This window comes from Myotis myotis, unplaced genomic scaffold (genome assembly GCF_014108235.1).
Source record: "Myotis myotis isolate mMyoMyo1 unplaced genomic scaffold, mMyoMyo1.p scaffold_m19_p_19, whole genome shotgun sequence".
In the NCBI taxonomy this organism is placed as follows: Eukaryota; Metazoa; Chordata; class Mammalia; order Chiroptera; family Vespertilionidae; genus Myotis; species Myotis myotis.
The window spans coordinates 5,169,057-5,291,535 of record NW_023416323.1 but is presented as its reverse complement, the minus strand read 5'-3'; the positions used below and the strand labels follow the sequence as shown (position 1 = coordinate 5,291,535).

General features: G+C 49.7%; 5 protein-coding genes and 1 pseudogene across 14 annotated transcripts; 3 read left to right on the top strand and 3 right to left on the bottom strand.

The window, feature by feature from the left end:
- The first annotated feature begins 6,155 nt into the window (after nt 1-6,155).
- On the top strand, nt 6,156-34,991 carry AXL (AXL receptor tyrosine kinase). 5 transcript variants are annotated; one of them, XM_036345912.1, is made up of 20 exons: nt 6,156-6,596; nt 7,688-7,910; nt 8,229-8,329; nt 8,860-9,036; nt 14,120-14,200; nt 14,337-14,452; nt 16,725-16,935; nt 17,240-17,379; nt 18,061-18,211; nt 18,421-18,447; nt 20,361-20,493; nt 20,788-20,879; nt 23,099-23,194; nt 23,329-23,406; nt 25,042-25,134; nt 25,513-25,634; nt 26,245-26,354; nt 30,326-30,485; nt 30,983-31,119; nt 32,742-34,991. In XM_036345912.1, the coding sequence occupies exons 1-20, from the start codon at nt 6,533-6,535 to the stop codon at nt 33,091-33,093; spliced, it is 2,664 nt and encodes an 887-aa protein (XP_036201805.1). In that variant the 5' UTR covers nt 6,156-6,532; the 3' UTR covers nt 33,094-34,991. The 5 variants fall into 5 exon arrangements, with proteins under 5 accessions (XP_036201805.1, XP_036201807.1, XP_036201808.1 ...); XM_036345914.1 differs by lacking the exon at nt 18,421-18,447; XM_036345915.1 differs by lacking the exons at nt 17,240-17,379; nt 18,061-18,211 and having other exon boundaries at nt 6,390-6,596.
- On the bottom strand, nt 27,850-29,765 carry LOC118674311 (annotated as a pseudogene).
- A 2,389-nt stretch (nt 34,992-37,380) lies between the features above and the next one.
- HNRNPUL1 (heterogeneous nuclear ribonucleoprotein U like 1) lies at nt 37,381-73,732 on the top strand. Of its 3 annotated transcripts, none has more exons than XM_036345837.1 (15): nt 37,381-37,830; nt 42,205-42,327; nt 44,668-44,824; nt 45,852-46,024; nt 47,551-47,690; nt 50,178-50,277; nt 51,987-52,099; nt 57,583-57,849; nt 58,980-59,102; nt 59,205-59,333; nt 68,049-68,217; nt 68,758-69,042; nt 70,117-70,406; nt 72,027-72,218; nt 72,813-73,732. In XM_036345837.1, the coding sequence occupies exons 1-15, from the start codon at nt 37,530-37,532 to the stop codon at nt 72,927-72,929; spliced, it is 2,679 nt and encodes an 892-aa protein (XP_036201730.1). In that variant the 5' UTR covers nt 37,381-37,529; the 3' UTR covers nt 72,930-73,732. The 3 variants fall into 3 exon arrangements, with proteins under 3 accessions (XP_036201730.1, XP_036201731.1, XP_036201732.1); XM_036345838.1 differs by having other exon boundaries at nt 37,530-37,830; nt 45,852-45,925; nt 72,813-72,929; XM_036345839.1 differs by lacking the exon at nt 37,381-37,830 and adding an exon at nt 37,956-37,974.
- Nucleotides 73,733-74,199: 467 nt separating this feature from the next.
- On the top strand, nt 74,200-98,074 carry CCDC97 (coiled-coil domain containing 97). 2 transcript variants are annotated; one of them, XM_036345843.1, is made up of 6 exons: nt 74,200-76,345; nt 80,153-80,608; nt 82,182-82,463; nt 82,941-83,070; nt 84,897-84,959; nt 97,269-98,074. In XM_036345843.1, exons 1-6 carry the CDS (start codon nt 76,297-76,299, stop codon nt 97,435-97,437), a joined length of 1,149 nt encoding a protein of 382 aa, XP_036201736.1. In that variant the 5' UTR covers nt 74,200-76,296; the 3' UTR covers nt 97,438-98,074. The 2 variants fall into 2 exon arrangements, with proteins under 2 accessions (XP_036201736.1, XP_036201737.1); XM_036345844.1 differs by lacking the exon at nt 97,269-98,074 and having other exon boundaries at nt 84,897-86,997.
- TGFB1 (transforming growth factor beta 1) lies at nt 79,273-106,303 on the bottom strand. Of its 2 annotated transcripts, none has more exons than XM_036345842.1 (7): nt 105,064-106,303; nt 102,066-102,226; nt 100,051-100,168; nt 98,390-98,467; nt 98,068-98,215; nt 92,471-92,624; nt 79,273-79,545 (listed from the first exon to the last, which is right to left on the bottom strand). In XM_036345842.1, the coding sequence occupies exons 1-7, from the start codon at nt 105,416-105,418 to the stop codon at nt 79,537-79,539; spliced, it is 1,023 nt and encodes a 340-aa protein (XP_036201735.1). In that variant the 5' UTR covers nt 105,419-106,303; the 3' UTR covers nt 79,273-79,536. The 2 variants fall into 2 exon arrangements, with proteins under 2 accessions (XP_036201735.1, XP_036201733.1); XM_036345840.1 differs by lacking the exon at nt 79,273-79,545 and adding an exon at nt 91,002-92,054 and having other exon boundaries at nt 105,064-106,302.
- A 494-nt stretch (nt 106,304-106,797) lies between these two features.
- On the bottom strand, nt 106,798-114,084 carry B9D2 (B9 domain containing 2). Of its 2 annotated transcripts, XM_036346586.1 has the most exons (4): nt 113,020-114,074; nt 112,498-112,589; nt 109,523-109,648; nt 106,798-107,389 (listed from the first exon to the last, which is right to left on the bottom strand). In XM_036346586.1, exons 1-4 carry the CDS (start codon nt 113,322-113,324, stop codon nt 107,076-107,078), a joined length of 837 nt encoding a protein of 278 aa, XP_036202479.1. In that variant the 5' UTR covers nt 113,325-114,074; the 3' UTR covers nt 106,798-107,075. The 2 variants fall into 2 exon arrangements, with proteins under 2 accessions (XP_036202479.1, XP_036202480.1); XM_036346587.1 differs by lacking the exon at nt 109,523-109,648 and having other exon boundaries at nt 113,020-114,084.
- Between the last annotated feature and the right edge of the window lie 8,395 nt (nt 114,085-122,479).

The following is a 122,479-nucleotide window of genomic DNA, read 5'->3' as shown; positions in this document are numbered from 1 at the left end:
TTTCCTTTTATTTATTTTTTTTTATTTTAGAAAAAGAAGAAAAGAGAGGGAGAGAAAAAAAAACATTGATGTGAGAATGAAACATCAGTTGGTTGCCTCCCACACATGTCCTGACCGAGGAAGGAACCCACAACCTGGGTATGTGCCCTGACCAGGAGTCGAACCCACAACTTTTTGGTGCACAGGACGATGCTCCAACCAACCGAGCCACACTGACCAAGGCTGTACAACTTTTCATATCCTAGATTTGGCTGATGGCATTTTTGTGGTGCTACTGAAGATATCCTTTGCCGGGAGCCGGTCCATCCTTGCTGTTTCAAGGGACCTGGCATATATGGCATACTGTTCTTAATATGTTTGCTCACCTTCTTGGCACTATGTGTTTTAACCAAGGTCACCTCTCTGAGAAAGGTTGTTTCCCCAGGTAGGGATTTTCCCCTGAAGTTAGGGAGGGAATAAAACCCCTTAACTAAGTGCCAGGCGGGTAATTAATCACTTTAACTACGAACAATCATGCTTAAGCTACATAATCTTTACTCCCTGGAATGGAGTTAAGAAACGCCCTAACCTTTGGAATAGAGATTTATAGGATTGGAATCAACTGGTATAAATACAGATGTAACAAGACAACAGGACACAGAACCTAGACACAGAACCCACACAGAACCTAGAGACAGAAGAACTTCGCTGGAGAGAACATGGCAAAAGATCCTGGACAGAAACTGGCCACAGAACCTAGAGACAGAACCTAGCGAGAGAACCTGGCTGAAGAACCTAGAGACAGAACCTGGCTACAGAACCTGGATAGAACATGGCAAGAGAACCTGACTAGAACCTGGTGACTGAACCTGGCTGGAGAACCTGGACAGAACCTGGCTGGAGAGCCTAGCGAGGGAACATGGCTACAGAACCTGGCTGGAGAACCTGGAGAACCTAGCAAGAGAACATGGACACAGAACCTGGCTGGAGATCCTAACCAGAACTTGGCTGGAGATCCTGAACAGAACTTGGCTGGAGATCCAGACCAGAACTTGGCTGTCTTGGCTGGAGATCCAGAATCCTTTCATTCCCAGGAGTCCCCTATAAACTGAGAATTAAGTCAGATTCTGGCTCATTCTGTCAAGAGCTTCTTACTGGAGGTGCTGACCCATTCTTGGAGCATCACATCACACTAAGCAGTGGTCCTTGTAGTGCGTCCAGGTCCTGACCTCTCTGGTAGAAAGTTTTCTGTCAACCTTCCACTTACTGGCCTTGGCAGAGGGACCCTTTAAAACCAAATCAAGCCCAGCTGGCATGGCTCAGTGATTGAGCGTTGACATATAATCCAGGAGGTCATGGTTCGATTCCCGATCAGAACACATGCTCCCTCTCCCTTCCTCTGTGAAATCAATAAATACATATATATTTTTTAAAAATCGAATCAGGTGTCTCTTCCCTACTCAGAGCCAACCAGTTGGGAAGCCTGGTGCTTTGTTGCTGGGGATCTAAATGGGTACAGCCACTATGAAAAACAGTAAAAATTTCTTCAAAACAATTAAATATAGAATTACCATATGACCCAGAATCCCACTTCTGGGTATATACCTAAAGGAAAAGAAATCAGTATCTCAAAGAGATATCTGGACCCCCACATTCATGGCAGCATTATTCACAATAGCCAAGACATAGAGCAACCTAAACGTTGATCTATGAATGGATACAGAAAATGTGTTATACACTTGACTCTTGAACAATACAGGGGTTAAGTGTGCCGCCACCCCACCCTCCACACACACACAGTCAAAAATCCTCATAGAGCCCTGACTGGTTTGGCTCAGTGGATAGAGTTTCTGCCTGTAGACTGAAGGGTCTGGGTTTTATTCCGGTCAAGGGCACGTACCTAGGTTGCAGGCTCCATCCTCGGCCCTGGTCGGGGCACTGGTGGGAGGCAACCAATCGATGTGTCACTCTCACATTGATGTTTCTCTCCCTGTCTCTCCCACTCCCTTCCACTCTCTGTAAAAACCAATGGAAAAAATATCCTCCGGAGCAGCGGTCGCCAACCTTTCGGAACTCACGGACCACCAGTTGGCGACGGCTACTCCAGAGGATTAACCAAAAAGAAGAAAGAGAATCCTGGCATAACTTTTTGTTGTTGTTAATCCTCACCCTCCTCTGCTATGGTTCACTGCCCGAGTTGCATCCTGATAAGTGCTTATCTGGTTGTTGTTTCTCTTCCTCCTGAGATATGAGCTCACTGTGGAATCCCCAGCCCCTGGCACAGGGAACATTTCTATCCTCTTATCCATCACATTTTTTAAGGCATTTGAAAGTAAATTGTGCCCTCGCCGGTTTGGCTCAGTGGGGAGAGTGTCAGCCCACAGACTGGAGAGTTGAGGGTTCAATTCCAGTCAAGGGCATGTACCTCAGTTGCAGGCTCCGTCCCTGGCCCGGTCGGGGCATGTGCGGGAGGCAACCAATCAATATGTCTCTTACATGGATGTTTTTCTCTCTATGTCTACCCTCCACCCCCCACCCCCGCTCCATTCCACTCTCTCTAAAAATCAATGGAAAAATAGCCACTGGGTGAGGATTAAAAATACATACAGAAAAACAAAGAAAGTAAATTGCAAGCACATGGTAAGTGCTCAGCAAATAGTTCTGTAACTGGACGATCAATGGGTTCGTGCTGCCTGTCACTACTTGAGCCAATTAAGCAGAGACAGGGTTGAATCACATATGAGCGTTTATTCCAATACTGCCGGCAGTATGGGAGAGCAGCAGGTCATCCACAAAAATCTGCTCTGCAGCCCCCCATAAGCCAGCTGCTTATGTAGGGTAAGACAAAGATTACATGGGGAAGTAGGGATTACAGGCATGGGGAATAAGCTATGCAGGCTGGGGTGGGACTCCATTGTTTGGGCAACGGGGTTGTTAATCCTTCCATGATAATAGGCAGTTCTTGAATGAGAATGGTTCCAAAGTTGATTCCCAGGTCCAAGGTTGACTCCCAGGTCCTGGGAGCTTACAACTCCCAGCCAGGTCAGAACGTCCTTACTTTAACCAACACAAGGCAATTGTGGTTAACAGAGCATGATTAATATTTCCCATAACCATAGCTAGTCCCCAGTATTCTATCTTTACCTCTAACAGTTCTTGAGTGAACAAACAGAGATTCGAGTTGGTCATGCACACAGCCAGGTCCACTGAGCCCTAGATATGGAGGCCTCCTGACCATATTCAAACAGGTGGGTAGACCTTTACACATATTTTCATCTCCAAAATGCCACAATAATGAATTGGCCACTTTATGGCAGGACTGTTACAGGGTAGCTGAGATGCAGTGGTCACCAGGATAGATCTAGTCCCTGTTCCCCCAGAGCCCACAGGCCAGTAGGAGGAGACAGATATGAGACACATAGTCACACTAATAAATATATATAAATAAATATACAGTAGTCCCCCCTTACCCACAGGGGACATGTTTCAGGACCTTCAGTAGATGCCTAGAACCACCAATAGCACTGATCCCTATATACACTATGTTTTTTCCTATACACACATAGCTATGACAAAGTTTAATTGATACATTAGGCACAGTAAGAGATTAACAACAGTAAATAATAATAAAATAGAGCAATCATAACACTGTACTGTAATAAAAATTATGTGAATACTTTCGCTCTCTCTCTAACAGATCTGATAACCCACAGCTATTAAGTGTCTACTGGGTGGGTAGTATACATAGCACGGATACGATAGACAAAGGGATGATTCACGTCCCAGGGACCGCACCAGATTTCATCAATCCACTCAGAATAGCATGCAATTTAAAACATATTAATTGTTTGTTTCTGGAATTTTCCATTTAATATTTTCAGGCCGTGGTTGACCGCGTGTAACTGAAACTAGGAAAGGAAAACCGTGGATAATGGAGGACTACTGTGTCATGGCAACCTATGCAGTGTTGTTAAAGAAAAGGACAGCGTATTGTGAGTGAATAGTGGAACCTAGCTTAGACTGGGAAGGGCCAGACCATGATGCAATGGAGCGGGGATGTTGAGATGGGGCTGAGGCATGTGTAGGAGTTGGGGACAAAAGGCTACAGCCCAACTCTTCAGGCACACACACACACACACCCGCTCCAGGTGCTCCCACAAGACACCCTGGGGTCTTGTTCCTTTTTTAAAAATAGATTTTTTTAAAAAAAATTCATTGATTTTTAGAGAGAGGAAAAGATAGAGACAGATACACATTTTCCCATCAAGGGAAAAAAGTCTGGGGCCCCAAGGGGAGGGTCAAGTGGACATGAGGGGACCTAAAGCAAGCTGTCTGGAGCTTTATCTAGAAAGGTTTGGTGAAAAGGAGGGAAAGGGTGATTTGGGATTGAGACACACTCCTCTTGCTGTGTCTGGAAGAGTGGAGGCAGGAAGACCAGGGAGGAGGCCAGAGCAGAGGTGTCAGGGAGAGAACAGGGCAGGGCCAGGTGGGAGAAAGGTTTGTGAAGCTGAGTCCTCCATGGGACCAGGTAACTTAGTGCCAGGTAAGGGATTCAAGAGAACCCGGAAAGTCAGGCTTGGGTGGCAGGATGGATGCTAAGGCCATCTCTGAAATAGGACACAAACGAGACAGCTCAGGGAAGCTGATGGTGAAGAGCCCTGAGTGCCAGGCTAGGGAGCTGGGAGCTCGCCCTGAGGGCAGTAAGGAGCTATGGTCAAGCAGGGGAGGGACAGGGCAGATGTGAATTTCTGAAACACCCGTCTGGTTGCTGAATGGGAGATGGTTTGGAGAGAGCAAGAATGGACGCAAGGAGGCCAGGACAGGGGGCCGGTCAGAAAGGATGGGGCTGCATTCAGATGGGAGAAGGGGCAGTGGGAGACATCAGGAGGCTGAAAGGACAGGACTTTGTGATGAGCTGTAGGGATAACAACACACAGAAGGGTTAAGGGCAGAGAGATGGCTGCCCAACTCCACCCACCCCTCCACCTCCCCCAGCCCCCAGAAATGCAGGCTTACAGAGAACTCCATGTGCAAAATACATAGGGGCATAGAAATGGACAGGCAGCAGAACCCACATACAGGCCCCAGGTCTGCAAGGACCACAATGCAAGTGCACAGAGAAACACACAGAAGACATGCCAAAAATCAAGGGCGCCTGGTCAGCAGTCATCATCATGTGCAAAGAAGAACTGCACATGCACTGGACCAGGATGTCCTCCCTCTAGCCTGCTTATTCCCATCTTACAGATGGACAAACTGAGGCCTAGAGAGGCCAGTCACTTCTAAGATCACCAGTTCCTGGTGGGGCTGGGATTCCAGCCCAACTCTTCAGTGCTCCCACAGGACACCCTGGGGTCTTGTTCCTTTTTAAAAAATAGATTCTTTTTTAAAATTTTATTGATTTTTAGAGAGAGGGGGAGAGAGAGAGAGAGAGAGAGAGAGAGAGAGAGAGAGAGAGAGAGAGAGACCAATGTCAGAGAGAAACATTGATTGACTGCCTCCACGTGCCATGACCGGGGATGGAACCCACCACCTTTTGGTACAAGATGATGCTGATGCCACACCAGCCAGGGAGGGTGCTGTTTCTGTGCCCAGGTGGGTCTCTTGGGCAGGAGGCTCCACATCTCCCTGAGTGTGCCCCGGGGATGCCACCAGCAGGTGTTCTTCAGGTTCTGGTTTCTGAGATTTCTCCAGGACTGGAGTTCCTGACCTGGCTTGTCTTCTGAGTATGTCCCATGGGCTGGCAGCGTGTCCCTGCATGTCTCCTCCTGTCCCAGCCTCTGTGTGTTGATGACATCTGACTGTGTGAGTGTGTGTGTGTGTGTGTGTGTGTGTGTGTGTGTGTGTGTCCTTGGAGGAGGAGAGGAGGGGGAAGGAGGGGGGAGGAGGACAAGGAGGGGGAGGAGGAGGAGGAGGAGAGGGGGGAGGAGGAGGGGGGGGAGGGGGGAGGAGGAGGAAGGGGGGGAGGAGCTGTGAGTGTGAGAGGAGTGCCTGACTGGGGCTGGGCTGGGGGTGGAGGCCGGGGAGGGGGCATCGCCCCGGGCTGAGCGGGGAGTGGAGTTCTGAAGGAATGTTTACGGGACATCCAGAGAGCCCAGGGCGACAGCGCCCTGCGCCGGGCAGAGAAACACACAGCCTCCCTGCCTCTCTGGCCCAGGCTCAGGGGTGAAGCCACCAGGGCTCCTTTCCCTCCTCAGCCTCCCTCCAGGGTCCCTTTAAGACAGGGCTGGTCCTCTCCTCTCCAAAGTTAACCCCTCGAAATCCCAGTGGCCCCCTCGGCTCCCAGCCCGGTGGGTGGAGGCAGGGGGAGGCAGGGGCGGGGGAACGGGTTTCGGAGGTCTGGGAGGGAGAAGAAGATCAGGGAGCAGGGAAGGTGGCCACGGAGTGGAGTGGAGCCGGTGAGGAGCCCTTCCTGTGCCAGGCGGGCAGAGCCAAAGCCGGGGAGCCCGGAGCTGGGGGGAGGGCCGGGGACAACCCGGCCCTGCCCCCTCCCCCTCCGTGTGCCCAGCAACTTCTGAGGAAAGTTTGGCAGAGCTCTCGCGCTGCCCCGAGGATGGGCAGGGTCCCGCTGGCCTGGTGGTTGGCTCTGTGCTGCTGGGGGTGCATGGCCCCCAACGGTGAGTGGTGGTGGCCTGAGGGGCAGGACCACCTGTGGAGGGGCTGGGGCGGGTGGGGGGGATGGCAGGTGTTGGGGGTGGTCCCCAGTTGGCTCAGGGAATTTTCTTGGGACAACAGAGAGGGAGACGGGAGACACAGAGACAAGCCCAGAGAGGCCCCGGGGGACAGAGAGGGGCTCTGAGAGAGGAACAGAGGGACAAGAAATAGAAACTAGGAGGCTCAGAGACGGGAAGAGATGCACGGGCTGAGACAGACACCCCGGAGAAGCTGAGGGCAGGGTGGGGGCTGGACTGGTGTGGGGGCCCTGGGGAGAGGCTGAGATGGGGGCTTCCAGGGAAGGAAATTTCCAGGAAGGAGTACTCAGTCCAGCGGCAGTGGGACGGGGAGGGCTTGGGAACCCTAGGGGAAAACCCTCAGCACAGTCACCCCCACACCCTTGTCCCTGCCCCACCATTGTCTGCTCCATCTCTGGGACCGAGGCTCTGTCTCAGGCTCCAGCTCTACCATCTCTGTGGGTCTCCCTCCCTCCCTCTCTCCCTGTCTCTATCAATGTCACTGCCGCTTTCTCGTGTCTCTCCACCACTTTTTTCCCCTAGGGTGTCTCTTCATCTCTCACCCTCTGTCTCTCTCTGGGTCTCTGTTCCTTTCTGTCTCTGACTCCCCCTGCTCAACTTTTATCTGGCTTCTCTCCCCGTCTCTCCTTCTCTCTCTCTCCCTCCCCCTCTCCTTCTCCTTCCCTCCTTTTCTTCCCCACCATCCACCAGCCTGACCTGTCAAGTCTCTGGAGACCCTAAGGGAGGGCAGCGGGGCAAGAGCTGGCCCTGCCCGGCAGGCCAGGACGTGGGAGGCTGCCAGATCCCGGGCCTTCTTCCCAAAGTTGAAGGATGAAGGCTGGACCCTAATCCCTTGGGAAGGCTCCCATCCTCCCCTCAAGGCGCCTCCCTCCAGCCCCCGCTGAGGTCACTCTGCAGCTATGTGGGCCTAAAGGCCTGGCAAGGTCGTGGCTGCCATAAGCAGGCCCAGAGGGTGGGACTGAGGAATTGGAGGGAAGTGGAGTTTCCTAAGCCGGCTCTTCCCCATCTCCCTGCAGGCTCACAGGCTCAGGAGGACCCCTTTGTGGGGAGCCCAGGGAACATCACTGGTGCCCGGGAACTCACAGGGACCCTTCAGTGTGAGCTTCTGGTTCATGGGGAGCCCCCTGAGGTGACCTGGCTTCGGGATGGACAGGCCCTGGAGCTGGCAGACAGCACCCAGATCCAGGTGCCCCTGGGTGAAGATGAGCAGGACGACTGGAAAGTGGTCAGCAAGCTCAGGTGACCAGCCTCTCCCTGACCAACCACATCCCTACATCCCCCCTGACCCCTGACCCCCACCACCTCCATCACATGGTGGGTGAAAAAGTCACCACCAGGCGCTCCACCGGGGTTGGAGCCCCAGCTTGGCCACTGGCCGGCTGTGTGGCTGTGAGCATGTGATGTAGCCCCGGGTTTCACTTTCCTCTTTTGTAAAAGGAGTTAATAATAGCGCCCACCTCTTAGCTCACGTGTTTCCAGTCCAGACCCCCATCTTTCAGTTCTGATGCGTCCCTCCCAGTGTCCAGCTCTGATCCCAAACCTCTCTGTCTCTGTCAGGATCTTGTCCTTGCAGCTCTCGGACGTGGGATGGTACCAGTGCGCAGTGGTCCTGGGAGGAAGGAACTTTGTGTCCCAGCCCGGCTATATCGGACTGGAGGGTGAGCTCTGGGCTCAGAGGTCATGGGAGGTCAGGAACCCCAGGGGTCAGAGTGTGCTGGAAGATTCAGGATGTCTGCCAGGGACATACATACTAAGAATGTCAGAGATCTGAAGGGATCAGGAAGCTTGGGCCATAAATTATTGGGATTATATATCCTGCGGGAGAAGACATCTTGGGGTAGGGGGAGTGTTGTTGGATATCCTGGGGTCAGCCATGGTTGGGATAGGATATTTTTCAAACAGATAAGGTGTCAGAGGCATGACTTAACTGTCTTCCCATCCTCAGGGGCCCTCGCTTCCTCATTGGTAAAATGGGATGAGAAGTCAGACATTCTGGAAAAGGAGGGGCTTATATGTCCTGGGGGTTCGACATTGGTTGGGGGAAACAGGTATTGGGCTGATGTGTCCTGGGGGTAGAGGCTTGAGGGGACATACGGGTTAAAGAGCCTGCAGGCTCCAACAGCCTGGCAGTGAGTCAGACACCTGGGGGCTCAGAGAGACCCAGCCTCTGCCATCACCCCCCACCCAGGCCTGCCCTACTTCTTGGAGGAGCCTGAGGACAGGACTGTTACTGCCAACACCCCCTTCAACCTGAGCTGCCGGGCCCAGGGTCCCCCAGAGCCCGTGGACCTGTTCTGGCTCCAGGATGCTGTCCCCCTGGCTGCGGCCACAGGCCACACCCCCCAGCACATACTTCATGTTCCAGGTGAGTCCGGGGATGTGGCCAGCTCACTGTAGAGGCCCTGGCAGGATGGAAGTGGGAGAAGCGTGCCCTTCATGCTCCTGTGTGAGTGTCTGCCTGTCCCTCTGTCCTTCTCTGTCCGTCTCTCTCGGTTCCTGTGTCTCTGCCTCTGAGTCTATCTCTGCATCTTTGCCCCTGTCTACCTCCTCACCTCTCCCCATACACTTTCTCCATCTCCTTCTGTCTCTGTTCTCCATCGCTCTGTTTCTCCGTGTCCTGTCTCTCTGCTCTTTCTCCCTCCAACTACCCCAGCCCGTCTCTGAATAGAATTCTTTGTCCTGGGTTTCCTCTGAGCTGTTCCATAGCCCAAGTGTGTGTAGGCCTGATGGCCCTTTGTCAGCCCTTGACCCCAAGTAGGGCACCAGAATCAACCATGCCCTCCTCTCCTCCACCTCCCCCAACCTATCTACCCCTGTCACTGAAAGGCCCCACTGGTGGGTACAGAACGTGAAGCAAAGAGAGAAGATGAAAGTGGGAGACAGAGAATGAGAGAGAGAGAGAGAGAGAGAGAGAGAGAGAGAGAGAGAGAGAATCAGAGACAGAGAGGGACAGACCACAGAGGTAACCCAAGATGGGGCAGGACCAAGCTTGGGGTCACACAGCGGTCCGTGGCATTGCTGGGGGGCCATGGACACGGGGGTTCCCCTTCATGAGAAAGGAGAGAGAGGAATACAGAAGGGGGAGACTCAATTAGTCAGAGGGAGGTGGCTGGACCTTGTAGGGTATCAGCTTCTAGCACCCCCAACCTGCTCTCCAACTGCTGGGATGGAGAGGGGACTCCTGACTGAGGGTCTCCCAGGGTGGAGGGAGGTGCCCACATTCCCGGCATTCTGGGGACCCTGAGTGTGCAAGGGAAAGGTGGTGAGCAGGCCAGCCCCCAGAGGGCTGACTCAGGCCAGTGGCTCTGGGGACTGAGTCAGCTTGGCAGGACCCCAGAGAGGGGGAGGGAGAGAAGGCCGGTTGCCCAACTCCATCCCAGGAAGAAGGAAAAATGGGGGGGAACACAGGTGGGAGAGGTCTGTGCATGTATCAGTATTTGGTGCAACTGTGAGGGTGATCTGTGTGTGTGTGTGTGTGTGTGTGTGTGTGTGTGTGTGTGTGTTAGTGGGGGGGGGGAGGTTCTGGGTGCGTATCCATGTCCCTTTGGATCTGTGTCTCAGTGTCTGTCAGCATCAACTTCTTTGGATGAGGCGGGGGGTGTTAGCAAGGGCCAGCTTCTGTAGCTGTCTCAGTGCGTGGAGGAGGGGTGAGTGTGTGTGTGTGCCCGCGCGTACACCAGTGTCAGCCTGTGTCTGCCTTTGTGTTTGTGTGCTCACAGCTGTGACGCACTGTGTGAGGGTGGAGTGTGTGTGTGTGTTGGGGGAGAGGTGGCAGAGTGAGGGATCGCAGTGCGTTTCGTGGCTATTTCCCACACCTCCCTATATAGAGGAGACAATGTCAGCTTACAGGTGTGCACCTATGGGTGTGAGTATCATGGTGTGGGCTTTTGCTTCCATGGAATTAGATTGTGTCAATGGACAGTGTGCTTTTTAGTGTGTTTCCCCTGACTGTGGTTGTCTGTGTGTATACATATCTGTGTCCATGGACATCTGTGGTGTCTGTGTATTTGTCACAGGGTGAGCATATTGGTATGGACTATGTCCCATGGACCCCTGTGTGTGTCTGTGTGTGTGTACGCACGTGTGACTCTCAGCAGACAGCAGCAACACCTTTCTGCCTCTGTCTGCTCTTCCTGAGTACCAGCCCGGCCCCATGCCCTCTGGGTGGATGAACATGGGGTGCTAGCAGCCAGTGTGTAGATGTGTCTGTGCCGCCTGTGTGCACATGTCTCCCCTCTTGTGTGTCTGCCACAGCCCTCGTGTCCATGCAAGTGAGTGCTGTTGTATCAGTCTGCATCTCGATGAATGTCTTAAGCATCCTGAGTAAGTCCAGCTGTGTTTTGAAATCTTGGCTGTATTTTTGTGCGAGCAAGTCCACATTAACCTCTACGGGTTCCGGTGTGTATTATCTGTCCGCTTCAACCTCAACTTGTGATTGTCCCTTGGTGTGTGCCTCTCAACATGCAGGGAGGTTTGTGTGTCTGTCGGCTGCAGCCTAGGTGTATGTGGTCTTGCCAGGTGTTTGTAGTTCATGTGTGCACGTCTGATTGTGTTTATGTTTGGTCTCTTCCTTTATTTGCGTCAGCCCGTGTGTATGGAAGTCACGGAGTGTGTATTTGTGTCACTGCGTGTTTGCCACAGCATCAGCCTTGTGTGTAGCTTGTTGAGCGCCGCATTCTCTGTTTTTGTGCCAATAACGGTCCCTGTGTGTTAAGAGTGATTCATTGGGGGGGTGGGGGGGGGTTGTGTTAAGGAATGTTAGCCCGTTTGTGTGCATCTGTCCCTTGATCTGACTCAGGGCGTGCCCCCTCTCTCCTTCCATCCCTCTCTTTCCCTCGGAAAAAGCACAGGGTTGGGGGGAGGAGCAGGAGCAGACAGGAGGTGGACAGTGCATCTGGAAAGCACATCTGGAGTGGGCCTGCTCCGGCTGTGAGGAAGAGCCTGCTGCAGGGAAGGGGTCCCAGGTCCCTTCATCCCTGCTCTCCCCTCCCTCAAGGTGTTGGTGTCCAAGCCTGGGAAGGGGAATCCTGGGCCTCTCCCCCAGCAAGGCCAGCCGGAAGTGCAGGGGGTGGGGCCTGGTGACTCACTCAGACGGGGGCAGGAATGCTGTGGTCGGAACAGGACTGGGCTCCAGAACCCCCATCCTGCCCCAGGGCTCCTCTGGAGGACAGTGCCAGCTCCCACACAGTGCCCCTGGCGGCCCCCACACGCCAGGTGACTGGAGGGGACCCAGACTGCCCCCCCCCCCCCCGCCGGCTGCCCGCCTGCCCAGGGCTGTCCTGTCCCTCCCCCGGCAGCAGGGGCTGGCTGTGGGGCTGCGGGGGCAGGCGGGCACCTGACCTTGGCTGGGAACTAGCGCCTGGACAGCGGAACTGAGGAGCTTCCCTGCCCACCCCTTTGGGCCCCCAGCCGGCTTTCCACTCCCTCTGCTGACTAAGAAAAGGAAACTTTGTGTCTGCGGTAGATGGTGGTGAGAACAGGCGCAGAACAAACGCAAGAGGCACACGCAAGCACCCAACATCCATAGACACTCACAGGTCCACTAGCACACTGGTACAGGCATGGGCAGACAGGCACGAGCTACAGTTATACATGCAGACTTAAGACTTAGTCCTCCTTACATCCTGTCACCCAGGGCATGTGTGTGTGTGTGTATCTGCCTGTGTTCCCACCATCATCACACTGGGGAGGAGAGGCAAGACACTCAAAAACAGTTATTCGTGACACATACATTAACTCACCCTCAGAAGTACCCATGCTCACATTTCTGCATACACAGCCAGAAACACTCATAAGTACACAAATGTAGACACATAGATTCATTCACTCATTCGACAAGCATTTATAGAGCACCTACTGGGTGCCAGGCCATCTTAGACATAGGCGATACAGCAGGGGACAAGGCAGACAGAAACCCCTGCCCATGTTGCTGACATGCTAGTGGAGTTGATATTGTGATGAGAATAGCCAAAGGGAAAATAATAAAGCAGAAAAAGGCTAGATATGGAGGGAGGTTCCAAATGTATTTCTTTTTAACATTTTTAATATGTTCCCATTCATTTCAGAGAAAGGAAGGGAGAGGGAGAGAGACAGAAACATCAATGATGAGAGGGAATTCAATCCTCTGCTTCCCAAATGCCGCCCACTGGGGACAAAACCTTGACCTCCTGGTTTAATCCCTGAACCACACCGGCCATGCAGTTCTGATTTTAAACAAGGTGGTCAGGGACAGAAGGGCTGAGAAGGTGGGATCTGAGTAACAATGTGAAGGGGTGGGGAGTGAACCACTTGGATGTCAGTGGGAACGCTGTTCCAAAAAGGAGGAACAGGAGTACAAAGTTCCCGAGGTGGGAGAGTGCTTGATGTGTGCTTCCCAGAAACACCAGGAGAGTGAGGTGTGAGTGAGTGAGGGGGGGTGGACTTGGTAGGAACCGAGTTTATAAACAAACTAGAGGCCCAGTACACAAAATTCATGCACGGGACCGGGGGGGGGGGGGGGCGCGGGTCCCTCAGCCCGGCCTGTGCCCTCTTGCAATCCAGACTTCTCAGGGGATGTCTGACTGCCGGTTTAGGCCTGATCCCTGCAGTCGGACATCCCTCTCGCAATCCAGGACTGCTCGCCCCTGACCACTCGCCCCTAACTGCTCACCTGCCTGCCTGTTGCCCCTAACCACTCACCTGCCTGCCTGTTGCCCCTAACCACTCACCTGCCTGTCTATTTGCCCCTAACCTCTCGCCTGCCTGCCTGCTCGGTGCATGTCAGAGCAACTGGTCGTTCTACCATAACGGCCACTTAGGCTTTTATGTATAAAGATAAAAACCTCTACATTTATACACACCCATGAGAGCCTGTTTCTTAGGTGTGTGCTTATTAGGTGTATATGCCTCTATGTGTGTCTGTGTTTCAGCCTCTAGGTGAGTGTGTGTGTCTATCTGTGTGTCTAGCTATGAGTACGTGTGTTTCTGTCTGTGAGTGTGTTTCTTTGTGTGTTCATGGGTATAACTGTGGGTATTGGTGTAGGTGACTTGTGTATAATTATGAGTATGTGTTTCTATGTGTGCCTTTATATAACTCTGTATCTGTGTGTCGCTGTGTGAATGTATTTCTAAGTGTGCTTATGTGTATGTGTGAGTACAATATGTATCTCTATCTGTGCATAAGTGTGTGTACAAGAGTGTGTGTGTCTCTATGTGTGTGTATGTGTTTCTGTGTATGTATGTGAGTCTATCCATGTGTGTGCCTGTGTCTGCATATATGTGTGTCTATGTGGTGAGGCATTAGGGCTGAGGCCCCCAGACCTGTCCCAGTGTTTGGGATGGAGGCCTGTGTTCCCTTCCCATAGTCTCCTTCTAAGCAGGTGCCCCTATAGGCTAGGCTGGCCCTGTCAGGTGGGGCATGGTAGAGGCACCTCTCTGACACTGGGCCCCACCCTCATATGACTTCCCAGGCCTGAACAAGACGTCTTCTTTCTCCTGTGAAGCCCATAATGCCAAGGGGGTCACCACATCCCGCACAGCCATCATCACAGGTAACAGAAAAGGGATCTGGGAAGTTGAGTGTCAGATGGTGTGGAACTGGGGTCAAAGGCCAGAGCTGGGGTAGAAGGCAGGGTGAGGAGTTTGGGGCAAAGGCCCCCAGGTCAGTCCTTCCTCTCATCTCCACAGTGCTTCCTCAGCGGCCCCATGATCTCCACTTGGTTTCCAGTCTGCCCACAAAGCTGGAGGCGGTTTGGACACCAGGCCTGAGCGGCATCTATCCCCTCACTCACTGCACCCTGCAGGTGAGACTCAGACTTTACTAACCTCAGGCTCCCCTCCAACCACACCCACAAGCCCTCAGCACCTCCCTGGATAACCAGGGAGCTTTTGTGTGTTGAGAGGCAGTAGAGCCTTGGGTTAAGGCAGCTGTCTTGGGTTCAAATCCTGGCTCCACCAGCTGATGGCTGCATGAGCTCAGGTAGGTGACTGTGTCTCAGTTCTCTCATCTATAAAATGGGCATAATGGTAGTACTACTGGAAAGGCTTGTTGTGGGAATTCAATAAGTAAATGCAAATGGAAATGTATAATAAACTATTAGCTGTTTTCAGTGGGTGTTTTTTTTGTATCAGTGATATTGACTGTAGTCAGAATGGGAGCCCTGAGACAGCCGTCTTGGTCACCACTGGCTACCCCCAACCCTGCTTCTCACACCTCAGCCCTGACCACTCTGGGTTGTCACTGTCTGGGGGTGAGTCTGTCTCCCCACTGGACTGAGCTCTGGGAGGGCACAGCCAGGATGTCTCAGTCACCACTCAGTCGTCATTATTGCCTGGCTCAGGGCCAGTCAGAAGAAGACTACCTGACAGCTGAGAAGGGCCAGACCAGCCTTCTGCACCCAAGTTGCTCCTCCTCTAGTGTAAGAAAAACAAATACACAGACATGTGAATACAAGATCCAGTTCTGGCCTGAAGATCTCTGTGATTCGGAAGTTGGTATGGCATTGCCCATGATAGGAGATGATAATTAATAATGGCCAACTTTCATTGAGTGCCAACTATGTGTTGGGCCTTGTGTTACCCTTGTGTGTTTGTGAAATGTGGTCTGTGTTTACAGCCTTTTTTCAGATGAAGAAACTAAAGCTCAGAGCAGTTAAGAAACTTGCCCAAGGTGACAGCCAGGAAGTGGAGAGGTGGGATTCGAACCCTTGTCTCACCAAACCCAAAGGATGCTCCTTACTGCCTTAGAGACCCTTTCGAGCCAGTACTTGATTAAACAGCAGCTGTCTTTCTTACAATTATGTGCCTTGGACACAACCTGATTCACTTGGCATTTTAACCTTAAAAGTAGTGGTTGTCAATCTTCCCATTTTCAAGGTAAGGAACTGAGGCCGAGGGAAAAGAAATGACCAGTCCCCCCCAGTGCCTAAAGAGGATGAAATTGATTCAATCCCAGAGGCCAGGCCAGTTTGGGAGAGCTCAGATGCCAGGTCAGGTGTCAGCTGTGCCCCCACCCCACACCCATCCAGTGTCCGCAGGAAAGCAGAAGTGTGTCCTCTTCCCTCTGCAGGTCTCACTTCCTGCTGTGCATAGGCTGGGGCTGACGGGTTCGAATGGGAGGGTCACAGCCATCCCAGGGAAAAGAGAAGTGGGAGCGGGCATGGGAGGCTGAGTGTCTGCATCCTTGTCCCCTTTGTCCCAGCAGAGGTTCCTCTTCCTGGCTGTCACTGTGGGCCAAAGAGCAGGCAAGGGGACAGTCTCCCCTCATCCTGCTACCCACCCTTTGCCCACCTCCTCCCCAGGCCTCTGGGTGGTATTATCTCCACATGTGGGAGCCCTGTGACTTTGAGCTAGTGTCTGAACCTCTCTGGGCTTCTGTTTCCTCATCTGTAAAATAGGAATGAAAAAAGAAATTGACCCCATAGAGTGGTGGTAAGAAGTCACTGAGTTCACCCCAACATGCACTTGACAGGGTGCTTGACACATAGTTAACACTCAAGAAATGTTCACTGTTAGTGTGATGTTCAAACCAGTTTATGTGCTGCACAGGTGTAGTCCCCAGCTGTAGCCCTGCCATCCTGACCTGGCCGCTCCTGGGGGGCAGGTGGGTGTGCCAGCCTATGCCGATGTGCAAGGTGTGTGGAATTGGACACTTGTTGCCAAGGCAACCTCACACACACACACACACACACACACACACACACACACACACAATACTAATAACGGCAAACACTCAATACATACGGGCACTCTTCTAAATGCTTAAGAATATCATTTCAGTCAACCCTTCGAAGTAGGGAGACATTATACCCCATTTTAAAGATGAGGAAACTGAGGTTCAATGAGGGAACGTCTTGCCAGAGGCAGCTTTTGCAAGTGATGACAGAATCACATTGTGCAGCTGGGTGGTCTCCTCGCTTTGCAAATGCAGGTGCCCATGGAGCACTAGAATGAAGCTATCACACACACACACATCCTTTCAAAGTTGTGTAATCACAAGGACCACCACCGAGCGTTGTCTGACGGCTCATGTGATTGCATGGCCATCCTGTCCTCACACCCCTTTCCTGTCCCCAGGCTGTGCTGTCAGATGATGGGGTCGGCATCAGGCTGGGAGAGCCAGATCCCCCGGAGGAGCCCCTCACCATGCAAGTATCCGTCCCCCCTCACCAACTACAGCTGGACAGCCTCCGTCCTCACAGTCCTTATCACATCAGGGTGGCATGTGCCAGTAGCCAGGGCCCCTCACCCTGGACCCACTGGCTTCCCGTGGAGACGCCTGAGGGAGGTAAGAAGGAGCTGGTGGGGGAGACGTTGCCCTCTTCCCCCTGGACTTTGCTCATATCAGTGCCACCCTCAGCATCTCCTCTCACCCATTTACCCCATGTGGCCTCCATCTCCTTCCTGTTCAGTCCCCACTCCTCAGCACAGCACTGGCATCTCTCCCAGACCTCTTCCCTATGCTTCCGCTCCTGGGAGGCCTGCATGAGTTGCCCATGCGCATGCTCTTTGCACCCTGCCTTCACTTACTGGGGTCAGGGAGAAGTCAGGAAGAGGTAGGGTGCCAGCTTCCCCTCTTCCCTGTCCTCCAGTGCCTCTGGGCCCCCCTAAGAACGTTACCGCCATACGGAATGGGAGCCAAGCCATCGTGCGTTGGCAGAAGCCAATGGCACCTCTGCAGGGCACTCTGTTAGGGTACCGGCTGGCCTATCGAGGCCAGGACACTCCTGAGGTGGGTGCTGCTGGCTGGGGTTGGGTAGAGGAGCTGAGAAGGAGGGAAATGGGGAGGAGAAGATGACAGGGCAGATATGGACAGTTAGTTGTACAAGTTGGGTAGTGCAGAGGAGAGCACATTGTGGGAAGGTTAAAGGGGTCCAGGGGAAGGGGAGGGAATGGCTATTTATGAATCATTATAAATAGTGTTTCAGTGGACATGTTTCCTTGGTCATTTATCCCAGGAGCCTCCATGTTTTACCATGATGATGTTACAGCAGATAGTTGTACAGCATCTTGAGGAAGGGATGCCTTTTCTAATTTGCACAAAGTTATTATCTGTGCAAACAGCATCCCTGGGGTGGAGAAGTAGGGTGGGAAAAAGGGTGAGATTTAGAAGGGGATGGAGAGATGAGAGTGAAAGATGAGAATTCAGTTTTCAGCATAAGTACTGTGTGCCATCACTGTTGTAGGACTTGCAGACATGGCAGTGAATGAGACAAAGTCCTGTCCTAGTCCTGTCCTAGTGGAACTGATATTTTAGTGGGCACGGGGATGGTGATAAAAGGAGTGGGGATGAAAAGGTAGGAAGAAGAAGGTAAGAAGGTATTGGAGATGAGAAGGTTTCCGGAAGGTTGGGGAGTTGAGGCCTAAGCGTTAAGAACCTGGGCTCTACCCTGATGCTGTCTGGATGTCCTAGGTGCTAATGGACATAGGACTAAAGCAAGAGGTGACCCTGGAGCTGCGGGAGGACAGGACTGTGCCCAACCTGACGGTGTGTGTGGCAGCCTACACCGCCTCTGGGGATGGACCCTGGAGCCTCCCTGTGCCCCTAGAGCCTTGGCGCCCAGGTAACTCCAAAGTCATGCCAGCCCCCTTCAAAGTACCCAGAAGAACCTTATCTCCCCAAGATGCTCCTGACTTGCTCTCTGCAACTTTCAGTGTTGCCCAAATCTAGGCTCTGTTCCTATCAGAATCTTACTGAGCCTCACACCTCACCTGCGTCCCACCAGTCTTGCCCTCCTTGAGCATGTCCTCCCTCTGTCCTTTCTCCTCACAGGGCAAAGACAGCCAGTGCACCAGCTGGGTAAGGGCTTTCGCATCCCCTCACCTCCCTCCCTTCCCAGTGAGGACCCTATCACCACACTTACATGCTTTACACATCCCTTTCATGTTTCTCAGACTCATCACTCTAATCCTCTATGTCTTGTTTTTATGTGGTCCTTGATGGAGGTGCCTGGAATAGCCCAGCATATTGTAGGTACTCAGTGAATGGTAGACAGGTGGATGGATGGATGGATAGATAGGTGGATGAATGGGGTGGGTGGAAGGAAGGAAAGAAGGATGGATGGGTGGATGGATGGATGGATGGATGGATGGATGGATGGATGGATGGATGGATGGAACAGTGCATGAGTTATCCCCTTCACATTCATCCTTCTCAAATGTTTCTTAACAATACTCAAACATTCCTCCTACTCCCTTTGTATCCTCCTAGCACCATTCCATTCCACCTCTTATAACTCATCCCACTATCCTTAAATATTTTTCACGTCTTCCTGCACTTCTTTGCATACCCTTTCCACACTAACCCACCCTCTTTACATGTTCATCCCATTATAATTCTTCATACCTTACACATGCCTCCAAAACCTAATACTTCCCACACCTCTCATTCACAAACTCTGTGCACACTTTTTACACACACACCATACATTCCACATTGCAAACACTGAAAAACTTTCAGTCCACACTATCCCACACTCTACAACTCTCCTTGTAGACTCATCCAATACTCCTTCCATGTTACTCCCTCGCCGCTAGGTAATCCTAACCCATCCCCATTCTCTGCACACACCCACACAAACTCCTGGCACACTTAGCACATTCCCATTCTCTATTTCTTATTCACCCACTCCCACCCTATTTGAACACCCTTTTTATTCATCCCTGGCTCATCTGTCCTTTCCACACATTTTACATGCTCATTGCACACTCTTCTCACACCAAAGTTAATTCTTACAAATCACTGCTCACTCCTTGAATCTAAAACTCCTTGAATACTCCTCACTCACACACCCCCAATTCCTTCAACATCCATCCGCACCCTGTACACATTCCTTTGCACACTACACCCCTTTGCACATTTACTTCACTCTCATCCTCGCTTAGTGAAAACCCTTCCACAGTCATCACACAATCCTCAAAAATATTCTTTGGTCATTTATCCCAGGAGCCTCACTGTTCTTGCATACTTATTGCACGTGCCTCATATACCCATCCTACACTGCATGCATTCTCTCCCCTACTCGCCTGTTTTTCCACACCCAAGTTCCCCTTCTTGCACAATTATCACATATATCACACACCCCTCTCCTAGCAATTTACTCACACCCATCTCATGTTCATCAGCCCTCCTTGCATTATTTTTGTTGTGTTGTTATTCCTCACCTGAGGATATTTTTCCCATTGATTTTTAGAGAGAGAAGAAGGGAGGGAGGGGGAAGAGAGAGAGAAACATTGATGTGAGAGAGACACATCGACTGGTTACTTTCCGCACGCACCCTGACCTGGGCCAGGTATCAAGCCTGTAACCTAGGTATGTGCTCTTGACCAAGAATTGAACCTGTGACCCTTCAGTCCACAGGCTAATACTTTAACCACTTAGCAACACTGACCAGGGCCCTCCTTGTATTATTATAACCCATCCCACACTCCTTTCACACTCATCACACACTCCTCAACTGTCCTCAACTGTCCATCCCACTCTTAAGTCACCTCAGCCACCCTACAAGTCTCATGCTCCTACTTTAACACTCACTCATATCACATTCATTGCGTGCCTTGCCCAGCCCAGCCCAGTCTCCTCATATATGTGAAGGCACCTATGATAGGCCTAATCAAATATATCCACATCTGCTCCCTCCAACATCACCCCCTTGGGTCTCAAGGAGATGGACACAGGGCCTTAGCCATGACCTGTCCCCCATGCCCTGACAGTGAGTGAACCTCCAGCCCCCTCCTTCTCATGGCCCTGGTGGTATGTACTGCTGGGAGCAGTTGTGGCCGCTGCCTGTGTCTTCATCTTGGCCCTGTTCCTCATCCATCGGCGGAAGAAGGAGACCCGCTATGGGTGAGTTGGAACTCTGTGAATAGGGAGGCTCACATAGACTAGAATTGAGAACTTGGAAGCAGGGAGACCATGGAGAGGCTAGTGCAGGAGGAGAGATTACCAAGAACTGAAATTAGGGCGAGGGTCTGGGGAATGAATGGAAGGAAGAAGGTAGCAGCAGTCCAAGATATGCTCAGCAAATGCTGGAGGAGAGGAAAGGCAGGACTTGGGATTGGGACAGTGCTTGCTTTCACTGCTAGTGGAAGGAGGGGGTTCCACATGACTCTACCCTCACCTCCTCCCCATTCCTCCCAGAGAGGTGTTTGAACCAACAGTGGAGAGGGGCGAGCTGGTGGTCAGGTATCGTGTTCGCAAGTCCTACAGTCGCCGGACTACTGAAGCCACCTGTAAGTGAACTCCATGCCTCCATGCACTGGTTTGGGGATAATAAGTGTAGAGATTCAGTCTTCTGTATATACGTGAACCAAACGTTTCTGAAGGCCTTGGAATACTAGGATGTTAGGACCACAGACTCTAAGAACAACAGAATTGTAGAATCACACAGAAGAACGTTAGAACAATAGAATCTTAGACACAATAAATCTTGGAAGACAAAACCTCAGAGCCATAAGATATTAGAACAATGTGTTGATCATTTTAATGACAATGATGTTATGATTATGATGCTGATAAATGACAGCCAACCCTAACATTTCCTATGTGACAGACACTGTTCTAAATGCTCTACACATGTCACTTAATTTAATCCTCAGAGCAATCCAGTGAGGTAGGCATGTTATTCCCCCTTCACTTCACAGATGAGGAAACGGTAGCATAGAGTGGTTAAGACACTTGCTCAAGGCCACACAGCTTGTCAGTTGGAGAGCTGGGATTCTAACCCAGGTAGTTTGGCTCTGAAGTCCATCTTCTTTACTGCCTCCTAGAATTATAGGAGGTGAGAGAAGTAGACTAGATCTTGGCCTAAAAAATTATAGGCTCAGTACTATAGACTCTTAGGGTCTTGAAAATTATAGAATCTTAAAACTATAGGCTCTCTGTTAGAGGATTGTAGAGTTATGGAGGGTCCCAGCTCCAGAGGAGCTCAGAGGCCACCCAGTCAAATCTCTTCATCTTTCCATTGGGGAAACCTAAATCCAGGAAAAAGGGGGGGGGGGGGAAGAGTTAGGTCTCTTCCTAGCACACAGTGAGAAGGCTTCCAGGCCCCAAGGAGATTCCAGAAGGGGCTGGAAAAGCCATTAATTTAAGAGGAGAAGGAAGAGGAAGTGAGCAGGTCACACTCATCTAATGGAATCACATGCAGCACCAATTCTCAAAGTATGATCCTGTCCCTGGGGGGCACTGAGATCTTTGCAGGAAGTCCATAAGGTCAAAACTATTTTCATAATAATATCAAGATATGTTTTGCCCTTTTGCACTCTCACTTTCTCACAGGGATTCCATGGAGTTTTCCAGGAACTTTCTAATGCGTGATGATGTCATCACTCTGTTGGTTAACAGAATGTGTGCTTATGTATTCTTGTTTTTTAAAAATCTATTTGCTTTCATTTTGAATACAGTAAATATCAATGGACAGGGTATCTCAAAAATGTATACACACTTTGTTGTTTCTTTGTGTGTGTGGTTTTTTTAATCCTTACCCAAGGATATTTTTTTCCATTGATTTTTAGAGAGAGTGGAAGTGAGAGGTAGAGACAGAGAGAAACACTAATGTGAGAGAGACACATCGACCGGTTGCCTCTTGCATGCCCCCAACCAAGGCTGGGAGCCTACAACCGAGGTACATGCTCTTGACCGAAATGGAATCTAGGACCCTTCAGTCTGCAGGCTGATGCTCTAGCCACTGAGCCAAACCAGCTAGGGCTATACACACTTTGAATAATTATTCATTCCAATGAGTTAAATCTGAAAAGAAAGAAACATCAATTGAACTATCAGCAGTTAAAGTGTGTATACATTTTTGGGGGACACCCTCTACATACCCCATGTAAATGAGAGCTCTTTGCAGTACTCCATAATTTTAAGAATGTAAAGGGGTCCTGAGGCCAATAAGTTTGGGAACTCTTCCTATAGAGCAATGAAAATGAATCAATTATAACTACGACAACTGTGTCGTAGACATCGGGTTAAGTGAAAGAAGACAGACACAAAAGAGAATACACGATTCTATGTTTATAACATCCCCAAACAGAGAAGGCTAATCTATGGTAAGAGAGTCAGGAAAGTGACCACCCCTGAGAGGGTAGGTCATGGTCTGTTCTTGACCTGGGTGCTAGTTAGACTGCTGGATTGGTTTGTGAAAATTCATTGAGCTGGTCACTTATGATTTCTACCAATTATATACCTCAATAAAACTAATAAATATTATGAACAACTGGTATGGCAGAACACTAACCAATCAATGTGCCCACTGATGTGAGATTATGTGACAGGCTCCAACCTTTTAGGTGCCCCTCTTGGAGAATATTCAAGGGGTCTAGAGGAGGAGCTAGGGTGGGAGTGGAGGGTGCTCAGGATAGTAGCTATTTCTGAATAAATGCAGAAGTATCTCTGAGCATGTAAATGTCAGCCCAGCTCTATGGCTCTGTCATCCCCACTCCCCATGCAGTGAACAGCCTGGGAATCAGCGAAGAGCTGAAGGAGAAGCTGCGGGATGTGATGGTGGACCGGCATAAGGTGGCCCTGGGGAAGACCCTGGGAGAAGGTGAGCCCCCCTGGCACACATATATATCCCCCTGAACTAAGGAGTCCTTCACTTCCCCACGTCCACCCAACCACACGAAAATGCAATCCCTATGAGCCCCCCTGAGGTGAGTGTCTCCCTGTGGTCCCCTACAGGAGAGTTTGGAGCTGTGATGGAGGGCCAGCTCAACCAGGATGACTCCATCCTCAAGGTGGCTGTGAAGACAATGAAGAGTGAGTCTGTGCACACATGTGGGACCCCCATCCCGCCTATCCTTCCCAATGCCCCAAAGGAGGCAGAAGAACAGAAGAGTTAATAGCAAATTGGCTTTACCACGGAACCTCAGTGTTTCCAGGCAGGAAATTAAGTCCGTGCTAGGTACTTCAATGGGAGAAATTTAATATGGTGAGATTACTACAAAGGTGTAGGAAGGACTGAAGGAACACCTGGGAGCAGTGATGCAACCTGGAGATCAGCAGCAGCAGTAGTCATTCCCACCTCTAGGCCTGAAGGGCAGAGGGAGGAATGAGCAGGATTACCAGAGCCCATGGCCAGGGACGCCTGTCAGGGTTTGGGAATCACAGAGTTAGCAGAAACCTCGTGGGAGCTTGAAACACAAAGGAGACACAGCCACCACCAAGGAAATACTGGAAGCCTTCCAAGACCGGGTGAAATACCCTGGCTTCTCCCCTCCTCCTTCCTGCCCACCTGCCAGTCTCCCGTTAGTGCTTCCCATTGGCAAAGTCCAACAACAAACCAGTAGGAAAGGGAGCCTGGGAAATGTAGTTTTCAAGGGCCAGCCCCCTGTGATACATAGCAGAGCAAGAAAGATCTGAAATGAGGTACACCTGGCTTCATCATTTACCAGCAGTGTTATCTCAGGCAAGTGACTATCCCTCTCTGAGCCTCCCAGTCCTCATGTGGAAAAAAGGATCATAATGGCCCTACCTCCTAGGACAGTGGTCGGCAAACTGCGGCTCGCAAACCACATGCGGCTCTTTGGCCCCTTGAGTGTGGCCACGAAGTTTCAATCGCACTGTACGTGCGTGCCTGCAAGTGGTATTTTGTGGAAGAGCCACACGCAAGGGGCCACAGTTTGCCAACCACTGTCCTAGGATGTTGTGAGACAAAGCACTTAATGTTAGGTGTGGAACATAGTACATGCAGTTGATGTGGACTGTGACTATACTATTTACACCATCAGAGAAGGTGCGAGCCAGTCAGGGCCACACAGCACAGGAAGTCCACGGCAGGAAATCATTTCCATACAGGGAAAAAGCATAGAGGGTCAGGCTGGAGGTGAGGGAGGAACAATCCTTTCTGAATCACTGGGGCCAAAAGTTTGGGTTATGCAGTCATCACTTAGTCACTCACTCAGTCGTTTTTGAACATCTCCTATGTTCTTGACCTGGGTTTCAACCCCAGCTGTGTGGCCTTGCGCAAGTCACTTTGCCTCTGTGAGCCACTTTCCTGAGCTGTAAAACAGGAAAAATCACACAGACCCCCCCAGGGCTATTGGAAATGTGTTGGGACATAGCCTACTGTGGTGTGTGCACTTGGACCCGGAGCCTGACTTTGAATTCTGCCTATTCCTTCTGCAAGCTGTGTATGCCCTCAGGCAGGTTCCTTAACCATTCTGTGCCTTGGTTTCCCTCCTCTAAAATGGAGAAAATAATAGGAACACCTCAGAGGATTAAATGAGTTAATACATGTAAAATTCTGAGTGTAGCACCTGGCACTTAACAGTCATGTTTAATGAAGAAGATGATGATGATGATAATGAAGGAGAGGAGGAAGAGGGGAAATACTCCCTCCTCTGCTTCCCCTCTCATCTTCTCCTCCTTACCCTCCTTCCTCTCTCCCCCAAGTTGCCATCTGCACAAGGTCGGAGCTGGAGGATTTCCTGAGTGAAGCTGTCTGCATGAAAGAATTTGACCACCCAAATGTCATGAGGCTCATCGGTGAGGGACAGCAGGTTTAGGGGGCCTACAGGCTTTGTGGAGGCAACACTAAAGGGAAGATCCCTCTGGCACTGGGAAGATCAAAGCTCCAAGCTCCCATGTTTCCCCCTCCCTCAGAGTCAGCAAACTGCCCCCTCCTTCTCTCCCTCAGCTTGGAATGTGACCTGTGACCTTTCCCAGAAATAGCTGAGGTCCCCAGGAGGACTAGGGAAACATCCTTGGGAACAGTGTTGGAAATGTCTTCTCTGAAGCTTGGTCCTTGCCACCCCTAAAACAATTTGGAGGCCAGATTTGAGGGAGAGGAACAGACTGAGCTGGGAGAGGGGGTGGCTTCCCTTTCTGTCCAGCTGGAGTGACAGGATTGCCTGGGGAACTCAGGCGTCTGTTTCCAGGGTTCCGAACTAGATGGCTTCCCTGCACCTGTGGTCATCTTACCTTTCATGAAACATGGAGATCTACACAGCTTCCTTCTCTATTCTCGACTCGGGGACCAGCCAGTGGTGAGGGCATGTAATCATCTACAAGTTTTAATAGTCTACAAGTATTAATTGAGCACCTACCAGGTACCTGGTGCTACTCAGACACCGGGAAGACCATGGTGATCAAGAACTGGCTCTCATGGAACTGTCTGCCCATGGGGGGACAGCAATAAACAAGTTAACAAATAAATAGGCAAGATGATTTGAGTACTAGGAAGGAATTATAGAGTAAGAGGAATAAGAGGAAGCCAGGCAATTAGTTTGGATAGACAAGGATGTCTCACCAAGGAGAGGAGCCAGCCGGTGGGACGTGGAGAGATCTGGGAGGAAGCAATCCTGAAGGGAACATGGGCAAAGGCTTGAGGTGGGAACAAGCATGGCTTGTTTGAAGACTAGAAAGGAGGCCCTTGGAAGGAGTGTATGTCGAAGGCAAGAACAGTAGGAGATCAAGTCACAGAGGAAGGCAGAATGGGATAATATAGGGCCTTGTTAGAAAGGGTTAGATTTAATTCTTGTAGCCATGGGAAACCATTGCAGGGCAGAGCTAGGCACACACAGGAAGGAAAGGGGGAAGGAAGGAGGGATGGGTCTCAGGAACTCAACTGACCGCTCTCCTGCCCTGGTCCCCTAGTTCCTGCCCACTCAGATGCTGGTGAAGTTTATGGCAGACATTGCCAGTGGCATGGAGTATTTGAGTACCAAGAGATTCATACATCGGGACCTGGCCGCCAGGAACTGCATGTGAGTGTTGAGTCTTCCAAGGACACCCTAAACCCTATAGGGAGCTCCTTTCCTCCTTCTCAGGATGAAAGAAGGGGCTAGGCACTCACACACATACCCTTTGCATGGGTCAGAATTCAGGACTGGGATAGAGAGGTCAGCAAGGGGGTTGGGGAAGGCTTCCTAGAGGTGATGGGCCATGAACTGAAATCTTAAAGGAGTATTTGAATGTGGAGAGAGAAGAGGCAAGAGGGTGGGCTCAGTGGGCAGCATGAGTGAGCAAAGGGGCAGAGGTGACCAATGAGGGTGGTGACATTTAAGCCTCATTTCTCTCCCTCTCTATGCTGAGTGTCTTGTCTGGGGCTGCCCTTGGGGAGGGGCCAAATTGGATAAGGAGACTAGACCCCTCCCCCCATTAATGGACGTGTGTGTGTGTGTGTGTGTGTGTGTGTGTGTGTGTGTGTGTGTAAATACAGGCTTAGAATATTAGCCTCATTATAATGTTGGACTCATAGAAATTGGAGCTGAAGAATCAGAGTATCTGTTATAAAATGTGTAAATGTTCACAACTCTCAGAAATATAGAAAATATTTTATTCCTCCCAACACTTTTTATTTTGAAAAAATGTCAATCCTACAGAAAAGTTGACAGACTTGTATAATGAACACCCATATACCCTCCTTGTTGAGATTTTGCCATTTTCCTCTATTCTCTTTTTCTCTCTCCCCTCAACCATTTGAAAGTAAGTTGCCAAGATAATGACCCTTCACCCTAAATCTTCAGTAGGTATTTTCTAGGAATAAGGAATTATGCCTAAGTAAAAAAGGTAATTCTGTTATCACATCTAAGAAGATTATCAATAATTTTGTACACAATCTAATATCCAATCCATATTCAAATTCTTCCAATTGTCTTCCAAAATATCTTTAGGGCTATTTTTCTCTCTAAAACAGGACCTATTCAAGGTTCCCACATTGCATTTGATTGTTATGCCCCTGTAGTCTCTCTTATTTATTTATTTATTTTTATTTTTAATTTTAATTTATTGTTTTTCAATATCAACTTTTTTATTTTTATTTTAAATATATTTTTATTGATTTCAGAGAGTAAGAGAGAGGGAGAGAGAAACATCAACAATGAGAGAGAATCATTGATCAGCTGCCTCCTGCACACCCTCTACTGGGAATTGAGCCCACACCCAGGCAAGTGCCCTTGACTAGAATTGAGCCCAGGGCCTCTCTGGAGGGCCGAGGTGGGAAAGACACTTCTCAAAATACAAATACATCTAATATGGAAGGAACCAGGACAGTGTTAAGGGCATTCACATGCCCAAACCTTCCCCACCTTCTCCCCAGCTCAGGGCCTAGACCAGCCGTGGGCAAACTACGGCCCGCGGGCCGGATCCAGCCCGTTTGAAATGAATAAAACTAAAAAAAAAAAGACCATACCCTTTTATGTAATAATGTTTACTTTGAATTTATATTAGTTCACGCAAACACTTCATCCATGCTTTTGTTTCGGCCCTCCGGTCCAGTTTAAGAACCCATTGTGGCCCTTGAGTCAAAAAGTTTGCCCACCCCTGGCCTAGACTCATAAAAAATGATCCTCCATCCCCAAAAGAAAATCTGGACGTGTGCCCCTTCTCCTTCCCCACAGGTGAAGGGCTTAAGCAGGGCCTCGTCTCAGCTGGCTTCAGCCTGAGCCATGCAGTCTTCCAAAGTATTACCCTGGTCATTGTCATGTAATAGCACAACTTCCTTAATGTCTTTCAGTTCAAAGGCCATTTCCTTAAATTTGCTAATTAATTGAAGAAACTCCATCATATTGTCCTCTGAATACTGATGTATTTCCAGAGCCTCTTCCACTAAAAGAGGGTCGAAGCCCTTCCCACAGAGCTGTCTGTATACAAAGATAGTCAAGAATCTGCTCAGATTTCTCTCCTTTCCTCCTCTTCATGGCTCTCAGGACATACTCATATGAGTAGCCCATGTTGACCACTGTCTCCACACACTACTGCTCACAGGGGACAGCGTCTGCAGGTCAGAATAAGACTGGGGACAGCTGGGAGTGTTGGGCACTTGTGACATTGAGAGATTAGGAGGTGTGACCATGGGACTTATATTTGGAGGTGACGATTCTTCTGTACACACAGGCAAGACAGAGAGGGAAGGCATCTGGGAAATCATATCAGAAAGGGTCAGGTTTGGCACCTCTGTGCCACTGTCTAAGTTCAAAGCTGAAAGCCCAAGATTTTGATGCCCATTGAGCTCACTGGAACTGCTTTGGGTGGAAGGTTTTAGGGAATTCTGGAACGTGCCATTTCAGAGGCAGAATGTGTTAGGAAAGTGCTTGCTAGCTTGGCTACCTTCTGATTGCTGTCATCAGAGTTAAGTTTGGGGAAGGACAGGGATTTGATATTGCTTATTGCAGGAATCGGGGGGAGGGACACTTTGGAAGACAGTGACATCTTTTCACAGTTGCCCAACTGTGGTACGGTCATAAAGCCATTGGGTTTTTGAAGAAGCTTGAAATCTAGTGTTGCCTGCTCCAAGGATGCCTGTAATACAGACCCAGAGCCTCCTTTAGGCAAGTTACTGTCCAATAACAGCCAGTGGTTCCTACCAGAATGTTTCTCAGCTCTTCCTTCTCATCAATAATTTTTAACTCGAGATTATCAAATGGGTCTTCTTCACACTCAAAGTCAAGAGGATTGAAATCTGCCTTCGTGTGGGGTGAGCTGAGAACTTTCTGTTTCGTGGCACTGCTGCTGACCTGAGAAGGGGTGAGGATGCTGTTGTGCTGAAGGTGGGAAGGATGGGGTTAATAGGAAGTGGCACCATGGCTGTGCTGTGAGTCTTGGGGAGGCTCATTTTGATATCGCCTTCGGAGCCACTCTTAGAATTCACTTTAGCTTCTGCTTCCTCAACCTTACCCTCTGCTTCCCGCTGGGATTCTTGGATTTTCTTAATATCTTCAGCCCACTCAATGGTTTCATTTTCCAAGGAGAAGTCATACTGTACTTCTCTGACAACCTGCAAACAATCAGGCAAGGAGAAGCCAATAGGTAGACCAACTTTAGCTGGTGTTTTGAATTTGTCTCCGATCTTAAATGGGACATCATCAAAGCAACTGAAAGTCCCATGAAAATCTGCACTCAACTTAGAAACCATTTAGAACCTGAACGCCACTGCCACGCAGCTGTCCCAGAAGCCGAACGGTGCTGGCACCACTGCCAACTGCCTAGGTTTGGTCCCCACTGAGCTCCTGATGGCCCCTCGGGAGAGCAAACACCACCACCTTCAACTCTGCTGACCCAGGGCTAGGTCATCACCACAGCCACAGCCAGTACTACAGTCACCATCTTGAAGTCCTCCTCCCCTCACTGCTCTGCTGTCCCTTATCCTTATAGGTCACACAAATGAGACCATGCAGTTTGTACTCCTTGGTGTCTGGCTTCTTTCGCTCAGCATGATGTTTTTGAGATTGGTCCATATTGTGTGTGTGTGTGTGTGTGTGTGTGTGTGTGTGTGTGTGTGTGTGTGTTTCAGTGGTTTGTTCTTTTTTTTGTTTTGTTTTCTGTATAATATTCCTTGTATGGGTGTCCCATAATATTCTGTTTCTTTAATCTGTGCGCTGATTCCATGGGAGTGTTTGTGAAAATTCAGATTTGTGCATATATATTATACATCAAGAAAACAGTTTTGTTTTGTTTTTAAAACAGATAATCAAACTCGAGGAGCTTAGGAAGGACTTTAGAATCTGGCAAAAAGCCAGAGCTGGGAAGGCCCTCAGTAGCTTTTTGTCCCGCCCTCATTTTATGGAGGAAACAAGAAGTAACACAGTTCCTTCCAAATCTGGGGCAAGGAGGGGAGACAGGCCCTAATCCCAAGCAGGACAGCCAGGGTGGAGATAGAGATGTGTCTGAGAGTGAGAGTAGGCTTCCTGGTGGAGAACCCATGTCATGACACTGTTCCTCTCCCCAATCCTGGCAGGCTGAATGAGAACATGTCCGTGTGTGTGGCGGACTTTGGGCTCTCCAAAAAGATCTACAATGGGGACTACTACCGCCAGGGACGTATTGCCAAGATGCCAGTCAAGTGGATCGCCATTGAGAGCCTGGCTGACCGCGTCTACACCAGCAAGAGTGATGTGGTATGTGCACCTCTGATAGGAGTGGGTAACAACAGGAGGGTGTGGCCCGATCATCTCACACTGCACCTGGGCTCACAGGGACCTGTCCACGTGGGCTACTCATGTCTGGGTTATGGTGGGTGACTATGAACAGTGTTGTGAACATGCTAGGGATGTGGACAGGTCCATGTGTGCATGGTGGCAGGTTCTACATGGGACATATAGACAGTTAAGGTTATAAGAGGTGGTGGTAAGTATGTATACATGTGTATAGGCAGGCTGTGGCGGGTGACACATGAGACCATGTGTCCATTAAGTATGTAAATGTGTGCATGGGTGAGCATGTCTGTGTGCACAAAAGTTACCTCTATGAGGGTGTACCTGTGCCAAAGTGGTTCTGTGAATAGCTGTGATGCACCCACAAAGATGGCTATGTGCACATGTGTACATAAATGTGTGTTCAGGGGTGTCTTTGTGCAGGAGAAACACTCTAATTCTCTCCCCTCTGCCCTCCACAGTGGTCCTTCGGGGTGACAATGTGGGAAATTGCCACTCGGGGCCAAACCCCATATCCAGGAGTGGAGAACAGTGAGATTTACGACTACCTGCGTCAGGGAAACCGCCTGAAGCAGCCTGTGGACTGTCTGGATGGATTGTGAGGACCCTTAGGACCCCCTTCCCCCATCTCCACTTAATCCCAGATTTCACTCCAAAACATATCCAGGACCCTATAAAACCTGTACAGAATCCCTCAGACTGTTGAGGAGGCCACCTGCCCTCCTCACCACTGCTCCACAGGGGTGTGAATTAGCAAAAGGTGCCCTTTCCTTCTTTGCCTTGTGCATGGAGTGCAGGCTGGATCAGCCTCCTCAGCCAGTTATCCATGAGCAGTGAATAACTACACAATCTTACCTGGGGGCTCTGCCTGTGAGACTCCCCCACTCTCAAAGAATTCTAATCCATCCCAGACTCCTGAGCACCCATGCTTTCACCAGATGCTCTTCAACCCCCAGGACCCACTGCAAAATCCTTCAGGTTGTTATATTGAGCTTCCCCAAGCCCTCAAGTCTCCTCTGAGATGTTCTCGGGCTTCTTTAGGATGGTGCTTATCAAACTTCGTCGCCTGTTGACACCCCAGAGAGCAGAACATTTATCCAGCATGATGTTGCTGGGCCAGGAGAGGATAGCCTGGGGCTGCAGACTTCCCAGGTCCTCCTTGGGTGTCCAGAAGCTGAGGGAAGCAAGAATAATAGCTAGTGTTTCTATAGAACTTACTCAAAGGCACTGTTTTAGGCACTTTGCATATATTAACTCATTTGGCCCTTAAAATGGCCACATGAAGTATTATTATTCCTATTTGCAGGAGAAGAAACTGGGGCCCAGAGATGGTAAATCACTTGCCAAAGGCTGCATAGCTAGTGTATTAGTTACCCATACCCCCAAATCCAGTAGTTCAAAATAAGAAGCATTTATTACCTTCAGTTTCTGAAGGTCAAAGTCTGAGAACAGCTTGGCAGGGTGATACTAAATTAAGATTTCTAATTAAGGTTACAGCCAAGATTCAGGGTGATTCTGAGTCAGGGTTTGTAATGAGGTTGCTGTCAAGATGGGCTTGCAGCCATCTGATGATTGGGACCTGAAGATTGTTTTCAAGGCAGCTCAATCACATGGCTATGGCAGGAGGCCTTAGTTCTTCTCCATGAAGCCCCTGCCATAGTGCTGCTTGAGCTCCTTCACAACATGGTGGCTGGCCTCACCCAGATGAGCACCCTATGGGAAAGAGCAGGGAGGAAACCACAGTGCCTTTTACAGGCTCGTCTCAGAAGTCACACACAACATCACGGCTGTACGTCAGAATCAAGTCAAGAAGCCCAGTCCACATTGAAGGGGAGGGAAATTAGGTTCTATCTTTTGGAAAAAAAGAATGTCAAAGAATTTGAGCACATATTTTAAATCAACACAGCTTGCAAGTCTTTGATGCCAGTCTGTTCTGGGGAGCCACACTGGAAAGCTCTGCTGTAGCAAACTATCACTAGAATACCATCCCATCCGTAGAGAGGTTTTCCAATACTCTTTCCAGCTCCCAAGTGTCCCAGAAATCCTTCAGAAACTCTTGAGAAGTCTTCAGTCCCCATAGATGCCCCCAACTGTAATAGTTCCCTCCAGCCCCATGAAATGTCCTTGGTCCCCTGAGTGTCCTCAATTTCCCCCTAACTCTCAGAATGTTCCCCTTCTAAGTCCCTGCTCAGTTTCTCACCCCTCACTCTGCTGTCCTAGGTATGCCCTGATGTCCCAGTGCTGGGAGCTAAACCCCCAGGACCGGCCAAGTTTTTCACAGCTACGGGAAGATCTGGAGAACACACTAAAGACCCTGCCACCTGCCCAGGAGCCTGATGAAATCCTCTATGTCAACATGGATGAGGGTGGGAGTCATGCTGAACCACTTGGAGCTGCTGGAGGAGCTGACCCCCCAAACCAGCCTGACCCTAAGGATTCCTGCAGCTGCCTCACCGCGGCTGAGGTCCATCCTGCTGGGCGCTATGTCCTCTGCCCTTCTACAGCCCCTGGCCCCACCCTACCTGCTGACAGGGGTTCCCCAGCACCACCAGGGCAGGAGGATGGAGCCTGAGACAACCCTCTGCCTGGGACTTCCTCTCAGGACCCAAGCTAGGCACTGCCACCTACGTTCCCATTCCAGATCTTACTCACAACTGCAGCTCTCTCTTCCTACCAATTCCACTTCCATCTCCCACAAATCCTCTCGCTTTCCACATCTTAGTGTCCCCGTGTGTAAAAGGAAGGGGTTGGACTGCAATCCCTAAGCGTCCTCCTAAGTCTAACATTCCAAGATTTTGGATTCTAAGGTTTAAAGAGCCTAGGTTCGGGGTTTCAAAGAGGTTATGAGTCTTAGGTTCTAAGGACCTGAAATTCCAAATTATCTAATTTTAAAGTGCTAAGGTTCTAGGCATGAAAGCGCTAAGGTCTGTATTTGCAAGTTCTGAGATTCTACGGCCCTAGATTTTCCTGTTTTTAAGATTCTTGATAAAATCTGTAAGTTTGGGGGTTCTAAAGTTTTATGATTCTAGGCATAGGAACTAAGACTCAATGATGCTAGATTTCATTTTCCTTAGGATATAAGACTCTAGGTTCTAGAATTCTATAATTCTAGACATAGAGGTTTTAAGGCCTAATGTTCTAAAATTTGATGTTCTAAGCCTCTTAGAGTGTAAATCCCCTGGCTGACTCGACTCTAGCAGTGGTTCTCAACCTTCCTAATGCCATGACCCTTTAATACAGTTCCTCATGTTGTGGTGACCCCCAACCATAAAATTATTTTCGTTGCTACTTCATAACTGTAATTTTGCTACTGTTATGAATCGTAATGTAAATATCTGATATGCAGGATGTATTTTCATTGTTCATGACCCACAGGTTGAGAACCGCTGAGTCTAGAGCATAAGGGCTTCAAGATTTTATCCTTTCAAGTTCTAAGATTCTAATGATGATGCCCTAGCTGGTTTGGCTCAGTGCATAGAGCGTCAGCCTGCGGACTGAAGGGTCCCAGTTCGATTCTGGTCAAGGGCACATGCCGGGGTTGCGGGCTCGATCCCCAGTGTGGGGCATTCAGGAGGCAGCCTATTGATGATTCACTTATCATTGATGTTTCTATCTCTCCCTCTCCCTTCCTCTCTGAAATTAATTTTTTAAAAAAATTTTTAAAAAAATAAGATTCTAATGATGGTCAATTAGAGTTTCTAAGGCTTTATGATTCTTGAAGCTCTTGTTATGAGATTCTGAATCCTAAAGGTCTAAGATTCTAGATTCTGCAATTCAAAAGTTCTAAGAATCTATAGATGGAGGTTCTAAAGTCTAATGTTCTCAGGTGTGATGTTCTAAGACTTAGTCTAAGAACCTAGATTCTCTGTGTCTAAGATTCAGGATCATATGTTTCAAGGTCCTAGATTATTAAAATCTAAGATTTTAATGTTAAGTTCTATATTCCAAGGCACTCTAGATTCTATTGGTCCAAGATTCTGGATCCTCAGCATCAAAGGTATAAGACTCTACAGTTAGTTGTGATTAACTAGATACCAAAGTTCTAATAATTTCTAATGTTGGACACCTTTAGGCTCTATGTTGCATTCTGCCTTTCTAGGATTTTAGTTAAGGGTCCAAGAATCCATGATTCTAAATCTTAAGATTCTAGGCACTGCAGTTCTAAAATTCAAATGTAAGGTTTTAAAGGTCTACAGGTCTTGAACTCCAAGGTTCCAAGGTTCTAACTTTATAGTATTCTTCTATGTGACCCTCCCGAGCCACCTCTGCTTCCTCCTCCCCTCATGTGGGGTTTGCCCCCCCTCAAGCCTGTGCAATGCATGAGGGATGCCTCCTTTCCCCAGGGGACAATCTTCCTCCTTTTGGGCCATGCTGCCCGCACCCTGAGCCAGTCCCTCATATCCCCCTGTACAGAGTGTGGACTCTGACACCTCCAAAGGGGCTTATATCACATAAAACTTTGTAACCACATTTCTATCTCTTGTCTCTCTCCACAATCATGTGGTCTCCCTGGAACTCAGTTTCCCCATCATAAAAAGAAGGGTTTGATGGGATCCAGGAGTTCTCCCCTTTTAAAGAAGATAGAAATGAACATGCACATAGACAAAAAGTCACACAAAGAAAAGCAGACTCTCCAAAACCCCTACTGAGGAATAGGCACATAAATACAGGGTCACATAGAGACACCCATTAATGGGCATACACCTGGTCACAAATACAGAGATACTGAAATTCAGACACATAGAGCAACAGAGACAAAATTATAGATACAAACAAACATGATGCACAGGCAGATACTCACCAACATTAGGAAGAAACTAAAGTGACACAAAGAGTACAGTTACACAGAGACAGAGTACAACAGGTACTCACAGACCCAAACATTCAGATTCACATAGCAACACAGGCACAGGATATCGCCAATAATCTCCAGCCCACAAAGGAACTCCTGCCAGACAAGCCCACGCTGTTTTGCATGCAGGGCGGACACAAGTTCCTGGGTGTGTCCCACCGCAAATGGAGGAGCCCTTGGCAGCGCCCGGACGCCCCCCGGTGGCAGCTCCTGGACACTGACAACAGTTCAATCTGGGCCACAAACTTTTTTAGGATAAATCTGTGGGAAGCTGGGAGGAGAGAGGAAGTCAGACGTTACGTTGATCAGGGGCGGGGTGTCTGGATTGGAACCTCCGGGCCCACGTGAGTGACTGTCCGGCTTCTGAGTGGGTGCTGTGTGTCTAGGTTGCTGTAGTGTAAGCTTGTGTTGAAATATACCCCGTGCCTTTATCATTTGGCGCCTCCTGCCGGTGCGGATCTTAGTGGGCATATCTACACTGCAGTTTGGTGTATTGTCCCTTGAATTGATGCATGTGACCTGGTCTCGCCGTCACATGTTTATCTGTGCTGTGTGTGCCTTTGTCTACATAGAGGTTGTGTGTGGCTTTTGTGGGTTTAAGGTAAGGCTCAGTGGGCAGCCGGCTTTTACATGTGTATCTCAGTTGTGTATCTTACAGACGTTTTGTGTCCGTTCAGTTCCAGGCGACAGGTGGTGCAGGGTTAGATACTGTGAAACTGGCGCTCATATTTAGCTCAAATACACAGGCTTAGCTACCACCGACCTGTGTTTGAGCTTGTCAGTACAGACGCCAAACAGCCAGATATACTGAACAGCAATTTAAAGGATTTGGAGTAGAGGCCCGAGAACTTCTGGAGGCCTGGGGGAGGGGGGGGGGGTGTTTGGTCGCATGCAGAGCACCCATCGGAATACCAATCATAGAGGAAGATGGCAGCGAAGCTATAATCGTGGCAGGAGGCGCCCTGAGATTTACTTTCAAGGTGAGAGGGTGCGATTTCCTTTACAACTTTTCTCACGCTGCTAGCCTCTATTATCAAACCTTCAGGACTCACTGAAGTCAACTAGTATTTCCAGATCAAGAATAACTTATCTAGCCCAGCCGGAGTGACTCAGTGGGTGAGCATCTACCTATGAACCAGGAAATCGTGGTTGGGTTCCCGCTCAGGGCACATGCCCGGGTTGCCCCCTCGAGCCCGTGTGGGTCGATCAATGAAGCAGCCGATTAATGATTCTCTTTCATCGTTGATGTTTCTTTCTCTCCCTCTCCCTTCCTCTCTGAAATCAATAAGAGCATTTAAAAAAAAAAATAATAACTTATTTACTTAATCACTAGCTCATATACCTCCCTCCACAGTGAAATTTGTAAGGCTATCCGCTGAAGAATAGCCAATCTGGTTAGTTTTTCCTAAGGCGACCCAACTGTACGAGCTTTGGTGAGATAAGACAATAATTGCGATTGGTGGACAGATTGTTTTGAAACCGCCCTAACGGCAGGGGCGGGTCCCTCGTGAATTCATCTCTTTCCGGTTTCTCAAAGGCAATAGTGAAAGAGGGGGGTGTCTGTTGACCCTCCACTTCATTGGTTCTAGTGAGTTTACCCGCTTGGACTCCTCTAGGGGCGGGAGATTTAGACCAATCAGGATATGTGTTACAGAGACACTAGTTTAATGCTGGGGCTGCGCAGGAAAGGCTGTGAGGCGCGCTCATTCTGAGATCTCATCGCTGATTGGCCTAAATTCTTACTCCCTTTACCTCATTCGACCCTACGGGAGCGAGTGCAGGGTCGTCACCCAATCACCGTGCGCCCCGCCTCCCGCCTCTTCCCGCCCTCCACGGGGCCGCTGAATCGACGTAGGCCAACGCTTCCTCCCCGGCAGCTCCTGCGCTCTTTCATCGACCAGCTTTTGAAAGGCACTTTCTGATTGGTCGAGTCTCGGGCCCGCGCCCGTTGCTCCCAATGCGGTGGCCAATTGGCACCCGTGTTGCACAGCATGGAGCCAGGGAGGAGGGGGAGGTGGCGGCGGCCATTTTGAGTTGCCGCCGCCATTGGAGTGAGCCCCCCCCTTTCCCCCTCGCCGCCTGACAGTAAAGGTTTAAGGGGGACAGGGCCCTGGGAGGCCGGGCCGGGCTCGGGGGCCACCCCGGGGGCCCGGGCCATGGATGTGCGCCGTCTGAAGGTGAACGAACTTCGGGAGGAGCTGCAGCGCCGCGGCCTGGACACTCGGGGCCTCAAGGCCGAGCTTGCTGAGCGGCTGCAGGCGGCGCTGGAGGCCGAGGAGCCCGAAGACGACCGGGAGCTCGAGGCTGAGGAGGAACCGGGGATACCTGGGCACAATAACGAGGAGGTCGAGACCGAGGGGGGCTCCCAGCTGGAAGGGACCTCGCAGCCGCAGCCACCGCCGCCGGGGCTGCAGCCGCATCCGGAACCTGGCGGCTACTCGGGGCCGGACGGACATTGTGAGAGTGCGCGGGGCGGGGGGCCGGGGAGTCGAGAGTCCAGGCCGAGGAAGGGCTGTGGGATGCGGGAGTCTGGTGCCTGTGGGGCCCCGCTACCCGCCGCTGAAAAGGATCCGGGGAACAGGGCCTCGGGACAGCCGACGGGTGGGTCCTGGCGTTCCGTGCAGGAGAGAGGCAGGGAGTCGGGGCTCAGTGTCGGAGAGGAGGGAAGTCCGGGGGTGGGGGCGGTTGTGGAGGACTCTGGAGCCTAGGGCTCGGAGACCCGAAGCCGTGGTTTCTGGAAAGGGAGTCGGAAGGACAAGAGGTTGTCTCCTGGGGACCAGGGCGGTCTTGGAAATGGTGATCCCAGGGTTTGGAGCGGGGTGGGCTTGGGGGCTGTGCTGGCCCGGCCTGGGGGTTGGCCCTGGGAGCCGTGTTCTCCGGGCTCGGGGAGGCATGACCGGGTGTCCGGGGCTGGGAGTGCCGTGAGGGTGGAGGATCCTGGAGTTTGCTGCTGGATAGGGTAACGGGAAGTCCCATTTCCTACTCGGAGGGGTTCGTGCGATGGGGAGAATCTGAAGGACTGGGTGCTCTGGCGTTTAGCTGGTGAGCATTTGGGGATGTGGGGGACCCACATCTGTCTGAGGGTGGCCTGGGGACTCGGATCCAGAGCCGAAGGCTAACCCTGAGGCAGGGGCGTTTGGTGTTGGGGAATCTGGAGACCCGGTTGGCTTCTAGAGGAGGCATAGGGAGTCCTAGTGTCCAGAAGCTGGCAAGGGAGGAGAGGATGCTTCACTGGACTCGGGACCTAAAGGTCTAGAGCTGGCAAGGCTCTGAGGACAGACAACTCGGTGGCCAGTGCTGAATGGGCTCGCATTAACTGTATGGAAGACAAGGGTGGTTGGGGTGGGGCAGATACGGAGTTGGAGTTTGAAGTCGTAGGAGTATCCGGGGGACAGGATGCTTGTGTCCAGCACAGGAGTGTGTAGCTGATCTAGTCAGTCTGGGGAAGGGGAGTGTGTGTACGATGTGGAGGGAGGGAAAAAAGTGGGGGGTGCTTAGGGTGGAGTGGAGGCAGTGTTTCTGGGGCCCAGCGTCTCCCTACGAGGTGTGCCTGGGGATTGAGGGTTTGTGTGGCTGAGGAGGTAGCAGGGAACCTCTGCATCACTCAGAAGGTATGACTGGGAATGAGGGATAGGATAGATCTGTGATTGTCTGAAGAGAGGAGACCTTGGGGTGGGAGGGAGTAAATCTGGAGTTAGAAAGGGGTGGCTTTCTAGCAGGACTGGGGAATGGGGATAACAGAGGTTAAGGAGTAAGTAGAAAGGGCTCTGGCATCCAGGGTTTGTGGTTATTTCTTTGAAAAGAGGGCACCCTGGGCCTTGGGGCTAAGAGAATGAGAAGAATAAAGAGGTCAGGGGAAAGATTTGGGGTTAGTATTGGGTACTCACTTGTTCATGAGAGATGGGATCTCCTGGAGGGGGGCAACTCGAGTGTAGATTTGGGGTGGAAGGTGGCCTGGGGGTTGTCCAGGACCCAAATGCTGGGAAGAATACTTTCCATTGAAGAGCTCTGAAGAAAGGAGTGAGTGGCCCAGCATGCAGGCCTAGGGCAGGAGAGCCCCTGGCAGGAATGCCTGGAAGAAGGGCCAGGGGCCAGAGGTGTCTCAGGAAAGTGAATTAGGTGCTTCAGAGTACAGACTCTAGATTCAAGACAGGCTTTGTTTCAATATGGCTCCATGACTTGAACAAGTTACTTCACCTCTGTGAGTCCTGGTTTCCTTGTGTGTAAGATAGGGATAATACTAGTGCCCCCTGGATAGCTGGGAATGAGGTCACATGTTTAAGGAGCTTAGCCCTGGGCCTGCCTGTTCCTAGGAGGTGGGTGTTGTAGAGAGTGGAGGACCCCAGAATCGCAGTGCGCCTCAGCAAGGCTGCCTCTGGGGGCCCAGGAGAGATCTCTGGACGAGATGTGAGGCTTTGTGGGAAGAGCACTATGCTTGGAGTCTGAGAGAAACCGAATGGTTTGAAGGGGCACCCAGTGTTCCAGTTAAGGAGATACACTATTTCTCTCCTACCCCTATAACAAAATCCTTTGAGCCCTCTTCATGCCTCCCTCCAACCATTCTTCAGTTCTGGTAAACAGACCTGTTACAAGCCATGCTATCTGTAACTTTCCTCCCTTTGAGCTGCACCTAGTTTGTGCCCAGATGTATTTGTCCTCTGAGAAAGGATCCAGTCAGTTAGCAAATGCCAGAATAGTCTCTCCTTCCCTGTGGTTGTGCCCCACAGGTCCTGGCACAGTCACTTACAGGGCCCTAGAGGCACCCAGACAAGCTTGCCCCTGGGGTGGAGAGCCAGCTTGCTGCTCATCCTAGGTTTCCAAACTTCTTTCTGGGTTTGACTGCAAGGTTCTTGAGTAAACTTCAGGCTTGGTACTCTGGTTTTAGTCTCACCTCTGAGCTTTCACATATTACCCCAATCCCAGGAGTGTTTTCTCCATCCTCATCATTCATCTTTACTTGTCTGAGTCCCAGTCTTAGCTCCTGGTACTTGTTTGTAGCCCTTAACACAGTCATAATTAGTTTTCGTGTGTGTGTTTGTTTAATGTGGGTATGTCTTTCTTGAACTGGAGGCTTCAGTGGAGCAAGTTTATTCTCATCTGCATCCCAGGGCCTGGTGTGTAGTATGCACTCCATGAACAGTTAATATTATTCATACCGCCCTTCAGCTAAGTTTCTTCTGGACCCACAAGACATCTTCCCAAAACTCTTCCTACCTAACTCCAAATATTTCAGGACATGAGTCCTGTTTTCTTAACAGTTCCTTTCCTTTCTCCCCATTTCCCCTTCAGCTGAGACGGTTGCCCCTTATCTTTGCAGCTATTGGCAGGGTGGAGGACAGTCTTTAGGAGGGTGGGGTGTGCAGGTGGGAAAACTGAGTTGGATTTTAGCTCTAAACAATCTTTTTCTTTTATTTTTTAAATTTATCTTTATTATTGAAAGTATTACAAATGTCCCCTTTTCTCCCCCCACATTGACCCCCCCCCCTACTCCCTTCCCCTCCCCAGGCCTTCATCACACCATTGTCTGAGTCCATGTGTTTTGCATATAAGTTCTTTGGTTAATTTTCCCCCTCTCCCCACCCCCACCCTGAATCATCAGTCTGTTGTATGCTTCCATGTCTCTGGATCTATTTTGTTTGTCAGTTTATTTTGTTCATTAGATTCCACATATAAATGAGATCATGTGATATTTCTTTCTCTGACTGGCTTATTTCGCTTGGCATAGTACCTTCCAGGTCCCTCCGTGTTGTCTCAAAGAGTAAGAGATCCTTCTTTTTTGCAGCTGCACAGTATTCCATTGTATAAATGTACCACATCTTTTTTTATCTATTCATCTGATGGGCACTTGGGCTGTTTCTAGATCTTAGCTATTGTAAATAATGCTGCTATGAACATAAGGGTGCGTATATTCTTTTTGATTAGTGTTTCAGGATTCTTAGGATATTTTACTAAAAGTGGGATCACTGGGTCAAATGGCAGTTCCATTTTTACTTTTTTGAGGAAATTCCACACTGTTTTCCATAGTGATTGTACCAGTCTGCATTCCCACCATCAGTGTACTAGGGTTCCTTTTCTCCACAACCTCACCAGCACTTGTTTGTTGATTTGTTAATGGTAGCCATTCTGACAGGTGTGAAGTGATACCTCATTGTCATTTTAATTTGCTGGTGACATTGAGCATTTTTACATATGTCTCTTGGCCATCTGTATGTCTTCTTTGGAGAAGTATCTGTTAGGTCCTGTGCCTGTACTCTAAACTTAAAGGTTGTTCCCTGAAGGTAGCTCCCTCCCTAAGCACTATAACTTGTCACAGAACAGCTAGGCCTGTGGTTTTTTCTTTTTTTTAAAATAATTCTTTATTGTTGAAAGTATTACGTATGTTCCCTTTTATCCCCCATTGACCCCCTCCAGCCTGCCTTGTACCGCCTCTCCCTGCCCAGTAGGCCTTTGGTTTTTCAACTGTGCTCTACAGAGTACTATGTGTCTGTCGAGTTTCCTTCCACCCTGGAGTGGAATCTTAGAGGGCAAGGGCAAGTTGGGCCCCTTCTTTGATCCTCTTGTCTCCTTGCTTCAACCAGAGCAGTTCTGCTTCCATTGGTTTTCTATTTGGGGATTCTGTAGAACCCAGTCACAGATTGATGTTCAACCTTCTGTGGGGCAAGAGAGCATGTCCTTAGGCAGCTGGGACTGCTGACTGCCCAGATAGGTTTCCATCTGAAGGTGTTGTCACACATTTTAGCCTCTGGCAGACTGACTGTCCCTAGGGTAGCATTAAAAAGCCACCTCTAGTCCCAAGAAGAACCCTTCTAAATGTCTGTTTTTTGTTTTAAGATGTCATGGACAATATTACCAGGCAGAACCAATTCTATGAGACTCAGGTCATCAAACAAGAAAACGAGTCAGGCTATGAGAGAAGACCACTGGAAATGGAGCAGCAGCAGGCCTACCGCCCAGGTAGGAAAGTACACATGGTACATCTCTTTTGAGGGAAATGGAATCTATAGGGTAGGGGGAAAGTGGGTTTACAATTTTTTGTATGGAAAATACAATAATTAATAAATAATGATATAAGAATAAACTCTGTATTTTGCATGCTCACAGCTGTAAACTTCCTTTTGCCCCACCCTGTGTACATGGCCCTTACCCTCTACATAGATCCCATCTTTCCAGAGAGACTTTGCATCTTCCATTTGGGCTTTGTCACTCTGGCAAGATTCTTTTAAAAGAAAGAACATAGTCCCGCTTCCAGGTGTTAGAAGAGGGGAGTCTTCATGGTTATGTTTTCAGATGTTGGTGTCAGCACCCTGGAAAATTTAGACCTGGAAGCAGTTACTTGGGTCTTATTTAGAATCTTTGAATGTGGAAGCCAGAAAGGACCTTCTAAATCTAGTCTAAATCTAGTCAGGTATTTCCCATGCTCTGAAGAACATTGTTCCAGGAGATGTCATTAGGGACATCTCAGAAAAGGTTTCTTGCCCAAACATCTGGAAACACGCATATACTTTACCACCTCTGGGAAAGTCACTGTGCTCAGAGCATTAAAAGCCCTGAGAAGTCCTGGATTGAAAAAAGTTCTATCATGTGGTTTAGGATTTCCTAAACATGTAAATATATCTTTGCAGAACAAAGATTTTCATTATGCCAGTTTGGGAACACATGTAATCCAGTTCTCTCCCTGTTTTATAGATTGGGGATATGGCTTGTCTGATGGTAGAGCTTGGGTTAGAACCCAGGAAATTGGCTCCTGGGACACTGCGTTTGTGTCCTACTGTTTGGAAAACTGGGTCCCACTCTTGAGTAATGACAGAGCCTGGACTGACTCCTAGTCTTGTGCTCCTTTCACTATTTTGTGGCCCCAGTGCCATAGTGAATCTAGTTGAGTCTATCTAATTCCATTCTGGTTCATCCATAAAGTGAAATCCCCAGACATTTCTTGTGGGTGGGTCAGGATTTTAATAAATGTAGGTTAAACTGCAGATTTATGTCAGACTCTGTGAGACTTGTGGTATCATTTGGCCCAAGGAGAGTATTTTTTGTGCTATTATCAACAGACATTTATCAGGGCCTCCTGTGAGCTCAGTGTTGTGCTGAGAACCAGGCAGGCCCTCTTCAGATGGGTGAACACCATCCCTGTCCTGGAGAACTTCTCTGAGAAATTTGGTCTGCATGCCCAAACTAGGGCATGGTCCAAGGTGGTCTTGGGTTGCGTGCTGAGACAAGTAAATATAAGTGATCTACAGCATCATGCATACTGAGATGCTGTGGAAGTAGGAAGATTAGGTTGAATCCAGGGTTTGCTCTGGATTAGGTACTGATTCTTGAGAGTCTGCCTAAGATTGGGACATTCCTGTGGTCCACAGCATGTTATCCCATCCTGACTTTCTTTCTATTCAGGATGATTCACTGAGGCCATCACAACTAAGGGCTGGCTTAAGTGAAGACCCTCCCTTCTTGAGTGCTTAAAGCCAGTGGAGTTAGCTGCAAAATGACAATACATTGTTGAATAGATCTTCCCCCCTCCTTTGTAAGATTGAAGGAGCTTTGTAAGAACTGAGATGGAGCAATTCTTTGGGAGGAGAAATTTAATGGACTCCTGAAATCTCAAGTTAAAAGGATCTTAGAAGTCCTCTCGGGATCCCTCCCCCTGCGTGCAGGCCAAGGTGGTTGCCAATTGTCATAGGCCCTTTGTAATTAGCCAGAGGCAGCTATGCCAGCTTTAGGTCGGTCTTTAGAGAGCTTGTTCTTATTTAGTGCTGAAGTCCCCTCTGCCTCCCCATGAAACCTAAGATTATCTGACAACTCTCATTTCATCAACTGCCAGTGCTGATGTGCTGGCCAGGCATCCCCGACCTCCCTTTGCCCTAACCCTATTCTTTAGTACAGCCTTCTGGCTCCCTTAGCAGGCTTCCATTGAATTCAGCAAGCTGCCTGTGCCCAGCCCTTTATCAGTGCAGTCAGGATCCTGCCAGCATCTCCTAAGGCAGTGATGGTGAACCTATGACACGCGTGTCAGAGGTGACATGCGAACTCATTTTTTTGGTTGATTTTTCTTTGTTAAATGGCATTTAAATATATGAAATAAATATCAGAAATATAAATCTTTGTTTTACTATGGTTGCAAATATCAAAAAATTTCTATATGTGACACGGCACCAGAGTTAAGTTAGGGTTTTTCAAAATGCTGACACGCCGAGCTCAAAAGGTTCGCCATCACTGCCCTCAGGTAAAGGGGACCAGAAAACTGATAATTGAGGAATTTCTGAATGTCTTGACCATCTGGAATTGTCCCGACAGTGGAAGGGAAGACAGAGATGAAGCAAGAACCACCCACCAGCTTCCTCCCCCCTGAAGCATCTCAATTCAAGCCAGACAGACAACAATTCCAGAGTCGCAAGAGGCCTTATGAAGAAAACCGGGGAAGGGGGTACTTTGAGCACCGAGAAGATAGGAGGTGAGTGTGTGATGCAGTGGTCATTCTTGTTCCTGTAGGTCTCTATGTCTGTAGTCCAGTGCCTGCTAGGGCCTTTGTACTAACCAAGAGGAGCAGGCAGAGCAGGGTTCTCGCTGTTCTCGCTGCTCTTGCACTCTCCCCCCACTTCTTCCTGCACTCACTATCAAATTCAGCTTCCCAAAACTTTTGGCCCTTCCTCTTACTACAGGGTCAAGCCCAAACATCTTAGCCTTTCACGTGTAAGATACCAGCCTACCTTTTCAGTCCTTTGCCCCACTGCCCTGCAGTCCTGCATAGTGTCCTTCTTCTTTAAAAAAAAACAAAACTTTTTTTTAAATTGATTTCAGAAAGGAAGGGAGAGAGATACAAACATCAGTGTTGAGAGAGAATCATTGATTGGCTGCCCCCTGCACGCCCCCTATTGGGGATGGAGCCCGGAACCCCGGGGAAAGGGGGAAAGGCAAAGACAAAATATGGGTCATTACATATCCTTTCAGATGGGAACTTTTAGGAAGCCTGGTTTGTGAACACATTGTTATTACTGAGGTTTAGCCACGCCTTTGCACATCCCCCTTCCTTGCCCAAGTACCCTTTGGGCTACCACAGCCTCTCTTTAGTAACAGTTCAGTGTGGAGGCATGCAGAGGTTATGGGTCAGAATCTTGGGGTGTGAGAGAAGAGTCTCCTTTGAAAAAGTTCTCTAAATGACTCTGATGGCCCTCTTTAGCAGAGCATGCCCTCTCTGATCCCTGCCGCCCCTCCCGCCCGCCCCCCCCCCCCCCACCACCACCACCACCACCACCAGGAGTTAACAATCATTGCTCTCATTGCAAAGATGTAGGATTAACAGAGGGTTGGGTGGGGTTTTTTTTTGTGTGTGTGTGTGGGGGGGGGGTATTTTGCTAACCTCTGTGGGAACAAATTAAAATCCGGGAAGGCCACTTGTACATTCCAGCAGAACCTTCATTCCTCTTCCTCTGCACTCGTTCAGCTGTTCTTATGTGACTTAACCCCTATTTCTGACACAGGGGTCGGTCTCCTCAGCCTCCTGCTGAAGAGGATGAAGATGATTTTGATGACACCCTTGTTGCCATCGACACATGTGAGTCTCTGTGTGCCTGTCTGATTCTGCCTTCCAGTTACTATTTGGAAACTGCCTTGGCCTTCACAGAATCTCTGCCCAGCACCATCCAGAGCCAGTGTAAGTCCAGATAGGGTGCTGGTCTGGAGATAAGACCTGCTCCCGGCTCCAGCTGTGGAATCCTGAGCAAGTCGTTCTATTTCTCTGAGCTTCTCTTCATACTCTAATACCTCAAAGGACTTCCAGTGACACTCTGCAGAGGAAGGATAAGAGAGCAGTTTGGAAAACCCTGAACACCCTGTACACACTGGGGGTTCTAATCTAATCAGGAAGGGAACCTGAGTGCCTCTGGGGAAACTTAACTCTTTGGCGACCAGTTTCCATTAGCTGCTCACGTTCCTGGTGAAACCAATGCCGCTTTGTCCTCTGAGGCATTAACCTGGTCGGCCTTGCTCTTTGTCCGCCAGTTCAGTTTTCTTTCCACTGGATAAGTGGCTTTCCCCTTAACTACGTATCTAAACACTTAGAGGAATGATTATAGAGATCCTGTTCTTCAGACCTAAGACAGAAGCAAAATGGTAGAGACTGTGAATCTGAATTTTTAAATGCACCCAGGTCTAAAAACACTGGACTTTTCAACAGCAAAAAGTAAATAACAGTTCGTGTATTTTGTTGCAAAGCTCATATTTATAGAGCAGTGACTACATGCTTTCAGAAGATAAAGCCATTTTTAAAGTGCTGGGTGGCAGTGGTCCATGAAGCAGCATCTGATCAAATGCCACATGTACAGACCGTGGCATTTAGCCTTTAAGACAGTGGCTCTCAAACTTCTGGCCCTTTAAATACAGTTCCTCATGTGACCCAACCATGAAATTATTTTCGTTGCTACTTCATCACTGTAATGTTGCTGCTGTTATGAATCGTAATGTAAATATCTGATATGCAGGATGGTCTTAGGTGACCCCCGTGAAAGGGTCGTTTGACAGCCAAAGGGGTCTCAACCCACAGGTTGAGAACCGCTGCTTTAAGAGAAAAGGGCAAAGATTCTCTCAGGAAAGATTCTTAGAGGCATGGCTGGCTCCTTGAGTGGGAAGAGTCCGAGCTACAGCAGGAGAGTCCTAGGCCTACAAGAGGAGGTGGGGGCCTATGTGCCTTGTCATGTGTGAATCAGGGTCAGATATTTGTGCAGATGTTGGAGGTGGGAGTCTGACTTCCTTACTGATAGTGTTAGCACAGGGAGATGTTGAAGTGAATGGTAGTGGGGATTATTTTTTATGAATATAAAATCCTTTGAAATTGGTGAGGATATGGACCCTAACAAGTGTATATCTTTGTAAAAGACATTTGTGTGCAATTTCCAAAGGTGCCTCCCAATGACTGTCTTTGGACCCCATCCAGGTGAAGGACCCCAGTTTCTATGTGAAGTAGCTGCTTTGATCCTGTGCAGGCCAGTTTGCAGTAGTCCATACCCTTTCTACTGAAAGGGAGATTGGCGAGGCGGTGTGGCTGGTTTCTCATGAGCCTGTCCCCACAATGTGTCAGCTTGTGTACTCCTTGTTAACATTCTGAAGGAACTTAATTTTTGCCTATGCATGTCTCTGGCACCTTTAAAACATCAACCAAACTCCAGGCTTTTTCCTCCACAGATAACTGTGATCTCCACTTCAAGGTGGCCCGAGACCGGAGTAGTGGCTACCCACTTACAATTGAGGGCTTTGCATACCTGTGGTCAGGAGCCCGTGCCAGCTATGGGGTCAGAAGGGGCCGTGTGTGCTTTGAGATGAAGGTGAGTGGGAACAACAGAGGGGATAGGGGCAGAAAGCAGGTTCACCCTTTGGAATAGCCTGCCATCAGCCACCTTGGCCAGACCACAGTATTAAGAGATTTGATTGAGCATAGACTTTGTGTTCATGTTAAAAAAGTATAATGAACTTAAGAGAACTATACCATTGCTAAACACTATATCAGAAAAGCAGGCCTACTGTACATTTCTTCATCAAGCAGATTTTTCCTTGGTGGGATTTGACCCAGATATTATACAGCCAACCACTCTAGGGGTGACATGTTTGTAGAATTGAGAAAAGGAGTTGTTTGGAAGAAAACTGAGCTAGAAAGAATGAACTCAGGCAGCACCAGTTAGAGGGAAGCCTGAGGGAGAGCAGGGCAAAGAAGGGTTCTGCCATCAGGCTACCCTCCACCATCATCTCTCTGCAGTTCTGTGTCAGGTTATGTTTATGAGAATAACATGTTTCTGTTTAACAAAAGTTCAAATGATACAGAACAGTATGGGGGGGAGGGGAGGTGCAAAATTTATGCTCACATCCTCCCTGTCCCCTTTGTACACTCCAGAGATAACTTGTATTAACAATTTTTTTTTGTTGATTTTGTTTCCTTTTTTGTTTGGTTAATTCTTACCCGAAGATATTTTTCCATTGATTTTTAGAGAGAGTGGGAGGGAAGGGGAGAGACAGAGAGAAACATCGATGTGAGGGGGACACATCAATTGGTTGCCTCCTGCATTCACTCCTACCGGGACCACGGATTGAGCCTGCAACTGAGTTATGTTCCTTTGACCTGAATTGAACCCACAACTCTTCTGTCTACAGCTGATGCTCTATCTACTGAGCCAAACCAGCTAGGGCAACAGTTTCTTGTGTAACTGCCTTTATGTATCAACACATTTATGGTAGTTGATATTTATGGAACACTGCATGCAAAAGATATGGTGCCAAGCTCTACACAGATATCTCCGTTAATTCTCACAGTGCTATCATGAAATAGGAACTGTTAACTCCATTTTTTTAGAGGTAGAAACTGAGGCCTAGGGTTATTGCTTTTCATTGACTCTTAGACACTGTTGATTGTAAGTTACCCGTTGTTTTCTGTGCTGCTCATAGAGCAACACAGCCAATGAAATGCACAAAGTTCTCCCTTATCCCATCAATTTTAAATATATTTTTACAGATTTCAGAGAGGAAGGGAAAGAGAAAGCAATACCAATGATGAGAGAGAATCATTGAATTGATTGGCTGCCTCCTATACGCCCCCTACTGGGGATTGAGCACGCAACCCAGGCATGTGCCCTGACCAGGAATAGAACCTGTGACCTCCTGGTTATAGGTCGATGCTCAACCACTGAGCCATACCATACTATCTTTTTTTTTTTAATTGATTTCAGAGAGGAAGAGAGAGATAGAAACATCAATGAGAGAATCATTGATCGGCTGCCTCCTGCACGCCCCCTACTGGGGATGGAGCCCGCAACCTGGGCATGTGCCCTTGACCAGAATCAAACCCAGGTCCCTTCAGTGAACAGGCTGATGCTCTATCCACTGAGCCAAACCAGCTAGGGCCTTTTTTTTTTTTTTTTTAACTGCTGCATCATATTCTCATAATCTGGTGTGCCATATTCATTGGATGGGCTATAATGTGACCAGTGCCTTACGGATTTTTTTCTGTTTGTTTCTGATAATATAAACAGTGCCACACTAAATTGCTGGGTTGTACAGTCTTGTGCATTTGCAATTTTAAATGGAGACTCCCAAATCGCCCTCCAAAGACATTGAACCAATTTACCATCTATACCAAATATGAGTACTTGTTTCCCTGCAGCAAGTGTTAGAACTAAAAATAACTATATTTTGAGCCCTGACTGGTATGACTCAGTTGGTCGGGCCAGTTCGATTCCTGGTCGGCACATGCCCAAGTTTCAGGCTCGATCCCTGGTAGAGGGTGTGGAGGAGGCAGCCTATCGATGATTCACTTTCACATCGATGTTTCGCTTTCTTCCTCTCTAAAAATCAATAAAGTATTTAAGTAAATAAAAATAACTATTTTTAAAAACCTATCTCTGTGGTCCTGAACTCCCCTGAGCCCTTCAGAGGACCTGGCTTCAGAGTAGCTTAGATGCCTTTTCCCCAACAACAAAAGTCATCACTGTTTTTTTTGTTTTGTTTTTTATAATAGGTTTTTATTGATTTCAGAGAGTAAGGGAGAAGGAGAGAGAAACATCAGTGATGAGAGGGAATCACTGATCAGCTGCCTCCTGCACATCCCCTACTGGAGACTGAGCCTGCAACCCAGGCATATGCCCTGACCAGGAATCGAACCCTGACCTCCTGGTTCATGGTTTGATGCTCAACCACAAAGCCATACCGTGGCCGGGCAAGTCATCACTGTTTAATGCGTTACGTACTTCCTTCCTATATTGCCTCATAAACCACCTGCCTCCAGAGAATGAATCAGTCTGTGCCCTCTTGTTCTCTGTCCCCAGATCAATGAGGAAATCTCCGTGAAGCACCTTCCATCCACAGAGCCCGACCCGCATGTTGTCCGTATCGGCTGGTCCCTTGACTCCTGCAGCACACAGCTAGGTAAGGGGAGGGCAGCCAAACAGTCCAGAGAAGAGCAGTTACCTCTATCCCTGGATTCTCGCGCTTCCTAAAAATCTCTTCCCAGTGTTGAAATCAACAGAATTAGCCTGGGATGGAACAGACATAAGGATTACATATTGCCATTTCCTGTGTGGGCCAACAAAATTCAACTGGACGGACCACAGTTATGTAACAACTTTTCTGTGAAAACTGTATCCATCTTTTAGGAGAGGGTTCAAAGTTCTCTTTAAAAAAGATTAGTTGTCTCCTGTCCTTAAACCATGTTGGAAATAAAAATAAGTTTCTTAAGCCCCGTTAAGTTCTGTCTAGGGTTTTCTGTCCAGAACCTAACTCAGAGTAAAAGGTGAAACAAAGAACAGTGGGGCCCTGCAGGACTGGTTGGCAGAGGCAAGGGCTACCCTGTGAGAGGTTTTGAATTTTCCTAGGACCCCAGGGCGCAATGACTGTCCCCAAATAACTGATTTGAGTGACCAATGCTGAGACCTTCTGCCTTGGTCATAATCATCTGATTACAAAAATAATATATGCTCCTTGTAAAAATTTAGGCCATACAAATAGAGGAAAAATTAAAAACCTCCTAAACCTGAGAGATATAATTGTTCTGACTGTTAACTTAAGACTGATTCTTGAAAGTGAAAATGTTAGGTCAAAAAGAGTGTACAGCTTTTGTTCTGATACATATTAATGTTTTTTGTTTAAGACTTGCATATCATCTCATTTTATTTTTTGTCTAAGTTTTAAGGTGTAAATGGTGAGTTGTTGATACAGGTGAAGATACAAAATTCAGAATGGTCAAGCAGCTGTCCAGGGTCACACAACTGGTTCATAGAAGAACTGAGCTTGTTGGCTCTCGCTTTTCTGGCAGGATGCTCCTTGGGTTCCTGGCCAAGGATCTCTGTATAATCCAGGTGTCATCCAGGGCTCTTGGGGTCTCAGTCAGAATGCATTAGCCTCCAGTTCTGTAGCCTAAGGAAATCCAGTGTCTTTCCAAGGAGTTAAGACTTCTTGGTTTCCAGAAGCAAAACCCAGCCTCTTGGCTGATTGCTGCCCAAATCCCCTGGCACAAAAAATTGATGCCATTAGTAGATTTACTGAATATTGAATGTCACAGGGAAGGGTTGCATCTCAGTACACAGCCTTCCTCTAGTCCAGCTCTTTTCTTCCCCTCCCTTTCTTTCCAGATTCTCCCTTTCTGTGCAGAACAGTTCAGTTCTGCTCCTGTTCACAGACTTAACACTAAACCCATCAAGCCCTCAGGAGTTCTGCATATGCAATGAAAGGCTTCCTTTCAATGGAATCTTCCTCACCTTCCCCCTCCCCCCAAAAGCATCTGATTAGTAAACTAATAAAGAAAGTTGTTTGTTTGTTTTTTCTTAAAAGTGTGTGACAGCCCTGCTGGCATGGCTCAGTGGTTCCAGGAGGTCACGGTTCGAGTCCAGGTCAGGGCACATTGCCCGGGTTGCGGGCTCGATCCCTGGTGTGCAGGAGGCAGCCGATCAGTGATTCTCTCTCATCATTGATCTCTCTCTCTCTCTCTCTCTCTCTCTCTCTCTCTCTCTCTCTCTCTTTCTCTGCCCTTTAATCTCTGAAATCAATAAAAATATTTTTTTTTAAAAAGTGTGTGACAACCATAAAGGCTGTTGTGACCATCGCAGGTTTAACCTGCCTTTGCCTATTTCTTTCATCAGGCGAAGAGCCTTTCTCCTATGGCTATGGAGGCACTGGGAAGAAGTCCACCAATAGCCGATTTGAAAACTACGGAGACAAGTTTGCAGAGAATGATGTGATTGGCTGCTTTGTGGTGAGTGCCGGCAGCCTGTGGGAGTTGGCAGAACCAAATGTTGGTCCTATCAGGTGGACCTGCAGACTTTTTTCCCCCAGAATACCTCTGTCCATTGTCTGCACCATGCCAAGCCACTCTCGCCATACCTCTTTGTCCTTCTTTGACACATTGGAACGTTTGCTGTCATTTTGTTTAAAAATCTACCATTCTACCTGCCTGATCTTTTGTGCAAACCTATTAGATGGCACCTTGAAGAGGTTTCGGGTTGTTGGTTTGCACACCCTTCCTCCATTCCTAGATACCAGAGTGACATTTTCTAAACCCAGGAATTTCTTGCTTTTCTTTGCTGCCAAATAGCCTGTCTGCTCTCATTGGCAATTGCCCACTTTGGCATCATCTCATCCCTAAACTTCTCTCTTCCTTCACCTCACATTGGTTGAGGCAGGCTTCCTACATTGCACTGCCTCATAGGAGAACAGGAGTGGATGTAAAACAGAGCAAGATAGAGGGTGCCTGAGCTGCTGCCAAACTTCAGTCCCCAACAGCAGTGACCCACACAGTGCTATAGACCTGGCTGTCCGCTCTGGGACCAGACTCCCTAACCCCAGTCCCTGCTTTTCCACTCACAGCCATGGGCAACTTACCCTCCCTGTATTTCAGTCTACTCTAAATGAGAATCTTTGCACCTACCTCAGAATTTCATGTGGGATCATTAAATTAATCTATCAAGCACTGAAAATAATGCCTGGCACATGGTGTGTTGTCAGTAAATCCTACTTAGTACTGTTATCTTTAGGATTTACAGGTGTTTGTAAAATGTGCCAGGGAACCCTGGCAAGGAGTGCCTACCCAGGTGGATGCTTCCTCTGAGTCTTGTTTTCTCCCTCCCTCAGGTTTGTACACATGTACTCCTTTTTTTGTTTTTTCTTTTTTTTTTTCCCCTCTTACTTTGAAATAATTTTAAACTTAAAGAAAAGCCCTAAACAGGAGTGGATGTAAAACAGAACAAGATAGAGGGTGCCTGAGCTGCTGCCAAAATCCTCATAGAGTCTTGTCCAGATTCTAACATTTGCTTTACCATTTTCTCAAATATATATGATTTTGTCTGACCTATTTGAGAGTGTGTTGCCTACATCATGTCTTTATTTCTAGATATTTCAGCATGCATTTAACCACAGTAGTTATTAAATTTAACGTTGATATAATGCTAACTCAATCCACATTTAAATTCCGTCCGTTGTCTTGACAATATTCTTTGGAGCAATTTTGTTTCTGGTTCAGGATCTAATCTAGGATCACTTACTGCATTCTCTTGTCACATCTTTTTTTTTTTTTTTTTTTTTTAATATATTTTATTGATTTTTTACAGAGAGGAAGAGAGAGGGATAGAGAGTTAGAAACATCTATCAGCTGCCTCCTGCACACTCCCCACTGGGGACGTGCCCACAACCAAGGCACATGCACCTGACTGGAATCGAACCTGGGACCCTTGAGTCCGCAGGCTGATGCTCTATCCACTGAGCCAAACTGGTCAGGGCTCTTGTCACATCTTATTAGTCTGAAACAGTTTCTCAGTCTTCCTTTATCTTTTGTAACCTCATTGTATTTTTAATAAAAACCCTGTTTTCTTAAAAATTAGCCATGTTTATACTCTATTCTAAACCTGGAATTTTTTTTCCATTTAACAATAAAACTTGGCTATATCTCTCCCTGTCTACACAAATAATATAGATGTAACTGAGGTAGAGACATTTTTGAATAGTTAATTCACATATTCACATGGTTTGCAAAAACACCAAGAAATAGAAAAAGATACACAACATAAAGTCTTCTTTAGATCTTCATCTAAAGCAGCTTAGCTTATACATGTTATTCTACATCTTTTTTTTTCTTAAAAGTATATCCTAGAGATCTTTTTATATCACTTCCTAGAGGACTTCTTTGTTCTTTGTGTAATCTGTAGTGATTATGTAGATAACCATATTTATATAATCAGTCCTCTGTTAGTGGACATTAGGTTAGTTTCTTGCCTAGTCTGTGTAGTATTCTGATGTGTCAGTTTACCCTGGTTTAGTTCTATTGGTGGATCTGAAAGTTATTTGCTGGAGTGATTGATGCTGCAGTGACAGCTTATCTTTTTCCCACTTACCAGAGTATTTTCAAGATCTTTTTGTATTCCCACACATGGTCTCCTGTGTGGCCCCCTTCCCCATTGGAGCACTTTTAGCAGTGCTAGAGTGAGCAGATTACATATCTGTTTTTGTGGGACTATAGTTGTATTTATTTCTAAAATCATAACTTCTGGGTCAAAGATATATTTTTAAATTTTTATATCTACCACCAAGACTGCACTCCAAAGAGGTTGTAGCAATTTAACATGTCACCATCTGTGACAATGCTCCCTAGACTCTGTCCCATCTGAGCGTGAGGTTCTGTCAGTGTGTGGCAGTTTGGAACTCCAGGCCTTGACTCTTGCTTCAACCACATCATCTCTACTTCTGTTTTTTTAAGATTCCATGTGCAATTCCCTCTGTTCAAAGGATGCCATAAATTTTTAAAAGGCTCAGGTTGTGAAGTCGGAGGAGATGTAAAAATCCGTGACCTGAAGAAAGCTGGGGGAGGACACTTGTGTCAGATCTCGAGTTCTCAACATTCACAAAATAAAAAGGACATAATGGCCTTCCAGGTAGAGAGAACAGTATAGTCCATTTCAGGTGGAGTCTTGGGGATGACAACAAGGAAATGGGTCAGGTGAGGCTACAAAAATGGCACACTGAATAATGCCATGCCTAAAGACTTTGGGTCATTGGGCCTCGGACTGGTACCAGGACTTTTTTTTTTTTTTTTACAAACACACACACAATTTTATTTAACAGAGACCCCCCCCCCCCCCCCCAAATGCAAAATTTGGCAAGGGCTAGACCAGCCGTGGGCAAACTACGGCCCGCGGGCTTGAAATGAATAAAACTAAAAAAGACCGTACCCTTTTATGTAATGATGTTTACTTTGAATTTATATTCACACAAACACTCCATCCATGCTTTTGTTCCGGCCCTCTGGTCCAGTTTAAGAATCCATTGTGGCCCTCGAGTCAAAAAGTTTGCCCACCCCTGGGCTAGACAGTTAATAGCTAGCAGAGACAAGACTTAAATAGATGTTTGTTTGTTTAAGAGCTAGATTTGACAAAGAACACATGGGTTTGAATCCCATGTCCACTAATAATTCATGTGACCTTGATATATCACCATCTCTAGCCTCAGTTTCCTCATCTGTATGAAGGGAACAGTGATACTGCCTCTATCGTAGGCAATGCATATGTACATAGCATAGTTTCTGACACATAGCAACCACTCATTAGCTCCTTCTCTTTTTATATTACCCCATTTTCATTAAAATGAGAATTAGTAAAGTTGATTTTTCAACCTAATTTTGTCACTAACAACTAAAGTCGTGTGACTTTCACGAAGCACTGACCTTCAGTTTTTCATCTGTAAAATGGAGATAATTCTTCCCCAGCATAGTTTGCAGGTTGTTATAAAGAATTAAGTGAGATTAAGAAGGCAAAAATGACCCTAACCGGTTTGGCTCAGTGAATAGAGCATCGGCCTGCAGACTCAAGGGTCCCGGGTTCCATTCCAGTCAAGGGCATGTACCTTGGTTGCGGGCACATCCCCAGTAAGGGGTGTGCAGGAGGCAGCTGATCGATGTTTCTAACTCTCTGTCCCTCTCCCATCCTCTCTGTAAAAAATCAATAAAATATATATTTAAAAAAAAAAAAGAAGGCAAAAATGCTCTGTGCCCAAATATGAGTTGTTTCATATATGTGTTAAAAATTGTGGCACGAGGACTTTTAGCAAGAGTAATAGGACTACACTTGCCTCTTGAACAGAAGGCCCTGTCATTAGTAGATTTATCACGTAGTTTATGTGTAATATAAGTTCCTATAATAACGCTGGTGGTCATAAGGAAGGTTAATCCCCATGATGTTTATTTTCATGTTAGAACAAAGGTGACCAGGCCATTTATGCTCAGGTGAGAAGAAATGGCAGAGACCATGCTACAGGGATTGGTGCAGGATTTAATCTGGCAAATGTTTGCATGTCTGCTTTGAGTTGTCTTGAGCTGTGTAGGCACTTTGAGGTGACAGATAGGAAGGACTGTATAGAGCTGTGCCCTGTGAGCACGGAGGAGGATGGTGAGAAAACTCCTTGGGAGAAAGGGCTTTCACTTTGTTAAAGGGCAGATCGCAAGAAAAGAATACCACATCTTGTACTTTAAATCAGGACCCTGAACTTTACTTTGCTTCACTCTGCTGACTGATTCCAGGTTTTGAGCTTAATTGTAAACCTTTATCCTGTACCCAAAGTGATCTTTCTGAAACAGTTTTGAAAACCAGGCCACTTCTATATTTGAAACAGGTCAGGGGCTCTGCTCTGCCATCAGCATAAAGCTCTAACTCCTAAGGTGACAGAGAGACCCTCACATGCCGAAGGCAGGAGCCATGTCTCCATCTCACACTCCAGCCCAGCATGGTGCCTGGCATCTTGGAGTGAGAACCCCTATTTTGTCCTCACTATGGAGTAAACACACTAACCCACTTATTCCTCAGAACAACCCTGTGCACTGTGGTATCTTATCATGACCTTCCCTTTTTGATAGTAAATGGTAGAACTGAAATAGCCTGCCTTCCAAAGCAGGATCTTAACCACTAAACTTCAGCTGCTCAGTAGGGACTCAATGAAGAGTTACTGAATGTATTTGGTCACTGCCTGGCTCTCCAGGTATACTGAAATCACTTCCCCCTCGTCCTTTATGCTTCAGCCAGTCTGACCCTGTGTTCTCTTACTGCCGTATTTGTACACAAACAACACTTCTCTTTATGGCTCTCTCCCCCTTCCCCAAACTTGGCTTATTTCATTTTGTTTAGGACTTGGCTTACAGGTCCCCACCTTTCAGAGAATCTTGCTCCTCTGTAGGCACTTGTACTCAATTAAGATAGTGTCCTTATCTGGTTCCCCACTAGGCCCTGTCCTTTGTTAGGCCCAGATCAACATAGACATTCATACTAGGAAGAGCAGAAACTTGGAGAACATGTGTCAAACCAACAAGTGAATTCATTTGTGGAGCTGGATTTGACTGCCGTGGCTTTCTTCCCATCTGTTATCTTCACAGACTGCTCTTGAGTTGAGGATGGACAGGATTGCCTGTTCCTTCATCTTCTCAGGCTAGGCACAAGGCTTAAATAATTGGGCCTTCCTAAGATAACATGCTTCATAGCCACCAGCCTTTGGGTCTTAAACCAGGAGGGTTTGGGGACACATTCTCTGAGCTGTTCCCTGGTGCTGCCAATTGTATCTGTATGTTGAGAAGTGGGGTTACAGGTAAATCAGGGAAGCTGGCTGTATTTCTTCTCTCTGCATCTGCTCTCTCCAACTTGTGGTTCCCAGTGCCTTCAAGCTGAGCGTTGGCTTAAGGTTCTCTTCCTTTGCTTTTTCTTCTAGGACTTTGAATGTGGAAATGACGTGGAACTTTCCTTCACCAAGAATGGGAAGTGGATGGGCATTGCTTTCCGAATTCAGAAGGAAGCCTTGGGGGGCCAGGCCCTCTACCCTCATGTGCTGGTGAAGAATTGTGCAGTGGAGTTCAACTTCGGGCAGAGGGCAGAGCCCTACTGTTCTGTCCTTCCTGGCTTTACATTCATCCAGCACCTTCCCCTGAGTGAGCGGATCCGGGGCACTGTCGGACCAAAGACCAAGGGAGAGTGTGAGGTGAGTGGGCCTGGAAGACTAAATTAATGGCTGTCTCTCCTGGGCCACCGTACTGCTAAGGCAGAGGGGAGACATGGCAGCTGGGTGTGGTGAAAGCAAACCACCTCCCTGCATGAGTAATCTTAGAGAAAGGGCCCTCTCCCTCCTAACTCCTCAGGGCTGGACCAAGTTGAAAGCTGCTGTGAGAGTGACATGAGGTCTGTGGGTATGGTTTAGGCCAAAGAGAGAGGGGATATGATGAGAGACTTAAATCTTGGGAAGGTTCCAGAGGGAAATTGCCACACTGCTCCTTGGGTAAGGTCAGAATCTTGGAATAGGAGAAAAGGATATGAAGGTACTTCCAGGTGAGTGTTCTTCAAGGAGGTTGTGCAGCTTCTCACACTGACTCGAAGCTGTCTAAGAACAAAAATGACAACTGGCCTTGGGGATAATTTGGCTGCAGAAGCTGTAATGGTGATCTTTATTTCCAGACTTTTTTTCTGATATATAAGTGACTTTATGTTTATTCTAGAAAATTAAAGTTTCTCATTCCACCAGTCATAAATAAGTTTACTTCCAAAGTTTTAGATTTTATCTTGTTCTTTTTGCCGTGCTAAGTGCTCATTTCATACACAGACACATTTATAATTGAGATCTTATGGTATAAGCATTTTGATATTTAACCCTTTTCACTTAACATTATTTTGTAAATACCTATGTTTACCATTTCCCTCTTATTGGGCATTCGGTTGCAACTGGTTTCTGCAAATTCTAAATGCACTGATTAGATACGATGCTTGTCCTTATACATAGATTTTGTCCCCATCTCAAACTCCAGGAAAGTTGTACCACTTTCTGTGCCCACTCTTGTGTACCATTCCCAATGCATGGCCTTCCCTGTCAGAGGCCACTGAATTCTGCTAAACAAAAATGTAAATGCTCATAACAGCTCTTGGTTTTGTATTCGTCCCATACCAGGCCTAAGAGGATTTGATGAGCCTCATCTCTTTGAACCCCAACAACACTGAGGTAGAAGCTATTGCTTTCATTTCCTGGAGATGGCCATGAGATTTAGAGTCACCCTCATGGTCTCCAGCGAATCAGGGTGGTGCCTGCTACTGCTTCAGTGCCTCTCCATCATGTTCTTACAGATTCTGATGATGGTGGGCCTTCCCGCTGCCGGCAAGACCACATGGGCCATCAAACATGCAGCCTCCAACCCCTCCAAGAAGTACAACATACTGGGTACCAATGCCATCATGGATAAGATGCGGGTAAGGGCAGCCCCTGGTCTCTCCTTAGCCAACTCCCTCACCCCACCCCCTTTGCTGACCTACAACCAGGACCATGCACTCCTCATCACCTCCTATCCACAGGTGATGGGCCTACGTCGGCAGCGGAACTATGCCGGCCGCTGGGATGTCCTGATCCAGCAGGCCACCCAGTGCCTCAACCGCCTCATCCAGATTGCTGCCCGCAAGAAACGCAACTATATCCTAGACCAGGTACTTACTGGTGACCATGATGCTCCTAGAGAGGGACGAAGCCTATTGGGTATCTGGATATTACCCTCTTGTCCTTTTATTTTTCACCATAATGCTCGTGGACTGCAGTGCTGGTAAGATGGTCAGTCATACATGACAGCACAGTCCCAGGCTCTTAGTACAGCTCTCTGAGCCCTGTATGTGGGTGGGGTCTGGGGCCATGATCCAGGCCTAGCTCATGTTCTTAGCAGTCCAAGAGAACATTATCAGGTAAGGGCCATTTAATGAAATGGAAAGGGCATGGGTTTCTGAGCCAGACAGACCTGGCCTTAAACCCCAACTCTTTTACTAGCTGAGTGTCTGCAGCAACTGGCTTCATCTTTCAAATCTCAGTCTCCTGGTCTGTAAAATTGAGATTATAATGGTGCCCATCCCTAACACAGGGCCTGGCACATAGTAACTAGAAATTACTGTTAATTACTCTACAGAATAGGTATGTCCCAGTTGCTCTTAGCATGTTTTATGACTGTCAGGTACATATCTAAATCACATATTTTATACTGTGTTTAAATTAAGATCAGGGTTCTTCATATCAGGTGATCTGGGAACCTTTGATATTAAACACAATTTTGTATGCAGGTGCAAGCATGTTATTTTAAAAAACAAAAAAGCTAGACAGTTTTGATTGAGAATGGGAAGATTATCTGTGGCTTTCAACATTCCCAAAAGTATAATTGACCCAAACATAGTTAAGGATACCTTTCTCAGGGTAATGAATTCCTCATGTTTACCCCCTATGAGACAGAAGGACATGTGTCCTGAGGGTACAAAATCCTGTATTGGGGGATCTGTGAACAAGCCTCTGTTTCCTTAAACCTTGCATTCATGCTTTCTTAAAAACCTGTGAATGTGCAAATACATAAGGCCTGCCCTGGCCGCCTTGCTGGAGTGTCTTCCCTGTGTGCCAGTACTTGGTTATGGGGTTCCAAGGCCTCCTGGTGAAGGTGGGGCTGGGGTGGGGTTGGAAAGTCCAGGGGACCAATTTGCCTGTGCATGGGAGTTGGCATCTTATGCAAAACAACTGAGCGGGAGCTTGGGGTCATAAACGTGGAGATGTGGGAGAGTGGTATGTGCGCTCACGAGAGTGTGGAAGCTCTGCGCCCCTTCTCACATAACGGTGCCTTATGCATCTCTCCCATCTGGCTGGTCCTGAGATACAGCCTTTCATAATAAACTAGTGATCTATGTTTACGGTTGAAGAAATGATGCCTTATATCCAACATTTGAAAGGAGTACATAGTAAAAACTTCGTTCTTAAAGACAAAAAGAAAAAAGGCTATTGGCGGGTGATAGTTCTTGATAGGCAAATTAATTTATAGTTTTTAAATCCTCATTCAGGGATATATTTGTTGATTTTATTTTATTTTTTTAATCTTTATTGTTGAACTTATTACATATGTTTGTTGATTTGAGAGAGAAGAAGGGAGAGGGTGAGAAACATTGATATGAGAGAAACATGGATGGGTTGCCTCCCACACATGCTCTGACCAGGGATCAAACCCACAGCCTAGGTTTGTGCCCTGACTGGAAATCAAACCCACAACCTTTTGGTGTACAGGACAATAGCTCCAACCAACTGAGCCACACCAGCCAGGGCTAGACAAATTTAAATGGTCTTGCCAGGCAGTTAGGTGTTGGGAGTGGACATCTGCTGTGTGCTAATGAAACAGCCATGCTAAGAAAACTGAAAGTTGATCAAGGCTGGGCCATACCCTGGCCCTCTTCTGTGATGGTGGACATGTGAGATTTGCTCTGGGTTCTGCAACCATTGGATTGATCCTTTAAAGACTCACATATGTGAAGAAGACAGTACATGATTCCCTAATACTAAATTTTGATGCAAACAACGAATTGAGCTAATGTTTCAAATATTTATTTCTGGGGACTGGAGGGGACTGTTCAGCACAGGATAGTCCAAAAGCCAAACAGGGCTACTGCCCCAGCTCAGCCCCATCAGTAATGCATATAGCCAGCCTTTTCTTTCTTCAAAGACTTCGTTCTTTAACCCTGGCCTTGCTTTGTCTCATTGTTGTCAGGCCATTTGGAATTATAGTTTGACTTGGCACCAGTGGGACTCAGTGTCTTACAAGGGGGAGCAGTGTTGATTTAGCACCCTGAGGATTCTCAGCAAGTATTCCCTGCCTGTCATTTTGTCAGTTTGCTGATTAAATTAGCTGTGAAGCCCATTTCAAATGTGTGGCTCAGTAGCGGAGGATTATAGTCCTAGGGGTAAGTCATCCTAACATTTTTATCCAGCATATAAAAGTGGGCCATCCCTGGAGGTCAGGCTCCAGCTCCTTAGCCAGGCCAGTACAGCTGGCTCTGTAAACAACACACTTGGTTTTTTGAGTATGTGCTGGCTTGTTCATAGGAGGGGTCCAGGGCTCTACCAGGTATACTTTGGTCTTCAGGGCTGTCCTGATGGAGGGATATGCAGGTTGGGCCAAGTGATCCAGGCCAACAGTAAGGCAAAACTACCTAAACTCTGAAGGTGGGGGAGGAGGGTTCTCTGGTTAACCATAGATTGGAGGATTGACTTGGGGCCTCAAACTATAGGTTACTCGAGCCTGGGAAGAGGTCTGAAGCCAGTGATTTTACCTGTTGGGGCTTAAGCCCCAAACGTGGGTTCCAAGAAACCCTCTGGTGGGGGTGAGGGGAGGCAGTGTAGAAGATTCAGAGCAGGCCTTCCCACCCCACTAGCTTTAGCTGTGAGGGATAAGTTGATCCATAACTGTCTCCTGAGCTAGATAGAATTCCCTGCAGTCCTGGAGCTCATCTTTTCCCTTCTCTGGTTCTTCCCAGGAGATCAGACCTCCATGCATTTGGCTCCTCTGAATCTCCTATTATGTAGGTTGGATTCTGTAATGCCCATTATTGAGAGAAAAGCAGAATGTGCCTGCAGAAGGCAGGTGAGGCTGTGTGAGCTAGGACTCTGCCTATGTATGGTTAGGGCCCCAGCGCCTACCCCAGGGTATGTCTCATTGGGCACGAGCCCTTGGTATTATTGGGTCTTTGACCTACATTCCATGATGACCTGAGTATCCTCTTCAGATCATGTGTATGTTATAGCTGTGGAACATCTGAGGAGAAAAAGAAGAGATGGATCACAGGGGAAACAGGCCTCAGAGAAAAGGAACCTGTTCAAAGTCATGCTGTTGATTTACTGGTAGAACATGTCTCTGCTGACTTCCCAGATGGCCACGGCCCAGAATAGTTGGAGCCATGGTGAGAAATTGGGAGGTGGGATGTCTAGGCCAGCACATGGAGGATGATAAAAAGAATTGAGGCTTTGTCCTGTGGGCAGTGAGGAGCCATAATTATGTTTTCATCAGGGAGGGATATGTTAAATTTGCCTGCCTACTAAAAGACCTGAGAAAGGGGAAGTAGGCCACATTGCTTCAAGTGGTTCTGTTACTGGTGAAAAAACCTCAAGAATGAGATACTGCCCAGCCTATTCCTAGCCTACCAAGGACCCACAAGAGTTGGTGCACAGCAGGAGTTGGCCCTCTGAGGCAACAAAGTTGCCCTCCTAGAGGCTTCTGAGAAGGCTTCTGTGTGGCAGAGTTGAGGGCTGCAGGCTAGGAGCTCCCTTAGGGCTCTAGCAGTCCAGAGCCAGGCCAAGCAGTGATCCCTAACCTCACCTCCCTAACCTCACCTCAACCATCAGAATGTGTGGTTCTAGTCCTGTTTTGCATCCCTATTGACCTTGCCACGCCTTTGTCTGAAACAAACCTAGGTATAAAGCAGAGGCACAGACCTCTTATTGGCAGGCATTGAGAGAAAAGGGTGTTTCTTTCCTCCACCCTCCCTGTTCCCAGGGCCTCAGCCAGTTCCATAGTAACATTCCAGCTAGTTCTCACCCTACATGTGGGTTCATTCCACTGGGTTTACCTTACTGTGAGCCCAGAGTGAACTCTTGTCACCAGCTTTAAATTTGTTCTACTGGGATTCAGCCAGGTTTCTCCCACTGCCAGCCTGACCCCACTGAGCTATGGATAGGGAGACAGGTGAAAGTGGACATAGGACAGTGGGACTCTTACAGAATCTGGGCTGTGAGCAGCATGCTGTGTTCCTCCCTTACTCCCCCAGGCTGTCACGCACCAAAGCTGCCCAACCAGCTCCTCTGAGAAACCTAACTCCTATCCTTTAGCCGACATTGCTGGAGATTGGGGGTGGCCCGGGGTCAGGGAACACAGCCCCAGCATACCTTCTGAGAGTCAGCAGCTTCAAGCTGGGTGGGACTGGGAGAAGTAGGAGGTAGGCAGAGAGAGCTCACACGGCTGGGAAAAGCTGATCCAGCTGTTGTGCTGGTCTCTCTTAGCAACAGACACTAGCAGCCCCCAGTGACCACGACAGTCCTGGGCCAACCTAGGGTCTCTGACCTCACTGTGTTTGCTGTGGCAACAGTCGCCGCCAGCTAACTCCCTTTTTTCCAGGAAAGGCAAGTATTTGTATTCCTGCTGGTGTGGTTTAGACGCTCTTCCCTTCCCCAAGCCAAGAGGTATGGCAAGGGAGGTGCCATCTAATAAATGGTAACCAAGAGGGTTCTCTGCACCTCAGTTCTAGAGTGTCTGACGAGGCATTGCTCAGAGTCTAGCCACTTCTCAGAACAGAAGCCAGCTCTTTAGGAGTCCAGTCTGCTTCACCCCCATTCCTCCCATCCCATGAAACTTTAGGGACTAGCCCTCTTGGCAGTATTGCTTAGGACATTGACACAGCATGTCTGCCCCATAGAATCCCTCCAGGAGGTGTTTATCTCTGTCGTCGGGGTTCAAAGGAGTCAAAATAGGATCACATCTTATGGGCAAATAGACCCTGGGAATGGTCTGGGGGCACATTCTTTTTGGCATCCATCCACTCTGGCTTTTGTGCCAAGAGAAAACTCATTATTTAGCTGGAGAAAGCCAAATTCTATCTTCTTATGACCAGATGCCCCCTTCTCGGTTTTTTAGGCGTAGAGTCCAGGAAGAGCAGTAGGGAGAGGGACTTGACTATTCCCCTCTAACCTGATGTGCTTTTTTTTTTTTTTTTTTTTTAATATATTTTATTGATTTTTTTACAGAGAGGAAGGGAGAGGGATAGAGAGCCAGAAACATCAATGAGAGAGAAACATCCATCAGCTGCCTTCTGCACATCTCCCACTGGGGATGTGCCCGCAACCGAGGCACATGCCCCTGACCGGAATCGAACCTGGGACCCTTGAGTCCGCAGGCCGACGCTCTATCCACTGAGCCAAACCGGTTTCGGCGCCTGATGTGCTTTTTAACAGCATTTGTGTGCCCACCACACACATTCTCTCCCTCTCCTTAATGAAAGTGGGGACACTTTCCCTGGGGAGTAGGGAAGAACATCTTTGCCTGGTGTGTGTGTCAGGGTCACTTGGATATTGGTTTAGAGCGGGGTTGGGGAACCTTTTTTCTGCCGAGGGCCATTTGGATATTTAGAACGTTGTTCTTGGGCCAAATAAAATTTTTAACTTAAAAATCAGCCTGCTATATTTGGTCAAACATTTAATTAACTCACCCCTAATGCCTTGGCAGGGCCAGAACAAATGATCTTGCGGACCTTAAATGGCCCACAGGCTGGACATTCCCCACCCCTACTCTAGGTGAGGAGCAGGTGTGTCCTAGGCTGGTGCTGGCACAGACCAGGGCCCTAGGACACATCTGAGCAGTAGTAACAACAGCTTCCCTTTATTGAATACAGTAGGTCCTCGGGTTATGTCGGACTCGACGTACGTCGTTTCGTGGTTACATCGCCATCTCCCATTTATTTATTTAAAAAAAAAAAGTTTCATCATTTTGACGTATGTACATATGTGCTTTATGTTTTTTATTATTTACTAGAGGCCCAGTGCACAAAAATTCATGCACTTGGTGGGTCCCTCAATCTGGCCTGCACCCTCTCGCAGTCCAGGAGCCCTCAGGGGATGTCCACCTGCCAGCTTAGGCCCGCTGTTGGACATTCTTAGTGCTGCCCAGGAGGCAGGAGAGGCTCCCACCACCACTGCTGCGCTCACAGCCGTCAGCCCGGCTTGTGGCTGAATGGAGCTCACCCTGTGGAGCACACACCCTGTGGGAGCGCACTGACCTCCAGGGGACAGCTCCTGTGTTGAGCATTTGCCCCCTAGTGGTCAGTGTGTGTCATAGTGACGGGTCATTCTCAGTAGTTCTGCTGTTAGGGCCAATTTGCATATTACCCTTTTATGATATAGGATTTACCACAAGTAAAGGTCAGGAATTGTTACCTTTTAAATTTTTTTTACTGTTTCACTTCATTGTTCCATGTGAGTGACGTGGGTGCTTATGTAGGTGGGTTCCGACTTACGGCGAAAATCGCGTTACGTCACACTGTAGGAACGGATCTCCGATGTAACCTGAGGACCTACTGTATTCAATAAAGGGAAGCTGTTGTTACTACTGCCCAGATGTGTCCTAGGGCCCTGGTCTCTGCCAGCACCAGCCTAGGACACACCTGCTCCTCACCTAGAGCAGGGGTGGGGAATGTCCAGCCTGTGGGCCATTTAAGGTCCGCAAGATCATTTGTTCTGGCCTGGCCCTGCCAAGACATTAGGGGTGAGTTAATTAAATGTTTGACCAAATATAACAGGCCAGTTTTTAAGTTGATAATTTTGTATGGCCCGAGAACGATGTTCTAAATATCCAAATGGCCCTTGGCAGAAAAAAGGTTCCCCATCCGTGACCTAGAGGAAGGGAAGAGAACATTACTAGCAAATCTGCGCCTTGTCAAGCTTACTAGTTAGAAACTTGGGGGTGAGGCCGATGTTTCAGAGAAGGACTGAGGGAATGAAAGAATCAATGCTGTGAAAACAATTTATGCAACTGTCACAAGAGGCTTGTTAATTATGATATCCATTCAAGTATTTTTAAATTTATTTTAAATATATTTTTATTGGTTTCAGAGAAGAAGGGAGAGGGGCAGAGAGATAGAAACATCAGTGATGAGAGAGAATCATTGATCTACTGCCTCCTGCATACCCCACACTGGGGATTGAGCCCACCACCTGGGCATATGCCCTGACCAGGAATTGACCTCCTGGTTCATAGGTTGACTCTCAACCACTGAGCTACAACTGACCAGGCAACACAGATGTTTTTAGAAAGACATAAATTTGCCTACCTGGTTTGGCTCAGCGGATAGAGCGACGGCCTGCGGACTGAAGGGTCCTCGGTTCAACTCCAGTCAAGGGCACATGCCCAGGTTGCGGGCTCAATCCCCAGGGAGAGGCATGCAGAAGACAGCCAATCAATGATTCTCTCTCATTGATGTTTCTATCTCTCTCCCCCTCTCCCTTCCTCTCTGAAATCAATTAAAAATATATTTTTTGCCCTAACCGGTTTGGCTCAACGGATAGAGCAGGGGTGGGCAAACTTTTTGACTCGAGGGCCACAATGGGTTCTTAAACTGGACTGGAGGGCCGGAACAAAAGCATGGATGGAGTGTTTGTGTCAACTAATATAAATTCAAAGTAAACATCATTACATAAAAGGGTACAGTCTTTTTTTTTTTTTTTTTAGTTTTATTCATTTCAAACGGGCCGGATCCGGCCCACAGGCCGTAGTTTGCACACGGCTGGGATAGAGTGTCGGCCTGTGGACTCAAGGGTCCTAGGTTTGATTCCGCTCAAGGGCATGTACCTTGGTTGCGGGCACATCCCCGGTGGGGAGTGTGCAGGAGGCAGCTGATCGATGTTTCTGACTCTCTATCCCTCTCCCTTCCTCTCTGTAAAAATGAATAAAATATATTTTTAAATAAATAAATAAATAAAAATTTTAAAAAAATATTTTTTTTTAAAGGACATAAATTTAATCATCTCTAGGATAAGACTGGAAGTAGGTGGATGAAGAGATTCTTATTCTAAACTTTATACCTTGTACAGTAGGTCCTCGGGTTACGTCGGAGATCCGTTCCTACGGCACGACATAACGCGATTTTTGCCGTAAGTCGGAAACCACCTACATAAGCACCTACGTCACTCACATGGAGCACATACACAGCAGTAATGAAGTGAAACAGTAAAAACAATTTAAAAGAAAGAACAATTCCTGACCTTTACTTGTGGTAAATAAATAATAAAAAACATAAAGCACATATGTACATACATCAAAATGATGGAACTTTTTTTATAAATATATGGGAGATGGCGATGTAACCACGAAACAACGTACGTCGAGTCCGACATAACCCGAGGACTGCCTGTACTCTGAATTTTTTATGATGAACATGTACAGGCATTTCTCTGAGATATTATGGGTTCTGTTCCAGACCACTGCAATAGAGAGAGTCATGATCTGGTGGAGGGTCTTGCCTTCAATCTGTAAAACACACATCTGTGAAGCTAAATAAAATGAGACCTATATTACTTGGTGGGAGAGGGATAATTGTAAAGCAAAGTTCTGAGAACAAGGAGGAATAAAAGTGCAAAGCCCAACCATTGAAATCCCTTGTCCTGTGACTGTCAGCAGTCGCTTTACCGAGTCAGTTCATTTTCTGAGGGTAGATTCAAAAATCTTAAAAGTGAAGAAGAGCAGTTTCTTGGGTTTCTCTGCTTAGAACTAGTGCCCTTTTCTCAGTCCTTGGCCAACATAGTGCCCCACAGATGAGAAAACCATCCTGTAATGTGCCATCTCTTGCCTCTTCTGTCACCTACCCTAGACAAATGTTTATGGGTCAGCTCAGAGACGAAAAATGAGACCATTTGAAGGCTTCCAGCGCAAAGCTATTGTCATTTGTCCCACTGATGAGGACTTAAAAGACCGAACAATAAAGCGAACCGACGAAGAAGGGAAGGATGTCCCAGATCACGCTGTCTTAGAAATGAAAGGTAGGAGATAAGTGATTCCCAGAGGAACATGTCAACCAGGTCCTTTCCCTCCCCTCGCTCCTTTTTTTTTTTTTTAATCTTATTTTTTTCTTTGCTTCTGCTTTGTCCCTTCCCTGTCTAGTTCAACTGTGAATGGAAAAGTTGCCCATATCTCTCTTTTGCAAAGTGTTCAAACAGGTGGGACTGGGGCATGATGGAGAGAAAGTGTGGGAGCAGATGCTAGAGACCTACATGCTCACCTGCCTCTGTTCCCATTGAGTGAGCTGACTGTGAGCAAGCCTCAGTCTGCCTCCCTGATTCTACCTGCCTCGCCTGCTCCTGAAGGGAGCATTTATCTATCAACACTGGTTTGGTGGGTCTTAGCTACCTCTAGGAAATGGAGAAGAAGTCTTCATTAGCCACTGCTTGTTGTCAGAGAGTCTAAGGTTGGGATCCTGTCTCGTCTCTTGCCTACTACTCCAATGTTGTGGTTGTGGAGGGGGCCACACCTCAAAAAGTACTGACCTATTTGTTCCCTCTGGGGACCTCCCTTCCTTCTAGCCAACTTCACGTTGCCAGATGTTGGGGACTTCCTGGATGAGGTACTATTCATTGAGCTGCAGCGAGAAGAAGCAGACAAGCTGGTGAGGCAGTACAACGAGGAAGGCCGGAAGGCTGGGCCACCCCCTGAAAAGCGCTTTGACAACCGAGGCGGTGGTGGCTTCCGGGGCCGTGGGGGTGGTGGCACTTTCCAGCGCTATGACAACCGAGGTCCACCCGGGGGCAACCGAGGCGGCTTTCAGAACCGAGGAGGCGGCAGTGGTGGAGGAGGCAACTACCGAGGAGGTGAGCTCTCGCACTCCTGGTTTCTGGTTCGGGGTCGGGCTTTGTGACCGTTTATTCAGTCAGTAGGTGCAGGTTCCCTAGCACCAGCCCAGGGCTGAACTTTGGTAGAGAACCAGGATGAGTCAGACTCGGGGTCTCAGGGAAACGCTCCCACTATCCTGTTCCCCCTGGGCACTTTCCGGCCTTTTTTGTGCATCTTCCTCATCTGACCATCAGCTTGAGAAGAAGAACCAGACCAAGTTACTGTCAGTCCTGGGTCCCAGCTCAGGACCTGGTATAAGTCAAATGTTAGGACTGCTTTGGGTTATATATTTTAAAACGAATGGAAAAAGAGGCTTAGAGAGGTTAATTTACCCAGAATTTACTAAATCTAGAGTTGTGTCAAGTGGCCCAAATTCCAAGTTCTTAGTCACTAAGTTCTGCTATCAGCAATAAAGTGTACGATCATAATTTAACAGGCATGCCCCACCATGTTTTGGTCTGTGCTGCATAGTTTGGGGACACAGCCCGGACCCTGACAGACACATCACCCTGTAGTGACAGTCCAGAAGGATTCTGAGCTTAATAGGAAAGCCCAGCGGGACTGTGACCTTAGGTGGCACCTGACCCAATCTGTAGGGGAGCAGGGCTCAGGAACGCTTCCTGAGCGCCTAAAGTAAGGTCTAGAGACCAGTAGGAGTTGGAAGAGGGAAGAGTCTCAAGCTCAAGAAACTACTGCATGACGGTTCAGGAGAGACTGGCTGATTTGGACAAGCCTAACGAGGACTATCCCCAGTGTTTGGCAGCCCTCTTCCAGAACATCGCTTCCGAATTATTCAACAGCTATCGAGATGCTGAGGACACAACTGGAAACCAGGACAAACCTGTCAGTCAGCAGCGATAACCAAGTGTTATCTGGGCTGCACGGCAGAGTGCACGCAGGGGTCTGGGGAATCCCAGAGAGGATGCTTTGTTTACTTGCCTGAGCTGCTCTGAGCCTAGCCATACTGGGCTGCAGCAGTCACCAAGTCAGCCCAGCTCTTGAGGGGCCCAAGTTGAGAATGACAGGCCTCTCATCTGGTTTCTCCCATGCAGGTTTCAACCGCATTGGAGGTGGTAGCTACAACCAGAACCGCTGGGGTAACAATAGCCGGGATAACAACAATTCCAACAACCGAGGCAGCTACAGTCGAGCTCCCCAACAGCAACCACCCCCTCAGCAGCCACCGCCACCACAGCCACCGCCACAGCAGCCACCGCCACCACCCAGTTACAGCCCAGCTCGAAACCCACCAGGGATCGGCAGCTACAGCAAGAACAGCAACATCCCTGGCTCGAGTGTCAGTACCAGCACCCCCACTGTCAGCAGCTATAGCCCTCCACAGGTGAGAGGAGGTGGGATCAGGGAAATTTCTAACACCTGCTTCAGCCCGTCTCCACTCCTACCTGCCCTTCTTTCTCCCAGACAGTGCTTTTGACGAGAATGGCCCCTCGCCATCTCCAGGTTCATCCAGCAAGTGTATTTCTCTTGGCTGTGTCACTGGCTCACTGAATCCCCAAGAAAGCACTCAGAGTTTCCCCTTGCCCAGGCTGGAGGGGCTGATTCTGTTGTTTTCAGGATGTGCAGACAGGCCCTAAGGTTGATGAGGACTTGGCCTCTGCTCTGAGACCTTCAAACAGAGCAGCTCCAGACTCAATTTCAGTTCTCTGAAAGCCAGTGCTCGGACTCTGGAATGCACAGGCCCTTGTCAACCAGAGTATGTCTCCTTTTATTGTGCAGCTCTTTCCTGAATACCTTTCACATGCCAGGCCTGGGAACAGCTGCCAAGAGACAGATGAATGGTTCCCCACTCCTGGTCTAACAAGAATATTTTCTAGAACAGGAGTTGAGCAGGTGCAGATTCAGACCCCACCCTAAAACATCCTGGTTTTGTGATCTTGGACTGCCTTACCTCTCTGGACCTCCTTTTTCTCATAAAGGACTATAGTTGTTAATAAAATTCACATCCAAGGCTTGTTGTGGGAGATGGTTGGTGGCATCATAGCTTCATGGAACCATAGATCTGGGGTCAGGTCCTGGCTCTCTGCCACTTGGGCCCAGTCAGTGATTTAACCTCCCTGAGTCTCTGCTTTCTTCTCAATAAAACAAGGCTGACAGTGTACACCTCTCAGAGCTGGTGGGGGGACTGGGTTAGTTAATGATACAGCCTGGACATGGGAAGCACTTAGGAAATTACCACTACTATTTTTTTCTTTCCTTTTTTTCTTCTTCTTTTTTATATGAATAAGCTATTTTTTTTTATTTTTTTGTTAACCCTCACCGTAGGATATTTTTCCATTGACTTAGAGAGAGTGGAAGGAGAGAGAGAGAGAGAGAGAGAGAGAGAGAGAGAGAGAGAGAGAGAGGAGAGAGAGAGGAGAGAGAGGAGAGAGAGAGAGAGGAAGAGAGAGGAAGAGAGAAACATCAATGTGAGAGAGACACATCAAATGGTTGCCTCCCCCCACACACTCTGACCAGGGCGGAAGATTGAGCCTTTAACCAAGGTATGTGCCCTTGACCAGAACTGAACCCAGGAACCTTCCATCTGCAGGCCAATGCTCTATCCACTGAGCCAAACCTGCTAGGGCACCACTACTCTTTCTCAGTAACTCCTCCCATAATGACTCTCAGAATTTACTGAGTACCCAGTGGTTTGTGTTCACATGCTTATTGAATACAGAATAAGATAATCGAATAGTTCTGTTGTAATTTTTTTGTTTTACGGGGCGGGGGGGCCCTGGGATTTCAAGAGCTGCCTTGTACTTAACTCCCCAGGGTCTCAGAGTCCGTAACACCTCTGTATCTTACCCTGCCTTTCCTGCCATGTTGCTAACCCACCTCCCCCTCAGTCCTCCACCTCCACCTGGGAAGTTCCTTTGTGGGCTTCTGCTTACAGAAGTCTTCCCTTCATCCCAGCTGAACTGGCTATTTCACAGAGCCCTGGTTTTTCCCCCCCACTTTCCAGCCGAGTTACAGCCAGCCACCCTACAACCAAGGAGGTTACAGCCAGGGCTATACAGCCCCACCACCTCCACCTCCACCACCACCTGCCTACAACTATGGGAGCTACGGCGGCTACACCCCGGCCCCCTACACCCCACCACCACCCCCTACTGCACAGACCTACCCTCAGCCCAGCTATAACCAGTATCAGCAGGTAGGTATCAAATGGGGACACGGGTTAGGGGGGCTAGGGGCAATGGAATGGAGTGACTCTCAGGGTCCCCTTGCGTTGCATATTCCCAGACTTGAGTCCTTGCTTATCCCATGAAGATGAGCAGCCTGCCAGGAATTCACCTGATGCCTTGCAGTAGTAGTGCCCTCGCAGTACACTTCTGTACTGGCTGCTGAACAGCTGGTATCCTAGCTCCTCTCCCCAGTGCAGCAAGGAAAGGGTATAGCAGTGGCCTCCAGATCCTGCCTCACCACCATAGCCAGTGTCTGTTCCGGTGGGTTGGTGCTAGGCCACCATACCCGTGATGGAGTATTTTGAATGTGGTCCTTAACCTGTACCTGAAAAGGGCCTTAGGTTGGCAAGCCAGGAGACCTAGGCTGCAGTCCCTCGCTGCCCACCCATGTGGCATCAGGTCAGTCCCTTGTCCTCCCTGGGTGCCTTGATTTCTCTGTCAGGGGACCATGTGTCAGCTGTTGTCACTGCACCCATCTCTACCCAGGGTGAAAGTGGGGTGAGGGGAGGAGCCAAATGGAGGTCTAGATGAGAGACAACTCTGTACTTTTGGTTTCTCCGTAGTATGCTCAACAGTGGAACCAGTACTATCAGAACCAGGGCCAGTGGCCGCCATACTACGGAAACTACGACTACGGGAGCTACACCGGGAACACACAGGGGGGCACAAGCACTCAGTAGCCAGTGTACCCCTGAGGCCCCTACCGCTTCCTCTACCAGCGCCCGCCACGGCCCCTCATCTGCCCCCACCAGGTCCTGTGGTGCTGGGGGACAGGTCATCCCAGGGCTGCCTCCCTCCAGCCCACTGCCTCCCCTCTGAGGGGCTTCTTCAACCACAGGGCTGGGCATTTTTCTCTGGTTTCAAACAGACAACAATGACCTTTTATTTTCTCTTTCTCTCCCCACATCCCTCTTCCTCCTCTTCTTCCCGTCCTCCTTCTTGACTAAATACACCCCCTTCCTTGGTCATGCAGTGATGCTATAATGACTGAGGGGAGGGCCCCTTTCTGTCCTTTCTTCCCAGCCCTGCTCCAGACCCTCAGCTTCCCAGACCCTCATGCAGTTGGTTGTAAATTCTTCCAGAAGCTGTTTTACTGTCTACTTTTCAGGATTTAAAAGAAAAAATCAAAAAATTTAAAAAAAAAGTTTAAAAATCAAAAAAAAAAAAAAAAACCAAAATAGGAGGGAGGAAGCAGTGACAGATATTTTTTTGGTAATTATGCTTTTTTTAATTTTTAGAATTTGTCTGTTTTTACTGTGGGTTGGCTGTTGATACTTCATCAGGATAACCATTTCTTTGCTGAGTTCAGGCAACCAATGAAGAACCACACCCTCAAAACAAAACCACAAAATCAACTTTAACCTAACTTTTTATACAATGTCTCAGTTTCCCTTAACTTTGCACACAAGCTTCTGTGTTGAGTTGAATTGTAACTGCTTTTTGTATTTGGAGAGAGTGTGACTATTGAACTTGAAACCTTTTATTCCAGGCGTCTTGGTAGTTTCTGGTGGGATTAAGCCGGCGAGAGGGAAAATGGGGGAGGGGTGTCTCCTTTCCTTCAAAATATGAAGTTTTTCCCACTGCTTCCTCTCCAGAGATCTCCCAGGTGCCAGACCTAAAGGTTTTTCCTACAGTGACCCTCTGATTATTTTTACTTGCCCTTGACCCATATGTTTTAACAGGATTTTAACAGACTGCACTTACTAAGAAATGTGTTTCCCCTGTTTTGTTTTGTTTTGTTTTCTTTCAATAAATGAGATGGCACCTCCTAGCAGGAAGGAATAAGGGTTGAAACCTTGAAGTGCAATTGGCCTTTAATTGGGGTGAGGGGCCTTTTCAAGGGGACATTATTTACCATTCATTAAACACTTATTGAGGGATTCATGCCTAGCCCCATTTTGGGTTCTGGGGATGCCACCTTAAACCTGGGGCCCTCAGTTTAAAACCCACTAGTTCGTTTTTGAAGTGGTTCTCTGGTCCCTGCCTTTTCCAGTCCACTCATAGTCCCAAATCTCCAAGAATTTGTTTAGAAGATATGGAACCAGATCCCTTGTTGTGGAGGGTAAGTATGGCTAATAGGGGGAGACCAGGACTGGACTCGGGTCATCACTGGGTATCACTGCTCATCCACCTCAGGCCTGGCCTGTGAGCTGGACTTAGGATAGTTCCTGCCTGTGTGTCTGGGTCCATTGGGGATTACAGGAGCTTTATCCAGCCAATAGGTTAGGAACTTGCTCTGTTCCTCACTGGGCCTGGATGGTGCTGAGAGACACAGCATGGCCAAGGCAACCCTGGACCCTGCCCACCCAGGGCTCCCAGGCCACCAGTAACACGGACCTGTCGTCAAATGGTGATAGCACCTAGTGGTCAGCTATGAGAGCCTAGGGTGGTGGTGGTGGTAGTGAGGGCTTCCTAGAGAAGGGAAAATATCTTAAAATAGAAGTGAGCCAGGTTAAAGGACATTCTGATTGCATTCCCACAGCCCATCGTCCCCAGCAGTTTGAGTCATTTCTTCATTCCCTCTGGACAGCCTGTGTTCCTGGCCCTTTGTGAGGGGCAATGCTGGAGCACAGGAATAGCCAGTTAGCTCCATCCCTTCCCTCACAGGAAGTATCTCAGCGTGTGGAAGGGACACAGGCTACAAAACGGAGAAAGGCCAAATCGTTTTGAGGTCAGGGTGGGACATCTAAACATAAGGAGCGGAAGTTGGTGGCTAGTTAGACTAAAAGACGCTAGGGTAAGTGCCTACTCTCCCTGCTAAGCAAGGGCCTCTAGCCTGGGAATTCTTACCAACTCTGGTCTATGTGTTGAGCAACAGCTCCCTCTGCTGGCCTCGATACATTTAAGTGTAGTATCCATCTATCTTGTGTCGGGTACGTGCTGGGAATGCAAACTGCTCCTGGCCAGTGTCTAGATAGCTGCACCAGCCTCCTCACAGATCTCCCTTCCCCTGAAACCCCTTGCCCTATCCCCACAGGATATAAAGGGGCTCAAGCTACTTAATATGCTTATGAGGCCCCATACCTGGCCCCTGGTGACCTCACCTTCATCTTTGCTGCTCCCCCTTTGCACTTCGGATAAGTGGTTTGGGGGGAGTCAAGTCCCTTGAATCTATAAATGCCATGATCCAAATTTACATGTATGTGGAATTTTGCATAAAGATACATGAGGTTCTCAATTCTCTGCCGCCCAATCAAAGCCTTCAAGTTAGAACTTATTCCCATTTCATATGAAGTCTTTACAGCAACCAGAACTACCCATGTGTGTGCTCTCTAGATCTTTGGCTTCGCCCTACCTAAACCCTTCCCTACCGCCCTTACTCTTGTCCTAAATCATCTTTCAGGTCTCAACTGGGGCATCTCATCCTCCCAAAAGAAGCCTTCCCTGGGCCTCCAGAATGGGTGGCAGCTCCCTTATCCCCCTCAGCCCATTAGAGCCCTGAACATTCAGGACGGTCACTGGTGACATGTCTACTACCTAAGGCAAAGCAGTTTCCTAAGGCCACGTTTTTCTCCACAGCTGCAGATTGTCCCAGCCCTCACCACCCAGCTCATGCTAATCGGAGGCCGGGTGTGATGACAGAGCAAGAGACATGGCTTAATAAATATTCTTTGAAATGGTGAAAAGATAAAAGGAAAGGCTGGCGTTTAAACTAGACCACAAACCCTTTGAGGCCCTGAAGGGTTTCTCATTCAACCGATCATCCCAAAATTAAGCATGCGGGCTTTGGAGTCACTGCAGTGAACAGGTTGAACATCTTCCTCCTGATATTCCAGTTCCGTAGCAGTTCAGATTGGAGGTGGGGGGAACCAAGTGTTAGGCCTCTGACACGGGTGGCCTTTTCCTTCCTGGCTACGGAGAGTGAAACCTAAGTGAGACACGCATGCGCATAGAAAGGTCCGCCTTCTGCCCGGAACTTTAGTTCTGGGCGCAGCGGGGCATCGGAACCCCAGCTAGTGTGCTCAGCCGGAAGTGGCCGCTTAGGGCGTGGAGCCGAGTTGACGGTGCGGAGCCTACCACGGCGGTTAAAAAGCGTAGAAAATCCGGATGGAGGCTGTGGCGGCCGCGGCGGCGACAGCAAGGAAACCTGATGAAGGTGAGGTCAAGGCGACGCGGAGGCGGCGGGAGGGGGGCTGCGGTGTCTGGGAAATTACTCCTAGATCGCGAAGGAGGACTCTGTAGACCTGCCCTCGGCCTTACCTGTCCCTTCACCACTTTGTCCAGGTGAACCCCTCTCTTTGCGGGCTGACCTTTACTGTATCCCCTTCCCCGAAATTAACCTCTAACACGTTCCAGGCCAGCCTTTTCCATGTCCCGGTTCCTCCTGGCTAACTCCCGGGTTAACTAACGGGAACCTCTCCCCTGCCCCGGGCTTACTCTACCTGTGTCTCAGCCAACCCTGTTTCTCAAATTACTCCTTCATTTTGTGTAACTGAGGCTTCCGTTTCCCCAGACTAACCCTCCTCCTGCCCCATGCAAACTGTACTTATCTCAAACCAACGGTTTGCTCCGTCTCATTCTAATTCTTCCCCCAAAGTTCACAGCCCCATCTGCCACCTCAGGGTGCTTGCTGGTAGTCCGTTTCTGTGCTCCCCCGGTCTCTCTCTATAGCACTTTTAATCTATTGCTCCTGATGCCTTCCCGTAAGCATCTAACATGCTTTTGTTTTGCTCGACTTAAAATTCCATCCCCTGCTTCAAAGTAATCCCATGTGGGGTGAAGTGTGGCTGGGCGGCTGAACCATCACTGGCCAGAAATTGATCATTGTTGAAGCTGGATTACTGGGGGGGGGAGGTACTCTCTATTTTTGTGCATGTTTGAAATTGTAATTCCTTAACTAATAAAGAATTTAAAGATTAAAAAAAAATGTTTTAACCTAAAGAGAAAATCTATCCCTTGATCCCATGTTACCTTCCAGAAACCATGTTATCATTTCCAAAGAGTCACCCATCCTTGTTTCCATCTCCCCATCTCCCACCCACTGCAGTCTGGCTTTTACCTTCAGGAACTGCTCTGGTTAGGGTCCCCAGTGACCTCCCTGTGTCACCCCATTCAGTGTTTTTCTTATTAGACGACATGGAGAATACAGTGCTATTGACCCCTCCGTCCTTCTTTAAGGTTTTCCCTTGGTTTCTCCGACACCCCTCTTTCCGATTTCCTTCCTATCGAGCTCAGCCTCTAGTATTTGTTTCCCAAGACTGCTGTAGCAAATTACCACAAACTGGATAGCTTTAAACAACAGAAATTTATTCTCTCACAGCTCTGGAGGCCAGAGTCTGAAATCAGTATCACTGGGCAGATATCTAGGTGTCAGCAAGACAGTGGGGGGCACCCTCAAAGGCTCTAAGGAAGAGCCCATTCCTTGCCTTTTCCGCCTTTTGGCGGTTCCTGTCATTCCTTGATTGTGGCCACATCACTCCAACCCCTGCTTCCATCTATCTTCACATTGTCATCTCCTCCATGTATGTCAGATCTTATGATGGCTCTTAGAGCCCACCTGGATAATGCAAGATATTCTCCCCATCTCGAGATGCTTAACTTAATCACATCTACAGAGACCCTTTTGTTGCTATTGTCGTTGGCTATACAAGGTAACATTAACAAGTTCCAGGAACTAAGACATGGCTATCTTTTTGGAGACCATTTTTTTAGAAGTCTTTCACAGGCATATCTTCTCCTCATCCAGTTAGGGCTCTTTCCTAGCCCTTCGTTTCTCATCTTCACACATGTCCCCGCCCCTGCCCTCCCCATGACCTTTAATTTCTTTCAGCTTTAATTGTTGTCTTGACTCTGTAACCCCCACAACTCTGTCCCCAGCCCAACACTTCTCTCTGAGAAGTCTCTAGCCCCATATACTAATGTTCTCTAAAATGCCCCTTGGGTGTCCCCTGGTTCCCTCTTACCTTCCATGTCCTGAACTGGCATCAGCATCTTCCCTCAAACCTGCTCGTCCATGTCTTTGTCTCAGACAGTTTGACTAGTTCAGGGGCCAGAGCTCTGGATCTTAATTGGATACCTCCCTTACCTCCCAGCCCTTCAGCCCTCTGGCTTATGTACTTGGCCTCCCAGGTATCTTTTTTTAAAAAATATATACTTTTAATTAATTTCAAAGAAGAAGGGAGAGGAATAGAGAGATAGAAACATCAGTGATGAGAGAGAGTCATTAATCGGTTGCCTCCTGCATGCCCCACACTGGGGATCGAGTCCACAACCCGGGCATGTGCCCTGACCAGGAATCGAACCCTGACCTCCTGGTTCATAGGTAAACACTCAACCACCGAGCCATGCCAGCCGGGCCCCAGACATCTTTCTAACCACCACTCCTCTTGTCCCTTCCTCCACAGCACCTACTCTGGTCTAGCTCAGCTTTAAAAAAAATTTTTTTGTGTGTTTAAATCTTCCCGTGTCCGGCTGGCATGGATCAATGATTGAGTGTCGACCTATGAACCAGGAGGTCACAGTTCGATTCCCAGTCAGGGCACATTCCTGGGTTTTGGGCTCAATCCCCAGTCGGGGGGGACATGCAGGAGGTGGCCAGTTGATGATTCCCTCTCATCATTGATGTTTCTATCTCTCTCTCCCTCTCCCTTCCTCTCTGAAATCAATAAAAATATGTATTTTTTTAAAAATCTGAAACCCATGTACCTGTAATCATTACCCCCTTATTTTTCTCCATCCCAGCTAAGCTACCTAAAGGAATTGTCTATACTTTCTTTTTTAAAACGTATTTTTATTGATTTCAAAGAGGAAGAGAGAGATAGAAACATCAATGATGAGAGAAAATCATTCATCAGGGCTCGAGCCCGCAACCCTGGCATGTGTCCTTAACCAGAATTGAACCCAGGACCCTTCAGTCTGCAGGCCAATGCTCTATCCACTGAGCCGAACCGGCTAGGGCTATACTTTCTTTCTTTCTTTTTTTTTTTTTAAAAAAAAGAATAGTTTATTGATTTTTAGAGAGAGAGGAAGGGAGAAGAGAGAAACGTCGATGTGAGAGCGTAATATCAGTGAGCTGCCTCCTGCACACCCCTCATCTTTTTGGTGCACAGGACAACAATGCCCAACCAACTGAGCCACACCAGCCAGGGCAAGGAGTTATCTATACTTTTTGTCTGTACTTAGCTCCTGCTTGCTGCAGCCTAGCTCTCAGCTTTCCATTTTCCAGGGCCTGTATTGTCTTTGATCTTTCCTATTCCTCCATCAACTGGGTGCTTCATGAGGATAGGAGCTGGCTTGGATTCCTCCTGTGGCTCCTCAGCATTACTCAGTTCAGGGCCTTGAATAGCTTTAGAGTTGCTAAAGAATGGTTTGGAAGAGAATGAATGAGTGAGTGAACAAGTTAGTGAATGTATTACATTTTGTGAACAAACGAAAAGGCAAAGAATTGAGTGAATCGGTGAACAAAGTGGTAAAGGACCAAGTAACTACACCAAACACTCCTGCCTCAGGGCCTTTGCACTGGCTGTTCCCTCTGTCTGAAACTCTTCTCCCCCAGAAATATCATAGTTCTGTTCCTCACCAACCCAGGTCTCTACTGAAATGTCACTTTTTAGGCAAGCTCTCTCTGTCTTAAAATTGCAGCCTTTCCCCCTCCATGTCCCCCATTTTCTCCTTTTCCTCTGAATTTTTTTGCATAGCTCTTAAACCACCTAACACTGTATGTTTTCTAACACACTATATGTTTTTAGTAAATGTTTTTGATTATCTGTGCCTCCCACTGAAATGTCAACTTCTTGTTTATTGTGGTATTTCTAAGGCCTAACACAGTGCCCAGATTATAGTAGGTGCTCAATAAATGTGAAGTGAGTGAGGGACTGAGCACCCAGTCCCTCCTACTCACCCCACTCCCTTCTACTCACCCCCACTCCCATCCCAGACTAAAGCATCTCCCCTCTACCCACAGGCTGCACAGAGCCCAGTTCTGGGCACTGGGGGGAGCTGAGCTGGATGCCAGTCCCATCCAGACCCCTGGACAAGGTGGAAGCAGCAGAGGCCGTTCCAAAGGCCCTGGGCAGTGACACCTCTGGGACTGAGAATGCAGCAGTGAGTGCTATGCTGCATGCTGTGGCTGCCAGCCACCTGCCTGTATGCAGCCAGCAGCAAGGAGAGCCTGACCTGACCGAGCAGGAGAAAGTGGCCATCCTGGGCCAGCTGTATCACGAGAAGCCACTGGTGTTTCTAGAGCGTTTCCGCACAGGCCTCCGCGAGGAGCACCTGGCCTGCTTTGGCCACCTACGTGGTGATCACCGTGCAGACTTCTACTGTGCGGAGGTAGCCCGGCAGGGCACCGCTCGGCCCCGCACCCTGCGTACTCGCCTGCGTAACCGGCGCTACGCTGCCCTGCGTGAGCTCATCCAAGGTGTGGGGGCAGGTGGACTGGACAGGAGGGGAAAGCAAGGCAGAGCTAATAAGAAGGATGCAAGAGCAGAAACAGACAGAGATCCTGGGAGACAAGTGCTGAATCAGGGATTCAGGGAGAGACAGACAAATGTGAAGTGACAGGGTGACATTAGGTAGACTACGCAAATAGGGACCCAGGGAAAGAGAATGGGAATGACCGAAGTACCATTTCAGATCTGTGAACCGAGGGCACAGTGCCTAGAGCCATGATAACTGGTTATCTGTCAGGAAAATTAGAACGCTCCCTCACACCGAACACAAAGGCATTGCTGGAAACCTAGGGGAGTGTGTTTATGACCCTGGGCACATAAAGGCCCTCTCAAACAAGGCACACGTGAATGAAAAGCATGAAGGAAAACATCAATCAATACCTGTTTGACCATGACCTGACAAGTGTTTTTGTGACCAAAGACACCAGAACTAAAGGTAAAAGATGAGAGCAAATGAAGCAGAGAAAGTGAAGTTTCTTGTTAGGGAAAAGGCATGGGCTGAGGGAAATGAAAGAGTGGGACACAGCAACAGATGAGCAAGGTGAAAACAGGAGAGAATGAATGGGGGCGCTGGATGACAGAAACTGAGGTCAGAGAAGGAGAGGGTGACTGAGAGCCAGGAAAAAGGAGGGAGAGAAACAGAATCTTGTGGGAAATACAAAAGCTGGGGGTAAGAGAGGGCAAGATGGGAGGCAGGACAGGGATGGTCACGCTCAGGTGCTCCAGAGGCCAGGATTCAGGTAGATTCCCACCCTGGGCTCTGAAAGTAGGGCAGGAAGGACCAGGTTCCCTTAAACTGTCAACTGAGGCACAGAACTGCCCCTGTAGGAACAGGCAGCCAGGAGAAATGCAGAGGACCCGGGTTTAGGGTGTTAGGGATGCCAGGCCCACCTGGGGGGTGGCTGCAGAGAGGAGCACTAGGGAGAGCTGGGGTCTGGAAGACCACCCGGAAAACCTCACCTGGGCAGAGGCCCTGTTTTACCTGCTCCTGTGCGGACACATGCCAGCTCCCATAGACATACACTTAGGTGTCCAGATGTGTGCACCAACAGCCAGAATGGGACTCAGTGGACAGGCACACAGCCTATAGACTGCGCATACATCCGCCTGCAACATCTGCACACTGCAGTCACAGGTACCTGTGGCAGTGTGTGGACACCCACAGGAGGATGTGGGCAGGGGATTGTGAGTCCTGCCCTGGCATCTTGTCCACAGGCCGCCACTGCCTCAGGGGCAGGATATTCATGGGCCTTACTGTGCAGACACATGCTTGGACACATGAGTAGGCATGCGGATACAGGCCTGGTCATACAAATGTGCTCAGATGCATGCATGAATACTGGTGGCCACGGGACCTCAGGCATCTGCATATTTTCCTACATATTTGAATGTGTGCACACTTGCACTTGTGTGTTCATGTCTTCCTACCAGCATGATCACACACACATGCATGGACACATGTCTGCCTAGATACCCTCACCCTGCACGCAGCCCCTGGCCCCGCCCATAGGCTCCTGACCCTACTCTGTCTCCTCTGTGCAGGGGGTGAGTACTTCAGTGACGAGCAGATGCGGTTCCGGGCTCCGCTGCTGTATGAGCAGTACATCGGGCAGTACTTAACCCAGGAGGAGCTCAGTGCCCGCACCCCAGCCCACCAGCCACCCAAGCCCGGCTCCCCCGGCACACCCCCTTGCCCACTCTCCGACCTGCTGCTGCAATCCTACCAGGAACAGGAACTGCAGCAACGGCTGCTCCAGCAGCAGGAGGAGGAGGAGGCCTGTCTGGAGGAGGAGGAGGAAGAGGAAGAGGACAGTGACAAGGAAGGTGAGGACCAGCAGCAGGGGAGCCCCAGTATCTGGACTCCACAGTCCTGGAGTCTCCTCAGTCCATGGCACCAGGCTGGGCCCCACCTGCAGGAGTAGACATTGAGACCCTGTCCTGCCAGAACCAAGAGCCCTGTGTGCCCTAGCCCTTCCCGACCTCTCCAGCATCTCCGACCCCACTCCTGAAAAGCACCAAGCAATCCCTCGCCGCCAGGCCTTTGCTCATGACGTTCCCTCTGCCGGGAATGCCTTCCCTTCACCACCCTCAGGTGTCTAATCCTGACCCTATTCTGCAGTCCGCGGAGCACTGGTTGTCATGTGCTTGGTGTGTGCTCCAGGAGGGCAGGGACTGCGGGCTTTCTGGTCACTGTTATGTTCCCAGTGCCACCAGCACAAAGGATGCAGCTCTCTGAACTGTGTTCAGCACCTACGTGAGTGTCCCCCTCACACTCCCTCACTGTGGGCGTCTCCCCCGCAGACCAGAGCCCTGGAAAAGATTCGGAGGCCTGGATTCCCGACTCCGAGGAGAGGCTGATCCTGCGGGAAGAGTTCACCAGCCGGATGCACCAGCGCTTCCTGGACGGCAAGGACGGGGACTTTGACTACAGGTGCTTCATGCCTCTACCTCCTCGTCCCCCCAACCCAGCACCCTATAGCCCTCAGCTGCATGCCAGGTCCCAGGCATCTCCATGGAGGGCCTCCGTGTTGCTAGAAGGCCCCAGAACAGTTCCAGGCCATGGGCCCTGAGGTCAGACAGCCTCAGGGTTTCAGACCAACCAAAGACCAGTGGGTGACCTTGGACTAGCTTTGTCCATCTGAGAGCCTCAATCCTCTCCCCAAATGTAAGGAGGGAATGAGCAGGGCTGACATTCAACTCGATAAGATATTGAAACATTTTCACTTGGTGGCCTGGCAGGATGCCACTACCCCAGGCCTCCCAAATGTCCCCCGGAACCCCACACCTCATGCTGCAGGAAGTAATCCCTGGCAAAGCTAATGTGTAGCGGGAGGGGCCTGTGGTGGGGGCCCTGCAGTGTTGGTAGGTAATTTCTCCAGTATAACCTCAGGGCCAAGATGCATGGGCCACCTGCTGTGAAAAGGATTTTACTATCAGGGAGAAGGACGCAGGAGAGCGAACTATCAAAATCAAAGATAAGTGGTTTGTCCACTGAGGCAATCTGGCTTGTGGTCCTGAACACCAGCATGGCAGCAGAGGGCCCTGGTTTCAAACACAACTCTGATGCAGTGTGAACAAGCAGACCTTTGGGGGCACGTCAGCTGAATGGGGATCATAACAGCCACTGGCCCAATCTGGACACCCTGGCTCTGGAGTCAGGTCCAGGTGGTATCTTCCAGCCTGGACCAGCCTTGCAGCCTGAATGTCCACAGAGTGAGGGAGGGAGCCCTCAGTGAGGGCACCATTGCTGCCATGAAACCCACAAGGAACCCAGGCCTGGCGTGAGGAATGAGGAATGATGGAGACAAAGCCTGTCCCCTATCCAGAGGCCACTGCGGGGCAGCAGGGCCACATGGTCCCTCATGGTGTTCAGCCACCTCTTGCTGAGTGTCTGCTGTGTCCAGGCTTGGGATAGAGCAGGAAACAAAACCGATGAGAGGATTCCAGCCCTGAAGGAGGTCCCACTGTAGTGAGGACAAGCAGCATCAAGCGTTTGGTGGTGATGGGCCACGAAGAAAAGGTGGGGATGGGGGAGACAAGGTGGCCAGGAAAGGCTCTCTGAGTAGATCTGCAGGAAGTGAAGGGTGAGTGACAGCTATCTGGGGGAAGGGCCCTAGGGTGGCATGGAAGAATAGCAAGGCTGCCCGAGTGGCAGGAGGGAGGGCAGAATGGACAGGGCTTTCTGCACAAAGTGAGCTTGATGGGAGCTGAGGGAGGATTTGGAGTGGAGTCCGGCTCCTCACATTTTAGGATCACTTGTCACTTTAATGCAGTTTCTGGGCCTCAGAACCAATGATCTTGGGTCAGCATAATTCTTTGTGAGCCCGGCCTATCCTAGTGCACCAGAACGCTGAGTAGTACCCTGGCCTCCACCCACTAGGTGCCAGTAGCAGCTCCCCAGTTTTGACAACCAAATGTCTCCGGTTATCACCAGATGTCATCTGAGGGGACACAGCCTTCCAGGTTGAGAACCACTGCCTTGGGAATGTGGGCCCCAGTGTCACCATATCACATCTTCCAGCTTTTAAAGAGAAACCAGAAGTTTTTATGTAAAATCTCTGATTTGGAAAAATACTGCCTTTTGTTTGAAGCCCTGAGAGACCCAACATCCCCCTCCAAGGGGGTTAGCTGAATCTTAGAGCTGCCAGCATATGGCCTTTGACCTTACAGGGCCGAGCCATTTCCCCAGCTTCCCCAAAGGGTGGGGTCTGGGCCCAGGCAGAGCCAGCCTCTGACACCCCCCTCCTCCCTCTGCAGCGCCGTGGATGATAACCCCGACTTCGACAACCTGGACATTGTGGCCCGGGATGAGGAAGAGAGGTACTTTGATGAGGAGGAGCCTGAGGATGCACCTAGCCCGGAGCTAGACGGGGACTGATGGCCCAGCTACCCGCCCTGTTTTCCCCGCTCCCCCCCAAACAAGGCAGCTGATCAGTGGCCGGCTCAGAGACTTTCTCCAGGGACCCCAGTGAAGCTGCCTCATAGGGTCTGGTCCCATCTCAGACTGCCCCTCCCGCTGTGTCTGCAGTTCCCCCCAACCCAACCCTGCTTCTGTCTTCATTGCTGTTTCTCTGGGTTTCTTTCTCTGTCTTTGGTCTCTTTTTCTCCCTGCCTTTCCGTCTCCCTCTCTCCACCTCAGTCTCTTTCCTCTCTGCCTTTCTGTTTCTCCTCCTCGTTCTGTGCCTTGGCCTCTGTCCCCACAACAGGGTGAACATCCTTCCCTTGACCAAGTCCAGCAGGGCCCTTTGTAGCTAGAGCCAGCCAAGTCGACACCAGTGCCCAACGTGGGGTCGGGCTGATCCCTGGGCCCCAGAGCAGCTCGCTATCTCCCCTCCTGGTCCCTACTCTGTTATTCACCTATCCCATTTGTCAAGCTCTCCTTGCCTCTATATGTTCCCTTCTCTCCTTCGGCCTTGTGGGCCTGTGGTTCTTCCTGCCAGTCCGTTTCCATCTCTCAGCCTTTATCTCTGGGTTTCAGTGCCATCCCCAGTCTGGCTGCTGAGTGTGGCCTCACTGTAGGCAGAGGGAGACCACAGGTGTCCACAGCCATCACCTCTCCACTGGGACCCAGCCCTGGGAGGGATGGGCAGGGGAAGCACTGGGTATCCTGGGCCTGCCAGCTTGGGAGTGGGAGGAGGGGCACTCTCCCCTCCCAGCCCACAGCCCCCCTCTGCCCAGCCACAATTTTCCCTTTCTTCACTTCCTCTGCCTCTCTCTCCCTCTTGTTTACACTCCCCAAATACGCACAGGCTGTTATCATGGGTCCTGAGTCATCCCACACACACAGGCTGCCCCTCGTCTCTGCCCCCAGCCAGCCACAGGCCCGCCCCACAGAGCCCCCTGCCTCCCCGGCTAATGGGAGCCAGATGGCCGCCTGGTGACTCAGCCACCGGCCTGTGGGAACCCAGGCATCCCGCCTTCCCATGCCCCCACACCCAGCTCATGCTCCCCCAGTAGACACATGGAAAAGGGCCGTCTGCTGGAGGAGGGCATGGCCACGGGTCAGGGAGGTGGGGCCTGGGGCCTCTCAGCCCTGTGCACAGCAGTAGCGGCGTCCTTCCACAGCCAAACCTAAAGGACCCTTCAAGCTGCCTCTTGGGGCATGTAGTCCAGAGTGGGCAGAGGCCTGGAGGCCTCCTAGGGCCATGACGACCCCCAGGCCTTAGCTCTGCCCTCTGGGTCAGCCAGAATTAGAGCCAGACACGGAAAGTGAGAGCCGGATGGGCCCGGAGGGACGTTCAGGCTGTTCAATGAGAAAAAAAAAGGGAAGTTCTGGTTTCTGAGCAGTTCTGTCCTGTGCCAGGCCCGAGCCAGGTGCTTGACACTGCGCTGAATCCTCCAGACATTGCTGCGAAGTAGGGACTCAACTCACAGACCGGGCAAGGGAGGCCCAGGAAGGCGGGCAGCCTTCAGAGGTGAAAAGGCAGGTCTAGAACCACAAGTCCTAGAGCGCTCCACTGGCCTGCGGTCAGCTGTCGGCACTCAGGGTGGACAGATGCACAGACGTCCTCACATGGGAAGACGAGAAGACTTAGCTGTTGATGACGATAGCAGCTAAGCTTTGGGGGCCTCTGTTGGCACCAGGCACCGTCCTCCACACAGACTTGACTGAATCATCTTGACGGAGAAGTCAGTATTTGAATCCCAACCATCACGGTCCTGTGCGCCTCGTGCTATCAGTACTGGTAATCCACCTCCCGGAGGAGGCCCAGGGTCGTCCAGGCAGCTGACTCACAGGAGAGACGTGTGTCCTGGTACCTGTGCTTATGCCCTCAGGTTGTGAGCACACTCCTACTCCAGGCATCAGCCCTTAGTGCACATTTTCACCATTTGATCATTAAATCTGTGGTATACTGTGCCGTACATAAATTTTTGTTTTAAGTGAACACTGTTGGATAGGAATTAGGGTGAGTCAGATGGTGGGAGACCAGCGTCTGTAGCGGAGGTGGAGGTGGAGCTAGTCAAGAGGAATGGAGAGACACTTCCCAAAGGTCACGGCCTCTGTGCTGAGGCCTGGAGGTGCCCCAGTGGCCTGGCCCTCGCTCCCAGGTCTGGGGTTGGGGTGGGTGGAGAGGCTGAGTCAGGAAGGGAGGGCCCTGCTGGGGGAGCGTCTCTCAGTGCACATCCGGCCCCCACCCCCAGTCTCCTGTCTGTCCTGGCTGCCACCCCCACGTCTGACACCTCTGTGCTTCCTGCCAAAGCTGACAGGGACTCCACAAGCCTCTAATGCCTGCCTGCTCTGTCCTTTGTCCTGCTTCTCTCCCTCTACCCCCCACCCTCCTCTCTATCACCCTTTCATTCTGTCTCTGCACCTCTCTGGCTGTCATTGTCTACCCTTTCTTCCTCGTTCTTCTGGGCGTCTGCCTCCTTTCTCTCCCTCATGGCTCCCTGAGCTTCCCTCACTGTCTCATGTCCCCATTTCCCCTGCCTTTCTGTTGGGGCCTCCCCTCCCTGTGTCACTCCTGCTTGTTTGCCCTCATGTTTTCCTATCCTTCTCCCTGCTGTCTTGGCCAGCCCCCGTCATATCCATCTCAATCTCTGTCCTCTCTTCTCTGGCTCCCAAACCCTGGAAGCCCAGAGAAGACATCCAGGTTAGAGGTTCACTGGTGGCTCCTGGGAGCCCAGAATGAGGGGTCACCTCCACCCAGAAAGGGGGTGGGAAGGGCAGTGAGGTTGCAGCCTGTCTGGCCAGAAGGAAGTGTCTATGCTGTGGCCTGGTCACCCCCCCCCCCCAACTGGCCCCCAGGACCTGCTGGGCTGCCACCACCCCCGGGGCTGGGACAGAGTAAACACTGCCGCCGGCAGCCGGGATATTTATACCAAGGGCTGGGCGCAGGTCCAGTGCCCACCGCAGCCCCTGCCCTGCCCTGCCCGCCACAGCCAGCCCTGAGCCAGCGTGGCACCAGCCGGCGAGGGGACATACCGCAGAGGCAGCCTCCACTCAGCCCGGAGGCCACTGGGCTTGCTGCCCAGGATGCCAGCAACTTTGCTGAGGACGCACAATTCCCCCTCCCCTGGAAACAGCAGCACAAAGTGCTCGTGAACATGAACACACATACACATCCCACTGCGAGCTCAAAATGCCCTGAAAGGCGATGCAAAATAGAAACCTACACAACTGCTCACACACTGAGGCCACCAGCCCACATGTGGGACGACACAGACACCACCTGCTCAGACACCCACAGAGGCTGAAAACACCAGTCCCCACGATGGGCGGATACACACACACACCCCGGAGAACGACAGCAAGCATGCTGGAGACACACCGTGGACACACAAACATGCTCAGCACACCAGCGGCGCACACACTGGTCACAAAGTATAACCCAGAAACAGCTGGCCCAGACACTGGGAACTGTCGCACACACATTGAAAACACTGCTCATGTGTAAGAAACAAAATACACACCACCTCTGGAAACACATCGTTCTCCCAGGCCCATAAACATACACAAAATATCCACATTTCAAGTCAAAATTACACTGAAGATACATAAACTCACCTGGAGGAAAACAGCAAAGATGCTAAGAAAAAAATTCAGACACATAACACGCCCCAGGCATATGACCTATTGTAACACAGACCTCCCAAATCACACGTGTCAGGACACAGCCCAGAGAGCACACCGACTTGTACAGCAACCACACACACGAGGAACACAGCAGTCACCAGCACATGGAGCTTAGCGCGTGCTGGGAACACACACACACTGAAAATCCCCTCACAGCCTGTGGGCACCCAGCTGGTATGTTAAGACCCCTATGCTAGACACATAAAACTCACACCACAAAACTTGGGGACACACACACACACAAAGGTCCTGAACACATTCAAATTCACATTAGAAACACAAGAGACCAATGCTTGGAATGTCCAGCAATTTAGGAGGCAATGGGCTGTTTGTCTCTCTCTTTCTGTTACCCACTGACCCCAGTCCCAGGCCTGTCTGGGGGAGGGGGGCAGGAAGGCCTGAGCTGGCCTCCCCTAACCCAGCTTCCTGCCCTCTGGGGGCTGGATAGGAAGCTGGGGCTTCAGCCGGAACCCAGGCTACCCGCCTTCAACTTCCCTCCCTGAGCCTGGGCTTTGGGGGAGGGGAGAACACCCTGAACCCCGGGTCCTGCCCATGCGGTTAGCTGGGGGCCTGAGATGCCTTATCCCTACAGGCCTGGCCACCCCAGCGAGGAAGGTGGGGGCAGGAGCAGAGCTCACGTGGTGAGAAGGTGCTGAGCCCGAAAGTTTTTCTGGCAGCAGGCAGGTGGGCGGGGTGTGTCAAGAGGGCGTGGCCAGGGCTCAGCACTGGGAGTGTGAGTGAATCCCCAGGGTGCAGCCAGGACTTGTCCTGAGGCCCAGGCACGAGCTGGGCTTGTGAGGGCCACGACCCTGGGGATGTGTCTGGGTTTGTGGGACTGCTCTGTCTGGGACCAGACCGGGCTGTGACAGTGTGTCTGGCTAAGACGGGTCAGCTGCCTTCTGCAGGGCCATGTGGGACTCCCCAGGCCTGAGTGTGTGGGGCTGTGAAATGTCAAACTGAGTGGGCATGACCACCTGGCAGTCTGTGAGACCGTGACGTGTCAGATCTCCGTGTATGGTGTGTGTCTGGGTGGGACTGTGACGAGTCAGTTCGTGTGCCTGTTTGTGACTATGACCCCATCCATAGAGGATGTTTGTGTAAACTGCTGGTGGCCTGTTTCATTTCCTTATTCTGTGAGGTGTGTGGCACAGTCTCTGAATCTGTATCTGGTATGTGGTGGTTGTGACTGTGACCCTACAGGATGTGTTTGTGTGGATGTGTTTTGCTGTGTCCCTATTGACATCTCTGCTTGTGCTGGGTCCCAGTGAGGCTCCAGGCTGGGCTATGTAATGGGGTGTCACATGTGGGCTATGCCTGCTGCCAAGTGTCCTGCAGGAGTTCCGGCGTGTTCATTGTGGGACACTGTCCATGCTTCAACCCCTGTATATGTGAATGAATGTGTGAACACATGTGCCACATCCTCAGGGGCCACAGTGACTTCCATGTCACTGTGTCCTTTCATAGGAGGCCAGTGACAATGGCTGCATTTCCTTGAATAGTGAACTCCTCCTGCCCCCACACTACCCAGCCCTCATTGCTCCCAGACCTGTGGCAGGTGGAATGACCACATTGCTACCCCAGGCTGGGCTGGTAGGATCCCAAGGCCCACTCATTCAGACCTAGTGCTGCCCAAACCTCCCCCTTCCCCCGGGCACCTCTGCGCAAAGCAGTAGTTCAAGGCCTGGGACCAGGGAAGGAGGGTGGGGGCCAGATGAGGGAATTGAAACCGGGGAGGAGGAAAGGAAACCAAGATGCCAGAGAAAGAGGAAGCAAGGGAGAATTCACAAGCAAGACCACAGCAGAGGGGAAGAGACAAGGCCCAGAGGGAACCCACCGGCCGCAGAGTACCAGCATCTCTCACCTGAACCCCTGCTGTTCCTGCAGTCGCCCACGGCTCCATTCAGTCTACTCTCCACCATCAGCCAAAGGGATCTCTAAGCACCGAAGTCAAATCATATCCCATCTCTATCCAGAGTCTTGTCATGGCTCCATCATCCCCCAGGTACAGATTCTCACAGGTTCCCACCTCCCCCAGGGCTGATGTGCCCTGCAAGCAGCACCAGTGCAGAGAGCCTTAACTGCCGCTGCCTGGTTTGAGTGCCAGCTCTGCTGCTTGTGCGCTAACAAGTAACCTCTCTGTGCCACAGTATTCCCATCTGTAAGGTGGTCTCTGTTGCAGGAGTTGGCAAGATTTTTCTATAAAGAGCCCAATAGCAAAGACTTTTGACTTTGCATACAGTTTCTTCTCGACTTCGCCCTTGTAGCACTAAAACAGCCAGAGACATGGCTGTGCTCCAATAAAACTTTATTTACAGAAACAGGCAGCAGGTCAGAATTTGCCTGCAGGCTGTAGTTTGCCAACCCCTGCTCTGCTGCGCTGTGGGGAGAATGCAGTGAGCTGGTAGATTCATACCTGGCATGGAGGATTATCACTCTCTGGCCTGTGGGTGTTACCATCTGACTCAGCTCCCAACACCCTTCCCCTTGGCCCTCCTTTCCAACCACACTGACCTTGTTCCTCCCTCCCTCACCCCAAGTTTATCCTCACTCCCGGCCTTGCCTTCTGTCCTTCCCAGAACACACTCCCTCTTCCTCCCCTAAGCTGCCTTCAGGTCCCAAAAGCTACCTCCTCCAAGAGATCCTCCCTGTCCCATCTCACACTCCATCCTGCTTTCCTGCCTTCATGCCATTTACAATGTCTGTCTCTTCCCGGAAAAGTAGGTTCCTGGTGGGCAGGAACGAGTCTCTTAACCTCTCTGGACTTGAGTTTCCTCACCTTTAAAGTGGGCGTTATAAGAATCCCCAGAGCTTGTTATGGTGAGTGAGTTGATTAACATAAGCACTTAGAACAAGGCCCAAAGTGCTCAATAAATAAATGTAGTGCTTACCAGGAGTACCTGGAACATAAGAAGTGCTTGGTAAGTGGTAGGAGGGGCAAATGAAAAGTGAAGAGAGAGACAGGAGGCGGCAGATGGAGCGGGAGTCCAGGAACATCGGTAGAGACCCTGTCAGCCAAGGACACCGAGACCCCAGTCCTCTCTCCACCTTTAATGGGCCCCGAGGTGGGCTTGGCCGGGAGAAGGGGGGTGGGGCCGGTGTCCTTAAATACAGCCCGGCGCGACGGGCAGGGGAAGGGGAGGCGGGGCCGGGCCTGCCGGGGCGGGGCGGGAGGGGTAGGGGGCTCAGCTGCACTTGCAGGAGCGCACGATCATGTTGGACAGCTGCTCCACCTTGGGCTTGCGGCCCACGTAGTACACAATAGGCAGAGGCTCCAGCGCCTGCGGCACGCAGCAGGGCGCCGCCGACGCGCCGGGGTTGTGCTGGTTGTATAGGGCCAGGACCTGCGGGCGGATGGGCGGGGTCAGGGCAGGGGTCAGATTGCTCCCATCTCCCTACACCTCTTCTCACCCCTTAGGGCTCAATCTCTGCCGCTCCGCATTTCCCACTCTTGATTTGTATCTCAATCATTCTTTCTCCTTCCATCTTCTTGTCTCTGTGTATCAACCTGTGCCTTCCTGCCTTTTTCATTCTGTCTCATCTCTCGGTTTCTCTTTCTCCTTCCGAGCTACTCCGTCCCGTGGGTCTCCCCATATGCCTCGTCTCTAACTGTGCAGACCGGTCTCCAGCTTCTCTCCCATCTCTACCACCCTCTCCAGTCTCTCTGTCTCTATTTCTCCCTTCCGCCCTTCATCTCTGCGTGTACCTCTCTCCCTCCCCTCCCTTGGTCCCTGCTATCGCCAGCCCGGGCCAGACGCACCTTGCTGTACTGCGTTTCCAGGCTCCAAATGTAGGGGCAGGGCCCCAGGCAGAAGTTGGCGTGGTAGCCCTTGGGCTCGTGGATCCATTTCCAGCCCAGATCCTTGCGGAAGTCGATGTAGAGCTGCCGCACGCAGCAGTTTTTCTCCGTGGAGCTGCGGGCGGGACAAGGGTGAGGAATCCAGGTCAGGGCGACAGAGGGGCCTGCAAGGGCTAGCCATGCCCCTCCTCCTCTGTGTGTGTGTGTGTGTGTGTGTGTGTGTGTGTGTGTGTGTGTTTGCACCATCTCCATCTTGGTCTCCCTTGCACCCACAGTGATAACAACAGCCAACAGTTACAATACTGATGATGGCCAGCACTGATAAAGCACTTCCTCCAGTCAAGCACTGTGCTAAGAGCAACATAATAAACAGGGTCTCGTGCAGGGCTCAAAACAAGCCTGTAGGAAGCCAATGGCCATCCACAGGGACAGCTAAGTAAATCATGGCACATCCATACACTAGAACATGAAACAGCGCAGCTCCATGTGTACTGATACATCCTACATGTGCAACAAATGTTTACTGAACTAGTGTCTGCTGCCCTGGGATCTACAGGGACTCAGTACAAACAAAACAGACAGAAACCCCTGTCCTCTAGGGCCAAATGCGAGAGACTGTCATGTCGCTCTTCTGCTCTGAACATGGCCCCGCTTCACTAAGGACAAATGCCAGAAGTCCTCACCATGAACCACAAGGCACTACTGGATTTGGCTCATCTCAATTCCCTCTCCATTTTCACTCTACTCCAGTCATACTAGTGTCCTCACTGTTCCTCAAACGGTCCTACCTCAGGGCCTTTGCACTTGTTGTTGTCTCTGACTGGCTTACTGTTCACACAAATTTCTGCTCCAGCTTATTTCTTTACTTCCTTTAATTATTTGCTTAAATGTCCTTCACTCAGGGAGCCTCAATCCTAGAACACTGCCTGGCATGCAGTGGGTGCTCAATAAATAGTTAAACAAATTAATGTCATCTCTTTTTTTTTCTTCAAATTAATTTCAGAGAGGACGGGAGAGGGAGAGAGAGATAGAAACATCAATGATGAGAGAGAATCGCTGATCAGCTGCCTCCTGCACACCCCCTACTGGGGATCGAGCCCAAAACCTTAAACGGAACCGAACCTGGGACCCTTCAGTCTGCAGGCCGATGCTCTATCCACTAAGCCAACCCAGCCAGGGCTAATGTCATCTCTTTAGAAAGTCCTTCCTGGACCATCCTACCCAAAATACCAATCCAAAAGACAGTTCCATCCAGTGTAACTACAGCATTGCAGGTATACAAGAAAATATGAAAATGTCTGTGTCAAAAAAAAAAAAAGAAAGAAAATGTCTGTGTCTGAAGTGGGACAAAATCTTAAAACCTGTGGAAGCTGAATAAGAGTTCATTATACTATCCTGGTTGCTTTTATATACATTTGAAATTTTCATAATAAAAATCAGGATAGGAAAAATACTCTCCAATATCTCTTTCTTTCTTTCTCTTTCATCTGTTTTATTTTCCTTCTTGGAACTTTTAGCTATCTGCTCTTTTATTTATTTGATATTGATTTATCTGTTCATTATCTGCCTTCCTCTGAGGACAGGACTTTTTGTCTGTTTTCTCTCCCAATGTATCCCTAGTGCCTACAACAGTGCCTGGCACACTGTAGGCACTCTGCAAATATTGGATGTATAAATTAATTGTTCAATGGGTTAGGTTTTTAAAAAGCACATTGGAGCCCTGGCTGGTTTTGCTCAGTGGATAGAATGTTGGCCTGCAGACTGAAGGATCCCAGGTTCAATTCCAGTCAAGGGCACATGCCCGGGTTGTGGACTCGATCTCTAGGAGGGGACATGCAGGAGGCAGCTGATCAATGATTCTCTCTCATCATTAATGTTTCTATCTCTCTTTCCCTTTCCCTTCCTCTCCGAAATCAATAAAAAAAAAAATTTTTTTAAAGCACATTGGAGAATAGTGGTGTATAAGATGCTACTGTTCTGGATTTATGGTCTCTGTGCCATGTTCAGATCCAAAGGCCAGTCCTCCCAAGTTGGGGCCCAGGCTTCTGTTTGTTTGAAAGGACCTGGGCACTAAATGCGCAGACCCCTGGGACCATGGCTGAGATGGACAGAGAGCTTGGCTAAAAAGCTTGACTCATGGGCAGACAAGATCTTTATATTCCATGTTTATAACATGTGAAAGAAGCACTATGCAAAGCTACAGGTACTGTATGATCCAAATTCTGTTTGGCATAAAGCAACTGGAAGGAAATTTATTGAAATGTTGATGGTGATATTTTGTGTGTGGTATAATGAGTAATATCTTTTATAGTTATATTTCTATGGCATTTATACTTAGTATGATGGACAATATTCTTTATCCTTTCCAAATTCTTAAGAGTGGATATGTGTTACTTCTAGAATCTGGAAAAAAAATGTAGTCCCTTCACTCCCCTCAAATATAAGACTATAATTTGGACAAAATAAATTAATATATGGCTATATGTAAGTGTCTCATGCAGATACTCTTTGGAAGGAGACACAAATATAATAAAAGTAGCTGCCTCTTCAGTGAGAGGTTGGGGGTTAGAGCTGGAGGGTCTCTGAGATCCTTTCTAGGTTTGGTCCATGTGCATGTATTTACCTATTCAAATAGTAATCAATAGAGAATTCATCAATTCACTTCAAAACCCCGCAAGGCAGACCTTATTATTATTCCCATTTGAAGGATGAAAAACTGAGCCTCAGAGAAGGATGTTGCCTGCTCACATACAGTATGTAAGGGGTGGAGCTTGAGGCCAGGTTCACAGCTGACTCTGTGCCACCCCAGAGCTTTGGCCTCATCTGCCCAGTACAACCATGTCAGCTTGAGCAGAGGGCAAAGGAGCGATGGCACAGGCTCTCCTGGGGCAAGTCCTTTCCATAAGCCACAGAGCCCTAAGAAGGGAGTCAGGGAACTGAGACCCCTGAGCTCTGCTGGTCCCTCCACAGTCTGGTTAGGACTCAGTTTCCCCATCAAAGATGGAGCAATGTTGGATCAAATAAAGTGTTGATAACCTGAGGGACTAAGAGGTATCAGGAAGTCTATGTATGGGCTCAGGGAGGGTCCTGAGCCCCCCAAACCATATGCACAGAGATGTGTATGTATGCACATACTTCTGGGAGGAAAGGTGCCTGGCTTCTGGCTTCTCAGTGGGGTCCTGGACTCACAAAAGTGGAAGAGTCACTGTCCAGAATAATCTTTACTTTGTGTTCCAAATCTGACGGGTTCTGAGGGCTAAGATTTGAAGAGTCCGTGATTCTATTACCCAACTCAGCCATTCTCCATGTGAGGTCCCAGGATAAGCAGCAGTATCACCAGGAACTTATGGGGAATGCAAATTCTCAGGCCCTACCCCAGACCTCCTGAACCAGAAACTGGGGGTGGGAGGTGAGGGCTAGCAGGCCAGATTTAACAAGTTCTCCAAGTGGCCCTGAGGCACTTACACTTCAGGGCCTGCTGCATTCCGGGCCCTGTTATACACACAGGCCCTTACAAAGCTCTCTCATTCAGTCAGCCCATTAGGACCCAACAGGGCCTGATGAGTATAAGAAACCCAGGGCCCCACATGGACTCTGGGTGCTGGGGAAGGAAGGGTCAGGGAAGCTTCCCAGTGGAGATGGTGATTGAGCTAAGAACAAGAAGATGGTTTTTGAACCTCAAACATACACAAAAGCAGAGAATATTATATTGAACCCTCATATCTCCATCACCCAGCTTCAACATTTAGCAAGTCATGGCCAACCTCACTGTATCTCTGCCCCTACCACTTCCTCTCCCCATATCACTCCACCCATAAATATTTCTATATGTATCTCCAAGAAATTCAGTGCTATTTTAAAACATAACCACAATACCACATAAGACAAATTAATAATTCCTTGATATCATCAGATATCTAGTTAGAGTTCACATTTCCCCAACTGTCTCATAAACATTTTTTTTTTTAGTCTGCACAAATTAAGATCCAAATAAGGTTTACGCATTGCTCTTGGTTGATGTATCTCTTAAGATTGTTTTTTAAATCTACAGAACCATTCTTTATTTCCCACCTTGCATTGTATGTGTTGAAGAAACTAAGTCAGGTTTCCCACAATCTAGATGTTGCTGACTGCGTGCCTGTGGTGGTGTTTAACATGCTCCACTATCCCTATAGTTCTAGAAAACTGGAAGTTGGAGCTACCATCTTGATCAACTTCAGGTTCAATTTTTTTTTTTTTTTTTGCAAGACTTCCTAGGTGATATTGTGTCCCTCTCAATGGAGGCTTACATGGCTGGCTGCCTTTCTTTGTAATGTTATTAGCTTTTGGCACTCAAGACCTCAGATGTTCATTCATTCACAGAGTTGCTGGGCTGAGGGTAGGATCTGCAAGGAACTTGGGAGAAGAGCTGACTTTCCAGCTGGGGACTAGCACATGACAAAGCCCCAGAGGCACCATCAAAATATTAAGCAGAGGCCAGGCCGGCATAGCTCAGTGGTTGAGCGTCTACCTATGAACCAGGAGGTCAGGGTTGCGGGCTCGATCCCCAGTAGGGTGCATGCAGGAGGCAGTCGATGAATGATTCTCTCTCATCATGGATGTTTCTATCTCTCTCTCTTTCTCCCTTCCCCTCTGAAATCAATAAAAATATATATATTTAAAAATATATATCTATATTTTAATTTATTAAGCAAGGGAGGGGCAGGATCATATTATAATTCTAACCACAACATTCTAACTCTGAATTTTAACATTTTAGAAATCCAAGTTTTCAACTTTCTTGGACTGCAGTACGCCAGCACCTCAAGACACTCACACTCCAACATCATTTCCAACTTTCTAGGAGTTCCACATTCCAACTCTCGAGGATCTTGGCATTCTTGAATTCCAATATTTCAATACCGCATTCCAACATTCCAAAGTTCTGAGCCCATCATCACTCAAGAGGGCCAAGCTGCCACTGTCTAGATCCCAGCCTTCATAGAATGCAGCATGCTAACACCAAGCCCCAGTATTCTAGGGTGCCCATATTCTGGCTTTCTCCAGATCCCATTTGTGAATCCTAACATTTTAACACAGGATTTTATCCTTCTGAGCCCCAGATTCGAGGACTGCAATCTGCCAGCACTGGAGACGCCAATCTGTCAATAAACAGGAATCCAACAAGGGCAACCTTCCAATTCTGAATTCCCAAATTCTAGGATCCCAACACTCTTTGAGTCCAACACTGTTAGATTTCAATAACTAACACTGAATTCTAGCATCCTAGAATCCGAACACTCTAGGATCTCAACCTGCCAGTAATGTCAGAGACTGAATCCCCACATTCTTGGTGTTCAACATTCTAATAGCCTCTGATTCCCACACACACACAAGAAAACAACCTGATCTCCACGTTCTAGGACTCCCAGGTCACACATCCCTGCATTCTAGGACTCAAACCTCATCCCCTGAGTTTTCCAGGCTGAAGGAGATACTAGCCCGAGTATAGTACCAGCCAGGTGCCCACCCTGCAGCACCTGGTCAGGCCGCCCAGGCTGGAAGGCCTCAGTTTTCACCTGAAGCAGTAGTTGGTGTCCAGGGCTCGGCGGTGTCGGGGGCTGTGCAGGTGCTGGGCTCTCTCCAGCGGGGTGGCCATGAGAAGCAGGAAGGGCCGGTTCATGCCATGAATGGTGGCCAGGTCACCCCGGCGGCCAATACTGATTCCTGTTTTAGTTTGGGAGTCAGGGGGTGAGGGGTGGGGAGACAAACACACACTCTTAGGTGGCGAGTGGGGGATGGGCAGGGAGAGGAGGGGACACACACACACACACACACACACACACACGCACACACGCACTGCACACGGCACCTGCACCGGGACAGAAGGGTGGGCCTCACCGTTGATTTCCACATGGAGTATGTTATCTTTGCTGTCACAGGAGCAATGGGCACTGAGACGAAAGCCCTGGATTTCGCCTGTGAGAGTGAGGAGAGGGGAGCCAGTGTGAGGGTGTGGCTCACCCAGCCCCTGGGGGAGAAGGCAGGAAGGCTCAAACCCAGCTGCCCTCTCACTGCAGCCTCTTGACCCTGTTGCCGCAGCTCTCTGCCTTGCTGCCTCTCCCTCCACCTTCAGGTCTCAGTTCAAATGTCACCTCCTCCAAGAGGCCCTGCGGGGTGCAGGCCCCATTCCCACGATGACACCACTTTACTTTCTCCATAGCCCTGACCCTCTGGGTCCTTTGTATTTGGCTATTTATTTCCCTCATTGTTCTCAGTGGAGAGCAGGATGCATGGGGGCAGGGATCCTTGCTTTCTTGTTCCCTGCAGGGCCTGGCCCACAATGATAAAAACAAACTTCTACTGAGTGCAGGAGGGCACGCAGAGTGCCAGGCATGTTCTGAACACTCTGTGGGCATTAGACCCTCACCACAGCCACCCATGTTCCAGGAGGGGATGCCCAGGCACACAGGAAGTGACTTGCCCCCAGTGGGAAAAGGCAGGGCTGGGAGAAAGGCTTCTTGAGTGAATGGGTGGATTTTCTAAGCTCCTACTATGTGCTGGACCCTGTACTGGGTGCTCTGGGCTCAAATAATGACCAAGATAGGCCTTTGTCCAGTGGCCCCAGACACTCCTCCCAATGCCCACATGCTCCCTAACCCCCATCTTTTCATCTGGCCAAACCACCACTTATGCCACGAGTCTCAACACATTCACCCTTAACCTCGGGAAGCCCTCCTGGACCACCTCCTCCAGATGGGTTTGCGTATCTGCTCTGGGCTCCCCTCTTCTGGCCCTGATCATTCTAGTCATCACTGCCTGCTAGGGCTTTGGCAAGACTTCCTAGGTGCCTGGAAGTAATGGTGAGGACAGCGCCTAGAAATCTGCTTGGTTACCACTGTCTCCCTTGCACCACCACCCAGGCCAGGCACAGAGCAGGCACCTACTAGCATTTACTGAATGGAAGCATGAGTAAGAGGGATATTAGGAAGGGAGATGTGGGCACTGTGGGCTCAGCTGGGACAGGACAGAGGCCATCTTCTTCCAGACAGATTGGATGTGCCAGGCTCTCCCCCGAATAAAGGCCTTTGCATATCCTGTCCCTCTGCCTCCATCAGTCTTGCCCTCCTTCTTTCCTGGGCTGGTTCCACTCAGCAGACATTGGCTCTGCTGTCCAGGAAGCCCTCCTTGATCCCAGACTGTGCAGCCACCTCCTCTGGGCTCCCCATTCCAAGCCTGCCCACTCTGGGTCATTACTAGTTGATTTATAGGTCTTTCATCCTCTTCCCCCACCCCAACAATGGATCATGAGCTCTGTGAGGACAAAGATGGAGTTGTTTTTATCACTACTGTGTCCCCAGAATCACCCAGTACAGGTCCGGTGCTCAGGAAATGGATCAAGCCATTAATCACTCAGGTTTGAGTGTCTGGGAGGAGGGCCAGGTCCCGGCTCTTTGGCACCAACATAGGGCCAGGGGGGCGGGGGTGCTAGGTAGAGTAGTTGCAGGACAATGGGGTCGACCCCATTGCAAAACAGGGTGGGGCAAACAAGTGGTCCTCACCTCTGTAGTTCAGCCACTGCCGCACAACTGCAGTGACCTCAAAGGACAGCCACTCAGGTGTGTCGCCGGAATCCAGCACCTGGTTGCTGAGGTAGCGCCAGGAATTGTTGCTGTATTTCTGGGGGGTGACGAATAGAAAGAGAGAGATGGTGGGTAGATGCTGCCATGCGCCTCCACGTCCACTGCCTGCACCCCCACCCCATCTGCTCCTCTAAATGGGCCTTCAGACAGTCCCATGGACAGTTCCCTCCCGGACATCCATGCCCTGGGGGCCCACGGGAACCACCTGTGCCACAGAGAGCTCCAGCCTGGGGGTCGGCACCTGAGCTGCTCAGCCTCGGGCCCTGCTCCTCTTTGGAGCCAAGGAAATTCTTCTCTCTCTCGGCTTCAGTTTCCTTGCTGGTGAAATGTCAGGCCCCTTTGAGCTTGGACAGCCCACTGCTCAGATTTCCCTGCAGACATCCTGGGCTTCGCTCAGCACACATTTCCGCACATTTAACACCCTGCATTCTGGGTCTATATCACTTTCTAGGGGCTTATGTTAGAAGTCATACTATAACTCCAGGGCTTGACAGCATCCCAAGAATGACAGTCAATGAGCCCAGGAAGTTCTAAGACAGTGGTTCTCAACCTTCTGGCCCTTTAAATACAGTTCCTCATGTTGTGACCCAACCATAAAATTATTTTCATTGCTACTTCATAACTGTAATGTTGCTACTGTTATGAATCGTAATGTAAATATCTGATATGCAGGATGGTCTTAGGCGACCCCTGTGAAAGGGTCCTTCGACCGCCAAAGGGGTCGCGACCCACAGGTTGAGAACCGTTGATCTAAAAGACTAATGTTCCACAAGTCCAGGAGTTTGACACGCCATAAACCTAGCCTCTGCAGACACTGCTCTCCTGTGGAATGATCCCTGGTTCTGGACAGAACGCTCCGGAAGTGGCAGCATAAAGTTGGGGTCTCTAGATGCCAAGAAGTTAACATGAGACAAAGTTCCCTCTACTATCTACCATCACGTCTAAAGTTCCATATGACATGGATTCTAGGCCACTTGACCTTCAGAGACCCCATCTCTTCCAGAGGCCCCAATCTTCCTGAAGATTCCAAATTTTCTAGAGCTATCCAAGAGACCCCTTTGTCACAACAGAAATATTCTTTATCTGTGGTGTCCCAAATAGCTGATAACCACATGTGACTGTGGCTGCTTGAAATATGGCCAGTGGGACTGAGGAATTGAATTTTTTAAAAAATATATTTTATTGATTTTTTACAGAGAGGAAGGGAGAAGGATAGAGAGTTAGAAACATCGATGAGAGAGAAACATCGATCAGCTGCCTCCTGCACACCTCCTACTGGGGATGTGCCCACAACCAAGGTTCATGCCCTCGACTGGAATCGAACCTGGGACCCTTCAGTCCACAGGCTGACGCTCTATCCACTGAGCCAAACTGGTCAGAGCTGAATTTTGCTTTTAATTGTAAAAAACTTTTTTAAAAAATATATTTTATTGATTTTTTACAGAGAGGAAGGGAGAGGAATAGAGTCAGAAACATCAATGAGAGAGAAACATCAATCAGCTGCCTCCTGCACACCTCCTACTGGGGATGTGCCCACAACCAAGGTACATGCCCTTGACCGGAATCGAACCTGGGACCCTTGAGTCCGCAGGCTGACGCTCTATCCACTGAGCCAAACCGGTCAGGGCTGAATTTTTGCTTTTAATTGTTAAAAACTTAAATGGCCATATGTAACTAGTGGCTTCCCTATGGGACAGAGAAGGTCCAGAACCCTGAACTGTTCTACAGATTCCAACTTTCAAGATACCTGCATTCTAGAATCCAATTGCTAAGATTCCAGCCTTCTAAGTGGCTAACATTCTAGGGTGCTAGGAGTCTGACATTTTAAAGAGCCCTATGATTCCATGGCCTGTGCTCTTCTGTCTTTCAGGGTCTGTCTGTGTGGCCCTTGCCGTCACCCATGGCCCAGTGGCCCACCTGGCCCATGCCCCCACCTGGTACAGCTCCACGTGTTGCCCCACTTTCAACTTGTGCCTCTGCAGGCGCAGCTCGGCCCGGAAGAGCAAGTGGGGTTCAGGCACTGCTTCCCGGAGATCCGACGTGTTGAAGAACATATATATGCTGTGTGAGTTGTGCTTGAATTTCTTATAGATTTCTAGGCAGAAGGAGTGGAGAAGGGGATGTCAGGGGTGTGGCAGTGGCAGGGGAGCTGATGCACCCCAAGTGTGAAGAGCATGGGCTCCAGAGCTGACAGCCTGGGTTGGAGTCCGACCCTGACCTTGGATGAGTGGCTTGCTCTCTCTGGGTTCGTTTCCTCCTCTCTAAAACCCTTCTCTTCCATCATCAGTCAAGTGCCCACTCAATACAGCCTGGCACCAAAGGTGTCAGCTTTGTTTGCTCAGCTCTTCCCAGTACTTGGAGCCTCAAATGCAAGTTCCATGGCAGTGTAGGGGCAAGGGCATTTGGAGCAGACCATGCCTCTGCTGCCTTGAGCTCTGTGACCTTGGCAAGTCCCATCCCTTCTTGGAGCCTCAGTTTCCTGCTATTCTTTGGAAAATGGCAACCACATCAAGCTCCCTGCCTTCCACCCCAGGGTCTCCTAACTGAAGTGCTGGTGTAACTCTGAGCAAGTCAGTTCCTGTGCCAGATTCTCACCTGTGACACAAGGATGGCTTGCAGGATGAGTGTGAAGTGAGATAAGGCAGATGAAGCACATGGCACAGGGTCTGCACACAATAGTCACCCTAATGTGTGTGTTAAAGACCTCCCTATTTGCCAGCTGCTATTCAAAGCATTTTGCATTTAAACATCACAACAATCCCATGAGGAAGATACTATTATTATACCCATTCTCTAGGTAGTAAAACAGAGGCACAAAGAGATCAAGTGATTTGCCCCAAAGTCACATAGCTAGGAAGCTGCAGAATGGGGATTCAAACTCAAGCAGACAGCTTCCAGACAACCCCTAAGCTAATGTGATCTTATTATTGTTGTTATTATCAATTGCTTCCTCCCTCAGCTGGTTAGAAAAGGCAAAGTTCATTCTAGGTAGGAATGGCCTGGGAGTGGGGAGAAAATTAGCAAGTGTTTTCTAGGCTATGAAAAGTCTGGGGTTGAGGTGGAGGGAACTCCGGGATGAACGGGGGCATCTGCTTTAGGCCTCTGCAGTGGGGAGGTAAAAACAGAGACAGGCTCTGAGAAATGTCAGAGGAAATCCCTTCTGTGGGCCCCCATCCTCTACTCATCCCCACTCGAGCCAGGCCAGTCCTGCCTCCTGCAAATAAGCACTATCTTGGCCCAGGGGTTACTCAGCAACCCCCAGAGGAAGGGAGACAGATAGGGAGGAAGGGAGAGAGAGAAAGGGCAGGGATCCACAGAGGGAGGGAGGGAGAGACCACAGAGACCAGGGACCAGACCCGGAGCGGTAGGAGGAGGTGTGAAGAAGTAGAGGCAGGAGATGGAGACTAATGAAGATGAGGGCGAGATGGAAAGACACACACACACACACACACACACACACACACACACACACTCGGAGAGGGACACTGGGTTTGGGAGCCAGAGGGAGAGGATTGAAGGTATCATTGTTAAATCTCTACAAAAAAGATGAAGCGGTTACGGAAAAGGTGAGGCAGATCTGTGAGGGGGATGGGCATCATTTGGCTGGAGCCACAATTGGGCAAAAGAATGGGCTGGGGACCCACAAGTCCAGCGCCCACGAGAGAAGGTGAAAGGAGGGGGACCGCCCCAAGTCGCAGGGCCACTTGGGACCCTTGGGTCCCCGCGTGGGCGCCGACGGGGCGGGCCCACGGTAGTCCCGCCCGGAACTGGGGTGAAGAGGGCGGGAGGCGCCGCCGCCGCCGCGAGGGCGGGGACCGGACCTGCCTCATCTCGCCCCAGGCTCCGCGCGCGATCCCCGCCCCCCGGGGCACGGGAAGGAAAGGGAAGAGGGCGGACGGGCGAGGCGGCCGGACGCTGGGGTTTCCCCAGCCTCGCGGGGAGGAACTGACACTGTGGGGTCTAGACTCTCAGCCTTTAGCTCTGTGGGGTCCTCCCCGCTCCGGACGCGCGGCTCCTCCCCCCGCGCGTGGCACCCACGTGGGACCTCCTCACCCCGACCTTGTAGATCGCACCTACCCACCTCTCCCCCTGCGCTCCACTCCTCGCTCAGCCCGCTCCCTTCCAGCCCGCAGCTCGGGGAGCTCGCTGCGGCCAAGGGCCCCGTTTATCTCTCCTTCACCCCCCCCCCCGTCCGCCTTTCCCACGCCTGTCTCCCCGCCTCTGTAACACTCCTTCCCGCGACCCAGTCTTCTAGGTTTCGTGGGGGCTCGCTTCCTCGCTGGCCTCCTCCTCGCACGTCCATCTGCGGAACCCGCAGGGCACCTCACCGCGCATCCCTGGCAGCCCCGCCCTCGCGCCCCTTCCTTCCCCGGATTCTCACCCCTCACCGCCCGGCTCTCTGCACCCCCCACCCCGCTCCTTGCACCCTCAGCAAGCGGGCCCACTCCGTTCCTCAGAACCTCCAAAGGCCTTAATGCTGAGGCTGGACTTCATCCTGCGGGTCCTGGGGAGCTAATCTTCGCCTAGCTTCTCTGTCCTTGGCTTTTCCCACCTCACGACCCCCGAGCTCCGCGTCAGCTCTCCCCACTGCCTCCCCCAGCCCCAAAGCGGCTCCCTCCCTGCAGCCCCCACCGCAAGACCCCCGACCCCAGGGCACCCCGGAGGCGAAGTCTTTTTCTACCCCCCTCCCCATGTTCTCTCCCACGAGGGGACTCCCCCGCGACCCCGGATGTCCCTGTCGCCTCCAGAAGAGGTCCATCCGCTCACTGTCTCCTCCTCTCAAGACCAGGCACCTGGTGGGTAGGAAGCTCAACCCTATTTATTCTCGGGGGGCGGGGGAGCCTCCAGCGTTCCCAGGGCCCCCCAAGTCCTCTTCCTCCAGCCAGCTTCCTCCCGGACCCCAGCGTGCCGGCGCCCCCCCTCCGCGCTCACCGTGGTTGTTGTCCACCGTCAGCACGCGGGTCAACTCCTTGGCGTAGTAGTCCGCCTCGGGCTCGGGCTCGGGCTCCGCGCTCTCCCCGGCCACCCGGTCGCGGGTGCTGTTGTAAAGGGCCATCACGGCCTCGGGCAGCGGGCCGGGCGGCACCTCCCCCGGGCTCGGGGCCTTGGTGAGACGCAGCTTGGACAGGATCTGGCCGCGGATGGCCTCAATGCGCTTCCGCTTCACCATCTCCATGTCGATGGTCTTGCAGGTGGACAGTCCGGCGGCCGGCCGGCCAGGCGTCAGCACTAGTAGCCACAGCAGCGGCAGCAGCAGCGGCAGCAGCCGCAGCCCGGAGGGCGGCATGGGGGAGGCAGCGCCCCCCGGCACTGCCGAGAGCGCGGGCCGGGCTGCCGTGGGGAAAGGGAGGCGCCGCTCCCGCTGGGGCTGGGGGTGGGGGTCTTCCGACGAAAGGTAGGAGAGTCAGAGGGTGAAGGGGGTGGGGGGGAAGATGAGGTCCAGGGAGGAGGGAGTCCCGGTGAGCGGCTGCTGGTTGTCCTACGGAAAAACCCAAGGTGGAGCGATCTCGTACCAGAGGTGGGTGGTCTTGAACAGGGGAGCGGAGACAGGTCAGAGGTTCTGCTCGGATCCCGGAGGACAAGGGTTCTTGGACGTGGGGGCTCGTGGGAGAGGCTGGGGGTGGGGAGCGTGCAGGGGGTGCGCCCAAGGTCTTGGGTCAAGTCTTCGCGGTGGTCGGGTTCGCGTTTCCTGAGGGCTGGTCCGGAGTGGGGTGCCTGAGGGACGCCGGGGGGGGGGCGCAGGGAGGGAGCAAGCGTCCGAGGCAGCGAGGCGATCTGGGATCCCCGAGTCCTGTCTCCTCGCTGGGCAGCGTCGCGCCAAGCGGTCCCCGCGCCTGCGGCTCCCAGCGGCAGCGGAAAAGTCTCAAAACTTTTTTCCTCTCCTACCAGCTCGTCCCTCCTCCCGCTCCTCCTCCCCCCTCCCCACGGCGGCGGCGGCGGCGGGGGCGGTTCGTCTCAGACTCTGGGGCCTCGGGGCTGCTCCTTCCTCCGCTCCCGGCGGGTGGCTCCGAGCCGGGGGGGTGCCCCTAAGGGGGCGTCCCCCCTGCCCCCGGCCAGGGCCTAGCTGTCTGGTGGATCCGCCGCGGGAGGAGGGAGTGGGGCGGCCCGGGGCGCGAAGGGCGGCGGCAGCGAGGGCAGCGAGGACCGGCTAGAGTGGCGGGGGGTTTTGAAGCCGCCCCAGCCCCACCCAGGAAGCGCTCGGGGCGGGGGCGGCCCCCGGGGGAGGGCAATGGGGGGGGCCTGGCCACGGTCCTCAGCTCGCGTGGGCGGGCTCCGAGGGGGGTCCCTTAAGCCACCCGGGAGGGGGCGGGCACCCCGGCCCCGCCCCAAGCAGGGTGCTGCCTCCTGGTGGCTGACAGCTAGCAAAGCGGATGCGTGTGGCTAGGATGGCTACGCGGGATTGGGGGGGGGGGGGGCGGGGATGGGGTGACGGAGAGAACGAAGACCTGGCGGGGAGGGCTCAGTCGGAGGATAGGGACCCAGAGTACAAGGGATCCGAAGAGGGGACCCAGAATGGAGAGAGTGGGAGACTGGGGCAGAGGGGCCCAGGGGCACAGAGGAGGAAACCCCCACAAGGAGAGGGGTCATAAGGAGGCACCCAGAGTTTAAGGCAAAGATGGGGCACCGGCCAGCTGACAGGTCAGGAATTCAGGAAGGCACCCACACTGGTCAGAACTGATCTTTATTTAGCACTTCCATGTGTGAGGCTGCCTCTTCTCCCCAAACCCCTGGGACCCCACATACTTGCTGCCCCCATTTCACAGATGGGGAAAATGGACTTCGGAGAGAGAGGTACTGGGCTTGCGGTGCTGGCCAGACAGAAGCTGCCCCAGGCCTCCGCTGGGTAGGGTAAGGTAGTCTCCAGAGCCCATGTCTCTGACGACTGCACCATCCTACCCCTTACGGGTGCCCAGGGGTGTGGATGGGCCATGGAGGCAGGTGCCTCAGCATTCCACGCCATAGCGGTCAAAGTGACGCAGCAACAGGCCCAGGTCCAGGTGCACGGTGCCACCAGCGGCTGTATGCAGGCGATAGCGGTCGGCCCCACTGTAGATGGCGTCCCCATGCAGCAGCTGAGGCCCACCACCCACGAAGGCCCGTGCCAGCTGCTCCCGCCAGCTGCCCAAAGGCCGCCATGTGGGACAGTCCAGCTGGTGAGTGCCTGGACTGCTGGGCACGTGACAAAAGCCGTAGCCGGCAAGCTGGCAGCGGCCGAAGCTATCCTGGGACCACACCTGGAAATGAAGTCGGGGCCAGCCTGCAAGACAGGAGAGAGGGATGGTGCAGCCAGTGTCTGGGCTCAGTCCTCTTCCCTGGCGTCTGCCCCAGCCTCCTCTCTGGACTCCCACTCCCACACAACAGCCAAATGGATATTTCGGAATACATATTCCTCCCCTGCTCAAAACCCTTTCATGGCTCCCCAGTGCCTTCAGAATAAAACCCAACCTCAACACTCAAGGCCCTTGAGATCAGGCCTCTGCTGAGCCCCTCTCTTGTCCATGTTCCCATCTCCAGGGAGCCCAGTCCACAGGTGAGCGAGCACCTTGAGCCTTGTCCTAGACCTGTCCCCCATTCCCACCCTGTCCTGTCTGGGTTCAGGGACTTCTTGTCCCCTCCAGTTCACCTTCCTCCTGGCATCTGGAAGCATCTTTCTCTTCCCGCCAGTCCCCAAGTGTCCTAAGAATACAGCTCAGCTCCTCAGCTGGCGGCAAAGCCTTGGAGACCCAGCCTCATTTTACTCTCCTTTCTGAGGCCCTCTGTGGTTGGCCCTGTTCTACAAGCTGGGGACACAGAGGTGAACATAGCAGATCAAAATTCCTGCCCTTGTGTAGCTGACATCCTAGACAACGAGCATAGTAAATAAGCAAATTATAGGGTATGTGAGATGGTGATAACTGCTCTGGAGAAAAATAAAGCTAGGTAGGGTGGGGGTGGGATGCAGTGTTAGAAAGGGGATGATCAAGAAAGGCTTCACTAAGAAGGGGCCATGTGAGTGGATGTTTAAAGGAGGGAAGGGAGTGGGCCATGGAGACATCTCGGGAAGAGCATGCCCAGCAGAGGGAACAACGTGTGAAAAGGCCCTGGTGGGAGCTGCCTGGTGGGACCAGTGGAAGAGTGAAAGGACAGTGCCTGCCTGCCTCACCCTCCAACCCATCACCCACAAGCAGCCAGAAGGGTCTTTTAGAAGCAAAATCTGACTTGTCAGTCACCTGCTGTGGCTCCCCAGTGCCCTCAGGGGATGGCCTCAGCTCAGTGGCCTGGGATTCAAGGCCCTGCATGGCCTGTCCCCTGTCCCCTGCCACCTCACTCCTGCAGTCCTCCTGCTCTCCCTCCATCCTCCAAATGCCCTAGTTCACTTTACCCCTTGGGCTTTCCCTCTTCCTTCCCTCTGTCTTATTAGCTCCCACTGGTCTCTCACAGCATCTCAAACATCCACTCTTCCAGGAAGCCCTCCCTGAACTCCCTGGCAGTCAGGAGCCTCCTCTTGGCTCCCATAGTCCCCCAGAACTCCCCATCCCATCCTTGCCTACTCTGGGCTACCACTGTCTGGGAACAGCTCTGCCTTCCCATGGGATGGTGAACCCTGTGAGGACAGGGCTAGGAGCTGTCTCAGTCACCGACACCTCCCCGGCATCACTCGTCATAGGGCATGTCCTCAGTAACTATTATTTATATTGTTGAAATATATGGCATATTTACCTAGGCTATTTCCTGGAATTCACTCCTCTCCAATGACCCAAATTTTCCACCAGAAAAGATTTTCTGATACCTTCCTCCCCCGCAAACTCATTTTTCCTCTGAACAGCAGAGGAGCCCTGCCTGGGGACAGCCACTAGCCCTCCCTCCCTCCCTCTCATAAACCCTCCAGCTTCCTTTTGATGGAAGACTCTCTTGGTTTCTCTCTTTGAAAGCCATCCCTCATCTCCCCTTGGTCCCCACCTTCCCCTCTTCCCGTCACCCCTGGCCTCTGACACACTCTAGTCCAGGGGTGGGCAAACTTTTTGACTCGAGGGCCACAATGGGTTCTTAAACTGGACCGGAGGGCCGGAACAAAAGCACGGATGGAGTGTTTGTGTGAACTAATATAAATTCAAAGTAAACATCATTACATAAAAGGGTACGGTCTTTTTTTTTTTAGTTTTATTCATTTCAAACGGGCCGGATCCGGCCCGCGGGCCGTAGTTTGCCCATGGCTGCTCTAGAGTCAGCCATGGGAGGCCTCAGCTGAGTCTCTCCAGGGCCAGGCCTGGCCAGGAAAGGGACCCAAAGGGCAGGGAAGCAGGGACAGGAGTTGGTGTTCTCAGTCCCATGGAGTGTTGCTAACTCCCCACACCCCCCACCCCCCTATCCGGTCCCCTCAGCCTGGCACAGGGCCGACACGAGAACGCACCTTGGAGGCCTTTGGTGGCAAAGTGCAGGTCAATGGGGTGGGACCAGTAGGCCATGTCCCCTATTTGGGGGGTGTCCACCTGTGTTTGGCCCTCCCGTACGCCGGACAGGAGCTTCCATGCCGCCCCTACAATGAGAGCCAGGACACTAATGAGGCAGGGAAGGGTGGGAGGCAGGCATCAGGAAGGGTATGCCAATGTGGCTGTGAGACCGTTTCTTCTAGCGCTGGGGGACAGGGGGTACAAAGTGTGGGCTCTGGGGCCAAAGGGCTGGGTTCAGATCCTGGCATGGCTTCTTCCTGCCTGCACACACTTGGGCAAGTTACCTTTTCCTGCCTCAGTCTCCCGATCGGTCAAGTGGGTTTAATAATGCATTCCTTGTCATTTTGTGAGCAGATTAAATGAGCTAATACACACAAAGCACTTAGAACAGTGCCTAGGGCGTAGTAAGTGCTGGATAAGTGTTGGGTATCGTTTTGTCACTATTCTCACACTGCATTTAGAGGCCTAGTCCAAGGACTAAGATGGGACCAAGGGTGCCCTTCGACAAAAAGCATGAACGCACTGTGAAAGGCACATAATAAGACCAGTCCTACTGAGGGTGATAATAATAGCAAAACGCACCGATTGCTTACCAAGTGCCAGACCCTGTGCTAAGCACTTTAGTGATGAGTCCATTTAATCCGCCCTCTAGGACTTTTAATCCCACCCCACCCCCAGTCTACACTCTCCCCATAGCTTCCAAAGCCCTATATCTGGCCTTTGTCCCCCTTCCTGCACTCATCTCCTATCACTCTCCCCATCCCTCACTACCTCTAGCCTCACTGATCCTGTTTTTTTTTTAAAAAAATATATTTTTATTGATTTTCAGAGAGGAAGAGAGAGCTAGAAACATCAATGATGAGAGAATCATTGATTGGCTGCCTCCTGCACGCCCCCTACTGGGGATCGAGCCTGCAACCCAGGCATGTGCCCTTGGCCAAAATCAAACCTGGGACCCTTCAGTCCACAGGCCAACGCTCTATCCAGTGAGCCAAACCGGCTAGGGCTGATCCTGTTTTTATTTCCTTTCTTGCACCGGCTGTTCCCTCTGCCTGGGAAGTCTGCTCCTGGATGTCCCCATGCCTGGCTTTTATTCATCTTCCAGGGATCAACTCAAATGCCACTTTTACAGAGGGGTTCTCCCTCACCCTTGTATCCAAAACTAATCCCTGTTACATTATCTCATCTAATTTGTTCTGAGTATCTGCCACCATCTGTAATCATCACAGTCATTTCTTTATTGCTTATTTATTTTGTCTCCCCTCCTGTGAGCCCCAGGAGAGCAGGGATATTGCATACTACTGGATTCCCAGGGCCTCCAAACCAGATCTTACTAGTAGTATACAGAAGGTGCTCAAAAAATGTTTGTTGGACAAATAAGGGGGCCTGGGAGGTGGGTGCTAATATAAGCCTCACCTTACAAGTGACAGACTCTGAGAAGGAAAGTCACTTGTCTATTCATTCCATGAACATTTATTGAACACCTACTGTGCGTCAAGCACTGTTCTCCACATGGGGTACAGCAGGACTGCAGCAGACCAAGGTGCCACGGTGAAGCTGGATTCAGACTGAGCTCTGTCAGACTACAGAGTCCAAGCCCTTTATCTGACTGCCTCTGAGCTTGCTGCTGGATTAACTGCCCCTCCCCAACAGCCCCCTGAACTGTTGAGTTACTGTTCTCTCTGATTCAGGCAAGGAAAGCACCAGGCCTTGAGTCCGGCTTTACACATACAATATGTCCCACTTTACAGATGAGGAAACTGAGGCTCAGAGAAGGGACAGCACCTGCCCAGGGTCACAGGGCAGATGGGGCCCAGACTGGAAACCAAGTCTGACTCCAGGGCTGCCTCTTCATGTGCTCAGCTGGAGGACCACAATTTCCCAGGGAATCTCAACCACCACCAAGGACCCGGGGCCTGCAGAGATAAGGACAGCAGTAGCCACACTCGTTCCATGTGCATTTATCTGTTGGGCAACATACCCAGAGCTTTACAAACAAGACCCCATCCAATTTTTACATGAGCTGGGTAAACACTTACTGAACACTTACTAGGCCAGGTCCTCTCCTAAATGCCGTTGTTATTCATTTAGTTCGCACAATCACCCCATGAGGTAAGTATTGTTATTATTACCATTGTACAGACAGGGAAACTGAGGCAAAGACAAGTGCCCAAAGTCACGTAATTAATAAACAACTGGTTTTGAACCCAGGCAGTTTGTGCTCTTAACCTCAGTATGTGCTGCCTCTCAGCTATTAGCTTTTCAGACAAGGAAACTGGGACTCAGAGAGGTTAAGTTCACAGGCCCCACTTTAACCAATGGGAGAGTTAGTGTTTGAGCCCAGATCTGGTGGCCCTAACCATTACACATACCACCACACTATTCTGCCTCTGCACACTGGGAGACATGCACACTGGGGTCTCTGAGGTCCTCCCTGGGCCATATGGATGGGCGTGGATGATTACCAGAACAGGTTCCTCCCTTCTCACACAGAATTATGCACAAGAGGGTGGCCTTTCCTCTGTAAATCTGGAATGGAAACTTCCATTTTACAGTGAGAGTTCAATAAATGGAGACTCTTAAGCAAAGAATTAAGACAGGGGAGGGACCCAGGACACCCCTAGGGCAGTGAATGAAGTCCAAACCATGGGATTAAGGCTGTCTAGTGTTCTGAGGATTGGGAGTGTGTGTGGGGGGTCTAGCCTATAGCCCCATAACCTTGGGGGCTGTGTGTTCAGAGCAGGAGCCAGAGCCCCCAGAGATGGGATGGAAAGGGATAAGCCGGGAGCATGAGACACATGGACACAGTATGGTCAGGGCCAGGAGTCCTGAGAGCCGATGGGAGGTGGGGCTCAGAGGCGGGGCCAGGGGGTCAAGGAAGGAGGTGGAGCCTCTAGGCTGGTATTCAGTGGGGAATGAGCCAGGTCGGGAATACCTGTGTGGACGCCCCACTTGCAGAAGAGGCTACTTTCCGAGAAGCCGGTGGCCCCCACGATCTGCCCGATCACGTGCACTTCAGCCATAGCCCTGAGAGGGTAAAAACAGAGTCACAGCCCTGTGAGGTGAGTGTACTGTTATTTCCACCTGACAGATGAGGAAACCGAGGCCCTCCAAATAAGGAACAGTACTAGGATGGCAGAGTAGTTTCGCCAAACCACTGAGTGTGGGGTCTTAACGCGATCCTAAATGCCTCTCCAGGGGAGCCCGGAAAATAGAGGGGAGGAGGGCCGAGCTGAAGAGCAGGCACCTAACTCCACAACTTCCAGCTCATAACACAGGGAAGCCCCGCCCAGGGCCAGTGGCTCCACCCCCACCAGCGCAAAGGCTCCAACTCCGCATGCGTCCTAAGACCTGGCGCAAAGCCCCGCCTCCAGGCGTACGCATGCGCTACGCCTACTTCAGAACCGCTAACAGGAGGCGCGAAAGCGGCATCGGGACTGGAGTTGATGGACCTGACCTGTCCCTCTCTCCACCGGCGCTGCCTTCCCGCGTGGCTCGCGCTCTCCCGCGATCTTTCCGGCAGGGAGAGACCCGCGGCGCCGCGATCCCTCCCAGGCCGCGACCGCCTTCGTTCTCCCGGGTGGTTGCTGGGGCAACAGCAGCCTCCTCCCCTGGCCTCGCACTCGCCCTGCGGGTCGCTAATTGGCCCTCGCTGTCCTCGGGGGCGGGGCCAAACTCTGATGGACGTTCTCGCCCTTCCCGCTCTCCATTTTGGGAAAAGGGTCTCTCCAGCCGCTGGGGGCGTGGCCGGGCAGCCGCCATCTGAAGCGCGGCTGACGAAGTCTGAGCGCCGACTGTTTCTCCCAGCTGCCCTCTTCCCAAAATCACCCACTGATGCCTCGCGACCCCCAAACCTCCCCTCAACGGGGACCTCAGAGCAGAGGTGTGAGCCAGAACCAAGGGGGGCTCTCCCTCAGCAGAGTGCACCCTCTTGCCTCATAACTAGAAAAAAATCCTTCCTCATTCACAGATACCCAAGAAGCGGGGAGGGGTTTTCCTTCTTTTATTTTTAGAGTTCCCCGGGCTTCGTGGGACTGATGATCCAACTTCCTTCTCAGAAAAACTGCGCAGCTCTTCACGGTGCTGATTCTGAGCGAGGATGGGGCTGGGGGATGGGTGTGAGAAATGAGGAACTGGGGCCTCCTTATCTGCAGAAAATCCGTTCTAGAAACTGGACTCTGCCAGTAACTTGTCTTGTGACTGCGTGGCTCTGGGTTTCAGTTTGCTCATCCGTGTAATGGGCACAAGGAGAGGGACTGAGCCCGGCACTCGCACGTCTGACCTCCCGGAGCGGTTCCTGGGTCCCTTACGCTCCTGGAGCCCGAAGGGCCAGAAATGGGGCTACAAAAGGATATTGCACTGATACGTATACTTGAAAGCTACCACGTATTGAGTTATTTCTTTGTACCAGTCCCCCGGAAACTGATGGTTTTGCATGTACCATCTCCTTTAATCCTCACAGACATCCCGACAGGTAGGTAATATTATCAGCTTTATTTAAAATGAAGAAATTGGAGCCATAACCGGTTTGGCTCAGTGGATAGAGCGTCGGCCTGCGGACTGAAAGGTCCCAGGTTCCATTCCGGTCAAAGGCATGTACCTTGGTTGCGGGCACATCCCCAGTAGGGGGTGTGCAGGAGGCAGTTGATCGATGTTTCTCTCTCATCGATCTTTCTAACTCTCTATCCCTCTCCCTTCCTCTCTGTAAAAAATCAATAAAATATATTTAAAAACAAACAAAAACAACACACATTCCCCTGCACCTGGAGACCAGGACAGCACAATTACTTTAAATTGCTTCAGTGGCTCCAGAAAATGTGTTTCCGTTGACTCAGTGGTCTCAAGACCTGAAACTATAATTAATCTTTGTAGATAACTAACTTGCTCAATCTAGCTGCTGTAACAAACTGCTTTTTGCAAATCAGGTTCCTCATTCCAAACCTTGAGATGTAATCAATACCTTTGTGATATTTGCCTATATAAGTCTGATGCTTCGGCCACTGGGCACTGCGAGATGTGGAGCCACGTCTCCCTTGCAGTCGCCGGCTTTATTGATTAAATGACTCATTGATTTGATCCTTCGTCCTGTGTGTTACTCGTGGGGTACATTACAACAATTTCTGTGTGTGCCCGGATGGGGATAGAACCCACAAGCAACCTTGGCATATTAGGATGATGCTCTAACCAACTGAGCAACCAGGCCAGGGCCTGAAATATTTTTTCTTCAATTGGTTTCTTCTATTGGTTGATATTAGTGACTAAGAAAAACTCCCCAGTTTGACTGCCTGGATTTCAGTCTTGGCTCTTCCCCTTCTGTGTGACCTTCAATACCTCAGTTTCCTCCTCTGTGAGAATGAACGATGGTACCCACCTTGTTGGATTATTGCCAGGAGTCAATGTTTTGGAGCTGTTTTAAAATATGTTCACAGGTTCTTTGAAACTCATCCTTTCACCAGGTGGAGCCTGACTCCTCTCTCCTTGGGTATAGGCTGCGCTAGGTAAGTTGCTTCTAGCCAATAGGATGTGGCAGAAGTGTTGCTAAGTGGCTTCCCAAACCAAGCCCTCAAAAGCATCCACCTTGGTCTCGCCCTTGGATAGTTTACTTTGAGGGAGGCAGCCATCATGATGTAACAACAGTGAAGCCGGCAATGGGGAGACAACAGCCAGCACCATGTGAGTGACCCATCGTGGAAGCAGATCTCCCAGCCTCAGACAGATCTTCAGATGACCACTACGTCGGCCAACATGCTGACTGTAGCTTCAGGAGACACCCTGAACCAGAACCCTCAGCTAACCCATCGCCAGGTTACTGACCTACAGAAACTATGTCAGTGATAAATAATTGTTTTAACCACTAAGTTTGGGGAGATAATTTGTCACCCAGCAATAGATTACTAATACAAATACGTAATGAATTTAGGACAGTGCCTGGCACATAGGAAGGACAATAATGTTGCTATTATTGATGATTTTTGTTATTGTTACTGAAATGGCATATTTTACACATTTTTTATAAGAAGCACACTGAATATTTATTTATGTATTTTTTATTTTTAACTTTTAAAACTTTGTAGTAAAATACACCTAACAAAATTTACCATCTTAACCATTTTTTTTTTTAAAGTGATTCCAGAGAGGAAGGTTGAGGTAGAGAGAGATAGAAACACCAACGATGAGAGAGAACCATCGATCAGCTGCCTCCTGCATGCCCCACACTGGTATTAAGCCCACAACCCGGGCACGTGCCCCCGACTGGAATCGAACCTGGGATCCTTCAGTCCACAAGCCGGTACTCCATCCACTGAGCCAAACCAGTAGGGCCATCTTAACCATTTTTTAAGTCTACAGATCAAGTGGCATTAAGTGCATGTACATAATTGTGCAACTAATCTCTAGAACTATTTTTATCTTGCAAAATTGAAACTCTGTACCCATGAAAAAACAACTCCCCCTCTTCATTCTTCCCAGCCCCTGGTAACCAACCACCATTCGCTTTCTGTCTCTTTGAATTTGCCTACTCTCTGTACTTCATATAAGTAGAATCATTTAGTGTTTGTCCTTTTATGACTGGCTTATTTCATTTAGCCTAATATCCTCAAAAAAATCATCCATGTTGTAGCACATGTCAGATTTTTCTGCCTTTTATTTTTATTGTTTTAAGCTTTTGTTTTAAAATAGATATATATACATCTTTATTGATTTCAGAGAGGAAAGAAGAGGGGGAGAGAGAGAGAAACATCAATAATGAGAGAGAATTGTTGATCAGCTGGTTTCTGCATGATCGGGATCGAGCCCACAACCCAACTCGGGCATATGCCCCAACCAGGAATCGAGCTGTGACCTCCTGGTTCATAGGTAGAGCCACAATGGCTGGGCAGATTTTCCTGCCTTTTAAAGGCTGAATAATATTCCATTGTATATATACACTCCATTTTGTTTTACCACTCATCATGGATTGCTTTGACCTCTTAGCTATTGTGAATAAAGTTGCTATGAATATAGTTGTACAAATATCTCCTCAAGACCCTGTTTTCAGTTCTTTAGGGTCAATACCCAGAAGTGCAATTGCTGGGTCATATGGTAATTCTATTTTTAATGTTTTGAGGAACTACCATACTGTTTTCCAAAGTGAGTGTACATACTGTTTTACAGCTTGCTTTTTCATTCAGTAATGCATCTTGGGAATTTATCTATGTCTGTATTTAAAGATCTAATTTTTTTTTTAATATATTTTATTGATTTTCTACAGAGAGGAAGGGAGAGAGATAGAGAGTTAGAAACATCGATGAGAGAGAAACATCGATCAGCTGCCTCCTGCACATCCCCCACTGGGGATGTGCCCGCAACCCACGTACATGCCCTTGACCGGAATCGAACCTGCGACCCTTCAGTCCGCAGGCCGATGCTCTATCCACTGAGCCAAACCGGCTTTGGCAAAAGATCTAGTTTTTTAAAAATAACTGTTTTAAAGTACAATATATGTACAGAAAAGTGCACAAGTCATAAATGAAGAGCTGGATGAAATGTTACAAACTGAATTCAATAGGTGACTAGAACTCGGCTGAAGAAGAGAACATGAGCAGCTCCCCAGGATGATTGTCATGCCTCTTCCAGGATGCCCCCAAGGGCAATCACTAACTGGACTTCTAATATGGGTTAATTTTGTCTGTTTTTGTACTTTACATAAATAAAACCACAAAGTATCTATTGTTTCATGTCTGCTGTCTGCCCCGTTTTGTTTGTGAAATCCACCCACTCTGTTGCACGGGGCTGTATTCTTATTGCGGTATAGTTTTCTGTGTGTGAAGATGCTACAATTTATGTATCCATTTGTATGTTGTTGGGAATTTATCTTCTGGCAGATAAATGTTCACATCTGGTTGGAGTGGAATTGCTGGGTCGTAGGATATGTTCAAGAGTTTTCCTGGTGTTTGAACAAATTTCTAGTGTATGAGAGTTCCTCCTCCTTCACACCCTCACCAACATTTGGTGGTAGTGTTCTTTTTCATTTTAGCCATTCTGATGAGTGTGTATTGGAAATGCATTGTGATCTTAATTTGCATTTCCCTGATTACTATTTGAGTACCTTTATTTTTTTTAATTAAATCTTTATTGTTCAGATTATTATAGTTGTTCCCTTTTTTCCCCCCATAGCTCTCCTCCACCCAGTTCCCACCCCACCCTCTGCCCTTACCCCTCCCACTGTCCTCATCCATAGGTGCACGATTTTTGTCCAGTCTCTTCCTGCACCCCCACACCCCTTTCCCCCCAAGAATTGTCAGTCCATTCCCTTTCTATGCCCCTGGTTCTATTATATTCACCAGTTTACTCTGTTCATCAGATTTTTTATTCACTTGGTTTTTAGATTCACTTGTTGATAGATACGTATTTGCTGTTCATAATTTTTATCTTTACCTTTTCCTTCTTCCTCTTCTTAAAGAATACCTTTCAGCATTTCATATAATACTGGTTTGGTGGTGATGAACTCCTTTAGCTTTTTCTTATCTGTGAAGCTCTTTATCTGACCTTCAATTCTGAATTATAGCTTTGCTGGATAAAGTAATCTTGGTTGTAGGTTCTTGGTATTCATCACTTTGAATATTTCTTACCACTCTCTTCTGGCCTGCAAAGTTTCTGTTGAGAAATCAGCTGACATTCGTATGGGTACTCCCTTGTAGGTAACTGACTGTCTTTCTCTTGCTGCTTTTAAGATTCTCTCTTTATGTTTTGCTCTTGGCATTTTAATTATGATGTGTCTTGGTGTGGTCCTCTTTGGATTCCTTTTGTTTGGGGTTCTCTGCGCTTCCTGAACTTGTAAGTCTATTTCTTTCACCAGGTAGGGGAAGTTTTCTGTCATTATTTCTTCAAATAGGTTTTCAATATCTTGCTCTCTCTCTTCTTCTGGCACCCCTATAATTCGGATGTTAGTGCACTTGAAGTTGTCCCAGAGGCTCCTTACACTATCTTCATCTTTTTGGATTCTTTTTCTTTTTGCTTTTCTGGTTGGGTATTTTTTGCTTCTTCGTATTTCAAATCTTTGACTCGATTCTTGCGATTCCCTTGTCTACTGTTGGATCTCTGTATATTATTCTTTATTTCAGTCAGTGTATGCTTAATTTCTAGTTGGTCTTTTTTCATATCCTCCAGGGTCTCACTAAATTTATTGGCGATTTCTAGAAAATTCTTGAGAAAACTTATAACCGTGGTTTTGAACTCTATATCCAGTCATTTGCTTTCCTCCATTTCTGTCATTTGTGACCTGTTTCTTTGTCTCCACATTTTTTATGCTTCCCTGCGTTGGTAGAGTGGCTTTGTGTGCTAGGTGTCCTATAGGGCCCAGTGGCTCAGCCTCCCCAATTACCTGAGGTGGACACTCTTGGTGCACCCCTTTGTGGGCTTTGTGCACAGTCTTGTTGTAGTTAAGCCTTGATTGTTGTAGGTATCACTAGGAGGAATTGACCTCCAGGCCAATTGGCAGTGAGAATCAGCTGTGTCTGCAGTGGGAGAACTTCTGTGCTGAAGACACCCTTCTGGGGCAAGACTTGCTTCAGTGGGGCTTTGGTGCTCACTGAGTCTGCCCCCTGAGTGTGTCCCTTATGGGTCTGAAGAGTTGTAATCTGGATGGTCCCACTCTGACCACTGGGTACACTGGCTCTTGGATCTAAGGAGGTACTAATTTAGCCTCTGCCTGAGGCTACCCAGCAGGAACTATGAAGAGATATGCAGATTCCCCTTCCTTGTTTGGGGTTTGGAGGTACCCAAATGAGGCCCAGCTGTGAAGCAATGCAAGCTGCTGTGGGGCCTTGGGCCTTCTCTTGAAAGTTCTGGGTCTGTCTGGCCCAGCTGCAGTTTGTTAGGTAATTTTCAGATTGCAAAGGGCCAGGGCATTCATATGCAAAAGCCTCTGCCGCAGCTGGGGTGGGGCAGGGTCTCAGGGGATCAACAGGGCTGAGCAAGCAGCTATGACTGATCCTCAGCCCTGCCCTAAGGGACCCTGCGTCTCAGTGTCCCAGTAATCGCTGGAAACATCTTTGAGAGAAAGCCGCCCTCGAGTTCCGAGTTCTGCCCGCTGCCAGACCGTCCAGTCTCTCCCCGTATGAGTCTGGGTCCCCAGAGACTCACCCAGAACTGGAGTTCAGAGCAGTCAGGGGCTTGTGACTCCCTCCCGATTCAGAAAGACAGCTACGTCCTCAGTTGCCAGCCCTTGCCACATCTGCCTCCGTACCTCTGCACTTTACTTCCACACCTCCTCTGAGTCTCAGTGTGCTTTTCTCTTTTCTTCTAGTTGTAGAATTTCCACTCAGCCAGCCTTCCTGAGGTTCTGGATGATGTCCATTTTGTCTTTTATTTTATTTTATTTTTTAAAATATATTTTATTAGTTTTTTACAGAGAGGAAGGGAGAGGGACAGAGAGCCAGAAACATCGATGAGAGAGAAACATCGATCAGCTGCCTCCTGCACACCCCCCCCCCCCCACTGGGGATGTGCTTGCAACCAAGGTACATGCCCTTGACTGGAATCGAACCTGGGACTCCTCAGTCTACAGGCCGACACTCTATCCACTGAGCCAAGCCGGTTAGGGCCGTTTTGTCTTTTAGTTGTATTTTTGAATTTGTTGTGGAAGGCAGCAATTTCCGGTGTTTACCTATGCTGCCATCTTGGTTTCTCTTGAGTACCTTTATTAATGTTCATTGTTGTCTTGGCTTTTCTTTTTTGTGAAGTTTTTTTAAAAATATATATGTTTATTGATTTCAGAGAGAAAGGGAGAGGGAGGGAGAGATAGAAACATCAATGATGAGAATCATTGATCAGCTGCCTCATGCCCGCCCCCTACTGGGGATTGAGCCTGTAACCCAGGCATGTGCCTTTGACTGGAATTGAACCCAGGACCATTCAGTCTGTAGGCCGAAGCTCTATCCACTGAGCCAAACCAGCTAGTTCCTTTTTTGTGAAGTTTTGTTCAATTCTTTTACCTGCTTTATATATTTATTAGTGACCTGGTGCTCAGATTCCTGAAAATTGAAAGGAAATTGATTAGAAGATGGCAGGTGGGGTGGGACTGGACAAGACGGGCAGGACACGCCCTGGAGCCAATCTCCCTCGATCCCTCCCCAGCCAGCCACACTTGGAGTGGCGCCGGGGCTTGAAGATCGTCTGCAGAGTGAGTGGTGTCCCTCTGGCAGGTGGGGTCCCTCAGCCTGACCTGCGGGGATCAGGCTGAAACCGGCTCTCCAACATCCCCCAGGGGTCCTGGATAGCGAGAGGGCAGTTCTCAGGTGATGCACCCCGGAATTGGGCTCCTTCCTCTGGTTCTGGGTGCATCACCCGAAAACCGCCGCTGCCAAGTCACCACAGCTTGGCAGCTCCTGCATTGAGCATCTGCCCCCTGGTGTTCATTGTGTGTCATAGCTACCGGTCAAATAGTCGGATGGTCACTTAGGCTTTTATATATACTTATATATATAAAAGGCTAGTATGCAAAGTGTCCCCTTGGGTATTCGACAGGGAGACTGGGAGTTCGATCACTCGCTATGATGTGCCCTGACTACCAGGGGGCAGCATGGAACAAAGGAAGGTCCTGGCTGGCAGCTGGCAGCTGGCAGCTGGCAGCTGGGGAAGGAAGGCACTGGCCGGCAGCCAGAGGCCCCAATTGGTCCTGATCACTGGCCAGGCCTAGGGACCCTACCCATGCACGAATTTCATGCCCCAGGCCTCTAGTCCTATATAATAAAAGCCCAATATGCTAAGTGTCCAACCGTTCATTCAACTGTTCAACCAGTTGCTATGATGCGCACTGACCACCAGGGGGCAGGTGCTCCGACCAATAGGTTAGCTTGATGCTGGTGTCTGGCTGATCAGGACTGGGTGAGATGGGCTGCACATGCCCTGGATGAATCCGTGCACCAGGCTGGTTTCGGCCCCTTGCCCACAGGCTAGGCTGAGGGACCCCACCAGTGCATGAATCCATGCACCCAGCCTCTAGTAGATATATATGTACTGATATATTGTATATACATGGTGGAGCAAAAGTAGGTTTACAGTTCTGAGTACACAAAACACAGTTTATTCCTATATTATTATTTATTAATTATTGTATTATTTTCTTTTTTTTTTTTTTAATATATATTTTATTGATTTTTTACAGAGAGGAAGGGAGAGAGATAGAGAGTTAGAAACATCGATGAGAGAGAATCATCGATCAGCTGCCTCCTGCACATCTCCTACTGGGGATATGCCCGCAACCCAGGTACATGCCCTTGACCGGAATCGAACCTGGGACCTCTCAGTCCGCAGGCCGACGCTCTATCCACTGAGCCAAACCGGTTTCGGCTGTATTATTTTCTATATGAACAACTCTAAATTTAGTTTTGCCACACCCTGTATATATATTATTCATAACTTACTTTCAGGAGTCAAATTCTCCTAAGAACAAGAGGGGAGCTCTGGCCAGTTTGGCTCAGTAGATAGAGCATTGGTCTGTGGACTGAAGGGTCCCCGGTTTGATTCCAGTGAAGGGCATGTACCTTGGTTACAGGCATGATTTCCAGTAGGGAGCATGCAGGAGGCAGCTGATTAGTGTTTCTCTCTCATCAATGTTTCTAACTCTCTATACTTCTCCCTTCCTCTCTGTAAAAAAATCAATAAAAATATATTTAAAAAAATAAAGAACAAGAGGGGATTTTCCTATCTTATATAATAAAAGCTATTCTATATAATAAAAGCCTAATATGCAAATTGACCAAACAGCAGAACAACCGGTCGTTATGACGGGCACTGACCACAGCTCAATGCAGGAGCTGCCCCCTGGTGGTCAGTGCACTCCCACAGGTGGAGCGCTGCTCAGCCAGAAGCCGGGCTCATGGCTGGCAAGCGCGCAGCAGCGGTGGCAGGAGCCTCTCCCGCCTCCACTGCAGGCT

Coding starts and splice junctions, on each gene's coding strand:
- HNRNPUL1 (XM_036345837.1), top strand. CDS start 37,530: ATGGATGTGCGCCGTCTGAAGGTGAACGAACTTCGGGAGGAGCTGCAG. Junction 37,831..42,204: donor CTCGGGGCCGGACGGACATT/GTGAGAGTGCGC, acceptor TTTTGTTTTAAG/ATGTCATGGACAATATTACC. Junction 68,218..68,757: donor CGCTGTCTTAGAAATGAAAG/GTAGGAGATAAG, acceptor CCTTCCTTCTAG/CCAACTTCACGTTGCCAGAT.
- AXL (XM_036345912.1), top strand. CDS start 6,533: ATGGGCAGGGTCCCGCTGGCCTGGTGGTTGGCTCTGTGCTGCTGGGGG. Junction 17,380..18,060: donor GAGGCCAGGACACTCCTGAG/GTGGGTGCTGCT, acceptor TGGATGTCCTAG/GTGCTAATGGACATAGGACT. Junction 25,135..25,512: donor AAATGTCATGAGGCTCATCG/GTGAGGGACAGC, acceptor TGGGGAACTCAG/GCGTCTGTTTCCAGGGTTCC.
- TGFB1 (XM_036345840.1), bottom strand. CDS start 105,418: ATGCCGCCCTCCGGGCTGCGGCTGCTGCCGCTGCTGCTGCCGCTGCTG. Junction 102,227..105,063: donor GACGGTGGACAACAACCACG/GTGAGCGCGGAG, acceptor CCTTCTGCCTAG/AAATCTATAAGAAATTCAAG. Junction 100,169..102,065: donor AACACGTGGAGCTGTACCAG/GTGGGGGCATGG, acceptor GTCACCCCCCAG/AAATACAGCAACAATTCCTG.
- CCDC97 (XM_036345843.1), top strand. CDS start 76,297: ATGGAGGCTGTGGCGGCCGCGGCGGCGACAGCAAGGAAACCTGATGAA. Junction 80,609..82,181: donor CCTGCGTGAGCTCATCCAAG/GTGTGGGGGCAG, acceptor TCCTCTGTGCAG/GGGGTGAGTACTTCAGTGAC. Junction 83,071..84,896: donor GACGGGGACTTTGACTACAG/GTGCTTCATGCC, acceptor CTCCCTCTGCAG/CGCCGTGGATGATAACCCCG.
- B9D2 (XM_036346586.1), bottom strand. CDS start 113,324: ATGGCGGCTGCCCGGCCACGCCCCCAGCGGCTGGAGAGACCCTTTTCC. Junction 112,590..113,019: donor GCCGGTGGAGAGAGGGACAG/GTCAGGTCCATC, acceptor TTACCCTCTCAG/GGCTATGGCTGAAGTGCACG. Junction 109,649..112,497: donor CAAGTGGGGCGTCCACACAG/GTATTCCCGACC, acceptor CTCTCATTGTAG/GGGCGGCATGGAAGCTCCTG.